Source organism: Vicugna pacos, chromosome 23 (assembly GCF_048564905.1).
Source record: "Vicugna pacos chromosome 23, VicPac4, whole genome shotgun sequence".
Lineage (NCBI taxonomy): Eukaryota > Metazoa > Chordata > Mammalia > Artiodactyla > Camelidae > Vicugna > Vicugna pacos.
The window spans coordinates 10,455,252-10,599,430 of NC_133009.1; the positions used below are offsets into that span (position 1 = coordinate 10,455,252).

Consider the following 144,179-nt stretch of genomic DNA (forward strand, 5'->3'; position numbering starts at 1 on the left):
ATATTTCATTATTAATGATAATAAAAGGAAGAAAGGAGGGAGAAAAGGCATATGAGGTATGAACCTCCCTCCCTCCAAACCCCCACCCCGATACGCGTGCGTGCGCGCGCGCGCACACACACACACACACAAAATACACAGCTCAGAGGCTCACAACAGCACAGCTCCAGGACTCCATTTGAATCAGGGCGCAACAAAAGGCATCTCCAGGAGAAAGGAAGTGCCAGGCAGGGTGAAGAATGGGTTAGCTCTGGTCTGGTCTGCTCTCCCCTAAATGCATGAATCAGTGGGGCCCCTCTGCGGGGTTCCGCCTGATTTATTAGAACCTCGGCTGCAGGAATGAAGCCCCTGACCAATAATGAAGCCTGGATGAGCTGCTGTGAAAGGGGAGACCGCAGCCAAACTGCCCCTGGGATTTCTTGGGCTGCACCCCTCTGGAGGTAGGAAGGCAATCACTCCTTCCTGAAACTGCGTATCATCTGCACCTAGACGGGGAAGCAACAAAGATAGTGGGAATCAATAGCTGTGGTCTGGATACCAAAGGAAACGGGATGCACCCTAGAGATTGTAACTAAAGCCAGAAAATAAAATTCTACAGTAAGTAACCATGCTGGATTCGATTTAATTTAAAATGGCAAAGGAGCTATCAGGTTCTACCTGTTGTCCAAATAAAGAAAATGATCATTGTCTTCTGTGCCACCAGGCTGCCTCTCCCGACAAATATTTTGCAGCGAATAACTGATACATTTTCTTCTTGACGTTGACCTTTACAATCCAGCTCCAGCTAGCCTGGCCTGGTCCATTTCTCTGTCTTCTTGGACCATTTCTGAACATTCAGAACATATATGCTTCTATTAATGTTAATGTTGAGCAAAACTGTACCTCCCTTCCTCTGCCGCCCAATGGCCTTGAGTAAGTGAAAACATACTCAAGATCATTTTTTCTAGTTTATGCTCCTTAAGTTATTAATGTGACAGAATTATCCATTCTGCCATCAGATATAGGAGGGTCTATATTGCGCTGGGCATGGTGCTTCATTAGATTGGATATGGAAAAGAACCAAATATATGGGCCCTTTCCTCTTGTTGCTTATAGACTATTGAAGGAGGCCAACGTGAAGCAGTAAATGTACAAATAACCATGTAATAATAAATCATGTTCAATGGCATGAAGAACATGATCTGATGCTCTCAGAAGCTTGGACGATGGGAAGCTACTTTCCACAAGGTGGTCCAAGTAGCCTTCTTGGAGGAAGTGGCATTTGCTGAGATCTGAAGGATGCACAGCCACCCTGATAAATCATAGGAGAAAGACAATTCCAAGCAGAGGGACAATGTATATGAAGGCCCAGGGTCAGAAAGGGCTTTCCTTTTCTTGTTCAAAAAGGAGGAAGGCCAGCGTCTCTGGAGCTCAGTACTAACGGCAGAGCAGTGCCGTGTGTGACCAGAGAGCCAGCAAAGAGCATCATGATGCGCAGCGAAGGTCAGTGACACAGGTGGAGCTTTATTCTGAGATCCAGGGGAAGCTTTTGGGATTGTTTAAATCAGAGAAGAGACAGGAACAGATTTTCCTTTAAAAAAGTTCTTCTGGCTGCAGTGTGCAGGATGACTTGGAGGTGGGACAAGTCTGGAAGAAGGGAGACCTGCCAGGGGACTCTGGGACAGGAGAGAGGTGGAGTGGAGTAGAAGGAAGATCCAAGATAGTTTTCAAGGAAGAGGATGGAAATGTGTTAAGAGATCAGGTGCTGGATCCAGGGACAGGGAAGTGTCAAGAAGGCCCATGGATGTCTGGATACACCCTCTGATGCTCACCTTCAGTATAACAATGAACACTGCAGTCAGTGCATCCAGGCCCAGACACACATTCTTTGTAAGCCAGGTAAAAATCTGCAGCCTGATTCGTCTTACTGTGACCAGCTGGGTCCAGGCGCCAGAGATCATCCCGCTCACTCCACCTCACAGGCCAGGAAGCTGGTGTGTTTTCTTCTAGTTGAGGTGTGTTTCCCCCTGCATTCCCGGGTCCTTTTTGTTTGTCTGCTTTAAATCCACAACCTTATGATTTCTAAGGTGGGACTAAGGGACGTGCGGGGCAGTGTCTCTCACAGTGTGGACCGGGGACCAGCTGCATCAGCACCATCTGGGAACCTGTTAGAAATATAAAGACCTGCTTCCCACCCCAGATCTACTGAATCAGTAGCTCTGTAGGCAGACGCTCAGCCATCTGGGTCTACGAGCCCTCTCAATGATTCTGACTGCTGCTGAAGCTGGGGAACACCACTCCATCACCACTTGACAGCTGCGCTGTTCAGTAGGGCTGTCACTAACCTCATGTGCAGTTGAATCCATGAAATGTGTCCAGCCTGAGATGAGACGTGTAAGTATAAAACATGCACCAGACTGCAAAGACTTAGTCCAGAAAGAGAATGTAAAATTGCCCACCAATAATTTTTATATTGACACACCTGAAAATGGTAGTATGTTCAATATTTGAGGCTAAATGCATGATTAAAACTAAAATTGATTTCACTTGTTCCTTTTTTACCTTTTCATGACTATGAGAAAACTCAGTTACACGTGTAATACAGGCTGTATTTTTATTGGCTGGCACTGCTCTAAAGCATTGCTTCTCCAATTTCAATGTGCACAGGAATTGCCTAGGGATCTTGTTAAAATGCAGATTTTGATTCAGTAGGTCTGGGGTGGGGGCTGAAATTCTGCATTTCTAGCAAGCTCCTGGGAGATGCCTTGCTGCTCTTCTGTGGACCACACTTTGAGCAGTAAGGCACCGGTACACGCTAGGAAAGTTTCTCGAAGTCAGTCTGGTGTCCCTGAATAACCACTAAATGTAAAATCAATAGACCTGGTTTTCAGTCCCATGTTTGCTTCTTATTGGCTATATGACTTTGGACAAGTCTTTTTTTTTTTTTAATGAAACATGTAGATAATAGAAATAACCACACAGGGTTATTGAAAGGTTTAAATAACATAATGTTGATGGAATTATTTTTATATCATCAAAGCCAAATTAATCTAAATAAGTATTTACACCAACACACACACACAGACACACACGCACACACACATGGTCAAGCACTGAACATACTGGAGTGAGGAATGCAGAGGCAATTTCTCCAGTTTCTAAGATAATTCAGGGCTGCAACCCTAAAAACAGACATCATATTTATTTGGCTATTCCAAATTGCCTCCCAATTATTTCTGGCTAGCCTATCTGAACCCTTGTGACCAAGAAGACGTCATCAAAGAGGGACAATAGTACTTGGCCGGCATTTCTCTCAGAAGCATTTAGTGCTTGCGCTCGATGCTGACTTTGTTACTTTCCCAAAGGGTGAGGTACCAGGGAGACATAATCGTAAGTACTGAGCTACATACTCAGCTCTTAGGTCTCAGAGAACCAGAGCATCCACAAGGCTGGAGGCTCCATCACACCAGACGTCATCAGTAATTAGCAAGCAACCAGACTCCTAGAAGGAGCCACTTTGTGACCTGGGGGAAAAGAGAACAGAACTGGCCTTGCGACGCTCTCATCATTAGGAAGATGGGGAAGGTGGAGAAAGATACATAGAGCATACTTGTCATGCTGTGGTGGCAACGTCCATATGGTCGAGATCAGCCCAGCTCCCCCTCTAGGGTTGTGGTGCTGGGGATATGAGATGGCAGGAGAGGAAAGGGAGATGCTCAGAAACTGAACCTGTATTGTGCCAAGCCCTGTGCTAGATCCTGGAAGTGGAGAATGTTGCAATTAGCTTTAACAGGCAGAGAATCTGTTTTGTTACCTACTAGCACCAAATCCTCCAACACCCCCCCACACACACACACACACACACACACACACACACAGCCACAACATATTTAAAATGGGGGGGGTTGATGAACTGCTCCCCTCAAGCCATAATATCCCGCTGCTCCCAAGGGTCCTTGTGCTTATAAAGTGATCCCCCCCAGCAGGGGCTTCTTTGTTGAGAGGAGCCTGTGGGTGCCTTGTGGAGAGCAGACACTACAGCAGAAGGGCTGGGAGAACCCACACACTGTGAAAATGACCCCAAAAAATAAGTGTCTGAGAGGCCCAGAAATAGGAGGCTGTGTGGGACAGCATGTGCATTGGTTTCCCACTGCTTTGAAGTCAGATCTTCAACGCGTGAGGAGGAAAAGCCACTGGTGGGCGCCAGTGAGCCAAGCCAGGTCTAAGCAAACGTGAGGTTTGTCATCAGGGACCTCCCAGTCCCCTTCCTTGTCCCTCATGCCCCAATCTGTGACTCTCTCTCTCTTTTGTCACCTTGTTGTTTTTCTCTAGGAAAGATCTCATCATATTAGTCTGAAGAAGAAGAAGGAAATTCGTATTTAAGAATCTTTTCTATGCCAGAAGCTTAAATAAAGGATCTTGCTTAACCTTTGCTACTACTAGGTTTAAGACTAGGATGAGGGTAGTGAGGTGCCCACTTGCTTGGGTCACAAAACATAAGGAGGTACTGGCTCCCAGGGTCAGCGTGCAGGGATGAGGGTGAGCACCTCCCTAGTCCTGTACCTAGCACCTCCCTTGTCTTCACCTCGTTCTGGACCGCTTGGCTCTATCTGTACTTGTATTCCCAAGTCAGAGACATGGAATCAGTCACAGGGAGGCTCAAAGTCACACAGTCCTAGGACTGATATTAAGACCCATCTGTTCACTCTATTCCAACAACATAGTTAAAGGCCAAGACCCTGGACAGCTTAGAAGAGCTTGTAGTTTAGAATTCTGGCACCAGGGCTTGCTAGCTGGTAGCATGGGCCAACTGACTTACTCTGTTCAAGTTTCCTTGTCTATGAAGAAAGGGATAATAGTAGCACCTACTTCATAGTGTTGTAATGATAATGAAAGGAATAATACACTGAAAGTGTTTAAAATGGTGCCTGGAGAAGATATATCTCAATATATGTTAACTGCTTGATAACAGTGATGATGGTGGTGGTGGTGATGATGGTGGGGGGGGGGGTGATGGTGGGGGTGGTGGTGATGGTGGTGGTGGTGGTGATGATGGTGGTGATGGTGGTGGTGGTGATGATGGTGATGGTGGTGATGAGGATGATCCTGGTGATGATGATGATGACAACATCTTTACAAATAGTGGTTCTTATTGCTATTATTTTAATCATATTATTGACTTAAAGTGTCACTGTGTTATCCTTTCCTTGTGATTTTTGCATTTTAGCCAGAACTAATATCTTAAACACTAGATTTCCAACCATAAATTACTAGATATTATCACTGAATTCTGGGAAATTACCAGATACTATCACTGAATCCAGGCTAATTATCTTTTGGAAGAATTTACAGCAGTGGCTCCACATCCTACAACGAACGTCATTCCTAGCTCTAATGGCCAGCCCACGAACCTGTGGCTTTGCATGTTAAGGAAATGGCTTTCCTTTCAGAATCAGAAGCTTAATCCAACAGAGAGAATTTGTCAGGCATTGCAACTTTATGTTCACTCCAGCACCGGGCCAGCACTTCCTAAACTTTGGCCCCATGGAACTGAAGATCTGTTTCCTCTGCAGCTCACTGACTGCTCGTTCAGCATGCAGTCTACTCCCTTGGGAAGCCCTGGCCCCAGGAATGTAAGGTTGGATTGTCCCTGCCACCCTAACTGGCCTCCTTTCACAGTCAATTACTCCTCCATTAATTGTTGTTGTTAATAATCCGCAAAGCACCTCTCTCTAGCAGGGCCAAGGGCCCTGGGGAAGAAAAGCAGTGGTTGGCGTTATTTCATTGACCTCCCCATCAGCAGGGCTTGCAAGTGTGGCCACGGAGCCAGGATCACACGTGGACTAACTGCCGGTCCCCGAGCACATCTCTCGTCAATCAGAATCAACTCATCAAAGGGTGTTTTGCAAAGCAGCACAGGGTATGGAAAAGCTGGCAAAGCCAAACTGGGGTCCTGATGGTGATGTGTGAACTTGGCCTCCAGCCTGCAGAGGAGTGGCCATCTCACCCGTTCCTCGGCTCTGGACCCCCTTCAGGAAGGACAGACATAAAGCAGGGGTGACAAATGGAAAGTGAAGGCTGAACCACTGCCCTTGGGGCACAGAGCCTGGCACTCAGGGAGACTGCCCAGGACAGAACGTGTGCTGTGGCTTTCCTTCCTCAGGCGGGTGTCCCTAGTCACTGCCACTACTGGGCCGCCGCCTCCACACTGACAACTCTAATTTCATCAGCCCAAAGAGTATCCCAAAGGGGCACTTGATGGATGTCACTCTGCATGTCACACTGGATGATGCCCGAACACCCACTGAACCCCTGAGCTGAAGGGAGCCTTGAAAGGATCTGACAGTAAAAACACTACCCCGGAGGGAGGATGCTGAAGCCTTGGGGCTGTGGCACCATTACTAACGGGTCTCCTGTTCCAAGCTCCTGTTCTCCTTTGCTCTATTCTCTCTTGCTCTGTTTCTTCCCCCTTCGTTTTTTTTTTTTTTTGTCTCATTTGTCGCCTCTGATGAATTGCACCATCCCCCATCGCAACACACATGCATTCACTCCATCCTAAGCCCATGACTACACCATCCCTCTATGTGGGTATGTTTACACCGCATGCCTGAAAGCACACAGAAGCGCAAATAATGCATCTGATTGTGACTTAGAAAAACAAGAGTCTTCTCCCTGCCTTTCTAAAATTTCTAAAAGAGCTTTCAATACTGACAACTCCCTTTATGAGAAGAACAAAGGCAGCCTGTGGGGTGGGCCTTTGGGAGCAAAAAAGAATAGTTACAGAAAAGACTCGAGGAAGAAAGTGATGAAACCAGACTTCACTGTAACCAAAGGAAGGCAAGCTCAAAACCACAACAGAGAGAGATGACATGACGTGGAGCCCAGTGGGGACAGAATCCAGGCAGTGCAGGGACCTGACGGGTCCCTCTGAATTTAGGAAAAACCACAGGCGTCACCTCCCAGTTTGCATGTGTCCCAGTTGTGCTTCTTCCCAACAACAGACACACTCTTCCCCAGCAAGAATCAGGAGCTGTGGCTGCAAGCCACGTAGGGGGCTGACAGTTACTTAAGGCCTGTTGCCTTCCAATAAACAGGAAGGGGGAAGGATTTAAAGGGACACTGGCTGGATTTTGAGTTTCAGGAACTGAGAACACAGAGGAAGGTCCTTGCACAACTACAAACGCAAAGAAGTAACGGGTGGCCGACAGTGAGCCATTTATAATACGCATACTCTGCCCATTATCGCGAGTTTTCCCCTGCTGCTAAGTACGTCTTCTGCCACCCCTCCCATGTACCCCCACCCCCTACACACTCTTTCCGGGTACCTGCTCTCCCAGCAATGACTGTCACCTGTGTGTCTACACATGTGTGCTGAATGGCCAAGCACTCAGCCAAGCAGGACGAGAGGATATTGCAGAAGAACCTCTTCGGCACCAAGGGCCTGCCACGTCCACTCTACTCCTGGGGAAACTTGACCCTGTAAGGGGACCACGGGTCTATGTCTGTCCATCAAGCTAGCAGGTGTCCTGATTCAACTGTTCTGCCCAGCAGGAATCATAAGCACCCACTAAACAGTGAGACCCTTTCTCAGGGAGTTTGTACATGAGCCATGCAGAGATAAGGAAGAAGAAAAAGAAGAAAGAAAACAAGGAAAAGTGTCTCTGAGTAACTCTCAGAGTGAAGACAATGCAAGAATATAATTTCTGTGGGACTGCTAGAGCTACTCAGAGCCTTTGCCTGGGCTGAGTCCTCTGCCTGGATTAGCTGTGCTCCATTTGGCCGCACTCCATTATTTCCAAAGCTTATGTAACCTGAGAAATCATGAGGGGTGCAGGTGGGAACACCTGGGGAACCCTCATAGAACAACCGGTGCCTGGAAAAGTTTAGAAGATGAAAGAGAAGGCAGTGAGTAACGTGGAGACCAGGTCTCTGAGAAGTGTCCCCAGCCCCCAGGCACTGGCGGTGTGCTTTGGTCCCCTAAGCTTGCCCTTCATCCCAGCTGTGCCTAGAGGAGGCTTTGCCTTGACAACCCCTCTCCCAGGGCCATGGTACAGTCACTGGTTGGCCATCACCTTGAAGAAACAGCTGAGCGCCAATCTAAACAAGCTCCAGGCTTGCTTTTAATCTTTTAACAAGACAGAAAAACCAGTTTCAGATAAGAAAGAACTAACAATAAAGTAGGGGGGAAACTAACTTAGATGGAACAATGGACTAACAATTTTTTTTGCTGGACCTTCCCTTGGAAGACACAGAGCTGAGATGGAAATACTTAGGTTTTATTGTCAGACAAATCCACCACTGAATCCATCCTCATCAACTTATCAATGTGAAGCCTTGGATAACCTATCTGAGCCCAATTGATTCAAGTAAAATGCGTATATTAATAGCTGCCTCATAGATGTGTAAGGAATAAATGTGATACTATTGTAGAAAACCTTGAGCATATTTGGTTGTAAATAGATGTAAGTTTTATGTACTAATATATTGAGCTATTAAAATACATCCCTGCCACCCTCTATTTCCCCCTTTCCCATCCCCTAGCCCAGCAGGTAATTGTCCTTGGGTTCCCTCAGTCAATGAATATTTATTGAGAGTCTCCTCTATGACATACGCTGTTCGAGGTGCGGGCAGTTCTGTAGGATATAAAACACACAAAGTATTAACTCCTTAGAGGGGAGACACTAAAGAGTGGAAAACATAACCAGCCTTCAAAACCAAACAAATAAAAAGCATAATGGCTTTTACCTTCAAAAGCCTAAGCCACCAAAAGGAAAATGGGTTTGAGTCTTAAACACAAAGCCGTGGCAGAAGCAATGGGGTGAGCATGGCTTCCAGACTGAAAAGAGACTGTGTGGGCAAGAAACTAGGAAGGCAGAGATGGTTGGGGTGGGAGCTATGCAGTCTTCCCTGTTCCTGGAAGGCACGATCCACCACCTGCATGTATGCTCTGTTTGCCCTGTGGTATTGGCCTGTGTTCTGACTTAAAAAAGAATCACAACTTGAAACACTTAAGGGGTAATTGGGTCCACTTCTAATTTTATAGATGAGGAACTGGAAGCTGAGAATAGTGAAGTGACTTAACCAATTCATAAAACAAGAGAGTAGGCAACTGTGTGTGTAACCTAGGTGTAGACAGTACGGACTATGGGAGGACAAGCTCAGAAAGATGGTCTAATTCAGTGTGTCTAAAAGCTGCCGGGGGTTGGTAGGAGGGGGAGGAGAAAGTGTACTAAAATGCAGATTCTCAGGCCCGCTCTAAGAGCTTCTGATTTTAATTGGTCTATAATAGAACTGTGGGAAACTGCATTTAATAGGCACCCTGAAGTGATTCTGATGCAAGTGGTCTGAGGACTAATTGTCACCTTAGCCCTCTCCAGTGCTAATTTGTATGGCAACCCACAACCTCTGAGATGTAATGAGCTGGTATCAGTTCCATAAAACCCTGGCTAGTGCAGCTCCTTTCTATAGGTGTAAGCTGAACCTCTTCAGCTGAGTTATGGCGTGTATTTGCATAAATTTCCATACAGAACTTGTTAATATTTCCTAGATCCCCTTTTTCATTGCTCCATTAGACAAGGCTTTGCGCTTTTGTTTGGGGCTGAATGTCAGCCAATCTGAATCCACAACGGTGATGGCATAGAACCTGAGGTGGTAATTTATCCCTCTCATGGAGCCCTGGTGTCACCTATCTGTCCTAAGAAATGCTATCTGAAATCAGTTGAATTTTATCATGCAAATTATGGGAAGTGTTATCATTGTAAGCCGCAGGAGGCTCCTGATTTGCTATCATTTACACTTTAAATGAGCTCGACCTGCTAGGTATAAGGGATGAGTTTGAGAAGAAGAAAGGCAGGGACAACGTGGAGAGGAATTTAAGGGGGACTGAGCCCCCAAGGCTTTGGGCCTCCAGTAAAACAAAGCTTCAGAAAGATATTTGGATTTGCTTGATATAAAAGACTCAAAAAAGAGTTTGCTTTTGGAGAAGAGACAAGAGAAGAGAAAGGACATGAGTTCGCTTCTTTGTGGTGACACCAAGAGAAAGTTACACCTGAACAGACTAGTCAAGTGGAAAAGCCATGTTGAAGAATGTAGGCTTCAGTAGAGCTGGAAGAAGTCAAGACCTTGGGATCATCAAGTCCAACTGTATCATTTTCCAGTTAAAGAGACTGGGGCCTAGAGGGAAGAAATCACGTGTTCAAAGTCAAATAAAATCTTAACATTCGGAGCCACATCTCCTAATGTCCAGCCCTGCAGTGTTCCATCCTCTCTTGCTTTCAGCCTCTCTCTGATTCTCTAAACCACCATCACATCGGTAGAGCTCTTGAATTTACCTTGGTTCCTGGGGCAGAGAGAAGAGGAGGGGCTAATCAAAACTAACTTCCTTTAATCCTCTAATTCCTCTGAGCTGGGAAATCCTTTCCTCCTACGTGTTATGGTCCACCCACCCCACCCATGGGCTGTTTCTCCTCTGGGATCTTCTCTCCTCTCCTTCCCATAGGCCCATCTCCATCTTTTTGTTGTGGTTGTTCTCCTGGAGTCCAAGATAGCACATTTAGATGATTCTTCATTCTGCAGTGTGATCGGGGTTGGGAAATAATTGCATCCTCCCTTGGATATGATCTCCTCCCAGGGTAACTGCAAATAAAAGAAAGTGAAAAGGAAACTATGATACTTTAACCTTTGATACTGAAATTTCAGCCACAATTATAATAGGCACATAGAAACTCTAGGAAGAGTTGCTTCTTAATAACTTCCCTCAGGTCACACTGACAAGCAATGCAGAATTTATTTTCTATTCACCTAATTCTGTGTGACTTCCTAAAGGTGACTGAAAAACAGAGTGATAGTTGTGTTGAAGCAGTGAGGCCGGAGGAAGAAACATGGCAGAAGAAGGCACAGAGAATAAAATGGATAAAAAGTGAGGCAGAAGATCTTTAAGCGAATGAATACAGGAAAGCAAGAAAAGGTTAATCGTGGAGCTTGGTGTAGAATCACTGACAACAGTTGGTAAGGAACTAAATGGCCAGGATGATCAGCGATCTGGGAGTTAGATAACCTGGATTCCCAATCCCGTTCAGCCACGATTATCCATTTGCACTTGGGCAATCCGTTACAGCTCTCTGGCCTCTGTGTCCCTGTCTGTAAACTAGAATGTGGAAGTGAACAATCTCTATCACTGTATAATTCTAAATGACCTTATGTGCACAGGAGTCACTGGCAACAAGCCTAAACTAACGCTAGTGTTTCTGGAAGAGACACAGCACCTGTGGTGGCTGAAGATTTCAGGGAACTGGCCAAAATAAGGAGAGGATCATTAATAATGAACAGCAAGCACGGCAATGGAGGGTAGTCAGATGACAGGGACAAGAAGAGAGCAGGCGAGGAAAGGATGTGCTGGTTTCATAACTCAGCCCCTCTTGGAAGTGATCCATATCCCTGTTCAAGAAAAGCCAGGAAGTCACCTTCTGCCTGCCCAGCAAGGAGATAGAGCACATGGGGACAGGCTTCCCCAAAGACCAAAATTACAGTGATCAGGGTCCATGTGAACGAGACCAATTACTCCAGTCCCCCAGGTCTGTCAATTCCTATTATTAGCTTTAATAATAGTGATCAGACTTTTCCTTTAGATGGCAACTTGTTTTCCCTCCTGAAGAATTTTGAGCCCAATCGGCAAATGGAAAGGGAATACTTATTTGGGAAGTACCCCAGGGCTGCGAGGCCTTGGTGGGCTGGGAGAGGTGGTGGGGTAGGAGAAGGGGGATGAGATAACAGGAATTAAGACCTGCGCTCATCCCAAACCCGGAGGCCACACTTAAATCCAGCTTACTGGTTTGGTTAAAAAAATAGTGGGATCCACAAAGGACCTGGGGGGTCTTTTCCCCCAGTCCAGCTCCATTTGTGCCTGTATTCTAGTAGAGGAATGGGATCATCTCTTTTTTTTTTTTTTATTGCAAGCAGAGAAAATAGTGTCAAGACCTGTATTTTTCATCGAAGTCTTAATATTCATCATGAACTAAGACGTACAACTGAAAGTCAAGAATTTCTGAGAATAAAACATTCTTCCAAATCTAACTTGTTAAGAAGTGAAAACCCATGTACTAATTTCATTTATGATTTCAGTGGACTGATTCTTCCCTGTTGGTGGCCAAATTCCAGTGTGTTCTGATGGTTCCAAAAGCTGCAGTCATGCAGTTACCTTCCGACTTCCTTGTTCCTCATATTTCCTGTCAAACATTTGGTTCAGGAAGTTTAATCCCTGGTCTTAGATGAGAGAGTTCTGTATGTCTACAAGACACCCAGCTGGGTTTTGAGGTTATAACATGTTTAATTACTGGGAAAAACATCACTCAAAATAGAGGACGTAAGACAGATGGAGTCCTTTGCATCCCACCAACATCCTCCTGGTCAGACAGACAAATGTAAGGAGCTCAGGGAAGCTAGCCTGCAAGTGGACCTTGGTGCTTTGTTTTCGTGATGCTCTTCACGCAAGGGAGGCATCAATATCTAGTAGCCATCCCCTGGTTGCCATGTTTGACAGTATCTCAGACACACATCCTGAGCATGGGCTGTCCCTGGAGAAGCTTCAGCACTTAATCCTGTCACCGTGAAGCATCCATGCACAGCCAGGCTACAGGCAGAGCCGATGTTCTCAGGGAATGGCTGTCAGTCATCAGTAATCCTATAGCCAGCAAGATTGCACACTGAACCCACGTGCAGATGAGCTTGGGCAGAAGTAGGAGAGGACTCAGGCTGTAAAGGGGCAGCCAGCAGAGCCAGGATGAGATTCTGATGTGCTTTGAAGAGTTTCAGATGGAAATGATTTCCAGCATGCTATCCTTCTGGGTAGTTTGCTACTGTCATGCTAGGAAGGGGTCACCTCCCTGGTCTCTGAGACATAACCTGCTATGGTTGATCAGGCCATCACTTTGAGGAAAATATCTAGTGACTCTTTTTAAGGGAGTCCATCATTCATCCATCCATTTATCGCCCATGTAACTTTTAGTGGACAGCTACATGCATAGCATGTAACAATGGATGATATAAAGTTGGATTTGAAACAATGTGTCTCATGAAAGATCAAATTTAATATCCTCAGCCACCAAAATAAAGAGGCTACTGCTCAAGGTTTGGGTGACTGCTCTGAAGCCATCACTCTGTTCAGTCTATTTTGTCTGTCCCACTCTCTCCCTGCCAACTCCCTTTCCCTTGGCCAAAGGGATTCCTAGATTAGACAATCATATTCTGATATGCTGTAACACAAAGTGTCTCAACGATCCCAACACACTCATGGGTGTATGTGATAATATTATTAGCACCGTTTGAAGATAATGAATCTGAAGGTGAACAAACTTAAAAGGCAATGGCCCACCTAAAGGTCTGGGTCTTTCCCCTCAAGTCCAGCACTGGAGTCCTCGTCCCGCAGTTCTGTGTGTCTGGATGCTCCTTGCTGCCTCTTGGTCTCTAGATGGATGAGTGAGTTGTGTGCTCAGCTGCCCAAGGGCCCCTCAGGAGCAGCCTGGGCTGGTGATCGTGTTCCCTGTCACAGGACTCAGTGAGGGAACTGAAGACTCTTGAGAAAGTTTCTAACATCCTCTCGGACAGAACATGAAACAAAGATTGTTGGCAGTTTCTTCACAGGGAGTTGTCGTCTGGCAAACTAGGTATCTTGAGCTTACCAGGTGATGTCAAGAAGGGACACAAAAGTGACTCTGAACAACTCTCTGTGAAACATGTATCCAGAAAACTGTCTAGGAGATAAAAACCTCTCAAGGTTATCAAGTCTGCTTTTCTTCCCTCTGGCACCTTTGATTTGAGACAAGGGGCATTTGTGATGGTCTAACCTTTTGTTCTCCTAGGATCTGTGTTTGAAATTTGACTGAAGAGTTTTTGTTTTTTTTTTTTAAAGGTGTATATATTTCCATAGCTGTGAACTTTCCACCAGATTTTGGTCCCTGGCAGGATGGTGACGTAGATGTGATTTACTTCAGGGCTCTCCAGCTGCATTTGGCCCTTCAAGTTTTTTGCATTTCTTTCCCAACTTGTCTTTTTTCAACCCAACAGCAGTAATCTTATAGGGCACCCCCCATCCTCCCTCATCCAGCCCCAGAAACACATTCCTAGGCCTTTATAAGGGGAGATTGTGTAACACAGGAGTCAAAAGTATTTACATTTTAGAGGGGTTACCTACGGATGTATCCATAAAGGTGCCCACCACGTGGATGAGAAGGATCAATTTTGGTGCTAAGAGAGTGCTGGAGAATTTTCCCCACACTTCCTCCTCCACCTCCCACTCAGCCTTAAGTCTACCCCACAGGCTTAGGTGTATGGATGGTCACGCCCTCCAATCCCAAGAGCTACGTGAAAATACTGTGTTTTCATCTAAGACCATGTTGGGTCAGCACCGGTTTTTCCTTACTGCCTATGAGTCATCCAATGGTCTGAGGAAAAGGCTCAGCTCACACAGGAACTCAAAGGAAAGATTCTCTTGATTCATATTGTTGAATTGCCTTTTAGGTGCCAACCTTGTCTAAGAAAACATCAGCTCATTCCATGTGTACAATAGCGCTTTTCTAAGAAGCCAGAAAAGGCTGAAAGGAGTGGGGAGTAATAGTCTCAAGGAAAAATGAGAAGATTTATCCTAAACAAAGGATTCCTGAATAGCCTAGTGATGAGCTTTAAATACATGGAGGTGTATTATGCAGAGAGCAGTGACCATCTGCTCACCATTTCTCCCTCATCTGAAATTCTCCAGCACATATTGTCCGTAACCTTCTTCCAGTCATACATCAAAACCTGCTACGTGACATGTCTCTATTGTTGTCTGGAAAAGCCATTTAACTTTATCATGGGCTTCTCTTTCTTCTTCCCGATTAAGACCATCACTCCTTGAGGGCAGGGACCAGTTCCTATTTATTTTTCTATCCCTTTCTGTCCTGAGTACTAGACTTCACACAGAGTAGATACCAAAAAAGCACAATAAGCGGGGTGAGGGGGGGGCGATATAGCTCAGGGGCAGAGTGTGTGCTTAGCATGCATGAGGTCCTGGGTTCAATCCCCAGTACCTCTGTTAAATAAATAAGCAAACAAACAAACCAACCTAATAACCTCCCCCAAAATAATAAATATATTAAAAAAAAATCACAGTAAATATTTTTGGCTCAGTGATTGATACTGAGGAGGAAAAGATAAACTCTACAATCAGGGATCTAGGTTAAACAAAAGAACATAAAATCTTGCCTGGAATGAGCCTGGGAGGCAGTAGATGGGGGACAGAGGGAGTATTCTAAGGAATGGAGTACTTTGTAAGCCTGAATATAAATTCAAAATGACTATGTACTAGCTGTATTATCATAGCCAAGTATTTAACTTTTAAACCTTAGTTTCTTTACCCATAAAATAGAGGTAATAATGCCTACTGTGAAGTACTGCTCAGCAGCTGAGTGAGGTTAACGTGTGTGACGAACCAGCCCACAGTAGCCACACGATCACGTGGCTCAGTTTTCTGATAGTGACACCTACTTCATAGGACTGTTGCACATGTGAAACGAGTCGATGCATGCAACGTGCTTAGCACAGTCTTTGGCACCCGTAAGGGGTTTAATGAATATGAAATGATACTAGGTTCTTTTCATATAAATTTCTCTTTTTCTCCAAAACAAAGGCTTAAAAAGGAGCCCCACCTGTCTCTTCATCTCTATGCATATCTTCTTTACAAAGGGCAGGGGGGTGGATGATACATTCTCTCAAGTCCTTTCTGGATTGAGGTAAAGTAATTTCTCAGCCACTATAAACGTGCCTTCAAATAGATCATCAAAGAGACCTTGGAGAACTCTGTTGCACAGCTAGAAGTAGCTAAGAGCAAAGTCTGGGTCTTGCTGGTCTGGTGTAGACTGTTACAGAAATCACAAGCTGGCTACAGAGCATCTGTTGTATCCACTGGACTGGGCTTCATGTTGGATGATTGTTGGTTTTATATGATACTCCCTGCTTACATTCGCATAGACAATGGAATTAAGAGCTTTGGTTTGGGTTTCTTTTTCTTTGGCCTGGCATAATATCTTTAAAAAATAGACACTAAATTATGATTTCATTAGGGTGTGAAGGATTATATGGCCTGTGGGACAGAGTTGATCCTCCTTTAGAACAGAGGCATGAGGCTGGATGCTAGAGACAAGGCGGGTCCACAGAGAAACAACATAGATGGAAAGACCAAAAATAATACAGAGACAAAGAAATGAAATCAGAGATAGAGACAGAAGTGGGAAGAGGGAGAGAAAAAGAGACACATAGAAGGAAAGTAGCTATGGCCTATATTTGAAGGTCCCCTTCTAAATTTAAGGGATTTCTGTCTGGAAGTCCATCTGTCTTCTTTTTCAATTGCTGAAATGTTTTTAAGCAGTACCATACCTATGTGAATGAAAAATACTGCAAACCATATCAGTAAATAAAGAATGCTGAAGCCGTCAAGTCATCAGCCGCTGCCTGCTGCCACCCCCCAGTGAAAACAAGCCTGCAGCCTGGCCTCTGCAGCCACTCACAATGGTGCACTCTCAGGGGCCTCAGAATAAGAAAGGACAGGATACTGGCCCTAGATAGCTAGGTGCTTATCGAAGGAATGAATTCAATGAACCCAAATGTTTGCTTCCTCCCATACATAGAAAAGAGCTAAATTCTTTAACTTGAGATGCTTGATTTTCTTTAGTTAACAAGTAATCTTTTAATGTTCCAACTACCTTGTCTTTGATGTAAAACCCCTCCATATCTTAGTTCCTCCCCTACCTCTTCGGAGCAGTCCCTCAGAACGATCGGAGAGGCTGTCATCCCAGACTCGAAGGGGTTCAAGTCCTCAGAAATGTCTGCCAAATAAAACATAAGTCTCAACTTTTAGGCTGTGCATTTATTTCAGTCGACACCTGTGAGCTAGTCCCAATATATCACAGGCACACGTCCTTCTGAGAGAGAAAATAGGGACTTTCTAGTTACTTAAAAGTCTTTGCCTGAAGCCCATTAGAGTTATAATTACACTATAATCTTCTCAAAAGATGCAGAGTGCCATTGTGCTGGCCTCCAAGGTCACAGTCCTCATCATAAACAAACCTGTTATGACAATTGCTGAAATGCAATCTCTCTCTCTCTCTTTCAAAGGCCCATCGCCTCATTAATGAACCTGTAATCCCATGCACACCTGTTTACCTGATTTATAGATGTTTCTGTCTCTCCAACAGACCCATACATTTCCACGCCAGTCTCAGGGATGTCTAACTTGTCTTACGGTAATAAGGTTGAGAATGGCTCATTACTGTTCGCTAGCCCCACGCTGTGAGACTCACAACACCCTCTCTGGCGTGCTGGCCATAGTGCTGTGTTCTTTTCAAATGTTTCTGAAACATACAACCATTTGTGGCAGCCCCGAGCCCCACTGAGAATCAGAGTAGCTACTACTCCCTGAGTAAAGTCACACTGAATCAAGACTCTGGATTAAGTCTGCATAAGCGGCTTTATTCTGGGGCCAGCAGAGATAAAGGGTGTGCTTGGTGATCTTGGCAGCCAGACACTGCAGATGCCATATTTAGAAAGTCATGGACATCATCACTTGGGGGAGGACTGACAAGGAAGAGCCCCTCAATTCACATCAAACTGTGACATAAGTAAGAAATAAAACCTTTATTGCATTAAGCTTGTATTATTTGGCGGGTTATTTGTTGCTGCAGTTAACATTAATAACTCTGATCAATACACCTACCCATCCTACCAGTTAAAATCAAGTATTACCTCTCTCAAGAGATCTTTCTCTAAATGTATAACCATCGGAACATTCGTTTTTGCACTTATCTAACACTAGATCTGTCATTTTCCTCCCTATCTGACTGTTTGAAGGATGTACGTATTAGCTTTAAAATTAAATCTTAAGCACCTGGGAAAGTTTCTTTGAAGTCTGTTATGTCTTTTACATTACCTACGGGTGGTCTTTTAGGTGGACAACAAAGAAAGGATGGAAGGATGGGAGGAAGAAAGGAAGGAAAGAAGGAAGGAAAGAAGTGATGATTTGACAATGAACACTAATCCATTCACACTGATCAGCTGAGCAGCTGAAGGTAAATGATTACTTCGGCTTAGTACAATGTATAGAAAACAGAAAGCAGAGTTGAAAATATCTGAAGGCAGGCAGTAGGGTGGGGAAATATGGAAGAAATAAGTTTTGCAATTTGCAAGAAATTCTGGTAATCTCTGTTTAGGGAAAATGGATTCAGTGGATATTTACTGAATGTATACTTCACGCCAAGTGTCGCTACAGGATCCTTTGCGTACATTAATCTTCACAATAGTACTATAAGTTAGGTTTTGCTGTATGATTGTAGGTGTGAGGAAGTGCAGTTGGAATGTGCCAGGGGCTTGCCCAAGATCACACAGCTAAAATCTGTTTGTGAAACCAAAGCAGATTTTCATTTAATCATCTGTTCAACAAGTACTTACTGAGCACCTGCTACATGTCAGGCACTTTTCTAAGCACAGAGAACCAAATAGACAAAACCCTTGCTCTTATGAAGCTTGCATTCAAGAAGAAAGAGACATAAAATAAATGAATGCATTTTAAAAATATTACATAACGTGTTGGTAGGTGCTATGGTAAAAATAAAGTTTGGAAGGACATAAGGAGTAGGAGGATGTGGGGGATGGTGGCTACAATTTTAAATAAGGTAGTCAGGGAAGATCTAAGGAAGTGAGATTTGAGTAACTTGCTTCAGTAGACAAGGGAGTGAGCTATGTTGATATCAGCAAGGGCAAAAAGGCTGAGGTGGGTGTCTGTCTGGCCCAAGTGACGAACAACGAGGAGGTCGGTGTGGTTGGAATGAAGTTGGGAAAGAGGGAGAGGGGGAGGTGATATCACAGAGATAAGGTGGGGTCTTACCACACCAAGTCCTCTAGGCTTTTACTGGATGAGTTCTGACATTATTAGTGGGTTTTAAGCAAAGAATCGCTCATCTGACTCAAATCTCAGAAGAATCACTTTAGCTCTGGTGTCAAAATTAAACTTCACAGACGACAGATCAGAAGCAGAAGACCATTAGGAGACCAAGGCAGTAATCCAAGCAAGAAACAGTAGCAGCTTGGACCAGCCTGATTGTTGACATCTGTATGTAGTCTAAGTGTTGACGCTTGTAAGATTTGCTGATGGATTTGTTACAATACATGAGAAAAGATAGGCATACAGATGGTTCTACAGTTTTGGGATTGAACAGTTGGAAGGATGGAGTTGCTGCTTACTGAGATGGAAAGACTGAGGGAAAAGGACGTTTACTGAGAAGATCAGGTGTTTGGGTTTGAGTGTCAGAGATTCGCTATGCCTTCTGGATACCCAAATAGAACTGTTAAAGCAGGAGTTGTGTATATGATTCTAGAAATCAGGGAGAGGGTTAGACTAGAGATATAAATTTGAGCCTACTAGCAGACATGTGGTACTTTAAGTCATGCACCTGATTAAAGGCATGAGTGTAGATAAAGAGTAGGTGTTGGAATTGAGTGTAAATAGAGAATAATCACCGTGATGAATTGAGCCCTGGCCTTTCCAACCTTAGAATTTGTGGAGATAAGGAGGGAGACTGAGGAGAGATCAATGAGATAAGACGATAACCAGAAAATCATACTGTCCCTGAAGCCAAGGGAGGAACATATGTCAAGGAAAAGAAAGTGATCAACTGTCTCAAACACAGCTAAGAGTCAAGACGAGGGGTGAGAATCAGCCATTGGGTTCAGTAACATGGATGTCACTGCTGCCACTTACAAGAGAAGTGTTGATGGAGTGGTGGCGATGGAAGCTTGATTGGCATCAGTTTGAGATCAGGAGAAAAACTGCAGGCAGTACGTGTGCCTATTTTGAGAAATTTTACTCTAATGGGAAAAAAGAAAAGAGACAGAATTTAGATGGGCATCTGGTCTCAAGATGGTATTTTTAAGATGGTACTTACCATATTTACCTCCTGATGAAAATGATCTGAAATAGAAGGAGTAAAATGATCTAAAATAGAGGGGTAAAACAATGCAGGGGAATGAACGAAGAATTGATTATGTTCTCAACAAAGCAAGAAGGGATAAGATCTAGCACATAACTCAGTCCTTGAGACAGGACACTAAGCTGCTTATCCAGACTAACAGCAACAGGAGGGCTCAGATGCAGATGGGAGATGGTTGTTGTGGTGAGGGCTTAGAAAGTTCTCTTCTGAGCGATCCATTTTCTTAAAGAAGTAGAACATGATAATCAGTTGAGTGTAAGGATGGGGTGGATATCAGGGGTTTAAGAAGAGAGAAGGTGATGTGAAGAAGATGATATGTCAGAAAGACAGTGTGTGTACATGTACAGAGTAAACAGAAGTTTGGATTTAACTATGAATTGGTGTGTTGCCAGGCTGGTACAGTTTGTAGAGAGGTAGGCAAAGAGGTTAAGAACATATGCAAGGGGTGATATAATCATGACTAAGGATAGAAATGATGACTTGAAGGGGATGATGACAGAGAAAATGAGGCCATATCAATGTACTATAGGTTCCAGTGTGGTAAAATAATTGTCATATTGGTGGGTACCAGAAGGAATGAGAAAGGCAGAAATAGTTGGAGAGTATGGAGGAAATGTAGATATTGCTAATAGCAAGTGCCATGGTAAAGGAAACACATCATTAGGGAAGAGAAATTCAAGGGCTAAGAGGGCAAGGGAGCAGATGCTGTGGGCACCTTCCTATGTCTCCCTGGGCCACCCTGGAGGCCACCCTAGACAGTTCTCAGAAATGCTGGTGCTTTCCTGCATCTCTGCCTGAGGGTATTCTATGGACATGAGCATTTCCTTCAGCTACATGGGTTGGGGGGGTTAATGTGGCCCTTAATTGATAAAGGAACGGAAGTAGTGGATAAATCCCCAAATTTACTAGCCCCTTGACATATAGTTCTGAGGTATATGCTGTAATCTCTAAGAATGTCCTTAGTTGATTGAACCCCAGTTCCCACAAATGAAACCCATTCATGAGTAATCCACCTGTTTCACTTCCCTACTGGGCTTCCAGGAATCACAACCCCAAATAAATCACTTACACCCAAATTCTCATCTCAGGATCTATTTTGGGGAAACTCAATTTAAGATAGTTGGGATTTTGAAAGGATAAGCTGTGTGGACATTAAAGTCGCCAATGAATAATTTGATAATCCTCAATCGTCCTCAATTATACATGTTAATGGTATTCTTTGCAGCTCTATTTTTAAGAGAAAAAAATCTGGTGTGTGTGTGTATGCGCCTGGAGGCAACCATCGGAGATTGGTTGAATATAGCAGAGAATAATTTCACAATGAAACATCATGCATCTTTTAAGAATAATTATAGCTATAGATACAGCATAGTCTTGAAAAGCTATTCATGCTAAATCGCATGAAGAATGAAACTCAGGTAACGAAGAAGTGTGTGTGTGTAGGCACATGTGTGTGTCTGCACATGTGTATACATGTACACAAACACATAGTTCCACACATTCATATATATTTAATATATAAATATATATTTATAAATACATAAATAAACATATATTTATATACATTATATAAATATGATATATACATTTTATTTTTATTCCCAGACAACATAAATTAGTTATATCTGGGTAATAGAATGATGTTCTTTGTTTTCTTGAGTTTTTTTTTTTACATATGTATATGTATAAGTCATGTAAGTCGTATACATTTGTGTCGTATAAGTTTAAAAACAATATGTGCTCCTACCCCAAGTCCAGGGAACTGTGTCACCTTGGAATTCAGACATTCCACATATAATACTGGGAGAAATTATGGTGACCAATAGTCCCAGTTTGCCTTTGACTGGGGGCTTTCCTGGGATGCCGTGAGACTTTCAGCACTAAAACCAGTCAAGCTGAGATGGTTGATCACACTAGGAAATATTTATACTCTTTCCTCCCTCCTTCCCAATAAGTGGACAAATGACAAAATAGAATGTCTTAGAGTCCTGAACACAAAGGCATGGGGGAAGTGGTAAATATCATTATTATTCACGAAACATACTTTTTTTTTTTTTTTGCTGCAGAGATCCAGGAATGAAATCAACACATTTGGCTGATAATCCCCTTCATATGTGCATGCTAGTTTAGCTTTCATTTCTGTCTGCAGGGAGTCTTTAACAGCTGTTAATGTCAGGACTTTGCACTGTTTCCACACAAGGACAGGAAATATCCTGAGAATGAAGCTGGATGAACTTGAGGAAAAATAGCTCACCCATGTCATTATCTAGAAACGGACACCCTCCCTTCCCCTCTGTCTCAGTCTCTCGCTTTCCTGGTTTCTCCCCAGTGTGTTCCAGGCAGAGCCCCTGGAAAGAACAGCGGTGTGTCTACTTGGTATACACACCACGCAGACAGTCCAGACCGGAGCCTCTCACTCCACTGTTCACTAGTGCTCTCTGTTAAATAATATTTAATGTTATCTAAGGAGTTTAATGGCACATTATTGGAAATATTACAAAAAGGAAGAAAAAAGTCATCCTTCATATTTTCCAGACCCGTAACAAGTACATGCATCCCAAGACCTGGGATCTTTAGGTACAGAAGCCTTGTTCATTTCTGTTTCATTCACTGCAATTACATATAATGTCCTGAAAGAACCGCGCCCTCTCAGGTAAAGGTATGGGGATATGACCTTGAGTGAGGAAAGCATAAGCAACACCTAGATGCTGCACTTTGCCACGTGTGGAGGAGCCAACAGCAAACAAGAAATACCAGTATCGCAGCCCTATCCTAGAACAATCAAACAAAAATCTCTGCGTTGCTGTGTTTAGATACTCCACCAGATGATTCTAATGCACAGTTTGATCCAGTTCCTTCTCATCTCTCAACTCATGACTTGATGCTTTCATTCATTCACAACTAACGTATCAATGTCCTCTAGGAGTCCAGCACTATGCCAGCCCCTGTGGAAGATAGAAAAGAAGTGGAGGATACAGTTCCAATCTTCAGGAGAGTTATACCCCAGTCCAGGAAAAAGATGAATATTCAGGTGACCTGCCTGATAAAAGATGAAACTGACGTTTGGGAGAGTAACCAGGGGATATTTTGTTTAGGAGGTAGCATTTAACAATGTAAGAATTTAAGTCATCAAGCCAAGGGGCCCAGGCTTGAGTCCTAATTCCACCATACCTACTTCTGTAAATCTGTGCAGGTCACTTTCTTCTTTGAGACTTTTTTCCCCCTCATTTAAAGAATGTCCTCCAAGGTTCATAAAGATCAGCCTAGGTAGTATCATAGAGAAAAAAAAAATCTGACTCCATACTGGATCTGTTTCTTTTACTTTAACTTTGTATTCTATTGTTTTTACTACAAGTTAATCACTAACGGGATGTTACCTGCAAGCTTAAATTACACATAATGGTCCATCTATGGGAACCTCACCTCCTATGTAATGAATGTTAAGCTAAAATACCTTTGTTTAGCTCACAGGAAACATTTTGACCAGGCCCATCTGTGAATGACTGCAGGAAGGCAGAAATTAACACATCCCCTCCAGAGGCCAACTGGAAGTAAGAAATGTTTGACTTTACTCCCTCCCTTTTTAGTATTAAAAAAGCATGAATTCTAACTCAGGCAAAATGGTTCTTTGGGACACTAGTCCGCTATGTTCTTGGTTTGCTGGCTTTCTAAGTAAAGTCACTAGCCCTTGCCCCAACAACTTGTCTCTCAGTTTAGTGGCCTGTTGTTTGGTAAACAGTAGAACCTTGGACTTAGTAATGATAGTGTATGGAAACAGGCTCTTGTAACCTTTCAAGTAGTACCAGATGGTTTAGTTGTTAGTGACTGCATATTTAATATAGGGACACAATTTTTAGAATCCGTCCTGACTTCCCAAACTTATGTGCAAGTTTCTAGCTTCAAAACCCAGGCCCTTTTATTTGTGTCTTCATCTACTGCTGAACTGCCTGACCAATTCTACTTCCCTAAAATCTGCCATGGTTATTCCCATCAGTGATAGATGTTTTACCAATAATGAAATGCATCAATGTAAAGTGTACAATTCAGTAAGTTGTGACAAATACATAGACCTATGTAATCACCATGCCAATCAAGATATATTATATCTCCATAGCCCCCAAATTTCACTTGTTCCCCTTGGTTGTCAATTCTCCCTCACTCATGATCCAGAAAACCACTGATTTGCTTTTTGTCACTGTGGATGCATCGTTCCTGTTGAAGAATTTTGTCTATGTTGAATCACATGCTGTTTATTCTTTTGTATGTAGCTTATCTCATTCAGCATCCATGTGGTTCCATGTACAGTAGATCATTCCTTCTTGTTATTGATCCATATTCCATTGAAAAAATACACTATAATCTGTTTATTCACCTGTTGCTTTTTCAGTGTTTGGCTATTCTAAGTAAAACTGCCATTAACATTCTTTCATAAGACCTTGTGTAGACAATTGTTTCCATTTCTCTTGGATAAATATGCCTGGTGGCACAATTGCTGAGTTATATGATCAGTATATATTTCATTTTATAAGAAATTGTTAATTATTTTTCAAAGTGGTTCGACAATTTTATACTCCCAAAATAGTGTGCAGGGGTGCAGTTGCTCTACATTCTTTTCAGAACTTGGTGATACCAGTCTTTTCAACTTGAGTAGGTATTTAGTGGTGACATTGCAGTTACAATTTGTATTTGCCTGAAGTAAAATGATGCTGAGCATCTCTTCGTGTGTTTAATGGCCATTATTATATCTTCCTTTATGAAATATTAGTTCAAATATTTTGCCTATTTTAAATTTCATGCTTTTTAAAATTATTACTGAGTTGTAAGAGTTGTTTTGTTTTGTTTTGGTTTGGTTTGGTTTGGTTTTAATCCTGGTTACAAGTCCCTTGTCCAATGTGAGCTATCAATATATTTTTCCATCGTATAAGGCTTGTCTTTGAATTTTCTCAATGGTGTTCTTCTAAGAGCAAAAATATAAAATTTTGATGGAGTCCAAATTATCATTTTTTCTCTTATGTTTCAGGATTTTTGTGCCTTGTCTAAAAAATATTTGCCTATCTTAAATCACAAATGTTTCCTATGCATTTTCCTAGAAGTTTTTATAGTTTTAGTCTTATCTTCCTGTCATTTCTGGATCTGCTTCTTTTGATTGGTTTTTCTCTTTATTACAGGTCATGTATATTTCACTGACCTTTTAATTTGTGTTTTTACTAGATGCTTGACATTGTAAATATTACATTTTGAATACTGAATTTTGTTGCCTTTTTAAAAAGAATGTTGAGTTTCATTTGTGCAGTTAAACTACATGGAATCCACTTAAACTTACACATTTTGTTAAGGTGTGTCTAGAATAGCTTTCAATTCATGTTTAGTTTATCTCTACTAGTAAAGCGTGACCCTCCTGGGTTCTTGCTAATCTGTCTGGTTGAAACTTGAACATATCTTAGTCTTTCTGGGAATTGTTCAGCTTGTAGCTCCCTATTAATTTTTTTTCCTTCCTTGGTATTTGTACATTGCTTAGCTTTTCAAAGTCTTATCCAACAAGTTCATAACTTAATATTCAGCAAGCTGTTCAAAGGAACTTCCATGCTGGTTTCTAGAGTTCTTAATCTAATTCCCTCCAGTCTGGTGCTCTATTCAGCAAATGAAACTTCCTTATCCTCACCAAACTCATCGTTGTATCTTCAACTTGGCAAAACCACCATACTCTGCACGTGTCCCATCTCTGCATTGTGTCCTAAAAACTGTCCCCAAGCAGACAGTGGTAGAGATCATCTAGTTTGCTTCCCTTCGCTTAGGGATCATAGTTCTCTGCTGCTCTTTATCTAATGCCTGAAAACAGTTGCTTTTTTTCCCCCCTTAGTTTTCTAGTTTTCTAGCAGGGGACACCCAGGACTAGTGACTATATCACAGTTGGATATAAAAATTACCTCACTTGTTTTTTAATTCTTCACACTTCTGGTGTTATCTGTGGTCAGGCAGTGCCGATCACTTCAATCACCTCTTTTGGAAGTCTTTTCTGAAATTTCCTCCCCAATTGTGCCAGAAAAGGAAATTAAATAGTGTGCACATGTATGTCAAATTAAAAAGGAGTAGAACACATCTTGATAAGAGTCCATGATAAACATTTAATTCCAAGAAATAGAAAATGATATCCATGCTTTTAGAAATCCAGAGCGATATATGAGTGTAGCAGATAGAGGCTGGCCAGCTCTGGGTTAAACACCGTGAAGTTTGGCAAAAGCTGCCTTAGTTGCTGTCAACTTTTTGGCTTTTCAGAACCTCCTATATCCACTAAGTCAGGGACCCAATATTTTCTGACTCTTCTCATCTTTCTGGCTCAAATTCTGTTATCAAGTAAATGTAAAATAAATTTTTATGAGATGCTAATGATTCATAAAACTGAATATGTTATTCTACTAAAAGTTTTAGAAATTTTCAAAAGTTAAATAGAAAGAATGAATTATTAATTGTAGGAGTTTAAGCCTCTGCCAAAGTTATGGAAAAAATATGGAAAGATTAGATCTCTCCTTGCACCCCTAAAATAGACTACAATGGGGGTCACTCTTCCTACATCAGACTAGAGCTGGGATAGCAGGGACAAAATACGCATTCTAGCAAAGATCTAAAAAGAAACAAAAACACCCACACTTCCACCTCTTCAATCACCCCACAGTCTGCAAAGCATGGCCTAGCCTTGCAATAACCTCCACCTCTCCCTCCTCTGCCCATTAGCTGGAGCCAGTGAATTATGGTGAAAGGCAGGAGCCCTCCAGCCTCTCGGGTGGAAATGACTTTAATCTCATCAGAGCCCTGGAGAAGAGACCATTAAAAGAGTTAATGAAACAAACTTCTGAATAGATGGGTCAGGCTGTGACAAACCAGTCTTTTTTTGATTTAAGACAGGGAAAAATAGAAAGAAAGCCAGAGATACAGACCCTGCGGCTCTGATGGCCTCTAAGTTCCCTATCAAATCAATCCTAAATGCAGTGGAGTCCTGATAATTTAATGAAGAATTCTAGAGGTGATGTGGTAAATTTGGCCACAAAGGTGAAATGGCGAAGAGGTATAGTCCACTACAGGGAGTTCTCCCCTACACCGTTATCGAAATTACAACTTGGGGGAAATGAAGATTTACTCTATTTTAAAATGTTGACACCAGAATACAGATTGTTGGAGTTTCAAAAGAACACAGTAAGAAAGTTCTCCTTAAAGTATAAACATATATATAAGAATAAAATTGGTCTGTGGTTTAGCAAATAAAATAAAGATAAGCAAGAAGTGAGAGAGGAATAAAAGGAAGATGTTAAGAGTACAGTCAGCAATGCAAATACGCCCACAAGATGAATTTTCCCAGTCACTCCAGGAGAAACAGTGAAATTATAACATTGTGATGATGGCTCAGATTTGCCAAACTCTCTGGGGTATTTGTAGATTAATTTGCAGAGGTAAAAGAGGGTACAAGTATTTTTTGGACCCTGCTTATTCTGAAAAGATCTATCAAAGGATACACACTTTGGAGAACAGAAATGGGACCACAGAATTAATTTTCTTTTATAATCGAGATCTTCAAGTACAGCTTGGAAACAATGATATAAGTAGCCACAAGTCACTGGAGGTCACTTAAACAATTAATTGGGCAGAGTTACTCTATCTTAGCTACCTCTGTGGGCCCCAGCTTTGAGAAACTGCATCTTTAGAAGCCCTTCAACTCCTCTTAAAGGATTGGCATCCAAAGCCCCTTTGTGTGTGAATCATGTGTGCTCATTCCAAGAAGATAGAAAACACTAAGATCTAGGCTTCGGACACCCTTAAAACTTACTGGCTAAGATCAAAATATTACAGAGCAATACGTCAAACCCAAGTCACCTCCATCTACTGTGCATCTTCTGATTGCCTTACATGAGGTAGGGAAGTGGGATTAAATACTATACACTGAGTACCTGCTAGGTATCAGGCACCTTACATACTTCATCTAGAGAAGACGTTTTTGTTTTATGGTGACTATAGTTGATGATACTGTTTTGTACGAATGAAATTTGTGAAGCAAATAGAACCTAAGTGTTCACACACACACACACACACACAAAGTAAATATGTAAGGTGATGGATGTGTTAACCCAATTGTGAGAATTCTTTCACAATGTACACAAATATCACATCATCATGTTGTCCACTTTAAAAGTATCACGGTTTGTCAATTACACTTCAAAAAAGCTGAATAAAGGGAGGCATTTTGGTTTTGTAACACCTGGCATTAGTCTCCCCTCTCCAACCATACCCTATTTTCTTCATTGGAATACCTCTTCCACTGACGCGGTACTGAAATATCTCACTGGAGATAGTCCTGTGGAGAAACTGTAATCAGAAGCCCTCCTTACTCTTGAACAAGTGGCCTTGTGACCCAATCTAGGCCAATCAGGAAGTCAAAGAGACAGACAGGGGTCAAGTTCTTTTCCACTTGACTGAGTATGATTGGACTAGCATTGTAGTTACAAAATTATTGCTGTTTTTTTGCTTCTGAGCCTCCAGAACTACTTTGATTCAACCCCATTCTTGTGCCTTAATTCTTCAGATACTTATGGGTATTGTAAATCCCCACTATTCTGCCAATAATCCGTTTTGCTTAATTTACCCAAAGCTGATTTATTTTGCTCAAAATCAGTCCTTAATGATAGCACACAGTCCTCACATAACACTCAATTCTAAGGTATTCTGATTATAATCATTTCACAGAGGAGAAAAATTTGGCACAGAAAGGTCCAATGACATGCCCAGAGTCCCATGGCTAGTAAGACTGACAGAGGGTGGACTCAAATCTGGGTGTGTCTGACCCTGCATTTCAAATTTTTAACCTACATTTTACTGATTTCTAGCTGTACTTCTCAAACTACTTTTCCAAAGATCCTCAATGTTACGCATAGTGATCCAAGATTTTTCACTGCTGAAATTGAATAATGGCAGTCTTGCCAATTTAGAAGAAATAATAACTTAATGGATAGAATGTTTTTAATTTTAAATTTTCCTTCCATAAATTTTTCTTAAACCTTTGGTGGTTTCTACTGCTTGTCTGTAAGGCAGACAACAAAACAAATGAACAAGAAGCAAATGAATATTAATGGCTAAACTCAGAAACAACAGATCGTGCTTCCCTCAAGAGCTTGTTGTTTGCATGCATGTGTGTTGTGATTTTATGTTGCATACCTATAATATAGTCATTTTCTGCTAGTAAAATTGTTCCTAGTTCAAATGCTGAAATTAAATACATCCATATTTCATAGTGTTATGCAAAGAACACAATGATTTTCAAGCTGTCTGCCACCTCAAAAAGTTTTGTAAAATTACCTCAAGAAAGCCTGAGACAATGGCAGCTAAACATTTTGGGTGGCGTAAGTCATACCACCTTTAGGAAGCTCGGCCCTTTATCCATATCCGAAACCATCATATTTTGAGGATAAGGGCTTTGGCACTTACTGGATTCTACAAGAATAATGCCATTTGTCAGCCTAAATATAAGACCCAGAATCAGTTTAAGGGGCTTGAAATCTCATTTTTATTCTTGGCCTGGGCACCAGCTAAAATGCCTTGGGCCTTGAGAAAGGCCAGGGTATGGGGTGGTGTATTTATTGGCTGTGACTGCAAATCTGGTTAACTTGATGGGAATTTACAGAAGAGGGATGAAGTAAAGCCAGATTTGCTTTTGACCACAGATGCATCAGGTTAATAAGACACAGGATGGTAGCTTGGCCTTGAGTCAGAATAGTGGCCCAGGAAGACTTTCCAGGGTTTAAGGATTAATATAATGAGAGTGGAATATGGACCCCCTGGACCTTCTTTCCAGCTTTCCTTACTGAAAGATCAGCTACCGTTTCCCATTTTACCATTTTTCCCCTCAAGATACCTCTCTTCCAAAATGTATACTGCTTCTGAAATTTCCTCTTCTCCAAGAAGCGAGACCAAAATTATTTAAAATTGACTTTGGGCCAGCAGCAGCAGAAAGGATGAAGGATATACTAGTGACCAAAACATAGGTGACCCTGCACAGGTAAAGTTTACTTTCTAGCAAAATAAAACTTCTTGACTCCCCAGAAGATGAACTATCCTACTCTGACTATAAAATGCTGACAATTTTTAGTTGTGCTTTCTTTAGCATATAGGGTATAGTATATAAATATTGTATTAGTCTGTTGACTGCACGCCAATTTGAGTCAATATGAATTATATCGCCTTTTCGATGCCTGGACAAATACATTCTTCAACTGAAATCTCCTAGATTGTAACAGACTAGATCTCATCAACTTATTTTATTTTTATGCCATTAATTTTTTTATTGACATATAGCTAATTTACAATGTTGTGTTAGTTTCTGGTGTAGAGCATAGTGGTTCATACATACGTATATTATTTTTCAGATTCTTTTCCATTATAGGTTATTGAATATAGTTCCATGTGCTATACAGTAGGACCTTATTGTTTATCTGTTTTCTGTATAGTGGTATGTATCTGCTAATCCCAAATTCCTAATTTACACTCCCCTCTACCTTTGGTAACCACAAGTTTGTTTTCTATGTCTGTGAGTCTGTTTCTGTTTTGACAGAAATGAACTTATTTACAAAACAGAAACAGATTCACAGACATCGGAAACAAACTTATGATTCTCATCAATTTAGATGAAATAAATTTTCAAATAAATATATAGGTAGTGAGGCTTCAGGGGACAACTCAGATATCATGCTCCCTTGGCGATTCATTCCCTTAAAGAAGCAAAGCTGCTTCTCATCTTTCCTTGCACGAATCTGTGTCTGTTTCCATATGGTCTGAATGTTCCTCTGTTTTCCATGCTCATACCACCCACAGAGTTTAAAAAACTACTTCCATGACATCTAGGGATGGCAGGGGAGCCCTTCTATCCCTCATCGCTGATCCTTATGACCACATGTCACCAGGCAGTGCACTGGGCTCATTTTGTTTACTTCCATCAGCCATTTACCTTGAGATATAATCCTAGATCCTAAAAAAGAAGAACACTTTATGTCCCAAGTGAGTGATTCACACTCAACACTATGTTGACACATTCTATGGGATGTAAAAATCTCTGTTCCGGTGATTTCAGCTCCATCAGCACAGTTTTCTTCCACATGGTACAGGTAAATCATGGTTAAATATTGAATCATTTATCAACCAATGCTTAGTAAGCCAGATCTCATAAAATCTCAGAAATAGATTGTGCTAACAAAGCAGCTAGCAACCAACTATGATTATCAAATTTTCCCTTCCACAATCTGTTCCTCATTTAGAGAGAAAATGCTAAGGAAATTAAAAATTAGTAAGCTATACCCCTTTATTGGTAGCAATATAAAATTATAATGATTTTCTTTAGAATTAAAATATTATTGGGGGGGCTTTATAATAAAAGGGAAAATTTGAAACCTCTGTGCTTCTAGAAGATGAATTGTAGTTCTCTGTGAAAGCAATGCATTTCCGAAAGTATACACCCATCTTACGTTCCCCCTGCTTACACTTAAATCCACAGGGAGAGCACACTGAATAAAAAAAGTTTATGATTAGATGAAGGGGTTTAGTGACAACCAGGGAAGTAAGCCTTTAAACATTCTAGTAAGGGAAAAATGTGTCTGGGTAAAGATGTTCCAAAGACAAATCTCTCTGCAATCAAACCTCATTTACTTCTAAAATGGTACCACCAATTGCTTTGCTGGGAAATGAGATGAAATCAAGAAAAGCATTTTCTACAGGCCTTCAATCTGACTTGTTCATTGCTTGGTTCTGTATATTTGCAAACAGGGACACACAGGGAGAGCAGGCCAAGAACAAAGGAGATAATGGCTTCCTATCACCAGGCTCCTCTATCCATACTTGAATGCCACGCACCTGATTACTAAAAGGAAGACCATACACTTAAATCTACAGAGGACATAAAAAATGATGAGGGGGGAAGACCCCAGATGCAAACTGAACCGAGCCTGAATATGTAAACGGTTTGATATGATTTTAAAAGACGAGATTACGGAACTCCAGTTCCTGTCACTCTGAACAGTCTTTCCTCTTAGAAATGGCAAATTAAATCTCATTGTACAAGGAAACAGTGGTTCTTTCTATTTCAAGACATTGAGTTCATTGTTATTTCAATGACTGGTGACCCAGGAAACAAGGTTGACTAAACACTCTCTCGTTTAGTATGTGAATGCCCAGCCCACACCCCTCTTACCTTTGGGGATTGTTTTAGAGAAAAAAAGACACCTGTCAAAACACCCCTAAAATAAAATGTGTTTATTCTTGGGCTGTTGGAGGGCATTAAGACAAACCCTAAGCTCTTTCCAAGATTAAGACAAGCTCCAGGCAAAACTGGGAAGTAAATACCTGCTTGTCGGGAGAGGAATCTGATTACAGGCAGGCTAGACTGAGAGAAGTTATCTGGGACCAGAAGTCCAAGTAGTCCCAGAAGGTCAGGGTCAGCATGAGGCAGCTATGGGGACAGAGTCAAGAATCTGTTACCTTTGGCAAGTCAGACGGAAACGGGAGTCTAGAGAGGAGATCCCCCAGTGAGGTGACTGATTTAAGGCATAGAAGAAAGTAAGTAGGGAGCAAAATAACACAGCGTTTCTCTCAGTAAGGATGGAGGAGGCAAATTATCAAGCTCCAAGCAGGCTGGAAATATGCCCTGGGATGGAGTCAGAGGATTCTGGAAAGGGCACGAAACTGCATCTGGGGGACCAGGCTCACCATGTGACTTGGTGGTACAGAGCATGCACCTACCTTCCTGGGAACAAGCGGAATGCAATCACTGGTTTCTTGGGACACCAGAGATCACTGATGTCAACCCCATGAGCAACAGAGGGAAGGTGCTTCATGCCACCTACCTAAAGCCGGAATTTCTGTCAGAGTGAACCTTGTTATACAAGGTACAAGGTTGAACCTGCAGGGGAGGATAAGCAAGGTGCAATCATCAGGGTTAGAGAGAGAAGGTTGGGGAAGTCCCGCAGGCTAGCACAGTACTCCTCAGTTCCGCAGGCAGACACAGCGAAAAGAACAATGGTTGTGGCATCACAAGGCTTAGTGTGAATGTCAGCTCCACGTTGGGCGAGTATGCACACTAGTTAGGAGTGCAGGATCTAAAACCCCATCACGTGGACTCAAAGCTGGTTCTGTTACACTGGGTAAGGGTCTTAATTTCTCTTTGCTTCAGTTTTCTCATCTATCAAATGGATGACAATTATAGTTCTCAAAAGTTGCGGGGTTAAATGAGTGCCTACGTGTGAACATTTAGACCTGTGTCTGAATCTACTAAGTACACCACCAACACTAACCAATATTATTAGGAAGGACTGAGCAAAATACTTAAGCTCTTTTTATTTTCATGTTCTCATCTAAAAATAGGCACAACAGCCCTCATTTCATAAAGTGAGTATAAATATTTAAACAAGATAAGGCATAGAGACACTACATGGTGTCTGGCACAGGATAGGTATGTTAATTTAGAATGTGCTGTGTCTCAGAAAACCCTATTAAACAATGACTTAAACCAAAAAAAGAGGTTATTTTTGTGACAAAGCAAACAGTCCAGAGTTTGGATGTTCTTCACATTTAGTCAAAGACTTCGCATGATGTCCAGGCTCTGGGTCACCGTCCCTGAGATTATTTTTCCATATTTGAAAGCAGGATTAGGACAAAAGTGAAATAAGTGAAACACTTGGCAGCACATTTTTAGGGAACACTCACTCACATGTACACAATCTCCTTAAATCATGCACCCTCAGGGCCCCACGTGCCCTAACCTAGACCCAGGTCTGTGTGAAGCATAGCTAGCCCAAAAAAACCCCAAAAAACTAGCTTATGCCAAAAGGAGAACCACTGATAGCCATTATTAGTACTTAACTCCCAAATGCAGTCAGAGATTAGGAGTCACCAACCATGTTGGTTATTTCTGTAGAGGAAGCTCTGAGTGATTTATGTTACCTGGTTCAGTTTAATGAAGACAGGTCCTCCATGCAATCCAGGGATATTCTGTACCCCTGCTCTCGTCCCACTGTGCAGAAATATGTATGGCTTTAATTCCTCAGAAGAGAACCCCACCTCAGGGTTTATGAGGACCCATCAGAACACTATGACCTGGTTGCAGTATCTCTGCAGTTATAGACAGACTCCTGTTTCTGCCGGACAAGATACAGGCTCGAGGTTTTGATGTGATCCGACTCTACTTTCTTAATCTGCCTGAAAGCACTGTATAATGATTACTCCTTTTGTGAAATTTGTGTTTTCTCCCTTCTCTCTTCCCAACCTCCACTTCCCTCTCCTATAATCATTACCAACAAGGTAGTGACAGGGTTAAATGAGAGTATATCCCCCACACTTACCCTAAATTAGGGGAGAAATTGGAGACCAGAGAACAACTAGTTGGGATGGTGTATCCATCACAGACGGCCTAGGTGACAGAGGCATTCTTAGCTAATGGAGGGATCATACGAAATGGAAATAAGTCTAAGAAGGAGGCAGCATGGAACTTGAGCAAAATACTGGTGGGGTTTGTAATTTTCAAAAAGCAAACACATTTCAGTAGAAGAAGTTTACACACCTTATGATGTGAGATTAGACGTCGAGGAAATTTTACAAGAAAATGTTCCCTCCTGGTGCTGACAGCATCTGCCTTTAAATTATTCTGGAGACACCTAACCGTAGCTCTTTCTGATGGCAGGCCAAATTTGGGTTGAAAGAAACACCATATTCCGCACACATCCCGTCAGAACAAAGCTCGCTCCATTCTTTTTTTGATACCAGGAAGAGCCCTGGAAGAAACAGCCCAGCTCCCGTTCTTAGCATCCAGATGAAGCCTGCAGACATTGAATATTAGTAAACTTTCCAGAAGGGCCCATCAGAAGACGGCACGTAGGAAGGGGTGCAGTCGGCAGTTAGGGAAGAAAGTCTTATTCACCTGGGACAGCTCCCAAAGGCCTGGACGACGAGGTGACCATGTGGCTCCCCGTGTGGCAGGAGGAAGTTGGTTAGCGGAATCAAACTGCAGATGACATTTCTCTGACTTAACCTCCTTGAAACACTTACTTAAACCTCCCGTGAATAGGTCAGCTTAAATCCTAATTGGAACCTAGCATGTATTTAATTTGTGGATGATGTGTAAGGTGATACCAAAAGGGGTCAGGGTCTGCTTCTAGTTCATCCCACCCACCCTTTGGAAACAATGAAAGACTGATGACTTCGCAGTGTGATGGATTAGGGGCTGCTTTCCCTGGCCTCCCACCCTCGCTTACACCTTCCCCATGGAAGAACAAGAGTCACTCTTGTGTAAGAAAGAAGGGAGAAGCTTGACTATATGCATTATCCTGCTCACTGAGACATGAAGAGGCAGAGGGAGAGTTCACACTCGTAGTGGCATGGGGAAAACACCCTGAAGGCCATCAAACAGAAAACAGAATCTAATGGTATTTATAAGGTCAATTTGAAGAGGCAGCAAACCAAGGGCTGAAAAACAGCAAACCTACACTCTGTCATTTCAGATCAAATATTTTTGCTTTCCCTCTTTCAACATCTTCTCTTTCTGTCTCCTCAGCAAATAAAACAATGTTTGGAAGAGAAATAGATTTACAAACAAACCATCCTTCTATTTGGATACATGGTCACACAAAGGAAAGGTTTTGTTCTTCCACAAAAAAATCCCTGCATACAAAATGCATACAAATGATTGCAGCTGTCACCATCACAACTTGGAGCAAATGCAGATGGTATAAAATAATATTCACAAATGGCTAATAGAATTTGAATAGCTACAAGAAAGAAGAGAAAATGAAAGCACTGAATCTACTTGGGATATGAAGAGAATGAGATGGTCCCAGGAAGAGTCTAAAGGCAGAGCAACCCTTGCTTTTCCCCATGTTCGGAAGTGGCACTCCCTGGTGCATTGATTTATGTAAGGATTAGGCAGCAATCATACTCTCTAGACTAGCCTGGAAGGCATGTGCATAAAGTATGATATTTGCAATATGCAAATGTCATGTATGATGAATGGAATGCTCAGTATGTCTCGAGGACACCCAGATGCTAACCAGCCACTGCTTCCATGCTGCAAATTGGAAAGAAACTTGGAGCGAAGGTATCTTTCTATAGATACTTGATTTTTTTTAAATAATATGGTCTTTGACTCTAAATACCAGTCACTAAAACATCAGTTATTCTACCTATGTTAGCTTTGGAGGACTGTAGATATTTCTGAATAATAATAACTGTCAGAACTGGGAATTAAGCCATGGAAAGCTAGGTCAATCTGTGTATATATAGCACATATAAAGCAAAGACACAAGGTCAAATGAAGACTGGACAAAGGAATGGGTATCAAAAGTTAAGTGCAAAAAGTAGAAATAAAACTTAAAAACTGTTCTGCAGGGCAGAAGAGGAATGGGTCACAAGTGGTCTCAGCCAGAGTCCACGGTGACTCAGAATGGTTCCTAAGGAGAAACCAGGACAGTAAAGGATAGTGGCTCCATAAAGACAAAAGATCAACATCTAGATAGTTTGGTGACAAATACCAAAAGACAGGTTCAAGTTCAACAGTCAGGCAGATATTATATCAATGTGGAAAGAGGATGGAATCTAGTCACTGTAGACCTAGGAACTCAAGGTAAGACCTAGAGGAATGTTGGTTTGCTGAATTGCAATCTGCGTCTCCTGTGTGTGACAGTATCTTTCTTATTATCAGTTGCTGCCTTTATCTTTTCTGTTCCTACTTTGACTAGAACAAAATGTTTAGTTCTAGAAGACTACCTCAGACTGAATGCAGGAGTCATGACGAGGGTGGAAGTTCCTGAAGCTTGAAGGTCACTGAGGGGTTCTCTGGAGAGCAAAAGTGAAATTCCTAAGGGGCTCTTGCGTCGGGGGGGCCAGTAAGTGTGGCAGCGGTGAGGGACCTGGAGCTGCATCATCCAATCCAGCAGTCACTAACAACATGTCATTGAACACCTGCAGTGCATCTAGTCCAGATGGAGATGCTCTAAGTATGTAATATTTCAAAGGCTTAGAACACAAAAAGAAGAATATAAAATATCTTTATTGTTTTTATGTTGATTGCATATTAGACTGCTAATATTTTGGAGATGGGTTAAATAAAATGCAGTATTAAAGTTAATCTGCACTTGTTTCCTTTTATTTTTATTATTGCAGCTACTAGAAAACGTGACTTGGATCCTATTTCTATTGGACCCTCTGCTCTATGGGGAAAATCAGAATTTGATGGTCTATGTTCGTGCATCTCCAAGTGCAGTCTGTGGCATCAATCCATCTGCCATGACTAGTCAGTGAGGAGGTAAGTGTCAAACTTGAAAGAAAGGACCTAGAAACTTTTACATCAATTTGCTATGGCCATGACATCCAAGGGTGTGATGTTTTGTTTTCCAAAAATGTCAAATTATGACAGATTGGGAGAAAAACTGTTTGTTTTCTTACCATAGGTAGTGGGAGGAGCACCGAGGATTTGTCACAAGACTGGGCTTCAGTGGGTCAGAGGAATGTGTCACAGTGTTTGGAAATTTGGACGCGTGGAGGCAGCTGTCAGAGGTGTGCTACGTGTGCTCCAGGGAGGCATGCTTTGCAAGCCACACGAAGGAGAAAACAGGCACCAGCTTCCCAACACTTTCAGAAACTGCCAGTTCTGAGTCTCTGTACGGAGTGTTAAAATCATTGCAAGACTAGGGAGGCTGAAAAGGCATGGTTAGTGACGCTGAGGGGGTGCCAAACTTGGAGAATATGGGACCCAGATGGCCCTAAATAAATGAACATCTGCTTTTCAAGGTAGAATCTCAAAATGTCATCCTCCACAGGCCTAGTGTGGATATATTTACTTATTTGCTGAGCTATTCAATAAACATTTATTAAGTAGTTACTATATTCCAGGAACGCTACTAGATGCTGAAGCTGTAAGAATGAGTAAGAAATTGTGGCCACCCACAAAGATTGCACAGAGTGGGAGGGGAGAGAAATATATACCGTGTGTGAGAAGACATGGTGTATGGACCTGGGGTAACACCAAGTGGAACATGGCTGCCACTGGCCAAAGCACTGAAGGAACTCTGCTGGTTCTCGGGAATGGGAAGGCTGCTACTGCCCACGTAGTCAGCTCCTAGGGGAAAGAGGCAGCAACGAATTCTAGAAAAAGACTAGGGCTTTCAGGTTCATACAGATCTCGGTTTGAATGCTGTTTCTCTGCCCACAGGCATATGGCCTTGGACCTCGCTTCCCATTCTTCTAGAATAGAGCAGATACATCCACTGAAGAGATGTTGCACAAAATTAAACGAAATAATAAAACTTAAGTACATTTTATGTGCTCCGTAGTGGTAAGTGAGGGCATAAACTTTACATTCAACATTACCCAGGGACCAATTTTTTCTTGGAGTTTCTTACAAGGCAGAAACTACAGGTGGCATTAAGTGGACCCCACTGTGAAGATTGGAGAATTACAGGGTCAGAATGCCAGACAAACCAGTGAAGAACCAGTGGGCTATACTGCTTTCAAACCAGGCGAAACAGAAACCTATTTCAGCTGGATGCCAGGTAGATAAAAGGAAGCATTTTCAGGCACTGGGGAGCTTGAGTTTGGGCCTATGAGAAGTGATGGATAATCCAAGGCCAGGTCACTTGCATGTCAGACAATTCCATGTGAGTTGCAAGGACTAACGTGCATTTCAAACCACAGTAATGGATTAAATGAGATAATGGATGTGCAAATGCTCTGGGACGTGGAAAAGACTAGTCAGGTAAGGTGTTATTATTATTAAGTGCTGTCTAACTGGAAAGCCTTGGACTGGGGAAAATAGGCAACATGCAAGTTCAAAGATCTTTTCTGACAAAGTGCCAAACAAATGGGCTGCTCTTCCTTAAAGAAGCTGACATGTGATTCGTTGTGGAATTCTGTGTCCCAGCTCTGGGAGCCAGCCAGAGAATGGATAGCTGCTAGCCCTGGCAGAAGAACCTGCTGATTCAGTGTAACAGCAGTCACTTACTGGCACAGACTGTTAGTGGGGGAAATAAGAGTTTCCTTTGCATTATTATTCCTGCTGAAACAAAAAACAAAATGAAGTGTCATGGCATTTGTCTTGCAGTGCTGTGCAGTTAGCTGGGGCAGGGTGGAGTGCATATTCAACCCCACTGACAACATCTTTAAAAAGACACACTAACATGGACTACCACATCCTTATGCAAATATGGTGGCAATCTCCAGAGCTCTGATTGGTGCGTATTCTGTGTGTGTGTGTGTGTGTATGTGTACAATTAACTGTGCCGAGGTAGCACTGTAACTATGAGGGGTTTTTTTTTTTCATTTGATGCCATTTTTTTAACAAAATTAATTGCCATTATTAACTGGACTCATAGAAATTAAGATGAGAAAACTGTATCGTATGACCGTGCTCTGTCACCAGACAGCTAAAATAAGAATGCCTCTTTGCATCTGCACACTAACATCCTCAGTATTAACAGATTCAACTCTCTTGACTAAGTGATACACACTGAATAAAGGGTTTTCTTCCTTAATCCTCTGAAATGCTTCATTCAGTCAACCCCAAATGTGATTAACAGTCGACTTTTTTTTAACTACATTAACTGAACGTACATAACAGTAGAGGAATCAAATCTGTGAGTACGTGTGGACCCACCTTTGGTGTGGGAGGTAGAAGTGTGTTTAAATGTATGAGAAATGGACAGGAACAAGTTGGAACTTCCAGACATCGGGATTTATTATTCAGATACTGAAAAGCATATCTAAGAAAGAAAAGTACAGAGCTTAAAGGTTTTTTAATGAAAAAGAATCAGATAAATGTATAACTGCAAAATATTTTCTGGGAAAATTATATAGAAAGCAGTGTTCTTCTGGAAGAAGCTTGGGGTGGCTGAAATGAATGTAATGCAGATCACTTAGGAAAGCTTGTTGGACACTACACCGTGTAGGTTAAGGTTAAGTTGGGGTAGGTAGGACTCGATTTTTTAATTTAATTTTATTTTATTTTCTTACTTATTTCAGGCAGTCCAAAGTGGGTCCCAGGCCTTCACTTTTTAACAAGCTCTGAAGGTGACTGTGATGCACACCAAGGTAGAGTGACACACACATGTGCACGCACATTCGCATGCACACATCCCTCATTATAAAAAATAATATAATTGGATTAGAAAAAATTAGGATAATTATAAAAGACAATGATTACCCACAATTTTATGATCCAACCCAGCTAACTACCTATAGCATTTTGGGCTACTTACAACCATATATTTCCCCGATGTACATGGAGTGTTGCTATTTACAAACAGACTTGAACCATGTGATTAATATCTACTGGATTTTAAATGAAACTTAAAATGGAGGGTCTAGTGACTTCTTTTGTAAGACTCTTCTCTGTTTAATACATCTGCCAATCAGGAGCATTTATCTCCTCCCTGTACACCACCACCAAGTCACCCTTCTCTGGGATTAAGCTCAGGGCGCCTGACTACCTTTGTATTAATTCAGTTGTTCTCTTGGTGAGCACCATATCTTTGTCACAAAGGCTTGAACTTAAAGTAGCAACGTGGGGGAGCAGGCGGAGATCTTAACCTGGATTTATCCATATTTTCCACTGTGATTTCTATGTTTATACATCCTAGAGGATATCAAAGCACTGCTTGGAATCCCTCACCTCCCACGAGTTCATGAATTTCCTTCTTTCGCTTACACTGCAGGGATATTAAACACATTATTCTGTTTTGATTGAACGCCAGTAAAATTAAATTCCATCTTCCCATCTGCAGCACCACGCAGGGACCACACTGCCTTATGGAAAAAGGGAGCGTGGCAAGAGAGGAGGGACCCCTTCAGGACCCTCATGAACATGCCACTTTATGCTAGACAAGATGAATTCTCCTTTCCATGACACATATCTCAACATCTGCTCTGTCTTTGCCTCCCAGACACCCTGACAGGTGTAGCCGTCTTTAAAACATTGCTAGGAAGCAACATATGGACTGTCAGCAGTGAATAAAGGATAAAACCACGCAGGGTAGGGGAGGGGCTCTGCTTCTGATCTTTCAGCCTTATTATTATTTTTTTAATTTGGTTTTCATTTCTCCAGGCTTTCTTAGGTGCCCATCTTTCACTATCCCATCCACATGCTTGGGACAGAATTCTTGAGTTTCATCCTTGCCTCTTCCAGCTGTTTCTCACCACTTAGCCTCCTCCCTGTCTCTCTCCCTACCCTAGGGAGAGAAAAGTTAAATGATGTTAATCTGCCAAATATTTCTGATCATTAGGAAGCCATAAAAATTAACATAACCATCAAAGAAAACTGACTGCCAAAAAGGCAAGGTTAGAGCAGAACAGTGAGGCGAGGGGGAGAGGGGCACAGGAGAAGGGGCTTTGTCTCTCCTTTGTGGTTTTGAGAGAGGGGCTGCAGCTGGAGAAGGCCCAGGAGGCTCTGCGCAGGCTGCTTCCCCCACACTTAATTATAAGAACAGCCCCAGAATATCAAGCAGTGTCAGTGGTGAAAGACTAGGAAGGGATACCCTTGATTCCTTCCTTTTTCTCTTCCCGCTCCTCTGGGGGAGATTTTTGGGTTATTTTTTTTAATTCCAGTTCAGAATAGAGGTTGAAGGGGAGAGAAGCCTATGCTGGCCTCCTGCAGGAAATCCCATTAATAATTAATACCCAATAATAATCAAATCCATGGGAGACTCGTTACCAGTAACGTCTTGACAGACCCACGGATGGATGCCCGTGGCTTTACTTCTTCATCAGCTTGCAGGATTGGTTCAGCAGGGATTTGAGCGCACATCAGCGGTGACAAAAAAAAAGGATAAATAGCAGGTTTGTTCACGGAAAAGGCTTATTCATCCCTATAGGGTTTTTTTCATTTTAGGTTTATGGCTTGGTGGGGAATTTCCCTTTAATTGGGATTGTAATATAAGGATGGAACCTGTCGACATTTACAAGAGAGATGGGAGGGTAATTCTTCCTAACTTTGTTGTTATTATTACAACACTGGCTCCTTTAGGAGGCTCTGTGTAAAGGAAGCAGACAATCAAGCTGATCAGAGACAAAGTAAGCTAGTTAGAGGGGGGAGAGAAGAAGATAGACTGCCAGCTACAGGGCCTATCTGTAGCTAGCAACCCCTTGGAAGTCAGGCTTAAGAGTGTTCAGTGGAGTGTTTATACTTGGCAACTCAGAGCACTTTGCACATGTGTTGTTTCACTTCATACTCACAATAACCCTGTGAGGTCAGTGTTAATAAGCCCTTTGTCTAGAGAAGAACAGAGAGGTTAGGTAATTTCCCCAAGATCTCACAGCTAATAAGCAACAGAATTGGGATTCCATCCCTGAGAGGCTGGCTAGAAAGTCAGCTCTAACTTGTTTCTCTCTCTTGGCTTCCTGCAGATGTGAGAAAGGTCTCTCTTCACAGCCAGGGAAACAGGATAGGAGGTGAGGCCTGGCCTTCCTAGGCAGGAATTTCCAGTCATTCTACCCTGTGTTCTATAAACATGAAAACAGAGGGATATGTTGTCCAACCACCTCACAGAGAAAACAGGTCGGGGTCACAGCAGGAAAACGTAATTGCACTCAGATGGTTCATCCAAAGATAATTTAATACAGGGACTGTGTACGGAGGTGTGGGCAAGGCTGAAGAACCAACTTCAGATGTCGGGAACCCAGAAACAGGCAGCAGCAGCCATGACCACTGACACCCAATTCTAGGGCAAAAATTCAACCCTCAGCTCACTGAAAACCATGAAACACTTCCTTAACCTCTAAGCAGAATTCCACCTTGCTTTAAGCTGCGTGGGTATTTGAAGGACTTGCTCAGTTTGGAATTTCGTTATTTGAATTAAGAACAACTTTGGAATGAACAAAGGAAACTGAAAATAACATAAAAAAGCCAATAAGTCCAACACCTAAATTTATCAAATGCCAGCACATGCATGTATTTGCTCCATCTCTTTTTTATTTTCAAAGAAATTTGAAGTTAAAAATGTAACTAAAGGTTAACCTTCACCTTCCTTCTCACCGTGGCCAATCACTATTCTGGAGCAGGTATTTCATACTTTCACTACATACTGATGTGCTACAATCATATGTATTATTGCTTTGTGTACGTTTAAATGCATATAAATTGTATTTATAAGTACAGTTTGTACATAATCTGTATGTATTTGTAAGCTGCTTGCTTTTTGCATTTAATATATTTTTAATTAATTCTTGTTGTTATAGATACATTGAGTTTATCTCATTATCTCATTTTATGACTACACAATAGTTTATCCCTCATTTTTGATGGCACTTAAGTTGGTTTTAATTTTTCTCTGTTAAAAACAATGCTGCAATAAGCATTCTGGCATATATCTACATAAGCACGTATCACAAGAAATTCTCTGGGAGGAGAGCTGTTGGACTATAAAGTATTCCTCTCCTTGATTATATTCTATTGTGCCAAATGGCCTTCCAAAGTGCCAATTTTTATACTCACAAGCACTGAATGATAGTTCACATTTTCCCACATTGTGGTTTTAATTTACACCTTCTGGTTCTAATTTATAATTCCTTTATTACAATGAGGTTGAACTTTTCAGATGTTTACTGGGCATTCATGTTTCTGCATTTATGAGTTTTCTGTCCATATATTTCTTTTCCATTTTTTTTTTTATTGGATGATCTTCATCTTACTCTTTAAAGGAGTGCTTACTATTCTGGTCAGCAACCTTTTTGTGTATTACAAATACTTACATTTTCACTTCATTTATATTTTTAGTTGCGCAGAAGATTTTAATTTTAACATGGTCAAAGTTATCGGTTTTTTCCTTTATGGTTTATTGTGTGTGTGTGTGCGTGTGTCTTGTTTAGGACATCCCTTTTCAGCTGCAAGTTTGTAAAGATATTTTATTATATTCTCTTCTAAAAATAAAATTTGGCTTTTTATATTTAAATAGATCTGGAGTTGATTTTTTTGTGAATGGTGTGGGAGAGAGATATCATGTTATTACTTGGCTGTATATACACACACCATATATTTTTACAAAAATTGTAACAATCTGCTGATTAGACTATACATGCTCTACTAAGTGTAAAATATCACTCTGTAATGTGCTTTATTTATATAGGAAGAATTTGTTTCTAAGTGTACTCCACCGTTCATGTGTCTTTTTGACTATTCCTATATAAGTACCTCACCATCTTAATTAATATATACTTTTACTAAGCACTGATGGACATCTATACTGATCCTTATATCTTAATCTTCTTAAATATTTTGGCCTTTGCTCTGCTTATGTCAGTTTTAGCATTAGTTTATCCATTTTCATGAAAACCTCTGTTTTAGTATTTGATAGTATTGCCTTGAAATTTTCTTTTCATTTGGAGAGAATTTTCATCTTCATGTAATTGAGTACTTCCACTCGCAAGTATAGCACATCTCCTCATTTATTAATATTTTATGTTATTCAAATATTATTTTTCTTCATTTCATATCTTGCTATGTTGCATATATTTTGAAAGATTTACTTTTAGATTACTTATTGTTTGGCTGTTATGGTAAAGAGTATCTTTTATAATGTTCACTTTTTGTTTGTTTTTTACAGTATTTAAAACACAATTTTTAATTTTTTCTAATTAATTGAGATATAATCCAATTTTAAATGTGCAGTTCAGTGAGTTTTGACAAATGTATATACCCATGTAACACTGATGACATTCAGTATGTAAAACTGTTTCATCTTCCTAGTTATTTCCCTTATCCCAGCTCCAGGAAATCTGTCATTCTAACACTAATAGATTTTGTCTTTTCTAGAGTGTCATATAAAGTGAATCGTATATGTATGCTGTTGTATAATCAGCAAACTAGATAATTTTTAATATTCCAATCAGTACACCATTTATTAATGTTTTCTTCTCTTACTGTTCCACTTCAAAGATAAAAAAGAAGTGGTGAAAGCAAACATTCTTACCTTGTTGCTAATCTTAGTGAGGGAAACATACAATTATATCACCATTAAGTATGAAGTTAGCTGTAAGTTTTTGTAATGACCTCTATTAGCTTATGGACTTTCTTAGTTTATGTACTAATTATTTTATTACTTCCCATCTATTGTTAGTGTAGTGAAAGTTTTTATGATGAATGCACAGTGGATGGTGACAAATACCTGTAATAAATGTATTAAGATAATAATATGTTTTTTCTCCTTCATTCTGTTAATAAGACTGATTATATTTATCATTTTTTATGTTAAAAATCCTAGCATCCTTGAAATTAAATTAATTAGTATGAGGCATTATGTTTTGTATGTGTTCCTTGGACTCAATTTGATAAATGACATTAAGAATTTTTGTATCTGTATCTATGAGACATGTCTGTCTGTAATTTCTTTGATGCAATGCCTTTTTTTTTTTGGATGGAATAATGTTGATCTCATAAAACAAGTTGAAAAGTGTTTCTTTCTTAACTTTCTAAAGAGCAAGTTTATTACTGGTTATTGCTCCCTTAAATTTTTGATAGAATTCACCAGTAAAGCCATCTAGAATAGTAGTTTCCTTTGTGGAAAATTTTAAATTGAAATGTCAATTAAAAAAAAAATATATATATATATATATAAAATCTGATGTTTTAGTTCTTCAAGAGTTTTGTACTTTTGAGCTAGTCTGTTTAATTTATGGGCATAAAAGTGTCCATACTACTTTCTTAATTCTGTAGGTTCTGTAGTGATGCCTCCTCTTCAACTCATTTTATTGGTAATTTGCATTATCTCATTTTTTAATCAATCTACTAGAATTTCATTATTATTTTTAAAAACACTTCAGTTGGTTTCACAGACTTTTTCTTATTTTCATTTTATAATTTGTTTCTGCTCTAATCTTTATTATTCCCTTTAATTCTATTTACTTTAGGCTTAATTCACTCTTTCTGACAATAACAGTGGAAATAAGTCATTGAGCTTATTTTTCATTCTAGTTTTTTTGAGATAAAATTGCCAGACATAACTATGTAAGTTTAAAATACACAGTACAGTAATTCCACTTACATACATCATGAAATTATTATCACAATAAATTTAGTGAACATCATCTCATATAGACACAAAATTAAAGAAATAGATTTTTTTTCCTTTTTGAGAACTCTTAAGACTCACTCTCTTAACAGCTTTCATATATAATATACAGCAGTGTTAATTATATTTATCATGTTGCACATTACCTCTCTAGCACTTATTTAACTTATAACTGGAAGGTTACCTTCATCCAATTCTGCCTCTCCCCACCTCCTACCACCCCCACTGCCTCCTATAACCACAAATCTGATTTCTTTTTCTCAGTTTGTCGGTTTGTTTGTTTTTAAAGTATAGTTGACCTAGAAACTGTTAGTTCCTGTTACACAACATAATGATTTGCTTTTTCTACCATTTCAAAATGACCACCATGAAGAATCGTAGTTACTATCTGTCACCATACAAAGATATGGCATAATTATTGACTATATTCCCCAAACTGTACATTTCATGCCCATGACTCATTTATTTTGCAACTGGAAGTTTCTACCTCTTACTCTGTTATCTATTTCTACTCTTCCCCAATCCCACACCCCTCTGGCAACCACCTGTTTGTTCCCTGTATCTTTGACTCTGTTTCTGTGTTATGTTTGCTCATTTCTTTTGCTTTTAGATTCCACATATAAGTAAAATCATTCAGTATTTGACTTTCTCTGGCTGACTCATTTCACTTAGCATAAAACCCTTTAGGTCAAGATTCATGTTGTTGCAAACGGCAAGTTTTCTTTTTTATGGCTGAGTAATACTCCATTGTAGGGAGATATATATATATATATATATATATATATATCACGATTTCTTTATTCATTCATCTGTTGATGGGCACCCATTGGCTTGTTTCCAAATTTGGGTTATTGTAAATAATGCTACAATGAACATAGGAGTACCTATAGGTTTTCTACTTAATGTTTTCCTTTTCTTTAGAAAAATACCCAAGAGTGGAATTGCTGGGTCACAAGGTAGTTCTATTTTTAATTTTTTGAGTAATCTCCTTATTGATTTCCATAATGTCAGTTTGAGGAGAACTGATATCTTAAATGTCTCCTACAACCTTGTATCCTACGAGCATGCTGAACCCATTATTAGTTCTAGATATTTTTTTTTTGTAGATTTCTTGAGATGTTTTGTAGATGACCATGCCAATTGCAAATAAGGAAAGTTTTATTTCTTCCTTTCTAAATGTGTATGCCTTTTCTTTTTCTTCTTCCTGTCTTTCTGTGTGTTACTTGAACAGTTTTGTTTTGTTTTTATTTTTTAGAATTTCATTTTGATGCATCTACAGTTTTTTGTTTGTTTTGTTTTGTTTTTATTTTTGTTTATCTCTCTGTATAGCTTTTTAAAGTATTTGCTCTGGGTATTACATTATATATAAATAACATCATAGTTCACTGGTGTTGACATTTTACTAGTTGGAGTACATATTCCTTTACATTGCTCTATTTCTATGGTTTCCTACATACTTAATAATAAATTTCAATGCCAAATCACAGTGTTGATTTTTAAATTCATTTTAAACAGCATTACACCTAGTACCATTAATCCACAAAATTCTATTGAATTAAGGTAATATTAACAATAATGGCATTTTCACAGTGCAGGCAAGGAAGACTAAGCCAGCACCCCTGTCTGGGTGATGACAACTATTTTAGGATTCATCTTGTTCCAGAAATGTAAAAGCTGAAATAGTTTGTGTCTTAGATTTGATAAAATGTGGAAAGCATTTCCACCATGGGAAAAATTGAGATCACATAGTAAAAGTATCAGAAGAATAGAGGTGAGGTCTCAGGTCCGAGTCCTGCAACACTCCAGCAGAGAAGGCTGAAATGGAGCAGCCAGTGAGTTAGGAGGAAAATAAGCGGGATGTGGTTTCCGGCAAGTCAAGGAAGAGAGGACAGCAAGAAGGAGGGAGTGGTCTACGGTGTCAAATCCTGCAGAGAAAATGCAGGTGAGAACTGAGAATTGACAACGGGCATTGGGAACATCATTGAAATGAGATTAAGAAGAAATGGGAAGGGAAATAGTAAAGAAAACTCCTCCAAGGCTGAAGTGTTGGTTTTTACTTGTTTGTTTGATTTTGTTTTGTTTTGTTTTAAGGAGGAAAACAAGGGCAGTAGCTAGAAAGGGACAAGAGACTAAATTTTTTTTTATATTGAGAGATTTTATTGCATATTTGTATGCTAATGAGACTAACAGTAGATAAAGTAAACTTGATCATGCAGAAGAAAGAAGGAGCCAAGCCCTTGCTTACACATGAAGGACCAGGATCTTGTCATCTAGGCCTCTGTACTATTAGCATGTCATATGATTATTTATTTATACATCAAAATCTCGTAGGCTAGGAATTCCTTTAAGCCTGGGATCATGCTCCATTTACCTTTTCACACCCAGGTGAAGCAGAATAGCACAGTGTTCATTAGTGTTCACTAGGGCTTTGGACTCAGCCTAGATTTCGAATCTGAGTCAGTTCCTTGTTAGCTGTGTTCTCAAGGTGCTATAGAGGAAATTTTCTATGCCTCAGTTTTCTCGTGTATAAAATGGGGATAATAATATTACCTGCCTGTTGTGACAATCAAAGCCTGAAGGCATGTAAAGTGTTTAGAATGATGTCTGATATGTTACAGGCACAATAAATGTTAGTTACATAATACCTGAAAGTTCAAGAATTTAATACACTGTATGCATTCTGTGAATGAATGAATGAATATTATTTTAAAATATCTTCATCATTTATCTTTTTTCTAGGATAGCCCTCTTTCGATCCCAGCTTTGAACTCTGTTGTCATTATGGCCAAGGTTATTAAATCATCACCTGCAGACTCAGCTCATGCTGGTTTCCTGAGATCAATTATTAGAGAAGAAAGATTTCAAGGGCTTTTGGCTGGGTATTTAGCCCTGACCTTGTGCAACATTTATTCAAACTAAGTGGACATCTACCTTTTTTTTCTGGTGCTCAAGACTCCCTCTTTCTTAGAAATTCTTGCCTTTCTGATTGTTTCTATGTCTGTTTCTCTTTTTGACTCCACATAACCTGGGCTTGCCTTGCGTGCTTCTAAGATTGTAAACTCTGTCTAGCTCCATGCATGACTTTGGAATGGGCATTAAGCTCCCAGGGCTGCCCTATAATTAATGTTCATAATTAGTGTAAATACGCTGCAGAGATTTGCAGCACAATATGCCACACATGGACCTAATTGGGACCAAAGGACTAGTAGCCCCAATTCTGAGGCCTTTAGGATAAGGGAATTAGAAGCATCGAAAGGGTTCTAAGAGGGCTAATGAGGCACAGAGGATTAGGTAATTAATGGATCTAATGCTGTCCTAGAAAATGTTGTAAAAAGGCTTCTCAAGAGTCCTGCTCCTCTGAAGGCAAATTTCTTGATGTGGGATGATTCTTCATCCCTTTCCAGTTTGTGGGGGTTTCCCTCTTGGGGAACATCTAGGGAGAGTATAGCTTTGGTTTGCATTTCCTTATGTCTGTGACCTTAAAAGATAATTAAAGCCTTTATCAGCAGAGTGCCATGAAGTGGAGTAGTGAAGCAGTTACCTCTATAATCCACACCTAGGAAGAACAAAGTCTTCACTTTTTGGCTTAGATTATTTGGCATGGCTTTATTTTCGTGAACCAGTAAGGCAACCTTGCAGCAGGCATAAGGCACAAAATAGGAACATTTGCTGGACAGATGAATCTTTTATTCAAAATATAAATTAATATCAATAGTCCTTAATAATTCTGGTTTCCACCTGAATTTCATGTGTGCTCTCATCTCTTGGCTTGGTGAGTTAATGAACAGAGGTCTGAAGGCCAACTTCTAGTCCCCAAATGGGCCTTAGTTGATTTACTCAGCTGCAGATGAGAACCTGGCTTTTACTGGATAGTTTCTTGTAAAATACATTTTTTTAAAATGATTTACCAGACAATGCTTCACCTTCACTCTTTTCTTAATCCGAGCAGTTTAAATCTATACTACAATGGCTTTTAAATTTGGTGGGGGGAAAATCAGTTAAGCCACTAGTTTCCATTTCTGCAGATGAATTAGTAAGTTGATAGAATGTCTTGTCTCACCTACCTAACGGTTTTGTGAAGGACTATGTCCAAAGCCTTTATGCTTTGGTGCAGGACACTGGCTTCTATGTTCTATGCCTTCTGTTTGTGCTGACGTTGGTGACTCTAAAGTGTATTTATTATCACAAGACCCTCTGTCCTTGACCAATAACTTCAACAGCTTAGAAGCTAGAGATTTCCAAACCAAGAGTAAGAAATAGAGGAAAGGAAAAAGGACAAAGGCTATGGACACAGAAGATTGAATTTTGAGTTCATCTCCTTCTATATTTCCTATTATTCATGAAAAAAAATGAGAAAAGATTCAAGAATCAGAAGCCTGGGTTGACTTACTTTGTAATTTTGCATCATTCCCTTAGCTACCTTGTGCCTTATTTTTGCCTACCTGGAAAAGGGGAATGATGATGTCGACTCACAGGGTGTTAGTGAGAATCATATGAAATGCATGTGAAAGATTTTTAAAATCACTAAACCACCTACCAATAAAAGTGTAACTATCAGAAATATCTGAGGCACAAAGACATTTTGATTTTCACATTGTGGGGATATCCTACAACCAGAAACTTGGAAAATTAATTCCATCAAAGAACTTGCTATGGCAACACTTTTGTCCTAACTTATAGATGAATCAATTAAAAAGAAGATAGTATCCTGCCTTACGATGAATTCTGCACCAGTTAGACCCCTAGGACCTTGTTCTGGATTAGCCAGCAGTGTAGGTAATAACAAATACAAAACGCATTTTACAAAATCAACAAACTATATTTCACAACAGGTAAAGGATAACCTCCTCTCTCTTTCCCCCCAATACCACCTGCAGAGCACTCCTCGAGCCGCAGACCCTATACCTGGGCACAGCCCCCGAGCCTGTTCAAGTGCTCACAGTATCCTCCTCGAAGGGCATAGACATGGAGTGCCAGATCCGAGATGACTCTCTGTTTAGGACGATTCCCTCTACACACAGCTTAAGTCTCCGGTCTGTCCAATTTTTGCAGGGTCTCCTTCAGTAACAGAGAGAGCTTGTGTGCTTCAATGGAAAAGAACTGGTTACATGTCATCAGCTCTACTCCTTACTAGCTGTGAGACCTTGAACAAATCACTTAACCTTTCTAAATCTCAATTCCCTAACTTTTTGTAAAACGTTCTCTAAGGTGGAAAATAAAATATGCCTCATATGGTTGCTGTGAGATACCTAGCTTACTGTGAGGGTTTAATAAATGTCGACTTCCTCCATAGTTCTCTCCTGTTTATTGGCTAGGGAGAGCCAAGTGCGTCAGCCCTGGGTACAACTACCCGATGTCTTCACTCTCCTCTCCCCTTCCACTCAGGATGACAGAACTAGACACCCAAAGCATGCCAGTTACCACCCCACCTCAGCCCTTCCGAGCTGGTTCCCACTGCATACTAGACAGAACAATCATATTCCATAGCACTCTCCTGAGAGCTCGGGGACAGTTCAGAGACACCCTGTTCCAGGCCAAATGAACCTTGAAAGGAGACAGAGAGAGAGGCACAGAGGGAGCCAGAGATCACAGATAGGTATGTATGTCTCTGGTTTGTCTAGAAGGGGTTGGGAACAGAGACAAGCTGGGAAGGAACCCTGAATTACAGAAAGGGTAGTGGGAGAGGCAAGCAGAAAGGAAGTGAGCTTAGCATCTTTGTTCTAGCTGGGCAGGCCTGTAGGAGGAAGTCAGTGAGTTCTTGCAGGGTGCTGGAGCACAAAGATGAGTGCCGTTTAAGCCAGTTCTGTCCAAGAGTCTACTCTGTCCAATACGGTAACTACTAGCCATTGTGGTTCTTGAGCACTTGACATGTGGTTAGTGTGGGGAAAACTAAATTCTCAATTTCATTTAATTTAAATTAATTTTAAATGTGAATAGTTCCACAAAGTTCATGGCTGCTGTGTTGGTAATCTGTTGGTATGAACAATAATAGTAGTCTGTTACTATTAGAGACATGGATTTCTGAGCACTAGAATAGGTAACGGAAGATGCTTTTAATCTCCATACTCTCCTCTGGCACTAGCGGAGATGCCTGAGCCATTGTTGTCACATAACTGGATTGTGGAGGGTGGGGAAAGGGAGGAGACATATTTGATGTATCCAAATTCAGCCAAATGGATAATATGCCAAACAGACCTCCATTTATAACTGCCTATCAAAGGCCCTGGCTGGGTTTCATTCGGACACGGTATATCAGCTTCTGTCCCTAGTATATCAGGCTGTCCAGGTTATGTCTGCCAGTTGTCACTTGAGGAGGAGGCATAGAGGAAATTCCTGCTGAAGTGGTGGTAAAAACAACCATAAACCTGCTGCTGACTCTTAGCCTTCTGCTCTTTTGTGAGAGGATTCCTTGCACAGATTCAATCCTTCAAAATCTTTTTTTTTATGGTCTCTTGAGACACATCAACAGCCATTTAACTCTGAACCTGTCATTTCCAGAGCCCAAGAAAAAATAGTTCAGAATTAAAGTAAGATTGTAGAGACAACAAAGAGATGTAATTGAGGATGCACTTTAGTCTCACGGTGATGTTCACTGTTGTGTGGTGTGTACTGAAATGTATTAAGCGTATGTTCTGCATTAAAGGACTAGGCACCTACATTTAGGAAAATAAATAAAATAAACCTGGAGAGCATGCAAGCCAGCTTTTGCAAATGCCATTCAGCACTGCCTTCTTCAGTTCTGGGTTTAGATTTTTCACCCTTAGTTTCTGTCCTCGCAGGTTCTGCCCATACCATTGACCAAAGCAGAGACCTCCTTGGGAAACTCTCCTCCACTCCCAGGCTGGGTCTACAATGAGTCTCACTGTCACAGATCCTGCCCCGGGGTGCCTGGTACCTGCTCTGGAAACAGCTCTCTGTGCTGGTGCCCTCCCAACTCCAGTTGTAGTAGCTTCTTCTGAATAAGCAAATTTCAGCACTCTCGGTTCTTGTAAGAACCCCAAATCCTTTGACCAGCTATCTTACATCTAATTGCTTAGTTCTTGCTCATCTTTGTTTCTTTCCCCCGCAGCTGGGAGCTGAGATTTTTCTGTAAACCAAGCCACAATGTTACCATACATTGACTTAACGTTTCGCCATGTCCTGGCCACCCTCACTGGGAGGCTCCCTAAAATGTAGATTGTGGCAGCAGCTAAAATAAAGCCTGACTTTGCCAGTCTCCTCCCCGCTTCCACTCCCCACTACTACCCGTGCCCCACATCATGCTCTAGCTTAAAATTGGCTCCTTCTCCAGGTAGCTCTTCCTCCCACCAGCACTAACCACCTCAATCCTAACCTCCCCCTGCAGCAAACCTGCTAGACTCAAGACAAATTCCCAATGCCAAGTTTTTCAGGGATTCTGGGAGCCCACTTCAAGCTGTGCTAATGCTTGACATTTGGTGGTTTGGTACACTTTGCAGTTGGCTACAGAAAGTCCCGGTGCCTTATTTCAGGGACGCCCAATGCTGAATACTTCAGCACTTGGAGTGCCTGTGACATTGAATCGGTAAAGGTCACCAGCAGAGACAAAATGAATCATCCCCCATGCCTTTAAGACACTTTCCAGCTCATTATGATAAGACGGCCATTAAATTTTTTGTCTCCCTCCATAGAGATTAAGCCTCCTGTGTGTTATCTGCACTAATGAACCACTTGCTCTCGTATCTTTTCTCTAGATGGTTTGTCACCAGGGCTGTCCTATTCTATGAAGCCCCAGTGACAGTGAGCTGTTGACAGAGTATTAGAAAGAGTTCAGATCTTTAAAGCCAGGGATGTGACAGAGAATTTTTTTCATTTTTCCAATCTCTGCAGTCTCTGTGCTCCAACACGATTCCATTAAATCATAAAGATTAGAGCTTGTCAGGCCCTTAGCATCTTTCCTCTGATTTGCAAAAACGAGTGGGGGATTTGTTATTAATTCTTGTTGTTGCAGCTACAGAGCAGGCACCATTAACTATCGCTAAGCCATTAACCTGATTGGTATTAATCAGAAGTGTCCCATGAGTCATACTGGTTGGAGAGGTCTGGATGTTTTTCAGTAAAGGGGCTTTGTGGAATCAAATGAGAATTGATTGATGATCCCAGAGTACATGTATCCAACGAAAGAACCAGCTACATTCTGGGTATCTCATTTTAATGAAAGCACTGTCCTCTCTGCATGCAAAGAAGGCAAGTCGGTTTAACTGACCCATTGCAAAGACAGTCTGTGCTTCGAGTTACTCCTTCACAGTGGGTTGAGAGAGAGATAGAGAGACAGAGACAGAGAGACAAAGATGAAAAGAAATGAACTGGCCAAACCGGCCCACAGAAGGTGGTGACTGATGACTGGCATCCTATGCACTCTGAAGGGGTGTTCTTGGAAGACTTTGGCCCAGAGAAGCTACTAAGCACCAGCCCTGATAGAGTATCTCCAGTGGCTCCCATAGACTGCATGGCACACGTATTCTAGGCAGGCGTTTAGGTGCATAGTCTTCAGCCAAGACGCAGAAGCAAAGTCAAAGAGTCCACTAAGGGATTAAGCCCATGACCTTGGTGTCGTCAGCACCACGCTCTAATTGAACGAGCTAACCAGACACAGATGCTCTGGACAGCTGAGCTAACTCTATAGAAAAATGCCAAAACAAAACAGCATTCTTCACAGTTTTCAAATTCTATTATTTCCTAGGCAAGCTTCTTAACCATTGTTGCTGAATGGTTATCTTCAAAAACTGTCGTATCTATGCCATCAAAAGAACCTAGTTATTTGGACAACCAAGATTGTCAAGTAACATTTACACTCAATAGCATAAGAAATATTCTTCAATTGGAAAAATGGAATTATGTTAGCAAAGGATTTTCCAGTAACTTAATTCCAATTAATCTCCCCACACTACCTAAATGTAGACAACAAACATGCAGCGGGGACCAGTGCAAAATGTGCTTTAAAGTTTTCTCTGACCCTGCCTTCCTCCAGTGAATTATCTCTCCTATGAACTCCATAAGACAAAGTGTAGTTTCTTCTGGTTGGTTGTACCCTGTTTTAAAAGAGACCTCGGGGAAACTTATGGAAATATATATACCAATACTACAGTTTAAAAACATAAATAACTTCAGTGAAATAAGAAATAAGAATAGGAAAATAAAATAAAATCAGGAAGCGGGTTAGTGTGCATAATACAAACCAGGAGTTTCTGCAGAATTGCCAGAGGTGTTTTAAAAATTTGATTGTTCAGTTGAATTAAAACTCACAATATTCATAAAATAAAAACACTCATTACTGAGAAGTCGCATGGTGGTTCCTGGTACCAAGACCTGAAATAAAGGTATGTCAAGGTTTCTACTAAAGGGAACTGGCACCTGGTGATCAAGCAGATAAGTCTTTACCCTTGACACCCCGAGAGGAGTGCAGCAATGAATGCCTTATGGCTGTTGCTCTTGGTGGTGATGATACAGGTCATAAAACACCTGCTGTTTATTTCACCCACGGACACTTGACACGCACAACTTGGATTGAAGATTAAGTTTTCCTGTGCCCAGATCTTGACCTTTTAACTAAACTTTATCTCTCTTCAGTGCAAAAGTTAAATCATATTGCATTGCATTACCTGAAACATATAGCACAGACCATTGAGCAGAGGAAGTTTCTCAAAAATTTTGATTAATCAAGATATTGACTGATGAACAAAGATATGAAATGTCTATCATTTTATCTATTCAATACCTCCTTATTTTTTGTATTCAATACCTTCCAATTCAATGGCACCTTCCCTTATTCACATGGTTACAATGGGCAGGCCAGCCATATTCAAACACTGAAACCCCATTCCCTTGACCAAATCCAAGGATGATTTGGGGGAGAGTACTAAACCAAGCTGTACAAACAAGAATCTTTACCTTCAGGAATCTGGAATTGAGCTAAGCCGGTCTAATTAATCTGACTTAACTCTTCAATGATGAGTTGTAGCATCAGGTACTCTTGATGTTATTGAGAACATTGTTATGCTCTGAGGAATATGCAAACTGGTCAATTCTGTGGGGACTGCAGAAGAATGGCTGACAAATACTAGAAAAAGGAAGAAATGAGAGTCAGAGAGAGAAACTTTGCAGTTTCTACTTATGCGTCATTCTCTGAAATCTGTGTGTCCATATGATAAAGGTAATGTTCTTGTTTAACCTAGTTTAGTGAGTTTCTACTATTCTCAACCAGGAGTGTTAACTAATACAGTGACCCCTAGCAATCTAATTTGCCAATGATGTTAATTTGCTCATCCAATAAATACTTACTGAGTACATACTATGGGCCAGATACTATCCAAAACTTTAAGATGCATCATGGAGTACAACAAAGACTTCTGCCCTGTTCTAAATCATATTACCCATCCCTACGCTTTGTCAAAGAAAATGGTGAGGTCTGTCAAGAAGATAGTATTCAGGTATATGAGGATAGTTGTTGTCAAATGCTTGAAAGCTAAACGGATTAAAGAAAAAGATACTGGACCTAAAAGAATCAGGGAGGGAGAAGCTACCAGAACTACTACAGTTTGATAGAAAGAAGACCATTCAAAGTTGTCTAAAGTAGAGCTTCTCAACTTTTAGTATGCATTACAATCACCTGTAGAGCTTGTTAAAGTATAGCCTGACCCACTCCCTGAGATTATCATTCAATTGTTGTAGGGTGGAGCTTAATAATTTGCATTTATAACAATCTCCTAGGTGATGGCAGATGTGGCTGACCCACTCCTCAAACATCAGTGGTCTAAAGAACACATGAGCCTGGCTTCCTGGTGAATTCTGCCAAATGCCTGAATAATTAACACCAATCCTCTACAAATACTTCCAAAAAAACAGAAAAGGAAAGAACACCCACAGGGAGATCAACTGGCAAATGGATAAAGAAAAGGTGATATACCCTTACAATGGAATACTATTCAACCTTGAAAAGGAATGTGGTACGGATACATGCTACAACATGGAAGACCCTTGACAATATCATGCTGAATGAAAGGAGTCAGTCACAAAAGGCCACATATTGTATGGACTATTCAGAGCAGGCAAATCCACAGAGACAGAAAATAGGTTAGTGGTGGTCAGGGTCTGGGGAGAGTGAAGGTGAGGGAGATACAGCTAATGGGTTTATTCTGGAGTGGTGAAAACATCCTGAAATTTGATAGTCATGATGGTTGCATAACTGTGAATATATGGAAAACCACCGAATTATATACTTTAAGAGCATATATCAATAAAACTATTATTAAAATTTTTAAAATATAATGCATGGACCACTTTGGGATTGATGAAGGACTGGTATTTCCAGTAAACCTGCAGTTATTTGAGTGACCTAAACCTAACTGGAGAGCCCTTGTGAAGGATGTTAAAGAAAGAGAATATAATCTAGAATCTTACCTTCTGAAGTCCCTTCTAATCCTGAGCAACTTGATCAATAAAAAGTTGTGATTTTAAGATTATACTTATGCTACAGAAACACAGACTAGCTCATACATTGTGTTTCTCTCAGGAATCCTTTGGGTGACAGGAACTAGCATTGTCCTACTCTTAACATTACTTCAGGCAAGTCATGACCTCCCTAGTATGTGCAGGATGAAAATCTAAATAATGCTTTCATGTGGATCCTGGTGAACTGAACTTCAAAAGTAACATGTGAATGTCAGTGCCTCGTGTACAGATCAATACCTAGAAAGGAATCATAGAAACAGGACGTTTAGGCTCTTGTAGACTAAGACGGAAATTGTGTATCACACAGAAGTGCTGATGTGAAGAAAACAGCACAGCTCACTGGTTAGTATTATGGCCTTTGGAGCCAGACTCCCTGCACGTGAAACCTGGCTCTGACACTTACTTTCTGTGTGACCTTTTCAACTTGCATAACCTATTGGCTCCTCAGATCTCTCATCTGCAAAAAGGAAATAATAGTAATACTAACCAACCTTCCATTTAGGCTTGTTATGATCATTAAATGACTTAATATTTGTAAAGCACTCTGAACAGACACCTGACACATAGTAAGCACTAGATAGAAGTTTGTTAAGTTAATCCAGAGTCCAATACGGATAATTTTTCCATAAGGATGTCTACTTGTGAAAATGGGGTGATTCTTCTAAATTGTCCCCTTTTCTTGGATGATGTCTGTTTTGTTAACCACATAGACAAACTTTTTAAATTGAGGTATAGTTGATTTACAATGTTGTGTACATAGACAGACTCTTAATTACACTAGTCTATTAAAGGCTTAACAAAATTTGATTTTGATGCATAGGAATAAAACCATTGGTACAGTAGTTTCAGTATAAAATAGATTGAGCTCTGTGTTCTTTCTCTTAAAGAGCCAATAAGGGATATGAAAGATTTGTCTTTTCTCTAATGTTACTTCAAAAGTTTTTCTCACCATAAAAATATGCCTTGAGATTTATGTGTACTAAACTCTAACTCATTTAATCCTCAAATAGGCATCATAATCTCCATTTTACAGATGAGAAAGCCTAGTCTTAAAGGATTTAAGTGACTTCTGCCAGGCGACATAGCTGGCAAAGAGGGCTAGAGACAGGAGTTAAACCCAGGGCAGTATAACTTTAGTACAAATGTTCTTTTCTCTCTCCCACGTTCCCTACTCTACCTGCAGTGATCTATCACACATACACTTTCTGCCTTTTACATTTATTTGTATTTTCATGCTGTACAAATTCTTGGTTGTGAGTTCCCTAAGATGTAAAACATTTCATTGGTTTGCATCCTTCAAGCTACAGGGAAAAAAAATTAAAAAAAGAAAGAAAACCATAGGAGAGAGGCTGAAAAGTCCTGCCCTAGAATTTGCCATCCCCGTGTGCCAGGCAAAGAGAGAAGATAATTAGCAATTCCCATGGTTGCCTTCTGAAGCTTCTGCAAACCAACCAGCAAGGGTCCCTGCCTAAATGCTCACTTCTCTTGACTGCTTTTGAGGACCAGCTGGATCTTTGTCAAGCCTGAGTGATTGACCCCAGGTCATTCATTTGCCTCTCTTCAAGGATGCAAGGCCCCCTTGCCTTATCTAGAGACATTAAAGAAGGCTGCTTGACATTGGACATCAAATTGATTTCATGCCAAGATTTCACTCAACCACGGGTGACAGCCACTGACGTGTCAAAGCCTTACAAGAAAAATAAACACGTCTGATGCAAAGAGCCCTTTGTTCTTGATGCCAGGTTGCATTACGCACCTTCCCTCAGATCTGACACTGGCTGTGACTGTTCGCTAGGAGGCCAGGTGGAAGCATGTAGGGTCTCAAATTAGAATGTCAGAGAAGGGCGTGCAACAGCTGATTCAAAGGTGGCTGCAGATTTAGAGCTGGAGGAGAACCCTCTTCCTGTGAACCTCATCTTCCTTTTCTCATTCCACCCTATGGAACCCCACTCGTTATTCTCTGACCACTGCTTCCGAATACTTAGAGTCAATTATTTGTCTGTCCTCCTCAGAGATCACGCTTGCTTCCTAGAAATGGCTTAAAGCCATAGGAATATTCCTCTCTTCAGTCATATCTGCTCAAGGTGACATATGTCTTAGGACAAGCACGCCTAGCAGGCATCCCAGCTGTTTTGGCTTGGCTAGAAGTTGGGGCTGCCCACAGTTGGAGCCTTTGTGGCTATTTCCTCCCCTCCCACCCAGCCTGAGGGACGCATAATCACATCTCTGATGAGCTTCCTCACTGCCGGTTTCCCTGAAATCTTTCCATCCAGCTGTGTTTACTCATTTTATTTTTTTGTACTCTGTCTGAAGAAGACTGAGAATTTGCATAATTAAGAACGACCTAAGCAATCTCAGCTAATGCCTCCACTAAAACCTCTGACTATCCCTGTTAACTAATTACATCTATCATTGTGTCAGACAGGTAAAAGACTCCTTCAGTCTGTTGAGACAACATTATTCACCTGGGATTATCAAAGGGTTTCAATTCTGGCCATTAGCTGAAATTGCTTGGGTCATTCATTACGGCAAATTCTGCATCCTTTCCAGACAGAGCAAAGTAAATGCAGAATCAGGAATAGATTAAATAGCCATGCATCAGAAGCCTAATTCAGAACCTCAGCCCCTTCTCTCCCTTAGAGCTAAAGGATGAAAAATGAACAGAAAAACCTTGTGTTTTCCTCTCCTTAACACAGTGAATATGCGAGTTCTTGCTTCCAGAAGTAGCAGGTGACGCTCATTTCCTCAGTTTTAGTCAGCTTTGTAAACATATGGTTTAACAAAGAAAAAATTAGTCCTTAGATTTGAAACTAAATTCCCAAGTGGGCTGACATCCTAACTCCTTATTTTCAAAAATAGGCTCTCAGCTCCCACTCTTAACCATACATTATACATACATAGGTAGGGCCTTGAATTGCTGTTAGGGCAGGGATGGGTGAGACAGAGGTAGTCTTCTAGTTAAAGTTACTTCATCTGAACTGAAACAGAACAAAGGGAGGATTAAAGATTAAACTTAGACTTAAACAGGGAGTGGGAGATGACAAAAAACATCTCTGAAGGACTTGGAATACAGGCATAGTCATTACTGAGTTGAGCGAACATAGCAAAACCAGGTGGTGTACTCAGTTCCTTCTGTACAAACATTTCATTTGCTGGGCAGATGGTTTCATCTGTCCTGTCCTTATACCAAACTCAGCATCCTTGTCACCAGTCAATGAATATATTTTTATATTGATTCAGAGACTATTATATATATACTACTATAGGTTTGGTAAAAGAATGTCGAGTAATACATTAAAATATAAGTAGTTTACATTCACATTGGGAAGACAAGGCATTTAAAAATAAAGATAACTAGCAATTAAAGTTAGCTAACAATATTTTTCATTAACCATATGTAGGATGACTTCTTGATGAAAACTCACCATCCAATCATAATGTCCAATGTATCATTTTTAGACATCTTCATTTAACACACATGGGTAACACACTCATTAAACGTGTGCTAGCCTTGTGCAAAGAGTGAGCCAAGAGATCAGAGATCAAATCATTAGAGAGCCCAACACACTGGTTAGTGGAAACATCTATATAAGTGACTAAAATCTATTATTCCTTCAGTTTTTGGAAATCTGAGACAAGAACTATTTTTTTTCTATTTCTCAGACTTTTCTAGTCAGAAGGAGGGTGGAATAAGATGGAAATTTGAAGTAAACAGGATGCTTCCTTACAGTAATTCATTAATGAATACATACTTGTTATGAATTCCTATTCACAGCAGGAATTTGAATTCTGATTATGTACCAATAGTGTACAGCATGGTAGAGATACATCAGTGAACAAAACAGGCAGCAATTCCTACCCTTATGAAAGTTATTTTTTTATCATGGAGAGACAGACTTCAAGCCCTTAACATAATAAATTCAGAAAACAATATAGTGTGTTGGAAAGCGATGAGTACTATGGAAGCAATAGGGGAGGCTTACAGAGCTTGGTGGGACTGGGAAGTACAAACAAACACAGTTATGCAGAAAGGCCTCGTTGAGATGATGACATTTGGTCAAAGGCTTGAATGAAGGTGAGGAAGTGGACTGTGTGGGCAATGGGAGGAAGAGTACTTCTGGCAGAGAAAACAACCAGGAATGAAAGTCCTGAGGGAGGAGTGTGTCTGGTCTATTCAAAACCTGGCAAGGAGGCCTATACAGTCTAAGATAAAGGATGGAGGGGAAGAGCTGTAGTTGGGCACAAGGTCAAGAGCTAACTGGGAGAGTCAGGTCATGTGGGTCCTTTTAAGCCACTGTAGGACTTTGGCTTTTACTCTGAGCAAAACAGGAAGGCACAGATGAGTCTTGAGCAAAGAAGTAAAATGTGCTGATTTTTATTGTTAAAGCCTTACTCTGGCCCTCTCCTGAGAGTGGCCTGTGTTGGGGACACAGAGAAGCAGTAAGAGAAGTGAAGAGCCCGTCGTGGAGAGCAATGCAGCGCTGCAGTGAGAGACGCCTGTGGTCTGAATCTAGGCGGCAGTACAGCAGAGGGCAGAAGTGGTCGGATCACGGATACTTTCTGAAGATGCAGGCAACAAGATTTGCTTAGAGACTGAAAGTGGAAGAAGAGAACAAGAGAGAAGCCAATGATGAGTCTAAAACTTTTGTCTTGAGCCACACGGACGTGTCATGAACAGAGGCAGGAAATAAGAAATAATGGAGAAGAAAAGAAGTCAGAAAAGGAGCCTAAGGAATCTAATGAGAGGGCTGTTACAATCGCCCAAGGAAGAAAGCACTGTGAGCAGGAGGGAGCAAGCAACTGTGCAGAAGCCAGGCAGGAAAGATGAGGCTAAGACTTGGCCATGAGTTTAGCAACTGATAACTGACAGAAGCAGTTCCAGGGAGGTGAGGGGGTTGAAAGCTTGATTTGAGTTACCGTAATAGAGAATGAGCACTGTGGAATCAGAAATAGAAAGAACAGAAACCTTTTATTCTAAAATAAAGATGGCTAAAGAAACTCCACAGAAACAAATGCATGGCCTAATGAATTGTTACAAGGTGAACACTCTTTCATCCACAACCCAGAGCAAGAATTAGAACTTCGCCAGCCACCCTAGAAGCCTCTCCACACGTTGCATCCATATTCCAATCACAATCCAACACCCAGCATCCTGATTCTTATAGTTATCATACCCTAATACTTCTTTATGGATTCGTCAGTCTAGGAGATAATACAAAATATATATGTTGGTCTCTGCACCCGTTCACAGAAGTCCTAAAATCCTTGCAAATTCCTGAGTGATAAGAGCACTCAGGAACATCTTTTGTTCTAATGAGGCACTTCTGGGTGGACTCCTGGCTGGCTCCTGGCTGGGGGTTGGCCGGAAGGAACAAGTTCTGATTAGGAGCTTGGAATTTTCATTTTCTCCTAACTGCCACTTCTCCAGAGAGGTGCGAGGGGCTGAAAATTGAGTTAATAATTGGTCACACCTACATAAAGAAGCCTCCATAAAAAAATCCCACTAGCCACGGATGGTCATGTGTTCCTTGTAGACTTTACTGACAGCAGCATTCTTTCAGCCTAAATTCTCTCAGTGTTTCTTACAGGTCAGGTCTTCACTGAGTACCACCTCTGACCTGTCCTCTTTGCACATTAAAGCTCACCACGGGCATCAGGTCATTTTGTATATGTGTGTTACTCACAACTGGCTGTGGAGGCTTTGTATTGTGTCAGAGTAGCTACATTGGAAGAACATTTCCCAGAATTCCATTCCCTGTATAGTTTTTGGTTACTGTTAGCCATAGAGAATCATGAGATTTAGAGGACAGAAATGGAGGATAGTTTACTTCTACTCTGAAGGTAGTGTAGAGTGTCAGGCACTGTGGCAGCTCTTGGATGTTGTTGCTGATCGGTTGGCACATCTTCTTGGAGCTGCTTCTGGACTTGCAGCTTCTCCAGCAGCTGCCAGATTTCCTTCAGTTCCTCTAAGTCTTGAGCCAAGTGTGTACACATCTCCATGGTGAGGGGCACAGGCATCTCCTCTTGGTCAGCCTGGACTTCAAGGCTGGAGGTGGTAAGAAACAGAGAGGGAGTCCAGTTGTCCTTATCGGTTCCAACTTGTCCTTGTGGATTTCAGTGTGTCCCTGCTCATGTCCATGTCTAGCTTTCCTTCCAGGCTCCTAGTCTAGCTGACCTAACAGCAGACTCAGGGCAGCGGACTTCTCTGCCAGCCCCTGTGATGGCATAAAATCTAATCCGTTTAACAGTCCTGTTGTTCTACATCACTCTGCAGTTTTGCTCTTCTGCTTAAACCCTGACTGATACATTTGCTGGTTGCCTATTCTTTCAAGTCGGCTTTCTTTGCAGTGGACCAGCACTGCTGGCTTCCAGGAAGGTTATCCTGGTCCAAATGTGGAGGGTTCCTTATTGCAGCCAGCAAAATGTGAGAGACAGATGGTCTATCCAGTCCTTTCATTGCGTGATAGCATGAGGCCAGGCCCTTTGTCCCTGTGGATGTTTCTTTCCTCGAGTGAATCAAACTTGCAAATCCTAATATCGGAACAATGTGGTTGCCATGCTGGAGCCTGAGATGAAATGCTTTTTATAAGAGCTAATCAGATTCTACATTAATGAGAGAAATATGAAGCTAATCAACACCACAGAAGGTCTCTAGGCTCAGGCCTATTAAACTTCATAAAAAATTAATGACTGAAAGAGCAGACTCTTTTGTAAGGGGTCTCTTGTGGTTGGATAAGGGCCTGAAGTCCCATTCACCTCTCATTACATTGAATTAGCCTCACTTTCCAACCCAAAATATAATCCATCAAGTGGCATTTTCCACTGGGTGTTAGACGGGCAGTGTTTGAAAACACTTGTAAAATATTTATTACTTTTTTCTCCTTCCCTTTCTTTTCCTTCCCGCCTCCTCCTTCCCCTCTCAGCCAAGCTCCTCTCACCTCACTCCCTATGGCTTTTCCCATTTTAATTAAAGAGATTTGTACTCTGAAAGCCTTCTGGGAAATGTCTTCAATGATTGTGGTTTGTAGATGCCTCTGGAGGTGCTTGGCAGAAACCCCCTCGCCCTTTGCTCAAAGCATGTTCAACATCTGCTTGCAGAAGCCAAGAAGGGCGAGGCGAGGATCTAGACCAACTGGGTTGAAAAATAATCCTAACACTCTGCTTCCTGAACTCAGGTGCACTCTTTTGCGTATGAATGTTGGCTTTAATCATTGAATAGATTCAGAATAAAAGACATTCATCTAAGCTGGTGGCCTCAACTCCAATTAAATCCAAATTCCCACCTCCCTCTCCTGCTACCTTTGCCCCAAACTATAATTCACCTTAGTCTGGTTGTTGTTGGAGGTTAGAGAACCAACTCCATTATTCACCCAGCAGGACACACAGGATCCGGGGGTGAGGACGGAGGTAATTATATATAGTGAGATGAAGGGTGGCTTCTATGTGGGCTCTAAGCAGAAAATTGATCACTAAAGTCATTCCTCTAAATACTGAATTTTTTTCCACCTTAAAAGGGCTCCTGTAAAAATGGTACTGCCCAATGGAGGCATCCCACCTTAAGGGGTTCTTAGGTAATACTACATGGTGCTGTTCCCGAAATGCTAACTGAGGACAGAATCTTAAAGAAGTGGCGACAGGCTGGGAACCCTGAGGAGAAGCGTGTTGGCCAGGGACACCAGAATGAGTAGAAGGGGAATGAAATGAAAAATGGAAGTGAAATGAATAAAATCTCTCACATTTTGGCTGGAAAGCCAATCCTGGTTCCAGAGCTTCCAAAAATCTACCTCTGTCTTAACTCACCAAACTCCAGGCCATATTATTGTACCAAAGCTGCCCAGCCCCTACACATTTTTTTTTAATTAACTATGTTTCTTCTTCTAAAGATTCTAAACTGGGATGCAGTTCTGAGGATTTTTGTAATACAAGCTATTAACAGGCCCTTGCAGCATGTGCCAACAAAGGTGCAAAAAGGAGGGTCAGGTTACACTGGCAGCTTTATCTGGTTGCTTGTTTCCCTCATTGAGGTGGTGGCACCTTTCTGTTTCTCTGATGTCACATGCAGGGGGTCAGAAGTAAAGTTGGTTCAACACGTGAGTTCACACTTGTGATTCGGAAATACTGGCTTACACTAAAGTCCACTATGTCTCTTACAGGGACTCTGGGAATCAATTGACTTATATTTATGTGATGAATAGAACACTTGATACGACAGTCCCTACCACTGTGCTTAACTGTCTGTTTGCCATACAAATTGTTTTACAACCAAGAGTTATTAGTGAAGTATAAAAATGCACTCCTAACCCACTGGTCTGCCTTCTGGGAATCAAAATTATCCATAATATAGCTGTTAAGCTGGACATAACAGAAAACACACAGGAAAAACTCATAAAGACCATACACGTTTTATGGAAGAGACATTGGGCTACCTTCAGAGGATTAACTTTAAAATAATATAACAAGATTTTATAATCTAATTTCCTTCAACAATATCTAATTCCTCCCAAGCTATAGTCTACAACAGATGTCAAGTAGTTAGGGATGGAGGGTAGGAAACTCCTAGAAGCCAACACTATGTGAACTGACATCTGAAAACAACAAGGGAGGCTGTGGAAGAATCATCAAGCTTTGGACATACAAGTGACATGAGGATAATTAAAGGAAAAGATAAACTACACCCTCTATCACTAAAACAAGTCTAAGAGATCTCTGTACTACGTCCTAGTACATTAACTGGTATGTGTGCTTACGACCCTCTCTCATCAAGAAAAGCTTAAATTTCTTTCTGCCTATTCTGTTCAGTAAAACAAGGGATTTTGTTAGGAAAATCCATAATTGCACATATGCACACACACACACACACACACACACACACACACAGAGACACTATGAAATCACAGTCATGTGGGTAAATACTATGGAACCTCTGGTTCACTCTTGATAAAGCGTTTAATTCCTGTTTAACCCTTTCCATTGCCCAGTATTTTCTGGTACAATGTCCAACCTGATTTTACTCCCTTGTGGTAGGTCCATAATGAATACAGCCATACATAAGTGGTATGTACAAGCTTTATCATTTTTGAGTATAAAGCCAGATTAGATTTCAGTTACTAACCAAATTGTGATGACTGAACTAAACTTTTGCCAATTTCTGGGGTTCCCATTTCTCTAGTGTCTCTGAGCAAGTTCACCAGGCAGTGGTCACTCATACTCTCCGCTGTAGCCATGTTTGTTACTGCCTCTGTCTTGGCCAGTTGGGTCCTTCAACTTCAGAACTACTGTTGTTGCTTTAAATGTGACTGATATCTCACTGGCCTCAGGAATGAAGGCAAGAGTACTATGTTCTCCTAGAGAAAAACAGATCTTTCCGTTAATTCTCACAGCAAAGCAGAGAACAAGCTATACCTTTAAGGAAATTCCTAAAGACTTGGGAGAGGATGAAAGAAAAGTACTGTATAATATCAGGAGTGACTTACTTGCTAGTTGATTACTGGCTCTTAGACTGGAAGACTGTCAATGTCCAGGGATACATGCCATACTTACAGGCTGCTCAACTGGCAAAACTCTTCCTTCTTCCTTAACTAATAGGATTACCCTTGCCTAAGATGGTGGCCTGCATTCTCTGTAGGGGAATTCTAATCATCATCCACAGAAATAGAGAACTGGGTACTTGCACGAGAACACTATGATCTCAATAAAGTTAATTTCTCAAAAATCTAAGTCCCTTACCCCCTATTTTGTATTAACTGTCCATGCAAGTTTGAATTTTATGAACACAGAACTTCAGACCATTCCTAAAATCCTTCTATCTCAGCATGTTTCTTGTAAACGATGCTTTCAAACTGTCATGTCTAGAGCGTCTACAGAATGCCCATCATTGGGCAGAGTATTTAACACACACTATCTCGTTTAATCCTCACAATAACCGTATGAGCTACCTAGTTTATGTCTTTTTTTCAAATTGGGATAATAACACTTACAGGGATTAAGTGACTATCCAAGGTTACACTTATAAGTAGTAGAATTATAAGACAAGCTCAGCTCTCATTACTTACCAAATTGGGCAACTAACCTTAATAACATCTTGAAGTTTATGGCCAGTGTAGTATCAAGTTCACACAGAAAAATAAAGGCTTTTTTCTCTCACTCTTTTCTTCCTTTTTTTTTTTTTTTTGCTTTTCAAAATATTGAGGTATAATTGACATATAACATTATATTAGTTTCAAGTGTATAACACGATGGTTTGGTATTTGTATATATTACAAAGTGATCACCAGCAGTAAGTCTAGTTAACATCCAGCAACACATTGAGTTCCAACCTTTTTGTGATAAGAACTTTTAAGATCTAATCTTTTGGCAACTTTCAAATAAGCAGTACAGCATTATTAAGTATAGTCACCAGGCTGTCCATTACATCCCCTCTCACTCTCTTTAAAGTAGCAATAGACATCTCTCTCAGTAGGGTACACAGGATGCTTTATCTCACTGTGATAGCTGTTCTCCAAAAATGCCCGAATGAACCACACACATGATATCCAAGCCCTTGAGTAGTGCCCTCTCTCACTGAATGAAGGATGGCCCTGTGCCTCACTATAACCAACAGAACGCAGAGCCAAGTGCCATGGAGCTACTCCTGTAGAGCAGGACTGGACCTAATCAAGGAAGTTCTAGCTCAGTTCTATCCTCATCTGAAAAGTTTGGAAATATAATGATTTTGTTTTGATGTACTAATTTTTAAATAAAAACTGTATATATTTAAAGTGTACAACATGATGGTTCGAGATACACTTAACACAATGAAGTGATTATTAGGGTCAACTAAGTAACGTATCTTCTCCTTATGTAGCTACCTTTTCTTTAGTGATAAGAGCACCTGAAATCTACCCTCATAGCAAATTTCCAGTCTCAATACCATTTTATTAACTACTGTCAGCATGCTGTACATTAGCTCTCCAGACTTACTTACCTTTACGTTAGATTATCTAGACATTAACTGCAGGAAACCTAGTGATTCTGGAATCCTCTATCTACCTAGCTTCTCATTTCTATGTTACCTATGCTCACCAAATTCTCTGCTAGCTCTTTTAGGCTTCATCCGTCATAAGTAATATCCCCAACTGATCATCAATAATATTATCAAGAGAAACCAGAGTCACGAGTATGATGGATGAAACAATCTCTGCAAACTGAAGTCACTATAAGTCAGCCTTCTGTCATTTTTCTGGTGACCGAAGGAGCTTCAACGGCTAGAGGATGGTTTGCAAAACTTACAGAGTCCTTATGGCCATGACTTTCTTTCTTCATTTAAAGATCAATAATTTTGGACAGGGGAGGATAGCTCAACTGGTAAAGTGCATGCTTACTATGCACCAGGTCCTGGGTTCAATCCCCAGCACCCCCTCTAAAAATAAATGAATAAACCTAATTACCTGCTCCCCCCAAAAATTTAAAAATAATTAAAATCAATAATTGACTTGCTATGAATTCTGTCTTTCAATCTCAATTCCACATGGCATTCAAGTTCAAGAATTATCATTTGCTATGTTGAAAATAAGAGAGCTTGTTACAGGCTGCTGGCCACATGTTTCTTGGCTATCATGCAAAGACAATAAAACAATTCAAGACATATTGTAGCATTTCTGTGAAGAAGCGCTTAGCCTTTGCATCATCCACTCCAGCTTCTCCAAGGACAATCTCTTGCGGAAATTCCAAAGACCTAAGTCTGGCTCATTTAATATTCTGGTGAGCCAGGACACTGAAGAGTGACTGCAGTATTTCACTTGTAACCCTCCTTAAAAAATTAACTTCATTAGTTGCTGAACAGTGGAGGCCAATAATCAGTTTTGTCTCCAACCAGGTCCATATCATTTGAATTGAGAAACAGTTTCTTCTTTTTGTGATTCTCCATAATCATCATTGGAACCCCCAGGTCCAATGTGTCAAGACAAGGAACGGGGGATAGTTGAGAAGAAATCACTTGGAGATGTGAAATGATGGTCACACTTCAGTCTCTGAAATAGGCTCTGCTTTCAAAAACTGTCTTTATCTTTCTTCCTCTCACAGTTTGGTCCAGAGACCAGGCGCACTTGGGAAATAATCCCATCACATTGCAGAAAGCTTACCTTAACAGAAGTGCCAGGATGGGTTTCTGCATTAGGGATATGTGGTTAGGTCATTTCTAAAAGGAAAAGTCTTGGACTTTGCTGACCAAATGTCAGGATTTTTTTTTAAGTCACTACATATTTTACTGGTATATGTCTCACAATTCATGAAAGTTGGAATTTTACCAATGAGGTTGAAAGCGCTTGCTGATTATCTGCCCACATTTCTCTAACAGAATATTAATGCCTTGAGTAGAAGAATGATGATCCATCTTTAGTATGGGCTCCAGTGGCCTAACACAGGAGCCTGCATCCAAAAGCAGAAATATTCACATTTAACTCCTGATGCTCTTGAGGACTGCAGTACAAGATCACTGCAAATCCACAGTGTAGCAAATATGCCAATATGAGGAGTTGGTAGTGACAGTAAGTGGAGTGATGGGCAGGAGAGTCAGCTGGGTTCGGTCATTAGCTATGGTGACTCTGTCCCACTCACTAGTCTGTCGCATGATACACACTGGTGACTTAGCAAAATTAAAAATTACTACATGAAATGGAACTTGGAAAGCCAAACAATCCAATCTGAAACTTTAAAAAGTAGAAGGCCAAGCGTCTATTGCAACTTTGAGTTGAATGTGCTAGGGAAAGCTAAGTTATAACTAGCATTATATATAAAAAAAGAAGGGATTAAGATAAGCTTGGGAAATTCTGTATTAAAGTCCCAAGTCTTCTTTATTCTAAGATATCTTGTGTCTTTAATCTTCTGAAATAGCTTATGAACTTTCAACCTTGTATAGAAAGTGGCTAAAAATAAATATATGTACTATTAAGATGTATTTTATATGTATATAGGTACACATATACTATATATATTTAAACACACACAAATCTTAGTGAATTATGAATATGGCATCAGTTATAGAAGAGTAGTATAATATTTCACCAAAGCTTGGAATCCTAGAGAAGAATCACATGTGAGAATTTCTAGAAAGCATCTCTGAAATTTTCCAATTTCTTCTTTTTACATATACAATACCCTGATGTTAAATGATTTATCTAAAGACTTTCAGCTACTTGGTAGCACAGCTGGGATGCAGATTTTCCTACATCATATTGATTTTTAAATTGCACTCAAAATATGATTTAGTTTAGCATTTATTAAGCAGCTAATATGTGCCTAATAAGATATAAAAGAAGTCTGTGTCATGTTATTATTTTTAAGATATTTACAATCTCATTTTTAAGAGAAGATTGGCTCGCAGAAGTAATGAGGCTTGCAGAGTTCAAGCAACTTGACCATACATTTTCAAAGTCAGAGTCAGGGTCAAAGTCAGAATTCAAGTCCAGTCCATTGTGGTCCCAAAGCCCACACTCATTTCATTATTCTATACTGAGGTGCAAGTGGCAGGATCCTGCCTCATTTATTCATGTATTTGGAACAGACAGAACAGCAGCAAGTACCTCACTAAAGCTCAGTTAGTGTTTGAATGAGCAAATGCAATGACTTTCAGACAGGGCTCTGATAGTGGCTAGAATGTGACCAGAGGAAGAAGTGGGGAGACTCTGCCACACTTGGGATCTTGATTACTAAGTTGATTGAGGATCAATGGGGCAGAAGAAAGGACAAGAAGTACAAGGATGAACTCCAGATGAACTCCCGAGTTCCGTGTTTTCTCCAGGGCTGTGAGCCTCTGCATTTCCAATGCCCTCCCTCCCAGACAAGCCTACAGGGCCTCTCAGCTCCACCAGCTTCCTATGGATAAGGAAAAAGGATGGGGCAGTGAATTCGTCTTCACGGCGTGACACTTCCAAGTCCTCCTTCGGAGTAAGCGATCTGACAGCGAGTTGAGCGGGGATGCACTGAGCAAGGGTTGGTGAGAACAAGTGGGAACTGGTGGGGAAGAGCACAGAGAGGGGAAGGCAGCTGTACTACAACAGTTTCACTTCCCCTAATTTGTTATTTGCTCTGTCTTCTCACGGAACATGTGCCTGCAGCAAAAGGCACCATAAATTTTTTTCAAGAAATGAAAGGGAAGAGATGCTGCAAAGAGATGGAGCACATTGCCTCATCTAGAAATTACCTAATTGCCCAATGGAATGCTTAGGTTTATGTGGGCAATACATACACACACACACACACACACACACACACACACACACACACTCTCACATGCACACACATGCTCTGGCAGATGAACAATTCAACTGGGCCATAAAAATAACATTGACCCTGAGTCTGGGAGGAATCAGGTTTCAAGCCTAAAAGAAGCTGAGTGGTTCCTTGCATTTCCTTGCTCTTCGATTTGTGTTTGGGAAGCTGGGTGCTGGAGGCAACTGATGTTCTCTTGTTACCTGATCCAGTCCAGCTGAATTGGCTGAAAGAGTTTATATTCATATTACATAAAAGGAAGTCACTGCCGTTTGTCCAAGGAGTAGCCACATCATGTGTAGGATGGTTTCCAGTAAAACTGGATATTTAGAGAATTCCATACAACAGTCATTAATATCCATGCAAATCACCTGAAAACCTCATTGAAATGCAGATTCTGATCCAAGAGGTCTGAGCTGGACCTGAGATTCTGCGTCTCTAACAGGCTCCCAGGTGATGCTGAGGCTACTGATTTGTGGACCACATTTTGAATAAAAAGGGTACACAAGAGGCTCCTTGTAGACAACTGTGTGTTCTGAGATCTAAAGGGAGACAGAGAGAGAGTAGAATCACAGCTGCCAAAAGGATTCTGACAGCGCCTAAAAGCATGGTTGACCAGGAATCTGTTGACTGCGCGGTGGGGGGGGGGGGACTCTCTCACTGCTTAGGGAGTGAGCTCATTTCCTCTCAACGTCTGTGAAAACCAGCCTCACCAAGGCACTCCTGGGAGGATTCCTCCACCTCTTTCCTTCCTCCTCAGGTGACAAGGATGTATCTAATGGCAGCTTGTGCTTCATTGCCCATTACTGACAGGCTGAGAGCTTGTCACTGCCCCAAGTGACAACTGATTGGTCCCTCCATTCAACTCTGCTATGAACAACCAGATTAAATTTATAAACTCCTTCACCCTGTGGAGGGGTGTCCTGACATCCAGGGAAAATTGAGGGTAAGGAGGTCACCGGCGCTTTATTTGAGGCCCAAAGTCTTTTCTCCATGCTGTTTGACATTATCCCAGATACATTTTAAAATCTGTAATAGGAGTGAAGAGTTGTAATTGGTTTAAGGTACCCAGAGACTTCTGGGCAATCAGGATCTAAGTCGTTGCACCTGTAAATTACCAACAGCTAAAGTACCGGGAATAGAAAACGAAGTGGTCCGCACCGGCCAGCCCAACCAACTTCTGCAACTGAAGGAGACTCAGGCTCCCAAATCCAGTGACCCTCCTGCACAATCCTTGCCCTCCGTGCAGACCAAGTCAGCCAACACCCAGTGGTGCCCATCTCCTCTTCCTTAATCCTCTTCAGTGCCCCTTGCCCTGCTGAAGGGAATAATCTGCAAAATCACTTTCTCAATCCTTCCTTTGTAGCTAAAGGAGTTTCCCCTCCAGATCCTGAATATTCTGGAGCACAAGGCAGGTAAAATTTAGCAGGTCTCGAGTTTATACTGCATGTAGAGCTTAGCTCCTTCCCAGCCCAGCTGCCCTTCATCCTAAAAAGTCTTTTCTTCTGAGTCCTGTCAGTCATCCATAAGCTAGCCACAGTCTCTTTCCTCAGAGGCTATCTCATAAACCTTTCTGATGGAAAATAAGACCTTTTGTGGGCTGTTTCTTTGGTATCGGGCAACAACATATCCAAAGCCTTCTAAAAGATTATTTTCCCTACTCCAGACCCTGAAATTTCCAGAACCTCTTTTCTAAAGACTGCATTATATTGGCAGTCTGTCCTTCTCCAGATCTCACTTTTCCTCTTAAAATACTGATTTCTTTCAATTCATTCTCTCTCTCTCACACGCACACGCACACACTCCCCATCCTTCCCTCACTCCCTGCTGTGGAAGAGAAAGATTCTGTAAGGAGACCAAAGGATGATTTGAGCTTGCCCTCAGGAGAACGAACACGTGCTAACTTGAACCCAGGAAGTTGCATGATCAAAACGTGCATTAAATGAATCGCTTTCAGTCGTCTTCCTTCCGTGAGGAAGTCTCAACTCCTCAGCAGCATGGGCCCAGCTGTTGGTCTTTTGGCAAAGAGTTAGGAGTAGGCAGGAAAGAACATTAGTTTTTAAGTGGTTAGAATCTCTCAGGGCCTCCATTGTTGCTCCTTTTCCTTTGCTCTAGTTCCTCTCCGTCTACCCCGATCCACGAGAAATTAGTTCTTGCAAGTATCTATAGTCACCATTAACACACACACGAAAATTCTTATCTGGAATAAGAGTCTATGTCAGGGCTGCTCCCAGGCCTCGTAAGTGGATCATCTGAGAGTGGACTTTGTCGTCCTATTGTGACATATCATCTTAGGCCTAAGCCCCTTGTTCCAGCCATCCTGAAGCCACATTCCATCCTATTTCCCATACCTCCAATTTCTGGCATCATCAGTAATTCCCAGAACTGACACCCAGTTCCAAATTTCTAGATGCTACTGTGGTTTCTTACCTTGATTGTAATTTGCATGTTTCCTACAGATGGCTGGCCTACATAGCGATTCCCAGATAACCACCAGCATTGTTAGGCGGGTCCTCACAGACGTTACCACCACAATATTCATCCTGGATACATTAATGGGAACCAAACACATAGTGTTTCCATAATTTGAGTGTTGTTAAACACGTTTTGATTTTTACAAATATACAGTCTAGTTTGGTTTTCAAATGCTTGCTTGCTTACCCCTGGTGATGCATTGCTCTAAATCAGGTATCTTGTTCAATTTAATTCTATGGTCTGGGTATTTTTACTGCCTCTTACCAAAGCTGGCCTTCTAAGATCTGTAGGGAAGGCCCAACGGAGACTTCTTCAAGGACACTGCTATGAAAGATGATACAAATGAGAGAGAGAGAGAGAAAAAAAAAAAAAGCAGAATCCCCCATGAGGAGCCAATGCTTTTTAGCTGATGGCTTCATAGTCATATTTCCATTTAATTTTGAATTTCTGTAAAGATGCTGTAAGTGATTTGGACTTGCCTTCAGGAGAACGGACATGTGATGCCTTGAACCCACAGAGTAAATGTGCTACACAATCGATAAAACACATTAAATGAATTGCTTCTGCTTCCCCATCATCATAAGAAAGTCTTAATTCCTTTTGCTGCACGCTGCACAGTTCCAGCTGTTGGTATTAAAGGAAGAGAAACAGGGAAAGTAAAATATAGAACTGGTCAGCAAAAGATGAACACAGACTAGGCCTCTGTTCCGCAAGTTCTATAAATGAGGGCCATATCTCCCCTCTTCGAGCAGCATGAGACGCTTTAAATGTGTGTAGGTTGTGTACCTCATGCTTCTTGGTGCACATCTGAAGTGATGATTAAAACCCCTTCCATGGTTAAGGTTCTTCTCTCCTACAAAGGGTAGCCATAAGCTGCCCAGTTGCTCAGGTCAGGAGTTCCAGCATCCCTGAGTGGGTGGGAAGTGTTGGGAGGAGGGTCCCCCTAACAGAAAAGCACTTTCCTAAATAATCGTCCACAACAGCGAGGTCTCATAGGAGTCATGATAAAGGAGCCTAGAGGGACAAGGACTCAAGGGAGTGAGCAGAAATGAGCTGCTACCAAACTAAGAAAGACAACTGGTGTCACCAGCAGAAGGGGCACATTGCAAATGTTGATTGGCCAAAAATAATGTCAGACATCATAATTCTAATATTTAAAGCTATCCTGTGTTAAACCCCATACTAATTAACATATTATTTCATTAATCTTGTTAGGCTGGTACTTTTAATTTACTAGTCCCATTTCACAGATAAGAAAATAGACACACAGAAAACAGATTTCACTCTGCCACATGGCTGACTCAGTGGCAAATAAAGATTCAAACCAAGGCAGTTGTCTGCCAGAGTCCACATCCCTTAACCCTACATGATACTGGAACTAACAGGAAAGGGTACCTTCCTCGTTTCCCTTCTTGAGCTTCAGTCTTTCTTAGCACATGCTTAGAAGCTGGCCTGGTAAATTCCATGCATATCAAATGACATAGAAAGCTATTCTGTTTGGTGGGATTTCTCAAATGAGCACACATCCTGAAGAGACAGGAACCAAGGACAGCAAAGGCAGGACAGGCTTTCAGATACGAGAGGAGTGTCAGAAGATGAGCACATAACCTACCCCACCCCACAAAGGAGAATTAGGAGAGTTCTTAGTAAAGAGACCCTTTTGACTCCCTTTGACAGTGATGGAAAGATGCCAATTAGTCTAGGAGTGACATGTTGTTCTAAACAGAAGGCTCTGAAAATGCCATTAATGCAGGCAGGCAGGGGGTAGGGAGCAGGGAGAGGGGGTTGATTGCTGGAATTCCATAATTAATTGTTTGGCATTTGGAGCAGTGTGACATGAAGTTTCCATTCAGCCCTCCCTCTCCAGGGAGATATTGCTTAGAATTCATAGACAAGAGTAAGGAATTATAAAGATCATCTAGTTCATACCCCCAATTAACAGGTGAGGAAATGGAGACCCCAAGAGGGGATGGACAAGCCCAGGACCACAGAGCTAGTTAGTGGCAGAGCCAAACTAGACCTCAGAATATCTGGCTTCTCTTCCAGTGCCCTTTCCACTTCACTTCTATGCTGCAACAGCACATAAGAGAACTCCCCAGGAGCCCAGCCACCAAATATCAGTGCCAAGTTTCCCCAAAGCAGTGGAGAGCAAAGAGGTCAAAGGATTAAAATCAACATCCCACTCAATTATTATAATGATGAAGAACTTCTAAACAACAGGAGGACGAGGAACCCATCTGCTAACCAAGGTTAGAAGAATAGCTATTCATTGGATTGCCAACTTTGGTATTTCACACACATGGAGACTCTTAACATTTTAAGACCAGTGTCTGAGTTAGAAGTTGTAGTTGGACATCACTGAACCCAATCCTCCTGTGTATAGATAAACCCAAGTTCCAGGGAAGGAGCAATGATCCAAATAACTGAGCTAGTCAATGGCAGATCTGGGCAAAGGCCTCAGGCTCCCACGCAAGTGTCCTCTTACCTACATCACAGTTTTTCTTCATGAGCTGGGCATCCTGAGGGTAGGGAGGGAGTTGAGGATGTCAGTGAGAAATCATCCAGCCCAGCCCCTATTTTTTTCTTTAAAGATCTACTTGAAATTATCCTTTCCCCAAGTAGTTATTGAAGAGTAAAGTGCAAGGTGAAAATTCCAAACCTGAACTTCTGAGAAGGAAAAAACTTCCCAGTTGTGGCCTACAAACCAGAAGACAATGGATATCGTGTGAAATCTCCTTGGCAGGAACACCCTTTCAGATGGTGACCTGGAAGTATTACTAACAGGAATGGAGAGGCCGTCAATTTTATTGAGTGCCTATGAACAAGGTAATGTATTAGGCCTGTGGATATAAGAAGCATAAAAAGCATCTCTGAAGCAGTTCACAGTCCCACTGGCCATTAAGAGGCAGATCTTTGGGGATGGAGTAATAGACTCAACCTGAGGGGGTGGGGGAGGGATGGCATAATAGAGGAAAACTGTTTGAATAGAAATTAGTTTAACAGGTGTGGGAAAGGGGGCATTCCAGACAGGAGCAACGTGTCGGAGCACTAAAAGTGTCCTAAATTCATGTCATGTTCAAATTTTTTTTTCAATAAATCTTTCTAGGAGGTAAAAAGACACTAATAACCACCCTCTATTTGGACTGAAGCAAAACAAATCAGTATTTCACCTACACCCATGAAACTGGTATCTGTGACTGCCTTGGGGAGCCAGATCCGTAACTTGTTTGCCTGGCAGTGGGACTTTTCCTGAAGACTTCCCCAATTCCTCTGCAACCAGGTTGCTGTTAGCATCAGAGGAGGCTGTGACTTTGTTTTGTAAATCTGTCAAATCCATGAGGGAAATCTCAGTCCCAAAGAGCCAATTTTTCAACGCCAGGATCAGGGTTTAGAACCATCCTGTTCCACTTGTACAAAACCTTCTTCCATTCATGTCAAATGTACTGTGATTCAGGGGAGCTGCTGTTTAAAGAAATTAAATGAAAGTTTAGAGTCCAGAATTATGTTACAAATCACTCACCCTACACTGACCAATCCCTGCCCCCCTAACCCAGTCACAGCAGTGCTTTGATCTCCCTAGGTCCTTGGCCTGCTCTGGGTCTGCTCAAAATCAAGAGTGGGGGGGGGGTTATTATTGGAGTAATTTTTTTTTCATTTCTCTTTATTGACTTGTTTTATGCTGAAACAACCACCAACATGTAAGGGAGTGAAACAAGATAGTTATTTTTTTTCCTATTTAAAAAGGAGAGAAATCTAATGAAGAACACATCTCATTTCCACCTGCAACTTGCCATCTTCCACAGTGAATGAATGTGTTGCGAGGTGCATAACTCAAGAAAAGGTGGGTGAGGTCATGAAGGAAAACCTACCAAAAGGCCAATGGCCACAACCATGCTTTGACTTTCTGCCTCTTCCTCCTGCGTCTTATCCCCAGTTCCCTCTTGTGGCAGATTTATGAAGATTTGCAAAAAATAGTTACTACTCATGGCTCCTTAATGATTTCTTAGTATGTGATGATTCTCGGTGAATATACTGAAGAGAGTAAACTGAGGGCTACAGTATGACATCCAAATTGAGAGGCCTGCAGAGGAAACAGGAATCAGAAAATTACTGTGTGTTCTAGTCCCTAATTTTGGTCCCAGTCTGGGCCTTCAGGCAAGTTCTATTTCCCTTCCTTTACACAGATCAGAATGAGTTTCCATATTACCCTTTACATCCCTGGGGTGTTTCTCAGGCTAAAGAAAGATCTAAGAGAAAGTTACAGAAATGCCAATTGTATCCTCACGTTTTTTGCATCAAATGAATAGCCTGGAGGAATACGGAGTAGCTCAGACCATGACACATCTGATGCTAACTTTGGAAAAGACAAGCAAAAATACGTGCAGGGTCAATTTCATGGGTCATGTTTTCTGATCCAATGGGTAAAATATTTGATAGGAGAAAAAAATGCGGATGTTGACAAAAGATACAGTGATTTATTCACAAGAAGCATATCTCCTGGAGGTGGGAATGGACCCAAACAGGAAGTCTTAGGATCATTTGGGTAACGAGTCCCTATCAGGCATCTGCAGGATGGCTGTATTATGTTTGATAGGATCAACGGGGAACAGGGACAAAGTCCAAGTTCTATATGGCTGATTGTATGGATCAGAAGAAATGGAGAGGTTTGTTCAACATCTGACTCCTTTAAAGGACAAAAAAAGAGGAAGAAAGCCCTATTTTAACTCCTGGAAACATATCCTAGAGTGTATTGCTTTTTCCTAATAGAAAACAGTTTGTTGAATAAAGACCATTGGAGGGAGAATAAGTGCACAAAGAGGAGCACATGTACAAAATTTACAAGCATCATCCTTTAGCACATATGGGAGGCTCAAGTGCCTGCTTCCTCTCCATTTCTTTCAGCACTTTCCTATCCCCCTATTCCATCCCTGAAATATGTTCACCTAGTGGAAATGAAACAGAAGCCATAATTTGCAGAACTGTACCATGACTCACAAAACAGAGCAACTGCACTAAACCATAATGTGGAAGAAAACTATGTCAATGCAAACTCTTTTTTCTTTAAACATCTGCTCATTCTTGACTCACAGACCCTGTATGACTACCAAAAAACTTGACCATACAGTAACCCCGCACAGCCAGGTATTCTGAAGATTAAACCACTGAGCAAGCAACCCTGTAATTTACGAATTCTAAACAATCTCTGCAAAGACCATCCTATGACAACTCTGTCTCCCGCCGCCTTCCCACAATCTATAAGAATCCTTCCCTAACTGCTCCCTTTGAGAGACCCCACATTTCCCCATTAACATCTGTTCTCCCTTGCTGCAGCAAACCAATCAATTTAACTGGCTACAGGTGTGTCCTGGCGCTCTGGCCCACAGGCTTGAATGCTCTCGGCTCTATTAGCTGACTTCAGGGCTGCTCTTCACAGAGACGGAAGGTCCCAATCTATTCTCTTTTCCTTCTCTCTCATTCTCTCAGGCTGCCTTCAGAGCTGGGCTGTGTCCCAGCAAGAGAAGTTCCTAGAAGAGAAGCAACTCATTTTCTTTGCCGGAACCAAGTTCTTCTGCCAATTATTCCTCCGCTGAAGTCAAGAAGTCTTTACTGCCTACCTAATTCACATTCGCCTATCTCAGTTTTAATTCTGTCCTTTCTTTGGAGGAACTGTTGATATTCGCAAAAGAAAAGAAAAAAATACACAAAACATCTCTTTGAAACCTCTAAGTAGAGGCATAGCCTCTGGAACAGTTCCATGGTTTTCTTTGTTGGGTAGTGTGTTCAAAAGGCAGCCTGAGTCACAAGGACCTGGTTGCTCAGAAGCTCAGAGATGCTCCTTTTTTTGGCTGACATCTGAAAACTCTGATTCATGGCCCTAATCACCCAGCTCATTACCAGTGATGCCAGCTCAAGCACTCCACTTAGTCAACAACTACATGAAAAGCTGAGGTGATATTCTTTTAAAAATAACTCTCATTGTTTCATCTTCACAATATGCTATTAAATATTTAGAATATATAGACATTGGTATCTATATCTTATATAAAAAGAACATAAAAATAACTGCATTCATGTAAAAAATTAAAAAAAATTTAAAACCCTATTATCAAGATGTAACCACTATTTATGTTTTGGTGTATTAACCTTCTAAACATTTTTGTATGTAGCTATACACAGAGTTAGTTTTTAAATAAAAAATATAGTTATCTACAAGAGACACTGAATCTAATCTGGACCTATGTAAATACCAGGTAGTTTAATCAGATTTCTAACTTTCCATTTACCTAGATTTACTCTTATCATTGTTAATAAAAATAATGCCTTGTTTTACACATCATTTTACCATTTAAAATTACTTTAATATATTTTATCACATCAGATTTTCTTACTACTTATAAGAGAGAGATAAAATATTAGGTGTTATTTTGATTTATACTGTGGAAAAACAACAGCCATGCAGCGAAACAGGGGCTGAACAGGGTACTGAAGCTTTGGATAGAAAATGTGAGCATCACATGGCAATCAAAGTCAGCAGCCAGACAGGTCACTGACCAGGAGGTCTGAGAGATCCAACAATGGGGCTTTTGCGTTGCCCCAAATTCACTCGTAGTCTTTACCATCTCAGTAGTTAATACTGGAATAATCTGGCTCAGGGAAACTAGCTCATACAAAGTTCACTTAGACTGATATCTGGAATCTCAATTGCAATTTATTTATCATAGAAATAACAGGTAAGCTCCATGTTCACACTGGCTCATCAGCACAACCATTTCCTATGAATTAGATATATTAAAGACCAATTTCTTTAGTTAGCTTGGAGAACAATGATGACTGTCAGTTACGTGATTCAAATGTTAACCACACATTTGCCATGACCTCTCAGAACCCAAGGCATCCTTACATCCACCACCAATGCATCGAGGGCCATTCTTACCCTTGCTTCCTTCATCTTCCTTACTTTGTTTTCTAGATTGACCCATCTCCTACTATTACATCCTTTCTGCAAATAGGCTAATATGGAAGATACTCCACATCAGTTTACTAGCTTGTCATCACATCCCGGCCTGCTTCTTTACGGTCACAGCCAGCTTGTCTTGATTTGGTTCAGAGTACTCTCAAAATTGTTAGTCACACATCTATACACAGTCTTTTGGTTTCCTCCCATAAGTAGTTCATCTTACACCTAGAGTGTGGATTTTGTTACTTTAGACCAGTAGTTTACACTCTGCTTTAGCCCCTTTGCTCTTCCTGAAACAGCCATGCTCCCACCTCAAGACTTTTGTATTTGCTGTTTCCTCTGCTCAGAGACTCTCCCTCTACCTCCTTCAGGCCTCTGTGCAGTATCATTTTCTCATGAGGAAACCTCGGATACCCTGCAATGTTGCAATACCTTCTCCCTCCTTCCTTTATTCCTTTATAAGCTGTATCTCCCTTCCTTCCTGTATTTTTTTTTTCTTAACACTGGTCACCAACTTATATACCACAAATGCTACTGATTTATTTGTGTGTCATCAGTCAAAATCCACCAGCATGTAAGCTCTGTGAAGGCAGAGATTTTTGTCTGACTTGTTCACTGCCACATCCCCAGCCTCTAGAATAGTGCCTGGCACATAATAGCTGATGAGTATATTTATGAAAGCAATGAATAAATTGTTCTCAACCCTGGTTGACATGAGTATCATCTGGGGAACTTTAGACATAATTTGACCTCACTTCTGAAGAGATTAATTTAACTGGTTTGAGATGGGGCTCAGGCATTGGCCCTTTTAAAAATTCACTAGATGAATCTAAAGTGCAGCAGAGTTGAAAACCATTCATTTAAACTCAATACAAATTTACCTCCACTCTTTGCAGGAAGCACACACCATCCCCTCTGTGTACCAATAGCACTGAACCACACCCCATCCCTTCTGACTTCTCTCCAGGCCTGACCTCACAAAGAACATAGAACAAAATTTGAGGAAGGTGTACAATTCATCACAAGAGAAATCCACTCATACAATATAGTCAAGTGAAGTAAAACCATGGAAGAAATGAAAATTTTCCAGGAATCTTTGATCCTGGTAAGAATGACCAAGACTTGTACATAGGGGATTTCAAAGAGAGGAAGTAAAATTCCCTGGGGCTAGAAATGTCTCATGCTGCTGAGGTGCTACAGGAGGTTACCCAGGTTCATAAAAATAATAATAATAAAGCTGCATTTGGAGGCTGAGTAAACAAATGAAATTTTATAACCTCTTGTTTCTGAAATGGAGGGCTCCTGCTGGTCCCCCCAGAGTACCCTCCTAGCAGTCCTAATTGATACAAAACTCATTTAGCCATAATTGCTGTGTAGCCTGGTGCTCGAGAAGGTGCTTGAATATGTACCAAGAAGTCATTTTGATCCTTACCAGTGCTCCCCTCTGGAAGGAGAAAATCGTTTCCTGGCCACCCCGTGCTGAGCAGAATCCACGAGCTAAAATTAGGGTTAAAAGAGCCAACATGTGGCACCATCCTTTCATTCATCAGTTATTTGCTCTCAGAGATCTAACAACGTCATCAGAGCAATTTTGTTCTTGGCGCATTTAAGAGGCAAAAAGGGGGCACAAGGGACTCTACCAAGGTAGTAATTTTCTAGGTAATTGTCCTAATGTCTTTATCCTGAGTGCATTTGTATGAGTAAGGTAATTAGGGAAGTTAATTTTCACAAATGGCACCAAAATACTGTTTGCTGGCAATGCTGCCTTGTGCCAATGCCTGGCTCAAGGTAACCAGAGAAGAGAAGCTGATGCTCTGTATCCATTACCGAAGCCCAGCTTGGGCCAAGGAGAACCACATCTGCCAGCTTGGCACATGTGACCAGGGTTTGGAGTTTTCTAAAGGTCGAGAGAGAGAAATTCCAATCTCGCCACCAGCAGCTGAACAGCATGTTGAACTTGTTTTGTCTATGCATCTGGCCAGTAGCCTTGAAGGCTCGGTCTAAGAAAAAGAACAAGAGGAGCAGCTCCATGTGGGTGTAACCCCAGAGGGAGAAGGTCTGCAGGTTGCTAAGCCTAGTCTGCTGCCTAGATTCCTTTCTGAATGGCGATTTTGTCTCTTGGGCGCTCTGCAGCTGTGCTGATGGGAGCTACACGACAGCAAACGGAATCCTTGGGAGCTCTAGCTTTTCATTCCTGCAATATGGTGGCTTTGGAATCAGACCAGATGGTGACAAAGCTATCTTTTCCCTCCAGGAGAAACTATGTTTTTCTCGTGCAGAGGTTGATGAGAAAAAGAAGACAGGTAAAAGCTCCTTCCTTACCGTTAGTGAACTGTGGGAGGAGAAGGAGGCTCATGAGTGGGTACCCATTCTCAGGGGTGGCAAGAGGTCGATCAGCTGCGGGAATGATAGAAACCTGGAGCTCACACCGAACTTTAAATATTTGCTTGAAGTTTACTCTGTGCATCTTTCTGGTCCATCCCACTCTTGAAGGGAATACAGCAAAGGCAGACCTAAGACATACTGCAGGTTCTGTCCTAGAATACCAGAATAAAGCAAATATCACAATAAGGCGAGTCACACCAACTTTTTGGTTTCCCAGTGCATATAAAACTTATGTTTATATTGTACTGTAGTCTATTAAATGTGCAACAGCATTATATCTAAAAAAAGTCTATGTACAATCCTTAATTAAAATACTTTATCGCTAAAAATATGCTAACCATCATCTGAGCCTGCAGCGAGTTGTAGCAGTGACATCAAAGATCACTCATCACAGATCACCATAACAAGTATAATAATGAAAAAGTCTGAAATATTGTCAGAATTACCAGAATGTGACACAGAGACATAAAGTGAGCAAATGCTGTTGGAAAAATCACACCAATAGACTTTCTTGATGCAGGGTTGCTGAGAACTTTCAACACTATATATCACTTGGAGGTGGAATCTAAAAAAGTCAACAAACAAGTGAATAACAAAAAAAAAAAAAAGAAAAGAAGCAGACTCACAGATACAGAGAACAACTAGTGGTTACCAGTGGGGAGGAGTGGAGGGACAACATAGGGTTGGGAGAGTGGGAGATACAAATTTTGGGGTGCAAAATAGGCTCAAGGATGTACAACATGACATGGGGAATATAGCCAATATTTTGTAATAACTATAAATGGAAAGTAACCTTTAAAATTGTAAAACATTTAAAAATTAAGAATAAACAAATAAAAAGTATTTTTAAAATAGAGGTTCACCTTAAAAAAACCCACAATATGTACAAAGTTGAATAATGAGAAGAGCAATAAAATGAGGTACATCTGTATAATCAGAAAAGAATAGCCCAAGTCCCTGTCTTGATCCCTACTGAGTTCTGTCCCTTTATGTAAATTTCCATCTTGTTGAACTACTTTATTTGGAAATGAAAGTATGAGCACCTTCCTCAGAGGACCAGCGGGCAGGTAACATCAGATAGTTTAGGCTCAGCCCCTTGCACATAGTAGGCACCAATAAACATCACTTCCCTTCTGCGGAGTCTGAATTGAAATACATTTCACCCTTCCCAAAAAGCATGCTATGTATTTTCATCCTAATGAATTATTAGAATAAAGAATCTCCAGCCTCTCCCTAGATTTTGACAGAGTTTGTTGTCATGAAGTAACATTTCACTTCTGCCACATCTAAAAGTGTAATTGTCTTGACTTTGAGACAAAAAAGAAGGTGGATAGGTCTATTAGTCATTAGCATTAACTGGTAGAGATCCTGCAGGAGAGATTTTCCTGAGACTGAGAAAGAGTTTGAAGAAAGGAGAATCATCCATTCCACCTTCCGGAAGAAAAAAAAATGTATACACTAGAACACATGACCAGCAACTGTCTGAAAAAATGTTGGAGGACAGGAGGGAAACCTGGTAGATTCAACTACAATCCAGATGTGCCTTGTCAAGCATTGCTTTCCCAAGCAGTCCAGTACTCTGTGAAGTATTTGAAATGGTAGGTCCCCACTACTCCAGCGCCCACATTTTGATCTCTTCCTACTGGTACTAAGTTTTCCTTTCTCCCTCCATCATTTGGGGCCTCACCAACTTCAAACAGACAGAGAAACATTGCATTTAGAACAGATGCCCTAGAAATACATATTTTTATATCCCGTGATAAGATAAACTTTGAAAGCAGGACAAAGGCAGGAAGCAAAAGTTTATCTGCTTGCATCAAGCATTCTTGAAAGAATTCCAAATGAGTTTGGAAAAGGTGGTTTCCTGAGCCTTACTTCAACTTTCTGAACCATATTTCCCTAAATTTTTTCTTCCTTGAGAAGTCGGGGCATGGGAAGTGGTTCCACACTTGTGAATTCTTTACATGGGAGGCCCAGAAGTCCTCAACACAAAAATAAGGTGTCACCCCAAAGGGAGTTTCCTTTTGAATTAAGCATTGCTCTCTCACTGGATTCATTTAAAAATGCCAATACTCCTGGGAAAATGCAATGTATATCTTCAAGTAGAAATTCAGTGATGCTCTATTCCCAAGCCTTTTCTGTTCCAAGGACTTTATATATGTTACTTATTTCACCTTTATGAAAATCTTATGGAGGACAGTGCTTTCCCAATTTTGTATAGGTGGAAGTTTAGGCGATGAAAGATTGGCTAAATTGTCCGAGGTTGCCCAGCCTATAGGCAAAGTTCAAACTTATGTCTTTTAAGAAATTACACTTTTTCTTGTTATTCAATTAGAGCTCTCATTTTTCAGTTGGAGCCCCAAGGGGATACCAAGTACTTGATTACTGGGTAAAGGTGATGAAGAGGGTTCAGCATGAAGGCAAGGAAGACAAGTTGTGCCTAGAGCAATTTTTCAGAAGAAGATGCCCAACTCCTTGATGTGATTATTCCTAAGAAGATAACAACCTCAGTGAACTTCAGAGGAACATTTGTTATGCAGCCTGATAGTTCTTGCTCAAGTCTCAGAGCACACAGAAACTTACAGATAAGAAGTGTATTTGCGTCACTCTTTGTAAACTTTCCTAATGACAATGAAATAGAAAACTTAAAAATGTGCCTTCCATTTTCCTGGGAGCAAGAATTATTGCAGCCTCCTTACATTCACATATTTATTCAGCATTTATTGTGTACATGCTCTTTTCCGGCACTGTATTAGGAGCCATGAGCTAGTCAGAGATGAACAGATATGAATATAATCCTTGAGGATAGAGGGAATAAAAAATTCACCAGAAAATGTTCCTGCTGGAGAGATGCAAACATAACTACAATTCTAGGTTATGAATAACCACCATAAGAAAATAATACATCAAATGCCATGCATTTTAGAGAATGGAGGAATTATTATTAGCTATAATGATCAGAGATGGCTTCATGGAGGAGATGGTATTTTAACATGGACTTAAACTCATAGGTAAAAGTCATACAAATAATGATGGGGTACAGTGAAACAGTCTAGAAGGAAATTTTAAGTAAAGCTACAGAATTTTATCTCATGGAGTAATTCTCAAAAAAAAAACTCATGAAATAATTAATCATTCTATTCTCTGTCTGGATTCCTTCTAAGGTCTAGTAGCAAGAACCACTAGTTCTAACCCAAGAACATCCTCTTAATAGCTTCCTTTTTACTCTTGAAGAAGCCATAACAAATAGCAGCACATTTTAGATTTAAGTAGATAAAGATGTCAGGTGTCAAAATACACACAAACAAGAAGCAGACACATGAATTCTGCATTTAGTGAATGCAAGACATACCTGTAACTCACAAACAGAATATGTGAAAATGAGAAGTGGATGAATAAGTAGTAATACATTTAAAACTCAGTTGAACAGAGGCAAGGAGACCAATGAGAGGAAAGCCACCTCACCCAACAGAAACCCAGAAAAGCATAGAATAGCAGACAACAAACAAAATGAACTAGAATAAGATGTGGAGTGTAAATGAGGGACACTGGCTGAAATTCTGCTTCCATGCTAGGCTCCCATCCTGACTCTGCCCAGCACTCGACTACTTCTCCTTCACCCACGACAGAAGATTAGAAGAACTTCTTTGGAGTATAGTGATAGACCCAGAATAAAACTCCCATATACTAATATTTGATGTTCCTTAATATAAGGTTACCATATGTGGAACTTACCACAAGCATGCATAAAATTCTTTGGCAATCTCATGAAATCCTGTCATCTTAAAACAAACTTTAAATGTTTCAATCATAAATAGAAATAGACAGTCAAGTATCATCAACCATGAAAGATATAAAACAAGCAAGGAAAACGAAACTCAATAAATAAAACAGAAGGAACATTTAAAATAAATTACAATTAATATTCCCAAAGACGTAAAGGAAGATATTGCTTCCATGAAGAGGAATACACTATTATGGTATGAAGAATATGGTATTATGAAGATGGTGTTATGAGATGGAAGAGGAGGAGAAGAGGAGAAGGGGGAGGGGATGGAGAAGGGGGAGGGGAAAGAGGGAAAGAAGAAAGAAGGAGAAAAGAGGAGGAAAAAGAAGATTCTCAGACTAAGAAAGCTGCCTAGATATTAAGCACATAATAGTTAATTAGAAATAAAAATTTAAATAGAAGGATTGGAGGATGGGATTGAGACAATCTACAAGGAAGTTAAACAATAACACAAAAGCATGGTCAATAGGAGTTATAAAAATTTAAAAATAGGATTAATGAGGTAAATCTAACATTTGATAAATGGAGAATTCTAAAACAGAGGAAATATTAAGGAAGAAATTAAGAAATGAATAACATAACAAATCCCAAAATTGAAGGAGTTTTTGAGATATATGAATCAAATCAATGAATCAAAAAAGATCTCAGCAAGTCACATCATAAAGTAATTTTTCAACATCAGGAAGAAAAGGACCCTATGAACTCCCAAAGGTGGTAGAAAAAGTCACATCCAAAGTATCCAGGATCTGAATAACATTGGACATCTCAATTGCAACCACAGAAGGCAGAAAAAGCTGAGCAATGTTGAAACTGAGCAGAACCCTGCACCCCCGCCAGGTACAAAGGCCCCTCATGTCCCCTTCCCTCTTGTTTGTAGAAAAGCTGAAGCCTCCCAGACCTCCCTGAGTCACAAAAGAGCAGAATCAAGTATTTAATAATTAGGACAATAGAGTCACAGAATCTTTCAATGTCTGATGCACATTCCTGAGCTGTTTTACAGCTACTATAACTGAAACCAGAGGGGAAAAGCTAACTGCATGATGACCAGACTATAACCATGACATACACCATCTCCTCCAAGATACTCTTCCATCTTGAGCTGTAGTGAAATCACGGCTAGCACAATTCCAAGAACTGGCCTCAAGAGAATGGGATCAACACTATTGCTTACAATAATCTATAACTTTGTGGGCATCAAAGTAAGTGTAGCTTGCTCTGCCCATATGTGTAAGCAGATAACTAAAACAGTCAGCAAGGGCATGCTACAGACCCACGTCAACATCTTCCACTCTGAGAACACAGCACACTATGTCAGCATGGAGAAGTTACAGGCGGACCTTTGCCCCTAATTCCATAGAAAAGGAATGATGTCTGACAAGTGAGAATTTGTAAGCAGCTCTTTGCCCCTTTCCTCCTTGCCTGTTTCTGTCCCCCTTAAACTTGAATTATAAAAATGAGGTTACTAGGTAGCATTTAACCTAATTCCTAACTTATGTTCTACTAAATGCACATAATATCTTGCCCAACCCATTGATTCTTTCCCTGGATTAAAAGAAGTAGGAATGAAGAATTAAGTATTTAAAGAACGACTAGCTCTCTACCCACCAGCAGCCCCCTTAGCAATCCTGCAGGCAGATCACAAAGGGATGAGATAACATTTGAAGATCTGGAGGAACCAGCCGGCCTGCACACAATGGAAAATGATGCAGAGCTTGACCTCCTGCCTTGGCCATTCACTGAGATCCTTTCCCTTTTTCCCCTTTAAATACTGATCATGGCTGAGCAGAATCTCCAGAGTTGGTCTTGAGACATGAATCCAACTTCTCCCCAGATCACCACCTTTTTGATTAAAGCAACTTTTCCTTTCTAACAACACTTGCTTCTTCTGTACTAGCTTTTAAGAAGTGAGCATCCAAACCTGAACTCGGTGACAGTGCCTTCAAATTCTAAGACATGACAATTTTCCGCTCAAAATGCTCAATATGGCTAAATGAGGAATCAAGTGTGATGGTGGAATAATAATATTTGCAAATATGTAGGGTCTCAAAAAATTCACTTCTCCTGCATCCTTTCTCCTTAGAAGACTCTGGAAAATGGATTATTTCAAAACAAGAAGGAAAACCAAGAAGAAAGAATGCACAGAAACCAGGAAGTAGTGGCTCTAGCATATGATAAAATGAACAGACTTGTAGACCAACTAGCCCAGACTGCAGCAGGAGTCCAGAAAGATCCAGAAAGAATGTTTCCATAAAAATACAAAATAATAGACAAGGAACTTTTAGATCACCTGACTATGCAGAAAATTGTATTCAGAGACTGTGGAGGTTGTGGAAAGATAGTCAACATTTCAAAGAAAAACAAGCAAATGGAAAGGAAAAAAATGAGGCAATTAGGCACATGATACAACTGTACTGGCAAGAGGGGTTGTAAGAATGCTATGTTTTCTACTACACGAAAGCAGAAGGAAGAGAGGAGGCCACAGAGGAGGAGGAGGAGGAGGAGAGGGAGGAGGAGGAGGGGGAGGAAGAGGAGAGGGAGGAGAGAGAGACATGAAGGGGTGGGGAAAAGAAAGACAACATGAAAGAAGAGTTAGAATTTGTTGCCTCTGAAAAGCAGAACAGGATGGTAAGGAAAATTCCCTCCCCCCACCAAAAAACAAACAAATCTTTTAGTAGTATTTAACTCTAACTATGTGTACTTTGATAAAAAATAAATTAAGATCTTCAAAGACTGACTAACACTTAGAGCTAGGCTTGCAAAAGCAACAAGATTTGTGGTTAGCCTGAAAACTTTATCCCCTTCTCCTCCTCCAAATAAACAGCGAAAACAGAGCTTTAAAATATCTAATGAAGTGCTACCTACCCACTGGGAACAACAATTTCTGGTTTAGAATAGCTGAATGGAAGCTACTTAATTTCTAAAATTTAGGACACATATTTTAAAGTGTTACCCTGTGTTTTATGCTAGCTCGTTTTCATGTGTACTTAGAGCTCAAAAGCAGCTATTAGCATTATGGAAAACTTAAAGTTTGATTGAGTGCTAAACAAATACATATAATTGAACATTACGTGAAACTAAGTACTTTTCCAGTGAATAAAATCAACAGTTACAACAGTGTTAGACTAAGCATGCTGAGATTTCTGTATTCTTTTCTTCTTAGATTCTTTAGTAAAATAAGAAATAAAAATATTTCCCTACTAAGGATATCCTCAAAGATTTAGGTCTAAGAATGTTCATCTCAGCCCTTTTAATAATAAAAATTGAAAACTACCTAGAATGCTGTCAATAGAATAGTGGTTGATAATGTGATATATTTTTATAATGAAATATATCCATCTAATTACCCAGAAATATTACTGGTGTCTTCACAAAAAGATGTTTAACATATTTTTAAGGAAAACAAGTGATCCCGTATTTGATTTAATTTGTCTTATTTATATATTGTTATATTTTGCTTCAATTAGAATCTTGCTCTACAACTTATTATAATTGTGCTTGAAAGTTACTTGAACTCTTGTCAGTAAACAAAGGATGTTGCAGCCATCAAACCTTCAGCCACTGCACCCCCTCCCCCTTGACTGTGCACCCTGAGAGGATTCAGGTTGGAAAATGCAGGATACTGGCCTTAGATAGTTAAGGTGCATATGAAAGGAATGATTTCAATTAGCCTGGCATTTATACCTTCCTATACATAGAAAAGCGCTAAATTCATTAACTTGAGATATCTGGTTTTTCTTTAATCTTTTGAGGTTCCAACTACCTCTTTTGTGTGGGGCAAAAATGCCTATACATCCTGGATCCTTCCTTACCTCTTCAGAACAGTCCCTCAGAGCTATTCTGAGAGGCTGACTCCCGGGCTTAAGTCCTCAGTTTGACTGCCACATAAAGCATAATTCTCAACTTTAGGCTGTGCATTTTTTTCAGTCGACACTCTTTAGGCCTCAGTTTATTATCTAAATAAAATAGGAATACTACTACTACTTATCCCATAAGATTGTTGTGCAGAGTAAATGAATTAATTTAGGCAGAATGCTTTGAATATTTGCTGGCATGTAGTTATCAATATGTGTCCATTGCTGTTGTTGACGTTAGCAGCAACAGAAGAAGTATTACGATAATATGGGACATCGATGGCTGTCTCTGGAAGATAGATTCTGGGGTCTTCAGTTTCTTTTCTTGAAGAAACTTAAAAATGACTTTTAAATTTTCTACAATAAATATGTTGTTTTGTGTGAGTAAAACAAATTTTAGTAACAATTTTAATATAGCATAAATATTTAGTAATAGAAAAAAATAACATGATGCATCTCTAGCCAACAGCCTTCCATGGAAAGGGAAGAAGAATAATCTCATTTTTTCTGCTTTAAATAATTCTTCTCCCATTAGGTAGTGCTACTCAACCAGAAATCTACAGATAAATTATTTTTTTTAATTGAAGTATAATCAATTTACAACATTATGTTAATTTCCAGTGTCCAGCATAGTGATTTAGCTTATTTTTTTTCATATTCTTTTTCATTTTAGGCTATTACAAGGTACTGAACATAGTTCCCTGTCCTCTGTAGTAGGACACTGTTGTTTACCTATTTTATGCATAGCTTGATGGTCCAAAAGCTTTCTTATAAAATGTTTTAATTCCAATTTCCGACTTTAAAGATAATGCTAAAAAATTAACATAAGTATATCTGGATTCTCTGGATGGTTCATAAACCTAAACACTGCCAAATGGTTTCAGGACACCATGGCTTTGTCTCAGATAGTAAGCAAAGAACAGCCTTAAAAATAACGGTGCTGTTTGGCTAAATAAGTACCCAGCGACCTGACACCACACTGCAGAAATAAAGGTTTTGCTGTATTGTGTACTGAACACAAGAGAGTGATGTAAGAAATGAATCATGCCAAGCTCAAAATCACCAAAGAACTTGGGGGTCAGAGCAATTCCATATTATTGATGTGATTTGCTTTTGGCAAACATCATACATCACCATAAGCTTATACTGTTAAACTTTACAGTGTTTATATTATTATTTATATTTAATTTTACAAATTTGTTTGGGCTTTATAGTGATTTAAGAACCTTAAGCTTTTATTAGGAGCTTATACTTAGTTTTATGTTTGTATGCATAAATGACTCAATAAAAATAAATACTGTTTATGAGAAATGGTTTTTTTTCTCTACATGGGGTTCATATATTTAAGAGCAATAAATAATATACCGTGTAAGCTCTGATTAGAATAGAGTTTTCATTTAATTTAATTCAAATATTTTAAAATCCTTATATTATTCCTAATACCGTGCTAGCACTCTGGGTAATACAGAAAGCATTTAATGTATGTTCTTAGTACTCAATGGGTTTACAATTTTTAAGACATTATCCAGGAAGTATTAAGCAACAAAGTAAGAGAGAATGTGATCACAGGCTTAGAACTGTTCAGACAGAAAGTGTCGAGGACTTTACCTCAGGGAGAAACTCCAGAGGGTTAGAACGGAGAGGCAGAATGGCCAGGGGGAGCTGGGACTGGCATCTCTAGTCATAAAGGAGGAACACAAAAGGGTTCCAACCAGAGGAGTCCCGTGGAAGACAAGCAGGAGTAAATGAAATGTCCCGTCTTTCCTGTGTTTGAGAAGGGGTGGAATGGGGGCCTGCGTGCCTGGCCTTGGGGCAGTGGACAGGGAGCCATTATTAAGTTCTCACTTTACCAGTAGGGTGATATAATAAAAGTGATATTTTGATAAGCTGTTTCTGATAGGAGCATTGAATAAGCTCTTGCTATATGCCTAGTACTGCACTGAGCATAAACAAACTGCTTCAGTGCAAGATGGACTTATAATGAAGGCAGAAAGAGCTCAGCTATGACAACAATCCACATTCGAGAATCTGAACCAGCTCGGACTACCTGTCCTGCTTTTGTTGCCCAAAACGAACAAACAAACAAAGACAGGAAAAAAATATATAATAACCAAAGCCATAGCTGCCAACTGAATGATCCCTTGGTTGGGTCCGTATCATTACACCAGCGCTTGATGACCTGTACTTCTCAAGGAGAGAAGGAAGTCAGAGGGGCAACCGGTACGCAGATGTGAGCCTAGGTGTTGGGTAACCTCAGTGAGAGCAAGACTGAACAAACACAGGCAGGGCAGTGTGTGTGTGTGTGTGTGTGTGTGTGTGTGTCTCGGGGAGGTGGCACTAGTATTTGTCCAGCTTGTCCTTGGAGGTCAGCCAGTGCCCTGGATAATTTGCTCTTTATCTTAACAGGCTCACCCAGGCCACCTGTGATGATGGCCAAATCCTGCCATCGGAGCTGGATGAGGCTGGGTTTAAATGCCAATCCTGAATTTTACTAGCTCTGTGACATTATACAAGTTCCTTAACCTCTTTCAACTTCAGTTTCCTAAGCTGTAGAGTGCATATAATAATACTTCACAGACTTGGTGAGAGGAGGAAGCAAGGAATTTCTTGTGGAAGCACTGTGTATGCATCCTTTACCCTCCGCTGATGTCTTCCTTTATCACGGTTCTGGCAGTGGGTGGGGTGGGAGCGAGGGTGCAGGGTAGTGAGGCAGGCCCTAATCCTGGGCTGGCCTGGTGGAGGCACTGGAGCAAGAAGGACAGCTGCTGCGGGTTTCCTGCTCCCACCCACCAGAGCAGCACGCTGGGGTCATGTGACAGCCCTTGTGTAACAACTGGGCTGTAAAAAGGACCCACCAGCTGCCACTCACGGCTCCTTCAGAGTCACTGCACAGGGGTAGACGCCTCAGGCCTTGCTCAGACTCACTTAAAAGACAGCAAGGGACCAGGATAGGGACATGCATGGCATGGAGGAGCAGGCTCGGAGCAGCCGCACACAGGAGCCACTCTGAGCTCTTACCTCGGACATGACAGTTCTGTCCCTCAGTTCCCCTTCTCACAAGCTCCTGGATGGACAAAAGCACAAACAAGGCAATCAGAGGTCTGGAGCAACGTATGATGTAACAAGCCCACATCACGTGATACTTGCCCATACAGATGGGTCTGGCTCCCGGGTTGCCCAGAGAAGTGAACTCAGACGCATGTGCTGAACACAGGCATCAGTCTCCCCGAGGCTGCCTGCAGAGCTGCCCTTACGTTCACCCTGTGCTTTTCTCTCCCGCAAGCAGCCACTTAGGACATACATTTGGCCCAGCTTCTCATCCTCCTGACTTTGCCTGTCTGCAAAAGGCCATTGATTTCACATTCTGTAGTCCTTCATTTGCCCTTGAATTCACCTGATAAAAGACTAATTTTCTAGTACCAAAGACAGAACTCAAAGTAAGCGCTTCTATTTAGAGATAAATGGACTTTCACACACACACACTTGGAGTCACAGAAGGTAAAACATAAAAGAAATTTAACGCCCGCTGCAGTTCTTCTGGAAGCCCACTGGAGCAGAAACGGGTAAAACTTCCAACCCTGGGAGTGTGTTGAGTTTTCTCTCGCTCCAGTGGGCTATTTTCCCCCCTTTTTCATACCCCTTCTAATTCGCCCTCCTTACCAAGCACGGATTGAGGAGTGTGATCATGCTGAACGGAACCAGGACTTTAGAGTTCAGAGTTGGCCGGGACAGGGCCTCCCCAGCAAAAGTAGCTCACCAGTCCCCACAGTGGATCACACACTTGGATTTCGAGTGTAACTTTGGTACCTGAATTCAAACTATTGAGTTTTGAGAAAGTTGGGTCAGCCGGCTTTGCAACAGATCTACAAGCTCTAACTAGAGAGAGGGTATGCTGGTGACTAGATACAAAATTAACCTCTTTACAAACTGGGTTTAACTTAGAAAACCCTAGCCCCACCCTCCAAGGAGACTGTTACAGTCTTTAATTCAACCAACACTCATTGGACATTTCCTGGCAGCTGAACAGCACTGAGCTATGTATTCTAGTAACTCAGTTCATCAGTTAGTGTAGGCAAGCTTGAATCACTTCAACCAGCTGAGTTTAACCAATCACCCTAAACCCTTTTTAATTCACTATGCTCATCAAGCACTGGATTCATTAAACCAGCGCTTCACTTCATGAGACATATTCCTTCATTTTTCTTACCTAGAGGAAAGATGAACAAATGGCGGGCCCAAAAGTTCTTTGAGAAGCACATGGTCCTATTTCCATAAGGATCTTCTGGAAAAATGGGCCTGAACTTCTCTGACATATATAGATCTGAGGGACCCCATCCATTTCCTCAATACCCACATGATTCATGGTTTTTGTGCTCCCATGCTTCTGGGCCAGGAACTGAGGACGTGCTTTCTTACTTACATTTTTGTAGGACTGAATGGGCTGGGGAGAGAGTAAGTGACAGACTTCAGAAGAAATGAAATGAATCCCCACTCTACCCCATCCTCCTTCTGAGAGTGGCATCTGTTGATACATCCTCCAGCTTTGCCAGACCTAGCAGAAGATGAGTGGTGAGAGACCCTGCTTACACAGGAGTGTCCAGAGAGCCAAAACTCCGCTGGTGATCTTCCTTCCTCTGTTACACTTTGATATGCTGGGTCCCAGAGTCAGCACTGATCCAAACCCCTTAGCTCAGCTGTCTGCTGCCTCCATTTCCTAGGCAAGTAGCTCTGGGGTACAGGGGAGGAATGAGCTTGGAGGGAGGTAATAAAGCTGTTTAAAGTGTGACTTTGAATATATTAAGCCAATTCTTTCTGCATGGAAGAAATCTGAGAAGAATAGTGATAAGGGCAGGGGGCAGGGACAGGGTGTTATGGAAGAAACCACGTTGGGCATGCACTCCAGAAGATCTGTACTCTAATTTAGCTAGAAGACTTAATGATTTTAATGATTTGTTGTGATCTCAAAACAACAGTTAAGAGATAAATCCACATCATTAAGACCATTAGGGTGCTCTGCTTCATTTAGCAAATGGTGGTGGGTTGAGGGGCTAGGATTGAATCTTTGAGGTTGTTTTGCTGTAAAGACACCCACATTTAAATAATAAAAATGGCCTCCTGGGGCCCAGGAACAATTGGCTTTCAAATCCTTTGCAGGCAGAAGTGGAAAAATGTCCTCGAAAACAAACCAAAAGTTTGTTTAAATGCCTTTTCTGTGTATTCTGGGCAGAAAGCAAACAGGCACAGAAAATTGAAAGTTGATTGTTTTTCACCTTAGCTTGAGGGCCCAGTCTAGGGGAAAAGAAATGTGGTTTCCAGCACCTTGATGCTCTGGGGGAAAGTCCGATCATGCTATGGAATGAAAAGTCAAAGTCCATTCCCATCGTTATGTACAGAAAGAGGGTCTGGTGATCGCATTTTTCTTTATGTGACAAGGACCCAGAACTGTCAAAATAATGAAACAGTCAACTTGGCTATTTGGAGTTCTCTATTGCCTGCCGCTTAAGCACATCTACAGTACAATGACCATCAGAATTTAACTAAAGATTCCGAGGCACTAAATACATTCTGAAATGCTTCCAGAGTCCCTGTTCACTCAGTGTCTTCTTTGAACGTTTTTTCTCTTTGCTTTTTATTGGCTCTTGCCTGAAGATGCTGCCTTCCCTACAACTTTCGCAAATAGTTTAAGTCAGAAAATTCTAGAAAACTCCAGGTTTTCATATCACAGGTCAGACTGCCTAGAGGCAGGCTACCTATCACCCATTTTTCTGCCATTTGCAGGCCTTGAGCCCTCTCACCTGTCCAGTCCCCTCTTACCTGGCTCCAGCTTTGATACACATGCCATCAAGTCATGTTGTCCTCTACCCCTGCTTTTCATCTATGACCCCTGGATGGATTAACCCTCCTTATTCCTTGGTGACTGTAGTCTCCCCAGTATCCTTCCTGTCACAATTCTTCATTATTTCAACATGCCTATAAGATGCCTCAAAATCCCTGCTCTCAGTTCCATGACTTACTCTCCTCCAGTATCTCAGCCATCCAATCCCATGGTCTTTTCCTATAATTGTCATTACCCATGATGATACCTCATTCTAAATATCAGTTTTAAGCATCCTACTGTCCTACCAGCACCTCTTGTCTTTCCAACTAAGTGCCACAACCTCGATCATTTTTCCTTCCAAACTTGTCAAATTATGCTTAAAAATCTATTGATCTCACAGCTTCTTAAATGTCCTCCAGTCTCATCGCTTCCCTCACATGGGCTTACATTTCATGATGAATAATTATTTTCAGTACTTATAAAAATTTTAATTTTATAACTCTTAAGTGTCCAATACTCATATCATACTCAACATATACTTTTTAAATTTTTTTTTATTGAAGTATAATTATTTACCACATTATATTAGTTTCTGGTATACAACATAGTGATTCAATACTTTTATAGTTACCCACTTTAAAGTTATTATAAAATATTGAGTATGTTCCCTGTGCTGTACAATATATCCTTGTAGCCTATTTATTTTATACATAGTAATTTGTACCTCTTAATCCACTACCCACATCTTGCCCCTTCCTGCTTCCTTCTTCCACTGGTAACCACTAGTTTGTTCTCTATATCTGTGAGTCCATTTTGGTTTTGTTATATTAATTTGTTCAATTATCTTTTAGATTCCACATATAAGTGATAATATATAGTATTTGTATTTCTCTGACTTCTTTCACTAAGCATAATACCCTCCAGGTCCATCCATGTTGTTGCAAATGACAAATTATTTTTTATGCAAATTTCATTCTTTTTTATGGCTGGATAATATTTCCACAGAGAGAGAGAGAGAGATGTCACATCATCTGTATCCATTAATTTTTTGATAGACACCAGGTTTCTTCCATATCTTGGCAACTGTAAATAATGCTGCTATGAACACTGGGATGCATATATCTTTTCAAATTTTTTTTTCAGTTTTTTCAAATATATATCCCGGAGTGGAATGCTAAATCATAGGGTAGTTCTCTATTTTTAGTTTTTTGAGACTTTATATGGCTTTCCATAGTGGCTGCACCAATTTTCATTCCTACCAACAATACACCAAGGGTCCCTTTTCACCACATCCTGGTCAACTTTTGTTATATGATAGCTCTTCTGACAGGTGTGAGGTTATATCTCATTGTGGGTTTGATTTGCATTTCTCTAGTGATTAGCTACGTTAAGCATCTTTTCATGTGCATGTTGGCCATCTGTACGTCTTCTTTGGAAAAATGTTTATTCAGTTCTTCTGCACATTTTTTAATCAGGTTGTTTGTTTTTTTGGTATTGAGTTATATGAGCTGTTAATATATTTTGGATATTAACCACTTATCAATTATATCATTTTTGAATATTTCCTTCCATTTAGTAAACTGTATTTTCCTTTTGTCAGTTTTTCCTTTGCTATAAAAAAATTAAGTTTAATTAGGTCCCATTTGTTTATTTTTGCTTTTGTTTGCCTTAAGAAACAAATTCAAAAAAATATTGCTACAATTTATATCAAAGAATGTTCTGCCTATGTTCTCTTCTGAGGGTTTTATGGATCCCAGTCTTGTATTTACAACTTTAATCCACTTTATTTTTGTATATTGTGTGAGAAAATGTTCTAATTTCATTGTTTTACATGTAGCTGTCCACTTTTCCCAGCACTACTCATTGAAGAGAGTGTCTTTTCTCCATTGTATATTCTTGCCTCCTTTGTCACAGGTTAATTGACCATGAGTGTGTGGGCTTATTTCTGGACTCTCTATTCTATTCCATTGATCTATGTGTCTATTCTTGTGCCAGTATCATGCTGTTTTGATTACAGAATCTTTGCAGTTTAGTCCAAAGTCAGCGAGCATGATACTTCCAGCTTTTTGCTTTTTAGCCCCAAGATTGCTTTGGCTATTTGGGGTCTTTTGTGGTTCCCTACAAGTTTTAGGATTATTTTTTCTAGTTCTGTGAAAAATGTCATGGGTATTTTGATAGGGTTGCATTAAATCTGTAGATCGCTTTGGGCAGTATGGTCATTTTAACTATTAATTCTTCCAATCCATGATCAGGGGATATCTTTCCATTTCTCTGTATCATCTTCAATGTCTTTCATCAGTATTTTGTAGTTTCCAGATTATAGGTTTTTCACTTCCTTGGTTAAGTTTTAGTCATAGCTATTTTTTTTTCTTTTTAATGTGATTTTAAATGAGGTTTTTTCATGTTGAACAATTATAATCATTCTCTTGTATACAATCTCAACACATTGGACTTTCTCTTATCTTTTTTTTTCTCTTCAACACAATTACCCAGCAAAATTCCCATCTAAGCATTTTAAGGTGTCTAGAGAAATGCACAATTTTGCTAGATGAACTTACAGCCTCATGTAAGTCCTTGGCTTTGCCAGACAATATTTACCAAGACCTTTTATTCTCTCACTTTTCTAGGTGACCAACATCATACTTTTTTCCTCTCGCTTTCAACTTCCATTATCTCATTTCTATTTATTACCTTCAACTGATGGCTTTTCTTCCCATTTAACTGATACAGTAGAAGTAATCAGGAAAGCTTTCCTAACCACCTACCTACATCTGTCACTAAATAATCAGCCTACCTTTGTACAGTTATGAGTGAATCGTTGGTGTGCTGGCTAAGCTTTCCCTCATGTACTAGACCCCATCTCCTCTCACCTAGTCAACAGTAGGTCTCCAGCAATTTTCTGATCTCCTTCTTACATCATTAAATTTTCTCTCATTACTGAATGATTTCTGTAATTGCAATTCCCAATCATTTATGGCTCAGAGCAAAACAACATGAAGTCATCTTTGACTTTATTTCTTTTTTATATCCTACCTCTAGTCCATTGACAAATACTGTAAGCTCTATTTTCAGCATATACTTAGACTCCAGTAACCTTTCACCACCTCCACAGCTACCACCTTGGTCCAAGCTACACCACCTCTTACTGGGATTATTATAATAGCTTATTAACTAATTTCCCTGCACCTGCCGTATGCAGTTTATTCTGAACACAGCATTGAGAATGATTCTTTTAAAATATTGGTTAGTCTAATCATTCCTCTGTTTAAAACCCCCAGTGCCTTTTCACTTTCCCAAGGGTAATAAACAAAATCCCTTCAAGGGCCTTGTGTCTGTTTCCTTCACTACCTCACTGATCTTATCTCCTAATACCCTCTGTCTTGCTTACACTCTCTCTCCTTGCTGTCCAAAATAGCTTCCAGAATTTTCCTTGGGCTCAAAAAGTATATTCCCTCTTAAGAACCCAGGCATTTGTCTCCCCATCTGCCTGGAACACTCTTTACCCGAGATGTTCTTATTGCTTTCACTCCCAGCTCTTTGGGTCTCTCCTCATGTGCCATCAGCAAGCTTTTTAAATACTTTGTTTAAAATAGCAGTTCCCCTTGCCAAGCTCTCCTTATTCCTGCAACCCAGTTTTCTTCTTAGCACTTATCACCTTTTGATATATTATATATTCACTTATTTATTTGCTTATTGTCTGCCTCCATCCACTGGAATATAAACTCCATAAGAGCAGGGATTCAAGACTGCTTTATAAATGTTGTTTCCCTGTATATATGTGTGCTTCACATGATGGGCTCACAAATATTTGTTGAATGAATAAAGAGCTGGACAAATGAATGAACAAATCAAGCAAATATCATCTATTAAGAATCGACAATGAACCCAGAACTTGCTATGTACTATGGAAAAAAAATTATTTGCTCCCATTTCCTTAAGGGATCCATAGTCTAATTACAGAACAAGATTACCATCAGACTATATATCAATATCTTTGGCCCACAGGACTATGATAAAGTTCAGTCCATAGCAATTGCCTACAACATCAATACACAGGGAGATGTTTGATGATATTACATAGGAGAATTTTTTTTTTCATTTTGGAATTTAACAAACTCCCTTCTCATGAAAGGGAGCAAAATAAAACTTTCACCTTCCCTCTAGAGTACCAGAGAAGGTAGGGAGAACACAGAAGTTGTGGCAAGAGGCCACAGTACGCAGATAAAAATTTACACAGATGACAGAGAGTGAGGGGGGCAGGGCTCACACCTAGGAGATTACACAAAGCAAGCACTAGGCAGAGCTTGCTGGGGAAATAATAAAGCTTCCATAAAGATTTATGTAAACCAGCTTTGTAAGCCAACACAGACAGAACTTTGTAATAACGGCCCTCAAAGGAAGGAATCAATCATCACAATCTCGATGTATGAGCACTATTCTCATTGTGACACAGAGAGGGAAAGATTTTAAAAGTAAAATACACCCATAGAGTAAGCAGCAGCATCCAGTTTTTGCAAATTTGAGACTCTTCTCTTGGTCACCACAGTGAAAGATTCTTAAGTTAATTTGCTTGGTGAGAAGGTACCAGGGATTATTATTAAAATTACACACTGTAGTTTTTTATAGTTTTTTTTTTAAAATTTGTGTCTATGTTAACTATGTAGAAAACACTACATGATTTCATGCTAGAGTAGGATACAGGTTCAGCCATTCTCAGATGATATTTGATCCTGTTCTCTCATTTATTCATTCATGTAAGAACTATTAAGAGTACACGTTGTTCCCCCGGCACTACTTCCATCTCTGCTCTCATGGAACTTTCCTAATGAGATCACCTAGTATTTATAGAGTATATCAGATAATGACCAGCCCTACGGAAAAAATCAGGACAAGAGGGAGTGCCGGTGAAAGCTCTATGTTTATCAAGTGAAATTACTTGGTTTGAGGTCTCACGGACATGATGACCCCAAAGGAGATGGGGAAGTGGCTATTTGGAAATCTAGTGGGAAATCATTCCAAGCAAAAGGACCATCAAAGACAAATACTATGACCTGGCAGCAGGCTTTCTTTATTCAAGACCCAGCGGAGATGGTATCATGGCTGGAACATCAAGCAGGGGGGGGGGAGTGGGAGACGAACTCAGAAAGGTAACCACAAGCTTGACCACATAAGGTCTTCTTGGCCAGTGAAAGAATCTTGCCTTTTACTCTGAGTGACACAGGAAGCCAGGAGAAGGATTTGAAGAGAGTAGTGCCATGATCTGACACACATGCTAAAAGTTTCATTCTGAGGATTGTATTGGATACATGCTGTGGTTGGGTACTGAGGGCAAGGACAGAATTAGGGAGGCCAGTTAAGAGACTATTACAGTAATCCCAGAGAGAGAGATGATGGAAGCTGCAAAGTTAATGAGAAGTGGTTGCATTTTAGATATAGGTGAAGGTTATAAATACAGATTTGCAAATAGATTGTATATGTCTGGGAGAGACAGAAAGGAGGAAAGGAAGAGTCCAAGGCTTTTAGCCAGACTTATTAAAAGGATAAAGTTGCCTTTTACTGAGATGGAAAAGACTAGTTGTGGAGCAAGTTTGGGGTAAAAAGAAGTTCACTTTTGGACATACTGTGTTTAACATGCTGATTAGACATGTGAGTAGGGATATACAAGTCTGGAATTCTGAGATAAAGGAACAAACCCCCTCATGTTATTTTTGTTACAATTCATGACAGTTGGCTGAATTAACTCTATAGCAATCAAGATTCTGAATTCTAGAGTGGGCAAAACTAGAGAAACTGTGCTTCTGACATTATTTTCTCTTAGGATTGATTCCTGCCAGGTTACGATACACATTGCAGTGATTACGTGTGAAACTGAGTGACACTGATTTTAAATGCTAAATGAGTATAGGGCAAAGGGATTAAATGCTAAATGAGTATAGGGCAGAGGGACGTCAGTGGGAATTAAAGTCACCAAGAGAAGCTGCCAGGGGACGTGGTACGATTCCATCACTGTGAAGGACAGGTGCTTTGGCAAGCCTCGTCAGGGCCATGACTGGAATTTCGTACCAGGGAGATCAACAGAAACAAATATGCAGAGATGAGGAAGAACAAGGTTCAAGGGTAGATATAAGGAAATGCCCCAAAGGAAGACAGGCTTTCTTCCAGTCTAGCATTCCTCAGACAGGCAAAGTCCCTGTTGGCTCCAGGACTGGACTTACGGTGCCAGTGAATTCTTTAGGCAATTCTCATAGAAATGGGAAATCCAAGGGAGAAAAGATAAGCATGGTCTTCCCAGGAAGCATCATGAATGGGTCAAATGTTTATAAATACTATAGGGGTACATTTTAATATTCTCCTCAAAGTGTTTTCCCCTTGTAAACTTCTACTCCCAAAACTATTCTGAGATAATGGCAGGAGAGGATAGGAACCTGACTCCAGAAGCAAGACAAAGCTTGAAAGCCAGGCATCTGTAAGTTGCCAGTTAGCATACATCAAAGGTCAAAATAGACCCCAAAATTGTACGTAAGAGTGACCCAGGCAAGAAGGTCAGTGTGTACGTGAGGATGAAAGGGTGGCATGTCAGTATATTGGAGGAATACATTCTGGCTGTTTGAAGCAGAATTATTAAAGGATATTAGCTAGTTCATAGAATTTCCAGAAGAGCCAGAGAACGAGGCTCAGAAGCAGTATCCTTAGGAACAATTTGTAAAATATACCACTGGAATGCACTTAAGAGTAACCCTAATACACAGAGCAGAGGTGCTGAGCTGTGCGTCCAAGCCCTCTGGGGCTCTGTGTCCTTCTGCTGTGCTCCCCATGTTCAGCAGGAAACGCACAGCAGAAAGCACCTCCTTGTCCACACTCTTTCTTCTGAATCCAGGTCTCACTCGAGCGGTGCATCTGATCATGAGCCTAGGTCATGAGTCTGCCTAGGTGCAGGGGAGAATGGAAAATCAACGTCTGGCTTCTACTTTAGGAATGGAGGGTGAAAAATTGAGAGAAGAGAAAAAAAATGTTGTTCAAAGATGCTGAAGGCTTATAAAAGGTATAAACGTCCAAATAAGGGGACAAAGTTAGCCCCAACAGGCCTCTGAATGTGGGAGGACATAGGAAGGGGGAAGCAAGACGATCATATGGCCTTTCATGTTTCCAATCTCTAAGTTAGGCTTGGAATGAAAAGATACATCAGATCATGAGGACACTGTGGGGCGATGGGGACTTAGGAGGCTTCTGCCCCATTCCCTGTTTCCCTTCAGCTGCTCCTGTAAGAACGATCAGGATCACAGCCATTCTGACACGAGGAGAGTTCGGTCACGGAGCTGCAGGCATGGGCATTCAGCTTTGTGAGGCTGCTTTCCGTTTAGATGGACTGACTATAATCATTTTTTTCTTCCTATTCTGCAAGTCGGAGGCTTGAGAGGAACACTGCAGCTGTTATAGACAAAATAAAGAAGATTAATTTTTTCAGGTTGTCATGAGAGTTGATTTTATGGCTCTATCAACACAATCAAAGAAGGAGTTTTGCTCACATCACTTGCAGAAATCATACCAAAGGAATAATTGCAGAAAGGACAGAGAAGTTAGGGATCAGAGAGTATGCCTCTATAAACAGTGTCCCACTCTTCTGTTCCCTGTGAGAGGGTGCTGTCCCTAAGAGATGAGAGGAACACAAGCTGAGTCCCCAAACAAGCAGCATGTAAGGTAAGAAATGGCACAGAAGACCACTCAGGTGGTTCTGGACTCTGTAACAAACTAAACCAAGAGGTCCTGTAGGACAGGAGAAAAATTACTCTGAAAAGAGGAGAAAGGGTGCCCAGGTGAGCAGAGGAGCAACAGCGTGGTTGGACTGGGAAAGGGTGAAGTGGAGGAGTTTCAGCGAGAGGAAATTAGACTCGATGTAGGAGGAAACAGGGGGTGACCTGAATTTTTATAACAGAAAAGAACCAAGATAGAATAAGCATTAAGGAAGATCCTGCTACTGTGGATTTGAGAGAGGCAAATGCAGACTGCAGGGCCTGTTACAGAAATCCGGGGAAGGTCAATGAGACCTTGTGTAGGGTGGACACTGAGGGAGTGGAAAAGAGGCCACATACACATGTCAAGAAATAATTCGAGATGCTGTAGGAGGCTGGCTGTCAAGCAAAATGAGTAAAAAATGGCTCCAGGGATTAAAGTGCCTTCAACAGACAGGACGTTGGAGATGAAAATGACTTTTTTTTGTTATGAGAAAAAAAGGCCTAGAAAATGACAGTGCCATGTTTGAAGTGGTGCTCAAACATTAAATTTTATTTTCAATATAAACGTGTTTCACACACATGGATGGAGCCCAGGACGGAGTACAGCACACACATGTAGACCACCCTGGTCCCAGGAGGTGCTAGATTACAGATTCAGTAGCATCCTTCTCCCTCCAGGCTCCCTGGGCCCCCTGTGGCATTTCTCTTCCTTCTTCCTTGTAGAATTATTAAAGCAGTTTAAAGACATGAAGAACCAGAGACTCAGAAATCTTCAGCTGTTTTGCCCCAAATCTCACAGGGAATCTGTGGAGGAGAAAGATCACAACTAGAGTTCCTCCACCTCTCATTGCACTCTTTCATGAGACTGCTTGGTGATCAAGAAAATATCTTCATCATCTACACGGTAGAGACTTGGAGAGGAAAGTGTTCTTTCAGTCAATTTCTGCGCAGATGAAGTGCTTCTGACCAGACCTAGAGTCGCTGCTAAAAAGAGAAGAGTCTCAGAACGGGGACAAAGCTAGGTCAATGAGGCCCGGGTCTACCTGCCTGCATTTTGTTGATCGCACGTTTGCCTCTGTTGGTGCTATTGTTCTCTCATGTGCAGAGTGTGAATTGCTCACTGGATTACAGGAAAGAGTCTCCGACTCCCAGATCCCTGATATGTCATACAGTCATTACCCGCTGCTACACAATCATCCTCAGAAGGTGAGAATTGTCTTCGCTTGTCTTTTAGGTGCCAGTTCACCATGGCTGGATACCAGCTTTGTCATGAACACAAAGCGATCTGTGTGAGCCAGACAGCTCAGCTGGCCCAGCATCAATGCTACACATTTCCCAGTTAGCCTGGATGATGACATGTGCTCAATAAATGTTTGCTGAACTAAAGGAGAGGGTCCTGTGAGGCAGGTATTGGGCTGAGTGCATTACACACATTATCTCGTCAAATCATCATAAGAATCACATAAGGTAGGTATTAACTTCCAAATTTTTCAGATAAGGAGATCAAGACTGCCTAACTTACCCACAGCCTTGTTCCTAAAGAAGCTGAAATCTGTCTACCTGGAGAGACACCGTCTTTCTGCCATCCCAAATTGCCTCCCAGGCTCCTGGTTAGATTGTCCTTCATCCAAAAGAACGTATTTAAAGTATCTCTGATGCTTTCTTTTCTTGATGGAGGTTTAGAAAAGGCACAAAACTATGCTCAGAAAGACCCTTGTGGACAAACAGGAACAAATGCAATGGGGTTCTGTAACTGATCCAAACCACAGCTGGTCATGTAATAATTGTCTTTGAAAACCTGCAGATTCTTGTATTTGAACAAACAGTTGTTTGACAACTCAGGGAGGGACGCCTAACTGATAGTGGGCCTAACTAGAAGGTGAACATTGAAGCAAAATCATCCAAACATCCTGATACTGGATCTTTCTGCTTTAATCTTGAGGTTCCCAGGTTCAGAAGAGAAAAATGAGACTTCGCACCATTAGCCAAGATTCTCTGAAGGTGCTGTGAAGAAAGAACCTATCAACCCTATGACTCAATTACCAGCAGCTTTCTCAAGATCTTTCTTTGAAAAAATTATTTTAAATTCACGCATGTAGCATTATAGCACTAAAGCAGCTTTACACAAAAGAAAGCGAAAAACACACAAAATCCCTCCACTCCAGTAAATAACAGCTATTTTCATTTATTTCTGCTCAGAACTTGTCCACTCAAAAGCATACTTTTATATAATTTAAAGTATGGCACAGGTACAGTTTCATTGCCTAATGTAAAATTATATAATAAATATTTTCTATATTGAGAAATAAGCCTCATATCTATCATTTTAATCACTGCATAATGTAGTGGTATACCACATAATGTCACTGTTTAACCATTCCTATACTGTTTAAATTGTTTCCAATTCCTCACTACAGTAAACAATGCTACAATAGATTATCTTCATGTATATAACATACTCATTTATTAAGATTGTTTACATAGGTTATATTCCCAGAAGTAGGATTACAGAGTCAATTGGGAATATATATTTTAGAGTTACTGATTCACACTGAAGTATTACTTTCTAAAAATATTCTACTAAAGTAGCATTGCTGTCATTTGAGTGTGTGCAAAAATGTCACCAAGATCTCATTATTGACACTCCATGTTTTTCTTTTTGTTTATTCTTTATTTATATTTTTAACTGAAGAATAACTGACTTACAATATTGTATTAGTTCCAGGTGTACAACATAGTGATTCAATAATTTCATAGATTATACTCCATTTAAAGATATTACAATAGCTATGTTATCCTTTGCTGTACAATATATCTTGTTTCTTATTTATTTGATACATAGCAGTTTGTAACTCTTCATCCTATACCCCTACGTTGCCCCTCCCCGTCTCCCTCTGCCCACTGGTAACCACTAGTTTGTTCTCTCTATCTGTATGTCTGTTTCTGTTTTGTTATATACATTCGTTTTATTTTTCAAATTCCTCATGTAAGTGGTAACACAGAGCATCTGTCTTTCTCCATCTGACTTATTTCACTAAGTGTAATTTCTTCTAGGTCCATCCATGTTGTTGCAGGCAGAATTTCATTCTTTTTTATATACTTATTAATAGTCTATGTATAAATATACCACCTCTCTTTTTCCATTAATCTGTTGATGGACACTTAGGTTGCTTCTGTATCTTAGCTATTGTAAATAATGCTGCTATGACCATTGGGGCTGCAGGTATCTCTTTGAATTAATATTTTTATTTTCTTTGAATACATACCCAGGAGTGAAATTTCTGGATCATACAGTAGTTCGACTCTTAGTTTTTTGAGGAACGTCCATACTGTTTTCCATAGTGCCTGCACGAATTTTCATTCCTATCAACAGCGTACTAGGGTTTCTTTTCTCCACATCCTTGTCAACATTTGTTACTCACAGATTTCTTGAAGATAACCATTCCAGCAGGTGTGAAGTAATATCTCACTGTGGTCTTGATTTGCATTTCTTTCATTGTTAGTGATGCTGAAAATCTTTTCATGTGCTATTGGCCATTTGTATGTCTTTCTTGGAAAAAATGCCTATTTAGGTGTTCTGTACATTTTTTAATCAGGTTGTTTGTATTTTTGTTATTGGGTTGCATGAACTGTTTATATGGATTTTAACCCCTTATCAGTCAGATCATTTGTGAAAGATGCTTCCCAGCCAGGCAGCAACCAGACCACTTCTGATGTGTTGCCTGTGTAGCAAGAGCACTGGTTGTCCTTGCCGTGTTTAGAAGCTGCTCTGGGCCTGAGCTGCCTTCGTGCCTCACAAGTGAGCTCTCTCCTTGGCCATGGAAGTCCTTGTCCCAGTGTGGTGTTGTGTCATGAAGCAAGCTGGGCCAGAAAGTTCCCTCGGGCTCAGCCCAGGGCACGCACCAGGGTGGATGTGAGAAATTGGCCCATGACCCAGACAGTCTCAATCCACTTTCTGTGCTCTATTTCAGGAGTCAGAAAGCATGTGAGCACTCCTCACAAGTGGAATCCAGGCTTCCCACAGCCCTCCTGTTAATCCCACTGGTCCCCCAACCAGCCAAGGGCATTTGTCTTCCAGTGTCAGACCCCAGGGCTGGATCACCCTATATATGCTCGAACTGCTCACTCCCCATGGAGGATCTCTGCCCATGTAATCTCCCTTTTCCTCTGAGTCCCTTCCTAGGAAGTACAGGTCCCCATCCAACTGCTGCTCTTCCATTCCTACCCAATTATGTGTGGGTCTTCCTTACAGCTTTGGTTGTAGACGAGTCTTTCCTCCAGTTTCCAGTTAGTTTTCAGTGAGAATTGCTCCACATGTTGGTATATTTTTGATGTGTTTGTGGAGGGAGGTGAGTTCCATGGCCTCCTCTTCTGCCATCTTGATCTCCTCCCTTGACACAATTTTTTTCCTACTATGGTTGGTGTAAAATTTCATTCCATTTTTCATCTTTTGACCCATCCATTTGGACTTGAACTCTGGCCACACGCTTTCCTGTAAATCTGGCTTATGTCTCTTTACCTTACTAATCCATAATTTTATTTGAGCTCCTACAGTGTAGTTAGCATTGTACTAATATGCAGAGAAACAGAACAGCAGAGAATAGAGGTTTTCTGCTCTCAGGTGCCTGTCAGTCTAGGTGGCAAATAAAATAAGGCAAAAAATAAAAAAGGAAATTATAATACCACATGAGAAAGTTTTATTGGAAATAAGTTTGGGGACTAATGGAGTACAGTGAGAAAGGGGTCAAACCAAATATTGAAAAGAAAGAGAAGGCTTCCTGTGAGAAGTAACATCAAAATTGAATCTTGAAGGACAAATTGAAGTTAGAAAGATGAGGAACAAGTGTGAAGGGAGATGAAGTATCCCACATTCGGGACTGAAGAAAGTGTTCCAAGAACAGGCAAATAATAACATGGACACAGGATCAGAAGCAAATGAGAGCTAGCCTAAGTGCATAAACACATAGCTTAATATCACTAGCCAGAGCTCTCAGGCATCAAGATGACTCTGAGATCCATTCCTTGCCTCCCACCCCACACTCATGGATGTCATCTCTCTCTTTAGTGGCTATTCTGCATGACTGTTCATTTTTTCCCTACGCAGCAACCTCTGCCAAATTTTAATTGCACTCACAAATGGAGAAATTGAAAACCTGTCTTGCTCCTGGGTTGATATGGAGTGATAAGCTGGGGAGCGTCTGGCTGGGCATGTTTTTCTTTGTATATTCCGACAGAAAAGAATATGCATAGATAAGCAGAGCACAGCAAATTGCAAACCCAACAGTGACTATAAAAGCATCGTCTGCCTTGTGTCTCCACCCCAGGCAAGCCCCTCAATTCATTTCTTCAGACATCACTCAGAAATTGCTGGTGTGGTTTCCCACTGTCAGACTGTACTATAGCCCTGTACATCTCTTCACTACAAAGTGGGAGATGAAGCAGAGACAAAGAGAGAAATGGATTTACTGAGCTGGGGAAGTTAAGCGCACACTGGGTTGGAATTTCATTTCCACTGAATTAGAAGCTCTGGCTCAGCATGGATGGCACAGGGATGCTCTTTTAATAACACAGAGTAAATAAAACACAGGTTTTCCCGTTTGCTTTGGAGGACATTCAAGCACACATGCTCTGCCTCTCTCCTATCTAGGAATAACTGGCCCCTCCCGTATCACCTTTGTGTTACCCAACAGCCGCAAGGATTGACCTTACTCTCAAATAAAGTCATAAAATGGTTGAATTCCTTGGGGACCAACCCCTGAAGCATCCACAAATCCACAGTTTCATCAAGTCCCAATATCTGGGGAGAGCAGACAACACCCCCAGCTATGGCAACTTGGATTGGGTGACCCCTAGGGTAACATCTGCTACGTAAGAACAAAGATGTACCTTAGAACAGTGTAATTCCTGGCTGGCTGGCATCCTCCTACTGGCCCCTTCCCAACTTCCAGAGCTCCTACACAGGTCACAGGTTGTCATGATTGTGTGACAGCTTGCCTGGCACACTGTAACTGCTCATCTTGCTCTTTGTTTGCCGCAGTCCCAGGGCAGTTACTACACCCCACCTCAAGCTCATTCTCTAATTAGCAAAGGAGATTTGAAAGGCATTGTAGCACCCAGGGGCTTTCTAGATTTTTGTGTTGTTTTTTTTTTTAACCTAAGCTATGTCTTAAATATATCTGTTACCAGTGAGTATTTTATGTAAGTTATGCCTCAAAAACCCAATCCAATGACTTCCACTAAATGTATGTTACTCTATGTCTAACCTATCCACTTCAAGACTCACCTTCTTTTTGAAACTTTTCCTGCCCTCCCCATTTTCTCCAGGAATGACTGACAAGGGGTTTTACTGCACTCAAGACAGTCTTCCATCAGAGTGTTATGTGACCCTTTTTTGCACTGACTTGTTTACATGTCTGGCTTTCCTACTGAGCTGTAAGCTAACTGTGGCAGGTTGTATTTTCTAAGACAGCCACAGAAATATCTCCCATCATACATGTTCTTGTCCCATGTGACCTTAACACACCTTCTATCAAGAAATGGGATTTTTGTTTACTTCTCCAGAATCTATTTGGGCTATGACTTGCTTGTAACCAATAGAATGCTGTAGGACTGATACAACCTGACTTCTAAGAAAAGATCAAGAAAATGCAACCCAACTTCTGCTTATAGTTAGGACATTCTCCTTTGGAGTCATATTAGAAGTCTAATACCGCATTGCTACCACGTAGTGAGAAAGCTCAAGTGTATGAAAAGGCCACGTGAACACTGGCAAGTAGTCCCAGCTGAGGTCCCAGACAACCAACAGAATCTACTTCCTGACATGTGACTGCTAAACACACTTTCCAATGATTTCAGCCTTCAGCTGTCTGGTCACCACCCTCAATCTAAAGTTTGTCAGCTGAGGCAACAGACATTGTGAAGCGGAGTCATTATGAAGAAATCATTAGCTGGAATACTACTAAGGATAGAAACTATACCATTCATGTTTATATTCTCAAAGTAAGTTTTCAATATACGTTGATTGTATGAGTCAATGCCTATAGTTTTTTTTAAATAGTATGTCCAATCATGAAATAAGATGTGATATGTGCCAAGAGTAAACCTTTCATCAGAGAATATCTCCTAGGAAACTGAGCCCCAGGAAAAACAGGAATAAAAGCTAAAATATTATCAGAATATATCAAACAAATTTATCTTTTGCTGGTCTTGCCTTAGGATAATACGAATTTGCAGCTGGATAAGAATGTTAATTGTTGATATTAAATAATTTGTAGACTTCTTACCTTGCAGCTTATTTTATGATTTTTTTTTAATTTAGTTGAGATTGCAAAGGAGCAGGGCAAAGATCAGGTATGGTACATTTCCCATCTTTCTTGGATAGATTCCCAGAGGTTCAAACTGCAATGGCTCACAGTCTTTTCTTATGTAAAAATTTTGAAACAGATGGCTAAATGTTTGGTTAAACAACAAAAATATAGTTTTTTTTAGAAAAGGAAAGAAAGAGAGAAACAGAGAAAAAGAAGGAAAGTGAGGAAGAAAGAGGTCCAATTAAATATACCAATTTCTGAGTACATCCCTGTGAAGTGACAGGGATTCAGGGCAAAGGGGGATTTTTTTTTTTTAATAACCACCACAAGCATTTTTAAGACTAGAGTTTTGTTTTGTTTTGTTTTGTTTCCTCAACCCTGGGCTAGTTAGACACTGGAGTATACCTAGTGGGAACAGACTAGCAGACACTCCTATACTCGGGATAGTGAGTTGGACCACTGTTTTTATGTAAACCTTTGTAAGGGGGCCTGCCAATTCTGTGGTGTTGGGGAACTATCCCTCTAGGTAGAACAAATGTTGTTTAATTTGCTGCATGGAAGTTTCTTTAAATAAATCATACATTCGTGGAGGCAGAGGAAATTAACAAGGAACTTTGCCTGGGAGGCTAGACACATTGTACAGGACTTCAAATAACCTGGAGTGCACTTTGCAATTCAGAAGATGTATATACGCCTGGATGTGTGAAGGCAACACTGTTTTATTTATATATATATACACAGTGGTAGCTGTACATAGATATTTGTGTGCATATATGCATGAGTACAAATTTAATCTTTATGTGTATATATACTATTTCCTTCTCTACAATGAAAAGCCCAAAAAAAGTGTACTTTTGTGAATGCTTATAGCACACTCACCTCTGAGTCATGTTTATTCATTTAAACAATCATCTGAGTGACTGATGGGAGTGGTGGTTGGTGCTAGAAGAGCAAGAAAAATAAAGGACGATTTCTATTCTCAAGTAACTCAACTCTAATTGGAAAATGGAGAAAACTCAAGGTGTCCTCAAGACAAACTATGCAACATACCTAGTGGTCTCAGAGTTGCATTCAACTCAGAAACTATTTATTGAGCCCCTATTATGTGTCAGTCCTTGTGCTTAGTGTTCCAGTTATAAAAGGAAGGCACTGTCCATCCAAGAGATTATAATATAAAAGAGGGAGCTACAAATACAAACAAATAATTATGATCCAGTGAGACATGTACAAGAATAGAAGTGCACACAAAGAGGGAAGGCAGCAGGCAGGAGGGAGTGATTGACTTAGACTGGAATGTGAAAGAGGACAACAGAAGGGGTGAAGACATTGAAAAGCCTCACAGGGACACCGACATTAAACCTGAGTTTTGAAGAAAAAATACAAGTTCCCACAGAGAAGTCACTGATAAAACATTCCCTCTTGAGAGAACAAGTTATGAAATGACATACTGATATACAATATCATGGTTGGTTTTGGGAACTCCAGATGGTTTATTGTTGTTGGAGTGACAACAGTGTGCGGCGAGAGCAAAGGTGAAAACAAAAAAACAAAAAACAAAAAACAAAAAAAGGAAAACAAAGCATGGAGAACGTGCAGCAAAGGCTGGAGAAGTAGGTGGCAATGAAGCCACGCTAGTCTTCTGCCTGTAAATAGCTGGATGGTTTAAGCAGTAGATGAACAGTGTCAATGGTGATCACATGAACAATCCCTTTTGACTGCACCCCAGGAGTGGGGAGATGGAACACATTCAGGGTGGCAGCCCCAGAGACAAACCAAGTTAGCAAAGAATGTGAAAACCAACCAACTCTAGAAGAGCTGGAAAAATTGACTGAAACTGAGCTGAAAAAAAAGAAAAAGTTCATCCCGAAGTAAAAACGATTTAACAGTAAAAGCCGCCTTCAAGTATTTCCAGAAGAGCAGTTAGACTTATCTCATGCACCTTCAGAGGGCTGGGCTAGAGATAATGAGTGGGACAATACAAGAAGTATATTTTGACTCCATAAGAGGCAGAACTTTCTAATAGTCAGAGCTGTTCAAAAATTAACTGGGCTATGTTGAAAGCTCATAATCTCTCCATAGCTGAAGTGTTCAAGCAGAGGGGCACCACACTTGTCAGGGATGCTGTTGAGGGAGTTACTACGGTGAGGGCTGATTGGACACAGGTGATCTTCTCCAAGTCAAAGATTCTATGATGGGGGTCACAAATGCAAATATATTAAAGGGCCAAGTAGGTAACATCAATGGATAAAGAGCCCACATAAAATAAGAAGTCAGAGGGGTTGTGGCTGACTATACACATATATTATAATAATGTTCACTTTGTTTTTTAATTAAATGACATATGGATCCAACAAAACCTGTCTGACCTAATTTGGCCTGCTGGCCTCCAACTTGTGTCTTCCGTATCTGTCCTCAGGTCTGCGCTCTGGTCTAAGCTCTACCACTCAATTGCTACATATAATGCCTGATCTTAGGCCAGTCCTCCCATTGTAGACCTGTTTCCTCATCTGCTCGATGAGTAGCACAGGTGATCAATGAGTCCTGCTTCATCTAATTTCTCTCCTAACTCAGGCAAAAGCAGAAAGGCAAGACGATAGAATAAAGCTTAGTAGACAGGAAGCATTATTCTTGCTTGTGTCTCTATTACTTAAAAGGATACTGTTTCCTTACAGAACTTTGAAGGGATGGATAGAGATGAATTCTTTAAGAATAAGGGCTATGTCTTAACTTTCTCTTGTTCTTTTTTTTTTCTCTGTCGTTACAATTAAAAATATACAGAGAAGCACACAGAGAAATCAACCAAAAGCCCAAGTACCCAGCACCAGAATTAATAAATTTTAGGTATCCTATATCCTTTTATAAAAAAATAATAAAGATGTGGCTAAATCAGCTGTGTATGACTCTGCAGTTCCATTCACTCCCTTCTTCTACAGAAGCAGCGTGAAGTTAGTTTCTTCTCTGCCCTTCATGTATTTATACTTGGGCCATATAAGAATGTACCACAAACAACATATAGTATTTTCATATCCAAAAAACTTACAAAAATGGTATCATATTCTATATATCTATATGTACTACGTAATACTTCTTTCACTCAATGGTGCAATCTTAGACATATTGACATATATAAATTCAATTCTTTAATTTTAATTGCTAAATGTCATTACATCCTATTAAAATACCACAATTGATTTTCCCTTAAACTCTTTCCAATTGTTTGCTTATTTTGAAAGACTCATTGAACATCACTATACACATTTTCTTTACATGTGACTTTACCTAGCAGTGAAATTGCTGGGTCGTCAGATACCTATAGGTCTACTTTACTAAATATTACAAGCTGCTCTCCAAAGTCTGCGTGCCAGTTTATACTCCATTCAGCAGGAGATATGAACTCCTATCTTGTCAAATCTGGTCACCATTTGGTATTCTCAGACTTTTACAAATTTTGCCAAACTGATGGGTGAGAAGCATCATTAAGGTTTTAAATTGCATTTCTCTGATTAATGAAGTTGGGCATGTTTTCATCTTTATTGGCAATTCCAGCTACTCTTCTATGAATAACCCGTTCACATCTTCTGCTTGTTGTTCAACTGAATTATTTTTCTTTTTTGGTGGCAGGAGGAGCACAATTCTATCTGGTGGTTAGTAGCAAACACTCAGGACTGCACTAGCCTCAATTCCACATGTGTCACTAACAGTATTTGGATGTTACTTAACTTCTCTGTGGCTCAGTCTCTTCATCTGTAAAGCAAGGATAAGAATAATATCTCACAGAATTATTATGGTGCTTAAGAGAGTTAACACATACTAACCAGTTAGAATAGTATGTGCTTAATAAATGCATATAGTAGGTGCTTAATAAATGTTAGCCATTATCATTATCTTACAGGTGGGAAAAAAATTCTTCCTATATTCTGGATAGATTCTTTGTTATGTATGTTGCAAAAATCTTTGTCTTTTGGCTCTGCTAACTTTTGTCATGTAGGTATTTTAAATTTCAACGTAAATTACTCAATTTTCTTTCTGTGCTTTTTTTCCCCCATGTATCTAAACATTATTCTTCATAGGATCATACAATTGTCCTCTTATATTTTAAAATTGTTTTAAACAAATTTAGGCCTTTAATCTACCTGGAATTTATTTTTTATATAGAGGTAATGATCTAATTCTCTTTCTTGCCATGCAGATAGCCAATTATTCCAATAAGTTTCAATTTTTGAGGCTACTTCTCTCATAAACCAAATACACAGATAAACCAGGGTCTATTTTTAAGCTTTTAAATAGAATTAGTCTAATTAATATACATTTAACCCTGTAAAATCCCATACTGTTTTAATTACTATAGCTTTAAAATAATCCTCGATATCTAGGAGAGCAAATTCTCCTAGTTCTTCTCATAAGTGTCCTGCCTATCCCTAAACATCTACTCATACACAGGAATTTTGAAATAAATTCATCAAATTTCATGCAAAAAAATCTATCGGGATTTTTATTGGAATTACATTAACTTTGTAGGTCAATTTGGGTAATAATTTACATTACATGTCCCTGATGTTGAGCTCATATATACATTAACAAAATATTTTTTACTTTGTTGCACTTTATCATTTTCTTCCATAAAAGTATTAAATACTATTTTTCAGTCCACCCCTTACACTGCTCAGATCCACTTTTTCATGTAGATTTTTGGGACCAACTCTTCTAGCATTCCAATGGGCCTCTATTCCTGGGGGAAACTTAGGAAAAAAACTAGTGTGATAAACTACAGTCCCCACCATTGGAGCTGATCTTAGGGCCAGAACTGTTCCTCATTATCCCCTTTCTCCATGGTCTGTAACAAATTCCCCTCATCCTCAGCTAGCACCTCTGGTGGTCTTGGAGACTAATTTGGTGATGTGAGCCAGACTTTTATTCCTGTGGGGTCAAATTCCTTCCCTGGTTATCATGACCTTCTCAGACCAGAATTATTGCTCTTGTCCATTTACTGTGAAAATTTGGTATTGGAGTACTAAAAGATACCCAAACATATCACCTGGTTGCTAAATACATTCTTCATACTCTAAAAATGTAACAGCATCCTTAGCTACTCTTGTCAAGGTGGCAATTCATTTTCTTACCTGCTGGTCCCTTGGCATGAGCTGTTCCAAGTGCACAGGCAGCAGCTGAAGCCAGAATCCATTCAAAGCTGGCGGACTTTCATGTCATCTGGTATATGAGTCAGAATAGGATTCCCACATGTGTTTCCCAGGTACGGAATTTACTTTGGGAAAGGTCTGAGGAAGCCATTGCCATATATATGTGTCATGATATTGCAGAGACCTTCCTCTAAACCAGTCTCTCCTTTATTCATTTGGCCTGGGTCTGAAAACTTAATATTGGACAGAGGATTATAATTTTTTACTGGAATGATTGCTCTTAGCCTTCTGATCATCATCCTCAATTTTTTTTTAATTTTACAGATAGAATAGTACTCATGTGGCTGCCCATATATTTTGCCCTCAAGGATGCCACACTCTCTTGACCATCTCCATAACTTTCTGAACATCAGGTTCCCTGGCTGTTCTTCCAAACATGCCACTTATTGTAATAACTGTACCTACCTGGCTTCAGAATATAAAATACTGCTACCTGGCCTCTATTGTACGTAGTCAGAGTTTTTAGAAATCTCTTTTGCTATACATTAATGAGCCTACTTCTGCAGTGGTTCCTCCTACCATCATCCCTGACTTATAGTGGAGAACCACCCCTGAACTGTGCGCTGATGCTGGCAGTTTTCTCACTAGTATGTTCCTCGTTGCTCCGGTAAATGATGTATCCTCTGGGCACCCTTATGACTAAATATAGTCATCTAATTGGTTTTCTAATCTTACATGATATATCCACTACAAGGACCACTTTGAAGGCTCCCTGTGTTCAGGTGTGTCTGGGAATTCAAGACTTTCAGATGTATCAACCTGGATGCCCCCATGTCATATGCCCCAACTAGCGCCTTGACCTGGGCTTAGCAGACCTACCTGGATTAGAAGGTGAATCTTCTTTAGAGCTTGGCTACATCTACAATTAAGCCCTGAGCCTGGTCCTGAAATTTCTCTGCCACCCCGCTGCAGGACAGGAGAGCCCCCCTGTATACTACGAAGAAAGCCCTCTAGCTTTCACCTTTGCTTTAAATTGCTAATTAATCACTCAGCTTTTTGTTGTCCTATTCCAGAGCAGTCAATGGAGCATAGCAATAACTGCCAAGTTCTTCTCTCCTTATGGTTCTGATTTCCTCTATATTTTTCCAAACTACGTACACCTCACCAACTAATGCATCTAATTTTATTATTTATTTTTCAGTATTTGCCTGGTATATCTTTGCCTGACTTTAAAAGGTTTTTTTTTTTTGTAGTTTAGGAATTCCTGCATATAGCAAGAAGTTTTTATTTCCAGTTTCCAATCTGTCTTTTAATAGCTGAATATAATTCATTCAGATTTACAACAGTTTCTGATATGTGTGTATGTTCCTGTGTACATTATCTTATTTGACATTCTCTATTTACGAAGCTTTTTCTTATTGAATTGGCTGCACTTTCCTTACTTCATTTGTTTCCCCCTCTACTGATTTTAAAATGAAAAATTCCATTTCCTCGTTTCTCTTTTGGGGGGAGAGGGAGGATATATTTACCTTCATAGTTTTAATGAACAAAGTGGATCAAATCTAGGGCTAATCAGTGTCTTTATTATATTACTGAACACAATGAGGATGGTACACTGTTTTAACTCTGAACTCCCCCTCATATGAACCATCACTGTTGCATCATCACAATCTGGTTCTGCTATGGTTTGAAATAAGCCACCCCACCCACCCCTGCCTTAGGTGCCTATTTGGTGCATTTATCCCCACAGGTATATGTTATTCTATCACTCTGGCTTTGAATTTCTTTTTCATTTCTAGAATTTTGTGATTTTTTTTCCCCTTCATGCTTTCAATTTCGGCTATGTACTTTAAAGGAAGATTTGTGTTCTATCTTATTCAGCATTTCTATGTGTTTGGAGCTGGATAAGAAATTTCCCATTTCTGCTTAATCCACCATATTGATGAGAAGTTTCTTTATATTCCTCTTAACTGTGTTTCAGTCCTTGAAAGCTATCCTGCATGTAGCAGATCATCAAAGCCATTCATTCGTTCAATAGTTATTTATTGAGTACCTACTGAGGACTGATGTGAAACTGTGGTTATGAAAACTTGCTCCAGTACAGCTGGAAAACATTTATACTCTGTGGCTGAAAGGGTGAGGAGAGGGTATGCTTTTCCTGGGGGGTTCTTTTAATCATCTCTTTTAGTTAAACACTCCTGGGGACAAATGCTCTCCCAAAATGAGGTAGACTGACAAACTAAGAATTTCCACTCTGTTGGTAATGACAGCAGAGTTTTGATTCTCTGAAGTAACAGGCCTCAGGGAAAGTCTGTGTAATTGAGATTCACCAAGAAATTGAAAATTCATTTCAGCCAAGATATTCTACCTCACTTTTTATCCACTCTTCCCCCTCCCCTACTCTCTAAGGCACCAAGCCTTTCCACAGGGTTCTCTCTCTGGGATAGCCCAAGGGAACAGAGAAATGGTAAGGAAGTGGCAGTGGTGAGATGCTCAGGGCTCAGGGCTCTGGATGGTCCACGGGAAGCCCAATTACCAGACATCATCTTTGAAAAGGCTTGTCCTTTGTGGTTTTGGTGTGGCCCCTGTCCTCCACAGGGAGCAGCACCTGATCTGGTATAATGTCAGTTCAGATGTTGTTTTACTTTTATTGTCTTTTCCTCATTGTTCACAGGGTTTGTCTCTCTCCCAGAGGCCTTCGACCACAGAGTAAGAACATGTAGGAAATCAATGTGTCCTGGGTCATATGCTAAGCCTCTCTGGGAGGTGCAGAAAAACAACAGAAAAACAAGGAGAGTCAGTCTCCCAAGCTTTCCTGTCTGCACACCTTCCTCCAGAAACACCTGACCTTCATCAGATTGCTGGCACTGGCCCTCTGGCTCTCTGGAGCACTCTGTCAGGTCCCAGGTGGTGAATACCATCCACCCCTCATTAGAGTCCTGCTCCGGCTGAGCAGGTTTTGGAAACAGCCTCTGAGAGCTTGTTTTCCATCAGCCCTCTGACACCTCTGTCTCCTTCCCAGAGACCCAGTAATTGGGGCCTCCCGGGTCCTGAGCTACAGAAAATTTCCCACTTACTCTACGAAGATTTTCTTTCTTTTTTTTTTTTTTTTTTTTGTTTGACAAAACACAGGTTTGAGACTGAACTGGTCCTTTCCCATACCCAAGGCAGGTGTAAAAACTCATCTAATTTTCCTTCTGGTCTTTGGTTCAAAAAGAATAGCCTTTGTTGTTTATCTATTTTATATATAGTAGTATGTAGCTGTTCATCTCAAACTCCTACTTTATCCCTCCCTCTCGCTTCCCCCTTTGGTAACCATAGTTTGTTTTCTGTGTCTGTGAGTCTATTTTTGATTTAAAAATAAGTTCATTTGCATCATTTTCTTAGATTCCATATATACAAATGATAACATATGATATTTGCCTTTCTCTGTCTGACTTACTTGACTTAAAATCATAATCTCTAGGTTCATCCCTAGAATTCTTTTTTATGACTGAGCAATATGCCATTGTGTATATATATATATATATATATATATATATATATATATACCACATCTTCTTTATCCATTCATCTGTTGATGGACATTTAAGGCCCTACTGTTTAGCACAGAGAACTATATTTAATAGCTTGTAATAACATGTAATGAAAAAGAACATAAAAAATAATATATATAATATAACATATATAAAATATAATATGTATAACTGAATCACTTTGCTGTACACCTCAAACTAACACAACATTGTAAGTCAACTACAGTTAAATTTAAAAAAATTATTTTTAAGTCTTTAAGTGTCCTTGGCTCAGGCAGCCTAAAGAGCTTTAGGTTTACCATGCAAATTATTCCCTTGCACCACATTGTTTTAAAAAAGACTATACATTTAAGAATATGAAATTAAGCATTATTGTAACTCTCCTTCCACACTTTAATTTTTTGATACTGTGATTAATGATGATGCTGTAATAAAAATGGTATAATAATAGACTTCAGGAAAAGATATATTATCAGGGATAAAGAGAGACATTACATAATAATAAAGGAATCAATTTTCCAAGAAGAGATAACAATTCTAAGTATGTATGCCCATAACAACAAAGCTTCAAATTACATGAAACAAAAACAAATAGAACTGAAAGGAAATACAGACAGATCCACACCTGTAGTTGAAGACTTTATCATTCTTCTCTCAATAACTGATAGAAAAAAACATGTAGAGAGAAAATTAGTAAGAATATAGGAGCCCTGAACATTATCAGTCAATTAGATTTAATTGACATTTATGAAACTCTCCACTCAACAACAACAAAATACATTTTCTTTTTCAAGTGCACATGAAAATTTCACCAAGATAGGCCACACCTGGCTCACAAAAATACACCTCAACAAATTGAAATGAACAGAAATCATGCAAAGTATGTCCTCAGATAGTAAAAGAATTAAACCAGAGATAAAAAACAGAAAACTGTTTAGAAAATCTCCAAATGTTTGGAAATTAAACAACACAATCCTAAATAACCTGTGAGTCAAAGAGGAAATCTCAAAGAAAAGCTTAAAATATTTTGAGGTGAATGAAAATGAAAATATAACAGCACAAAATGTGTAGGCTGTAAATAAAAGAGTGATTATATGAAAATGTATAGTATAAAATGGCTGTAACATGATTATAATGTAACATACAGCATAAAATGGTTAAACAAAAAAGAAGAATGATTTCAAATCAATAATCTAAGCTTTTGCCTTAAGAAACTAGAAAAAAAGAAGGGCAAACTAAATCCAAAGCAAGTAGACAAAATTAAACAATAAAAATAAGAGCAGAAATCAATGAAATTGAAAAGAAGAAAAATATGATCATCAACAGATGAAGAAAAATCATTTGGCAAAATTAAATCTCCATTTATGCTAAAAAACATAAAAGCTTTCAGCAAGCTAGAAAGAAAGAACTTTCTCAACCTGACAAAGTGTACATAGAACATTCAGCAAACTACAGCTAAATTATACTAAATGATGGAAGAGTGAGTTGTTTCTCCCTATTATTCAGAACAAAGACTGCTTTCTCTCTCCATATCATACTGGAAGTCCTAATCGGTGTAATAAAGCAAAACACACGCGCACACACACACACACACACAAACAAAAACAAAAACAAAAACAAAAGACATGCACATCAAAGAAAGAAGAAACAAAACTATATTTACAAATGACAAGACTGTCAATGTAGAAAATTCCCAAAGAAGTCTACAAAAATGCTTCTAGAACAAATGAAAGAGGTTAGCAAAGTCACAGGACACAAAGTTAACAACTGGAATTTAGAGTTTAAAAAATGCTTTTTACCATAACGCCAAAACAAAAACAAACAAAAAACTTAGGTATGAATCTAAAAAATTATATGTAGGATCTGTATGCTAAAAACTTCAAAACACTGATGAAATAATTTTAAATTCTAAATAATTTTAGAATCACACCATGATAATGGTTTTAAGACTCAGCACTGCTGTCAATTATGCCCAGTTCAATCTATAGATTCAACAAAATCCCAAAGTTCCAGTAGACTATTTTGTGAGGTGATTCAAAAATTTATATGTAAAGGCAAAGGAACTAGACTACCCAAAACAATTTTGAAAGAGTAGAAAAAAGTCAGAGGATTCACCTTCTTCTGTTTCAAGACATATTGTAAAGCTACAGTAATCAAAACAGTGTCATACTGGTCAAAGGATAAATATATAAATCAATAGGGATAAAAGAGACCAGAAATAGATCCACATGAATAAAAACAGTCAACCGATTTTTGATTAAAGTGCAAATACAATTTAATGAAGAAAGTATAGTGCCTTCTACAAATAGTGCTGGAACAGTTGTATGTCTATATGCCAAAAAAGAAAAAAAAAAGGAATCTGAGCCATACTTCAAATATTAACTCTAAATAGATTATAGATATAAATATAGAATATAAATATATAAAACATCTGGAGGAAAACATGTGTGAACAAAGAATTTTAGTTATATCACCAAAAGCATGATCCATAAATTTAAAAAGTTGAGGGTGGGAAGGGATAGACTGGGATTTCAAAATTGTAGAATAGATAAACAAGATTACACTGTATAGCACAGGGAAATATACACAAAATGTTATGATAAATCACAGAGAAAAAAATGTGACAATGAGTGTGTGTATGTCCATGAATGACTGAAAAATTGTGCTGAACACTGGAATTTGACACAACATTGTAAAATGATTATAAATCAATAAAAAATGTTAAAAAAAAGTTGATAAATTGTACTCCATCAAAATGAAAAATATTTGCTTTACAGAAGACAGCCATAGCCTAGAGAAAATATCTGCAAATTATATTTCTGGTGAATAATTTCTAACCAGAATATATTAAGAACTCTCAAAACTGAACAATAAGAAACTAAGCAAACCAATTTTTAAGATCCATAAAATGGATGAACAGACAGTTCACCAAGGAAGATACGAGGATGGCAAATAAGCATACAAAAAAGATGTTCAGTGTCACTGAGCATAGGGAAATGCAAATTAAAAGTATCATAGGATACCATTACACTTCTACTAAAATGGTTAATTTTTTTTTAATGACAGAACCAAATACTTACAAGGATGCAAAGTAACTAGAATTTTACTACATAGTTGGTGGAATGCAAAATATTTCAGCCTCTTTAGAAAACAGTTTGGCCATTCTACGAAGTTAAAGATATATCAATTCTACTCCTAGATATCAACCCCAAAGAAATAAGAACTTACACGCACCTGCAAAAACGTGTATGTGAAAACTTGTAGCAATTCTATTCATATTCATCAAATATTGGAAACAAACCACATGCCCATCAACCAGCAAATGGACAAATAAGCTGCGGCACATCTATACAATGGAATACTCTACAGCGATAAGTAGGAGCAGATAGCAATTCACGAACAACATAGATGAAACTTAAATGCATTTTTGCTAAGCCAAAAAAAGCTAAACTCAAAATGCTACTCAAAAAATTCCATTTATATGATCCTCTGGGAATAGGAAAACTTTAAGGAAGAAAAGTAGAATAGTGGTTTCCAGGTGTCATATGGTGGGAGGAACAGTTGTCTACTAAGAGGAGTACAAGGAAATTTGGGAGCCAATGGAACTATTCTGTATGGAAATGTTGTGGTGGATACATGGCTCTACACATGTGTCAAAACCCATACAGCTCTTCACCAAAAACAATGAGTTTTACCATATTAGCTTTCTTTTCTTTTGTTTTTTTTTTTCAATCTGTCAAGTTTAGGGGAAAGGAGGATAGATTTCAGGTCATAAAGGATTGAAAGATGAATTTAAATTATTACAAATTCACAAGACCTCACTGAAGGGAAGGGGGAAGAAAGGAGATGATCTAAGTATCTTAGGATAGCAGTATTTCCACTGGATACTTACAGGTTAAAGACAAAAGAACTATGCAGAAACATTATGCTCTAATAGGTAAATTCATTTCTCAGAGGAGTATGGGTTAATACTGAAAATATGTCATTAAATACTAGGGTTGAACAAATAAGTAAATATATTTTATCTAATTACAGCTGGGTTTCTCACTGTCAAGAAAGAAGTTACAAATTAAGGAAAGGGGAAAGGCTGAAATAAACCCTGTCGTCCTGGATTGGAGTCAAAGCTATCAATATAAACTCACGTAGTTTTAAAATTAGATAGATTAGCTAGCAGGTAAAAAGAGATGTATGTATGCATTAGTTAGCATCCATATGTTTATTTCCTAGCTTTATCCACTAGACCAGAAGCAGTGATTCCTGGTAGCAATAAGCAAACTTTTAAAAATTATTTATATTTTTATTAATCTTCATAGGATCTAAATTGAAGGAGTATGTGTGATTTGATGTCCTTTTTGTATTTTTTTCTGTATTTTCTAAATTTTCTTCAATAAATATATCTACTTTCTTCCCCCCAATAAATTCACAGTAATTGTTCAAGAACCAGCCCAACTATTACTTCCCATTAGCTTTCCCTTTTCCAGGACAGGATTTAGATGGTGCCTTTCAGTTATTCCATCCTTTTTGATTGTCCCTGTCTCTTAGCACTCATCACATTTTACCATAATTTCTCTTTTTAACTCGCCTTCCCAATGGACAGTGTGTATTTAATCATCTTCATATGCTCTCAGTCTAACAAAGTATTCTCACACAGAGCAGGTGGGCAATAATAGCTGGTGAAAGAATGAATAAAGAAACAAAGGAGCTTGTGAAAGACCTTCAGGCTTTGGGAAGTATTACTGCTTTTAACTGGTTATTTAAACAGCCATCTATTGATGTTATGGAGACTGGGTTTTAAAAAGGCACAATGATTTTTTTAAAAAGAAAATATGATTTGTCATCTTTGCTTCAACTCTTTCTCACAAGAAAAGGACTGAAATCTTTGTGGACCGGCCTCTACCTACACGTAGAGTGTCTCATCCTTTCCAAATGTCCGTCCTCCCTTTCTGCCTGCACTTTACCCATGCGGGCCATCTTCTGCTGATTTGCCATGTTCCCTCCTATCATTTTGCACATGCTGCTCTTTTTTTGCCGGGAATGGTAGGTATTTCCCCCATCTTCTGGACTGTTATTTTGTAACATTCATCACAGTTGTAATTTTGCCCTTATCTGTATGATCATCATTTATTAGTCTGTCTGCCATTAGACAGAAATTTCCATGAGAGAAGAAAGTAGCCTGTTTTCGCTCACCAGCTCTCATGAGCGAATCGGTTGTCTTTCAGTCACAGAAGTTTGCCTCTTAAATATATTCCCTAGCTGTATGATAAAAGGCTCAGTTCTTTGTGATAGGAGTTAACCTGTAAGTAAGCTGGCAGGAAGGGTAAAGAACCAGAAGATGTGATATAGAAAAACTGATGAAGTGTATTTAGAGTAACAGAAGGAAAGAAGTTCTAAAAGCTGTACTATCATGCCCCACCATCACCCCAACTTTCTTGCTCTTCTAAGTCCAGGGAATACAAAAGAAGACATACTGACTAGTAGGTGAACCTACTCTAGAAGCCTCTGTAAAATAATTATGAATCATATTAGCTAAAATATACTGAATATTAAGCATTGTTCTAGAGGGTTACATACATCATCTCAACCCTCACCACAATCTTCTGAGGCAGTAACTATTACCTGCATTTTACAGATGGGAGGGAGGCATACAGAAGTCAAGGTCACACAACTAGAAAGTGACACACCAGGAATTCACCCCAGTTTAGCACCCAAACTCTTAGGTATTTCGAGACACTGGCTCTCTTCTGTTGGAAGTGAGGGAGCATGAAGGTCCAGCAGAGACTGTAATCAAATAATTACTTGTTGTTTGCTATCTTTCTCTTGCTTACCTCCCCCCTGCCCCTCCCCCCCACTTGCTACCAGCATACCCTCTGGGACTATAGTTTCACAGTTAATAATGGTGCTGCCTGTTGCATAGAAGGCACTCATCAAATACTTATTGAAGGAATAAACTCACAAGGCATTATATTTTAATAGGAATAACTATCCTTGCCTTTGCCTCCTCATTTTTCAGGGATAACCAACATGTGTAAGAGTCCAAATAGTAAGATTTTTTTTCTGGAAGTCACAGACCAATTACATAGTAGTGGTATTAATCAGCTGATATAAGGAAACAGTTACTTTGACACAAGTGTTGGTCATTCCTATCTCTTTCCCCTTTAAGAAAAATAAGAAAAGATGTTTGAATATATTTGGGTAACAGAAGGTAAGAATGACAAGCCCATTGGAATACCGTCAGAAGATGGTGGGATAAGGCTGCTGTCCATAGTTACAGTCCAGTTTCCAGGGGCATGTGGGCTGTGGCAGTGTTTCAATGCATGATAGGTGTCTGCCTGATAGAAAGAATTCTGCATACTCCCGATGCTGGCTGGGGAAATTAAAAAAATAAATGCAGTGAGACCAGGATGACCAGGATTGTGATTTGTTCCATAGGGGAGGGGGTGAAAAAAAAAAACTTTTCCTCTACCCTTCTAGGTTTCCTGACTGGGGTCCTGTAAATTAGACTGACAAAAGATACATTAACAGGAGAAAAACAAACAGGAGTTTATCAACACTTGCGGCTTGCATGTATGCGGGAGAAAATTAGTGATGAGTAATTCAAAAGAGTGGTTAGAACTTGGGGCTTAATAGCATTTTAACAAAGAGCAGTAGATATGTGGAGAAGTGACAAAAGAAGAGGTTTTAGGCTTTTAGGGGTGGCAAATTGAGGAATGGTAAACATATGGGGGAAACTAATGGAACTTATGTGTTCTTAGGTAAGGTTTGTTAGTGAACTGGCTCTGGTGCCTTCTCTGGGCTAAAAATTTAGAGTGTGTCCACTGAGTAAGAATCATCCTGTTCTTCATAGTATAGAGTTTATCTTGTGTCTGCTTTTTCTCAATTGCTTTTATCTCAAAGCAATATCTTATCTTTATCTTTATGCTAAAGGAGCATATTTTGAGGCTGCATACTCTGGACTCCTTCAGTTCTTTAGCAATCCAGTTGACCAAAGGGCATGTAAACACAACTTAGAGTGAAAATTATTTGTTATTAAACACACATGGCATTCCTTCACGATGATTCTTATGTTCATAAAAGAGGTATACCCCCAACAACGTGATGTTCCTAAAATCTTGAGTTATAAACTAGACAAGTGAGTTTCTAGGATGAAAAAAAAAATACTATTGAATGCTAACTAAATCTGTGTCCAACATCATAACTGCAACTAATTCAGTGCCTATTATTACGGAGCAGGTGCTGCCCTAAAACATTTATACACATTAATTAATACTCCTGACAAATAACACAAATATTGATCCCATTTTCCAGACAGTAATTGAGGCTCAGAGAGTTCAAGTAACTTTCCCAAGTTCACACAGCCTATACGTGATGGAGCTCGGAGTCTGATTTAGGTAGTTTGGCCCCAGAGTTCATACTGAGTATTTTTTAACATGACAGTGAGTATAAAATATACATCTAGTGATACATGGGGTGTGAAAGAGGAGTGGGTTCAGATGAGGGAGTGGATGAGAAATCTTTCTTAATCTTAGACATGGAGTGGCTCCCATTCTTGGAAAAAAATCTCTGCTGGACCTTCATGCTCCCTCACTTCCAACAGAAGACAGCCAGTGTCTGGAAACTAACTGAACTGGTTGAGACGTGTGGGTGGGCGGAAGCTGATTTCCCTGAGAAAGCCGTGCAGAAGCCGAGTCTTGAGGACTGAAAAGGAGCAAGGAGCCAGCTGATCCGGACAGGGAGAAAGTTCCTTTCTGTTCTTCTTTTTGGGACTTCCCAGGGTGTGAATGAAAAATGTTGCCTGCCATATTAGTAAACAAAGGATGTTGCAGCCAGCAAGCCACACAGCCACCTCAGAAAGCGAGCCCTGAGGGAATTCAGAATGGAGACCAACAGGCTGCCCGCTGCCAAGCCCTCAGCCACTGCGGACACCCCCAGCGGTGCACCCAGAGGGGGACTCAGGACGGAAAGAGCGAACAGATACTGGCCCTAAATAGTTACAGTGCATACCAAAGGAATCATTTCAGTGAGTCCAGACACTTGCACCTGCCTACACATAAAGTGCTAAATTCCTTAACTTGAGGTATCTGATTTTCTTTAATTAATAGTAATCTTTTGATATTCCGACTACCTGGTCTTAGTTGCAAACACTCCTGTATATCCAGCCTCCTCCCTTACCTTTCCGGAGCAATCTCTTAGAGCCACCCGACAGGCTGTCTCCTGGGCTTGAAGTCCTCAGAAAATCCACAGAATAAACATAATTCTCAAACTTAAGGTTCTGCATTTTGTTCCCAGTCAGGGGGCTCTCTAAACGTGAGCCACAAGGAGAGCAGCGACAGGTCCTTTGCTACACTGGCCAGCACGTCCCAGAAGCCAGTGCGTGAGGCCACAGGGGTCAACACCTCCCAGAAGCCAGTGCGTCAAAGGCAAAGGGCATCGACACTTCCCAGAAGCCAGTGCGCGAGAGGCGCAGGGGCGCCGGGCCGTTGTCGTCCAGAGTGCAAAGTCCCGGGAAGCAGGACAAACCTCCATCCTCCTCTGCCCGGCCCCGCAGGCCCAGTGTTCCTTCATCGCCTGCTGCCAGCGCGCGCTAGGCCCTAACCTCGCTCCTCGGGGGGCTCACATGGACAGGACGGACAGGCCTGGTCCCATGGCTCCCTCGCCAGGGCGGGGACCCAAGCCGCTGTGTACGCCTTAGGACGCGCCCCTACGGGAGGCACGGCACACAGGGAGTCCCCCAGTGAGACGCTTCCGTGACTCACCCGCTAGGCTGCTGTTAGGAAGCCGGGCAGAGAAACGGAAGCGGTGAGGGATCCAAGAGCAGCCCCGCTACCCCTTCGTTCCTCACTGCGATGTGTAATTTTCATTTTTGTAAGTACGTTTGCAGTTTAGAGGTGTGATGATTTTCCTGATCAAGGGATTTGAGTGCTGCAGTCTAGGTGCCCAAGTTCTCTTTCTCCACCATTGTCAGCTGGGGAGGTTGTCTGGGCCAGCCCCTTCCGTCCATCATTTTTGTTTTCTGATGCATGAACCTTTCCTAGAGCTGGGGAGCAGCATCAAAGAAAGGTTGTGGAGCTTGTTATTGTGTGTAAAGTACCTTGCAGTTCCTGTCTGAAAGAAGCTATAGAAATGCAAAGAATCCCATGTGATTTTATCTACAGGGTAAACTCAGGTTAGAACGTCAGCCTGGATTTAAGCCATATCCCTTGCCTCCTTTGTTGTTGTGGATTAAAGTCAGTCCATTTTAATGTTCCTAAAATGTAATTTTTTTTTTCCTGAGGATAGCTAGACATGTGATGCAGAGAAGGATTTAATTCATTGTGTTGTCACAGGGATGATGATGTTCTCTGAAGTTAGGATGGTAGGAGAAAGGCATAGGATGCTAAACTCTCCCACTGTTGCAGTTCTTACAATATAATATAATTAAGGGGAAGCAGGAGGACACCTAAGCAAAATGTTAGGATGCTGGACAGTTTGAGAGTAGGGTCAGAGAAGATTGAACTTAGCAGTATGGCTCCCTTGTGTGGGGCATTATCAGGCCAGAATGAATGAAGGGAAAAAAAGAGAGACAGCCAGAGGATTGCAGAGTGTGGTTAACTGCTTGAGGGCAATTCTGTACAAACCACAGAGTATTTAAAAAAAAAAAAAAAGGCACCATGGGATTAATTGTCATTCCACTGGCCTGTGAGGCAACTGATACCAAATATAATTGAATTACTTTGTAATTATTTCGTTTGGAGTATTTAACCTAAGCCAGGCTTTGGAGATGGATTTTTTTCTCTCTCTCTCTTGCTATGCACTGCAAATGGTTTTGCATTACGGATATTTCTCTGCTTTACTGTATTATCTTGTGCAAACTACTCTGGTTTGTTTTTCCCCCTCTTCCTTGCCAATGGGGTTGTTTACTTATCGGAATTAAAGTCAGAAGTGAGCGTCTCTTGCCAGCAGGACAGAATTTCTAATAAATATGTAAATAACGCCTCCCTCTGCTGTGGCTGCGGGCGCTGCTCTCACATGGCCCACCCGGGCCACAGTCTGGGGCTCAGGCAGGCTTGGAGAAGATGAGAGATTTTCATCAATCTGTAGATCAGAAAGAAATGAAATTAAATACAACCTGAGAGGGCAAAGGAACAAAGGTAAGGTGGTAAGAAAGGGCATTTGTCCTTGTGGTTGTAGAGATAGGTCATTTTCTTTGGCCGGTGGGTGAAAATGTCTGACAGTTGACACAGCCTGTCATCAGAAGGGGACTTGGAACATTTAGGGGTGGCTCAGGGCGAAGAGAAATAAAAATCTCCTCTGCAGGCAAGCCATGGTCATTTCAGTAATAGTAGTGGCAATGCCATCATCAGTTACCACATACATCTGTATTTTGCCCCAATTCTATGCCAGTGGTAATTGACACCCCGTGACTACACTACACCTTGAACTCCAGATATTTAAAGGACATTTGGTACATTTATCCTTCTGCAAAGATGGAAATAAAATCAAACTTCTGCAGAGGTCAAGGATACACCACTGAGTGATGCTTAATAACGTGAGCTCTGGGAATAGAATGCAAGCAACTGAGTTTTACTTTGCCTCTTACTAGCTCTGTGCCTTAATTTTCCCATGTGTAAATGGGCATTCATGCATTCAACAAATATTGATTACCTACTATATGCTAGGCAAGTTCTAGAATAGGGAGATACAATAAGGAACAAAACAAAGGTCCTCTGGTTTACAATGTCCCTTCTGGACATTAACAGTAGTGGTACCTACCTCAATGAGTTGCCATGAGAATTAACTGAATACTAAATCCCTGGTATATAGGTTCTCAATAAATGTGAATTAGTATTGTTTAAAGTCAGATAAGAAAGCAGACTGCAGATAGCAAGTTCTTCAGTCTGGAGAACTAGTCATTGAACAATGTTCAGTCTACCTTTTACACAGGGTTATATAGCCTGATGATGGAAAGACTGGTGTTGAAGTTCTGCAAGACTCGTATATGCTTAGATGCAGTCAGCAGGCTCCGAGAGAGAACGGCTGTTGGGGTTTCACGTAGCAAACCATGTGATGAGCTTGGAAAGTGTGTGATATTCAGAGATGTGCTATGAGGAGCCACTTGATTTTCTGACATCCTCCCCTCTTCTTCCAGAGGACCTGTCTCAAAGCTGTAGGACCCCAGAATATCTGCTCTCAGTGATCGCACCCTAATTGCAGTTATATCTTATTTACTCTCAGGCCCCAAACTGAGTCCTCTTAAAGGAACTGTGGCCTCAGTTAAATGGCACAGTCAGATTTGCTCTCTAAGTCTGTTCCTTCATGCAATGAAGCAGAATGGGGGAGGGATGCTACCTTCTTAGCGCTCTGGATCTTTTGCCAGCTTAATGGGTTTTGCAAAATGAGTTCCCGGCAAGGAAATCCGGGCGTTGAGTGAAGCAGTGTGTCCGAGCTTTGTCAGAGTGGCATGCTTGGGTGAGCCGCTCTCCATAATAAAGGGAAGAATTAATTAGAGCCATAAATTATGGATTACTAATCACTGCACATTGTAAAGAAAAGATATACAGCTAGGTTTGGGATTTTTTTTAGTGGGGAGGGGGCACATATATGCTTGCAGACTTTAGCATAGCCTCCTCTGGGGCTTCTTGCCTTTCCCCTGTTCCTTCTCTTGAGGTGTCTGACCTAAGTGCCATCCTAGAGGCATTATTGGCTTATCCACTAGAAAACCAAGAGTGCATTAACTTTAGAAGCCTCAAGGAGTAAATACTGTTAGGAAGTGCTAAAATCACCAAGCAGATTGGCTGCTACCTTTTGGACTGAGGCCATAGCTAAAGACAGAAATGCAGTTTTGTTACATATTTAAACAGCAATCTCCAAGTGTCATCAAGCCATGGAAACATACCCCCACCCCCACTTACCCTCCCCAAAAGTAAAATAATTAGTTTTAATATTGGGCAAGAAGACAAATTTCAAAATGAAATTTCTAATATCATAGAATGTTAAGCAGCTATTAAAATGATATTTACATAGAGTTTTTAATGATATGGAAAGAATCTTATAACCTTAAGCACAAAAATGGAATAGAAAATTACATTAATATACAGAGTGTTCTTAATAAGATTTTAAAAGCATAAGGGAAAAGTTTGAAAGAAATAAGCCAAAATTTCAGGATGGTAGAATTACAGATGATTTTTCCAGCTTTTTAAAAAATACATGCATTTTCCAAATTTTTAAAACATAAGCATGTATTACATTTTAAAGCAATGTAAAAGTATGAAAATTTAAAAACAAAAACAAAACCCTCCAAATCAGCAATAACAATCAAGTTGATCAAAGGCCACTTTTCCAACCCCAAATGGTAGCCTTTGAAATTGTTCAGGGAGGAAGCACTGAGGAGTTTAGGCAAAGGCACTGTTCCATCAGTTCATCTTCTTTGTTGATCCTGTCTTTGGGAGAGTTCTGGCTGTCTGGAGATCCATGCCACTGTTTCTAGCTTAAAATTGGTGATTAGTGACTCTTTTTGAAAAGACAGTCCTGATGGCAATGTGAAGTTTGTTTCAGGGGAATGCCAGAGTCAGGCGATGACAAGGCTATCCAGGCAAGAAACAAAGGAGGTTTGGACAAGTATGGAGGCAATGAAGATGAGATGGAGATTTGGACACATTTGAAACTTACTCAGGAGCTTAAATCAATAGATCTTGATAATTGATTTCAAAAGGGGAAATGAGTAGGAGAGTTAGTTGTTAAGAGTGATGACTCTTTTCCTGTATAATGGGTGGATAGTAAGTTATTCACCAAAAGAAGAAGCACTAGAATATGACCTGCTTGTTTACTAGGAGGGCCAGGAAATGGAATATATTAACTATACATTATTGCATAATGGAGTGTCCCAAAGTTAGTGGCTTAAAATAATAAACATTTATCATCTCAGTTTCTGATGATCAGGAATTTGAAAGTGGCTGTGTGGTTTTGGCTCACAGTGTTGCAATCAACATGTTGGTCAGAACTGAATTTGTTTGAAGGCTTGACTGGGGCTGGAGAATCTGCTTCCAGACTTTTTCGTGTGACTGTTGGCTGGAGGCCTCACTTCTTACCACATGGGCTTCTCCATGAGGGCACTGCAGCTGGCTTCCCTAGCATGAGTGACAAGAAAGGGAAAGAAAGTAGTCAGCTGAAATGCTTTTTATGTCCTAGTCTCTGAGGTCACACACTATCATTTCTGGTTTTATTCTATTCACTATAAGTGAGTCACTAATTCAAGCCACACTTAAGGTAGAATTAGGCCCACTTTTGGAGGTTGTGTCAAATAATTTGTGGACATATTTTAAACCACCATGAGAGCAAGTGCTAGAAATTCAAATCTCAAGTATATGTACGTATGAAGCTCTAATAAGAAACTACAGCTGGAAATACAGAATTGTGAGTCTTTTAGATTTATGTCTTTGAGCATGGATGAATTGTTTAAGAAAGATGGGCAGAGTGAGATAAGAAAAAAGAATCAAAGGTTAAAGAATTGTAACTTTCAGTTATTCACTTTATATCTGGATAGAGGATGATGAATTTGCAAAGACGACAGAGGGAAAGACCAAGTGGAAAAAGAAAAACCAAGAGACTGGTGTATCATTCATGAAAGCCACAGACTTGTTACCAATAATTTCTAAGAGAATGACGTTTAGAAACCAAGATCTGGAAACTAGTTGTGCTCATCATGATTGGAGTGTCATTGCTTCTAGACCCTCTCAGGGGGCAGAGCTGAGAAATATACATACAGATATACTATACTATGTATCTGTCTTTATGTGTGTTGGGGGGTAGTATATATATTTGTTTACAGTTGACCCTTGAACAAAGTGGGAGCTAATCTGCATATAACCTATAGTCAGTCCTCTACACCTGCAGATTCAGCAAACCACAGACCATGTAGTACTGTACTATTTACTATTGAAAAGCATCCATGTATAAGTGGACCCATATAGTTTAATGAACAATATCATTGATTAATGAGTATTATAATTCCCATTTTCTGTGATGAAGAAACTAAGATCAGTGAAGTCTAAAATGTTCAACAGAAGAGATGAGAGGAGGATCCAGAGCCAGTATTGTGAACTAGCTCATGTTAGTTTACCTTATCTCAACCAGAGGATGTGGTTATGGAACTGAGATGAGTCTAGAGTCTAGACAACAATTCCCAGGCACTAGCCATAGTGTCTGTAGACATCCTGGCTTGGTTATTAAGTGAGTGATGTGAACAAATCTCTTTCTTTCCCTTTCCAGCTCTCAGCTTCTTCATCTGAAAAATGAGGGGTTTGGACTAGACGTTCACTAATGCCTCTTGTATACTAACAGTCTCTGCTTCTAAGTGCCCAACCAGCTTATGCTGTGTTCTCCTTTGGTCATCAGAATGTTCCATAGAGTCAAAGATGGGAAGGAACCTGGGCTAGTTGACCTTTTGAGCCACCCTCTACCTCCACATCTGTGACAGGGAGTCCACACAAGAATGCTACGTTCACATCACTCCAAAGGCCCTAGATGTAGTAACTGGAGGGCTGTGAGCAATGGAAGGAGAGGTAGGAGCACAGCAGAGGAAAGAATTTCAGGAAAGAATTTGCTTCTAATGTAGATATCTTAGGTTAGAGGATTTTATACTCAAGTAGCAAGAAATGTTGTAAAAGAATCACAGGGGGAAAGTGAGGTCTCCTAGCCCCTGCTCTGAGCAGCACCATGAAAAATGAAGTGGAAAAAGCCAAATTTACAGATCATCTAGGGAAGCTGAAATCCAGCAGCAGGATATTAAACACAAAAGAGCTGAAGTTAACATGAGGTGTTATTGGTTTGGGGAGATGGGCTATTTCCCCAAGGTCCATAATTAGAACTGGGAACCTTTTGCATGTAATTAAGAATAAGAGATTGGTTTAACAACCACAGCTGAGCAACTCTGAAATATTATTTTCCAACTAGCATTTGGGATTAGGATTTTTTTCTCTTACTTGTAAAATGTGAGATTTCCTATTTAGGAAATTGAAGCCAATTCTACTTCCACAAGCATTTTTGTTGCTAGTAATAATAGGATATGTTTTGCATATGTGATGTGAAATCAACAAGGTGCCCTACAGAAGCAAGATGGCCTTTGAAGCACTTTTTCCCCCTCAAGGAAGCTGTCACTGAGCACTGATTAATTACTGTAATAATCATAATTTTAAAAAATTAAAAAATTCCTCTTCCCATTCATTAAGTACACTGCAGATAGGTGCCAGAGGTAATTATTGTCTAGAAGTACTTCCGAATTATCTTTTCTAATCCAGCCATGCTGACATTTTTGAGAGAAGAAAAGTGTTTTGTCTTCCCTCTTATGAATGGGGTGACATTTGAATATGCAAACAGTGTCAAAGTCTGCCCTGTGGATGTTTTCTGGAGGTATGATTTATGAGGCCAGCCTATTGTAAGTGCTATCGCACTAAGAAAAAGGTCATTAGACAAAGGAGCTCTACCTACTGGGGTCTACAGCTCATCTTGTGATATTTTAATTGTTGCTCTTATGCTGACTACCAGTCATACCTCATAGAGTGAACTGTCTGGACAGCAATTTGCCTGGGCTTTGTGGATATTCTCTAATGTTTATGGTGTGGTTTTTGCCAACATTCAGCCACTCCTGGGGATAGGTCAGGAATGCTGAGTATAAGGGAAGCCCATGGAAATCTAAAAATCTCATTTTACTCCATAAGTTCAGCTTTCTCCCAAAGACAAATAATTATTTCTGAAGTATACAGTATAGTCTAAACTTAAGATCATGAAGCAGGTGAGCTGTCTGTTGTAAATTTAGCTTTAGGGAAGCTGACTAAGTGCAGTGTCCTTGCATGGGCTCTGTGATAAATACAGCTGCAGTCAAACCAATCAGTCTTAGAATTGGAAAGAACTCAGATGTTATCTTCTTTAACCCCTTTTCATAACATGGCTCTCTGACATTCCCAGAGCAGTCATGCAATCTCTGCTTAATCATCTCCAATGGTAAGGGATTCACTACCTGGTCTACAAGAAGCCACATCCATTTCTAGGTAATCCAGAATCTATAATTATAATTTTTTGATCCATTGAAATTTGCCTCCATGTCAGTTTTGCCCTGCCTACAATCTCTAGAGCCATGTGGAAGAACCTTTCTCTCGTATTACAAAGAAATCTCAAAGAAAGCTACTTCACAAGTCTGTTCATCTCTTGGTTAAACATTCTCTAAGCTGAGTGTGGTTTTTGCATCCTCTCTTAATGTCTTAATAGTTAGAAGAATACTTAATTTTTTTTTAACCACTGCAATGGGCATAATGGATCATAGTCAAATGAGGGTGCCCAGTGTTACATATAATTCCTAATGTCCTAAATACAGCTCCATCCCTTTTCCTTCCATTAGCAAAGTTTATTGGAAAGGAAAAAAAAGAAAAGAAAAGTAGCATTATTGTAGAGAAAACCTTGAGCTGCAAGTAACAAAAAATCTAACAATACACATCAGTTTAAACAAAAAGAAAATACTAACTTACATAATAAGTGATGCAGGGGTGCGTTGCAACTTCAGGATTGATTGGTATAATGGCTCAATGATTTCATAAAGGACCCTAGTTCTTTCCAGATCTGTTTGTCCATCTACACTTTCAACTTTAATTCTGATTTCTCTCATACTTGTAGAGTAGCAAGCATGGCTATTTGCTTTCTCACAAAAGATAGTCTAGCTTCTCATCTTTCTCAAAGAACTAGGAAGAATTTTCTCCAGCAACTTTTTCATGTAGTATTATTGACCAGAAGTGGGTCATATACCTATACATAAACCTATCACTGATAAAACTGATCCAAGAACTAGGCTTTGACTCATCAGAGAACATTCCCAGAACTGGGCATGGGGTTTTGCCCAGATCCCATAAGGAATGTGTGATTGGATAACTACCACAAGGAATTTTAAGTAAGAGATAAGCAATCAATATTATGTTGTAGACGGTTGTAACAAAAAAGCTTCACAAAGTTCAATGTCCTAGAACTAATGACATTTTTGTTTTGTTTTGTTTATCTCTTGAGTTGATTGTTTGTCTCATGGCTCTCTGCTCCATTTTCACCCATCTTTGTGTTCCTTTCTAAGTGATGGAGAGTAAGCCTGTAAATTACATTTCCCAGATGTTTCTTTCCCAGATAGCTTAGTGTTACGTTCAGCCAGTATGAGGAACTGGAGAAGACTGGTAGGCAGGAAGGAAAGCAGAATACATTATTTGCCAGTTTCTATCAGTATCTCTAACAGAAGCATTGATAGATATAGGTATGTGTACGTTCCTGGGTGCAGACAGCACAGTTCTAAGCGTAGTGGTGATAGGAAGCAACCAGTAATTTGATGCTCATAACATCTCATTAGTCAGCAGACCTCACGTTGTCCCTCACTGCATCCTGAATAAAGGCCATGGATGATTTACACACTATCTAATTTATTTACATCTGTTTTGTTACTTTACATTTAATAGGATATAGCTCAGGGAAGAAGATTTATTCATTATCAAATCTCAGTTCAGATTCTTCCAATGAAGACTTTGTTTACAAAATGAAGATCCTCTCCACTTACGTTAATAATCTATACATTCAGACTTGTTGGTATAAACCTTATCTTACTCTTTTTGCTAGCAGGAAGACTTTTTCTCCTAGGGCAGTAAATCTCCCATTGTGACTCTGCTGAGCCTCAATCAAATGGGAGGTGTATAAGTCAGTATTCAGTCAAGAAGACAGAAGCCAGCTTAGATATTTAAAAGAGGGAATATAATGCAGGCAAACAGTTACAAAATTATTAGAATGCTTTAATTCTCAGAGAAGATCTTGGCACAAGGACTTTTGGTGCCTTGTGTGAACCGGGTTGTCAGCACAGAGTGTCATAATGGTTCCCTACGATTGTCTTTAGGTAATCTCTTTTTCACCTTTTTTCCTTCTTTGATCCTTCCAATAATTTTGTAACAAAGTCCCTAAATTAAATTTTATCTGTTAAAAATACCTGGGTGATTTCTACTTTCCTGCCTGGATGGTACAACTATCCTTGGATGGTACAGCTCCAAACTCATCTTGATTCAACGAGCCACAAGGAGATCCACTGCCCTGGAAATCACGGTTTCCCTAGCACAAAGCATGCTTGAAATTTGGGGCCTAGGTTTTCTGCTTTACAGGAGGTAACAACTTATATAACTTCTGCCCATATCGCCTTTGTTTTATTTAGGGTTAGCTGTTTGTTGTTGTTGTTGTTTTGGTTGTGTAGTGCAGAAATTCACTCAGAACACTTTAAGATAACGCAGTTCTTGGACTCAGTTGCTCTCGTTCTTCCTGAGAGGTCACGTGACCACTCTCTTGTGATCTCTTTTTCTTCTGTGCATTTGCTCGATTCCTCTCCTACCGACTTCATTTTTCAAATGTAACTTTATATTTTTTCTTGCCTCATTGCTTCTCCATATTTATTATTTTTGTTTGTAGCCTGGTAGTTTAGGTTCTACTTGACCCCCGTAACCCCAACTCTATTGGATCCCACAGTATTTCTCAGTTTGAATTCTGGAGGAAGTGAATCTGATTGGCCCATCCCCTCTCTCTTTGTCAAGCAATGCTGAGGCCTTTGACTGTTCTGGATATTGGCTGTCATAGGTCTGATTCTACCTGTGGTACAAGCACCTGTACTCTGAGATGGGAGGAAAGATAAATGACAAAATAAAGCCCAAAGTCTTCTTTCACATAGAAGGGGCAGAAACAATTTTGTCATGTCACAATATAAGCCTCAAAGTAGATGATGCATTATTTTTCCTGGCACAGATTCACAACCACACAAAGCCCAAGTTGAATGCTGTTTTATTTTTTCCTTTAAGACTGATGTGTTAACATGTATATAATCCTTAGAAAATAGAGTCACAAAGGGATTATTTTCTCTGAACTATTAAACATGTTAGAAAATGTCCTGACCTCATTTCTCAACAAAAATGACCCTTACTGCAGATATTAGATATTTATTAGGCAATGTGAAACAGTAAAACGCAACAAACACACAGATATGGGTTCCAAATAATATTAAAAAATAATCTTCTTGTGTGCTAAGCCACTGAAATATAAACAGACACCCCACTGATGCTCACATCTTAATTTTAAGGGAGAGCATGTAACATTAATATATTTCTATGTTAAGATAAGGGTCCCATGTTGGATCAGCTTTTAAATCCCAACAGCATCATGCAGAGAAGATGTGTATAATACCCTCAAAACTTCTAAAAGAAGCTCTACCAAGAAAATAATTAAATATATTCCATTGTTTATTCCTTTTAAGTTTCAAAGAATCAACAGAAATCTAGATCTGCAGTATTGTAACTAGTCAATTCAGTCACCTGTACCTCACCTCCTCAAGTCTTTTATTGCCCCAGTCTTATTTCTTGTAGGTTCTTTCCCTTGATCTTTATCCTTGCCTCTAACTGCCTTCTTTCCTGATACCCATTAGTTAACTCTGGTGTCACTCCCTTGTATCTCCTCTTGCCTCCTGGACTGGCTTAGACTTTTCCTTCACTTTTTTTGATTTCCATATTTCTGCACTTTGCCCCATCCAGTGGCTGGTTTGTGATACAAAAGTATTGGTAGATGCTTGAGAGACTGAAAATTGTTCCAGTGGATGTGGGGACCATTAACCTGACACCAGTTCACTTTTAATATACAGCTTCTGGGCCGGTTCAGAGGGGATCTGTTTAAAGGTGCTGATTGACCCTGTGAGCTTAAAAGCCAAAATTTTATTCAGGGCCTGGACTCCATTTCTCCTATTGATTTAGGGAATCTGTTGGTTTTATTTTTTCTTTTTCCCTCTTTCTCGTCCTCTCCTTTATGATTTCACTTAACGCAAATAAATATTTCAAAATTTAAAGTAAAGATCTCTAGGCTGTTGTTTTCAATTCCACCATGCCTCTTTTCTTCCAACTCAAGGCTACTACTTGTTTTTTGAAAATTCTGATTTCTTACCCTGCTCATAATAATAAAGGATCTTTGTCTATTTTCAATATATTTATTTGATTTTAATCAATATTTGACTTTTTTTCTTTTCATTCACCTTTATCCCACTTCCTGAACACATCCTGTTCATTATCTACTTTTTTTTAATCTGAAGACAAGAGGTAGCTGTTTTTTCCAGCCATGTAAATCCAACTTCCTGATCATTCAATTGAGATCAATTTCCACCTGGGAGACTGAACATACTACATCTATGAGGCGTGCAACATTTGTCAATAGGAATAAGATCAGTAATCTGTAAAGCAGCAAACAGCCAGCGTGTGGACCGATGCCACAGGCGTGCCTGTTGGGAAGCCGGCCTTTACCTACTGCTTCCCCAGCCCTCCTTCCAGAGGTGCAGGCTGTTCACATGTTCTGCAGACCCCAGAAATTATTCCCATAATCTAAACATGAAAATCCATTAAGTAAATAAAACACCGTGGCCCCATCCTGAAAAAGGCTTTCACAGGAGTGACTTCTGTATTTTCTCAATATACAGGATAAGCTGTGTCATTCTCAGAGTGTCAGGTTGGAATTAAAGGGAAGAAGGGAAGAAGACTGACTGGTATGAGGACAAGATCTGGGTGAGGAGCCTCTTTAAAAAAAGCTGAAAGCCTGGGCAGTGCCATTGAAAGAGTAAAGTTAAGTGGTCAGGCAGACTTGCTTTCTGGTATGTGCCCCCCAGGAATTTCTTGCTTGGGGATCGTGGGCAAGTCATTGAAATAGGAAGCAAAGAGCAAGCACTTAGAAATGTGTTTGCATATGAAGACCTTACATTCATTAATCTCTTTAGTCCTTTAAATATTGTTTATTGAGCACCTATTATGTGGCAGACACTGCCCTAGACACTAGAAATAAAACAGTGAACAAAACAGAGATAGTTACTTCTCTCATGGCAGTTATAATCTGGTAGAGGAGATAGACAGCAAATAAATAAATTCAAAAATAGTCTCACATAATTTCTCCAAAGAAGACAAAGAGATGGCCAATAGGCTCATGAAAAGATGCTCAACATCACTAGCTATCAGAGAAATGCAAATCAAAACTACAATGAAGTACCAACCACCTCACACCAGTCAGAAGGGCCATCATTAAAAAGTCTACAAATAACAAATGCTGGAGACGGTGTGGAGAAAAGGGAACCCTACTACACTTTTAGTAGGAATGTGAATTGGTAAAGCCACTATGGAGTACAGTATGGAGGTTACTTAAAAAACTAAAATTACCATATGATCCAGCAGTCCCACTCCTGGCACTCCTAGGCATATATCCAGAAAAGATGAAAATTCTAATTCAAACAGATGCATGCACTCCAATGTTCATAGCAGAACTATCCACAATAGCCAAGACATGGAAATAACCTAAAGGTCTATGGACAGAAGAATGGATAAAGAAGATGTTTTATATACACACAGGTATATATATGTATATACATATATATATACACACACAAACATATATAGTGGAATATTACTCAGCCATAAAAAAGAATGAAATAATGCAAGGTGCAGCAACATGGATGGACCTAGAGTTTATCATACTAAGTGAAATAAATCAGAGAAAGACAAATATCACATAATATTACTTATACATGGAATCTAAAAAAAATGATACAAATGAAGTTATTTACAAAACAGAAATAGAATCAAAGACATACAAATTTATGGTTGCCTAAAGGAAAAGGGGGGGGCTGGGATAAATTGGGAATTTGGGATTAACTGATACACACTACTACATATAAAATAGGTAAACAACAGGGTTGTACTGTATAGCACAGTGAACTATATTCAATATCTTGTAATATCCTATAATGGAAAATAATTTGGAAAAGAATGTGTGTGTGTACAAAAAAACTGAATCACTTTGCTATATACGTGAAATATTGTAAATCAAGTATACTTCAATTTAAAAAATATAGTCTCACCTATGTCCCACAAAGGGGGAAAAAGCTAAGTAGAGAATGACATGGTAGGTGTGGTTTCTTGAGACAAAGTTGTCAGGAAAACCCTCCCTGATGGTAGCACTTGAGAAATGCATGGAGGATGGAGGGAACCGTGCACCTATCTGGCCCTAGTGATGAATAAACATTTCATCACTAGGGCTAGAAAGGGCATAAGGCAGAAGTGTGCTTGTTATGTAGAAGCTGCAGGAAATAAGTGTGGATGAGCATGGAGAAGAATGAGAAGAAATGGTAGGGAAGCTAGGGAACAGATGAGGCAGTGCCTTATAGGCCCCGGCAAAGAGCTTAGATTTTATTCTGATGGTATTGGGCAGCCACATGATGTCAGCATGGCGGTGCTGAGATGATGATGATCATCATCATGACCTGGTACCATTTATGTAAAGTAGAGCCATAAAACAGCCCTACCCGCTGGACTTTTATGACGATTAAGTGGTATTGCATGTGAAGCACTTCAAATGATGCTCAAAAAGAGTTATTACAGTTATTATTATGTTCATCAGGGACCAGGCTATTTGTGCTCACTATTTCAACCCCATTTTGGCCATCAAGTACATTTTAAATACAAATATTTTAATCACAATTATGTTAACTTCAATAAATTTTTGTGGAGAAAGTATTTTCCCAGTGAACTCCATTAAGCCAATTTAATTCTTTGATCAATGTCCCATATTGCACAATTTAATCATTCATAATTTTTCCCATTTTCATTAGCATTATTTTTTGCCATTTCCATTTTGCTGCAATATTGAAGTATCTTTTAAGTTTAAATAATGAAGTCAAATACAGTTTCAATTTGGTATGTTTAAAATATCCTACTGCTTAAGTATTCTGAGGCACAAGGAAGTCAACTGTTTTTTCCAAAGACATTTCAACTCCTAACTGACAGAGATGAGATCTAACCTAAGTCCATTTAATTCTGATACCATGATCTTTCACCATGGTACTTCTCTAGAAAACAGAGAGAGAGGAGGAGGAGGAGAGGAAAAAGACCTACCCACCAGAGTTAACATGAGGCTTAACTGACATAATATATAAGAAAGCACTTCTGTTAACTGTGAAGCATTATGTTACAATAAATAATAACAATACTAATAAGTAATAGCAATAAAAATGAGGCTCATTTCTGGGTCTAGAAGGGCACAGTAGACACATTCATTCCTAAGCTAGATCTGTGAGTGAATTCATCACAGGCCTGCTTCAGCATATCCTGAGAGCCTCCACCAAGGACTAGGATAGATTTGGGAAGCTGTTTGATTTGGCCCAAGATGAGTCTAAGAACAAAACTTGACTACAGTGGCAGAGGTGGTCTTTAAGAGGATCCTGAAGATTCAACAACTTCAGTTAGTACTCCAAAGTAAATTGGGGTCCCATTGTGGGTTAAAGAGGGTCTAATTCAGAGATTTTAGCATCAGGACTTCAGGGAGATGATAGTTCTTGGCATAAGCCATTCAGTAGTCCTTCTC

General features: G+C 40.2%; 1 long non-coding RNA gene across 1 annotated transcript; it reads right to left on the reverse strand.

The window, feature by feature from the left end:
• Positions 1–9,468: 9,468 nt before the first annotated feature.
• Positions 9,469–83,735, reverse strand: LOC140688607 (uncharacterized). Its single transcript, XR_012063305.1, has 3 exons — positions 83,535–83,735; positions 16,759–16,835; positions 9,469–10,614 (listed from the first exon to the last, which is right to left on the reverse strand). It is a non-coding gene; the product is annotated as an uncharacterized lncRNA (long non-coding RNA).
• Positions 83,736–144,179: the final 60,444 nt, after the last annotated feature.